The following is a 118,427-nucleotide window of genomic DNA, read 5'->3' as shown; positions in this document are numbered from 1 at the left end:
CTGACTTTTCAGCAGTGACACAAAACCCAACATTTCCTTTATTTCTATAGTGAATTTAATTGGGAAAATGGTTCATAATAGGATATGTTATAGGAACATGTTAATTAGTTTTGATCACCTATTCCTATGTATTTCTTTTGAGTCGATTCTCTAGGCTATTTCCTCTGAAGCCGTTTTAGAGGGTATGTGTGCTCACTGTTGCATCTGAGTTACAGATCCTCAGCTGAGGATGAAGGTAAATCTGACTACTGGCTCGTATGGCAGCACTATGAAAACCTTGTGGCCCACTCAGTGGATCAGACATCATTACCTCTATGCCTTTTTTAACTTAACACTTTCCCATTATAGAACAGAGGACAAGATGGAGCAATCCTTTGTATGTAAACACTGTTTAAAACTGGGATGAGTTTATTTAACTGCTTTAATTTTTAAATATTCTCAGGCTTTAAAAATAACAATATCCGTGTTACACCTGAAGAGGGCAGTGTTGTACATAGTCTAACAAAAAAAACTTGTGATACTTGTGAAAGAGACGAATTTGAGTGATGATGCCATAGGAAGACTGAAATGCCCCTGGATAAGTAAAATGGGTGAAGACATCAGTGTGTAATCACATGTGTAAACAACAACGTCCGCCCCTGTGGGATCAATCCTCTGGAACGACTATAGAGCTTCATGAGATCCGCTGGAACAATGACACGATCGCTTCTCTACACGTCGCACTGAGCAGCGGAGGAATCCTTTGTGACTGCTCCGGGTGGCGGGATAAACTCAAAGGAGCGGATGTTGCGTGGTAACCTTTCCCGCGTTTTCTTATCGTGCGTTTGGGTTCGTTCGTTTCTGGTGCGTCACGTGATCTCACCCAACACACACACACTGAGTACTGTTTATGTTCACAGAGATCCGCGTTGACCAAACGTGAGGCTGTAATCTGGTTATTTATCGACACTTTCTGCAGCGCTATCATTTTTAAAATAAAGGATAAACATCATCAAAACTCAGTGGAGACGTTCATATTCTCGTTAGTGGGAGTTCTGGTCGTTGAGTGAGTCTAACAGCTGCGACCCCGCCCGCGCACTGCCGTGTTACAAATCGAGCGCACACACAGGAAGTCAGCAGCGGGGTTTTGTTGTAGTGTTGCTACGGAATTCGTGCGGGGGGCTTTAAACTTAGTAAACATCCTCTCCGCTCCTCCACAGAAGCGGCTTCACTTTTAAAACGTCCACTGTTAGCTCGTTGCTAAGCTAACACCGAGATGCCACCCAAGAAGCGAGGCTCCGGGACCCCGCAGAGCAAAGGGCTGAAGCCCGGGGCTGAGAGTGTCTCCCCGGGCAAGAAGGACAGTCCGGAGTTATCTGTTAAAAAGTAAGACCCGTGTTCCGGTGCTGCTGTCTCTCGTCTCAGCAGCGACTTGTCCAGCTGCTCTGATCTGTTTACACGCTGTAGCCGCCATGTGAAGCTCACGTTATCTTAACTGGTGTTTGACTTTAGCCGGCTCTGATCGTGAGGCTGTTTAGCTAGCTGCTGCTGCTTCACACTAAGCTAGGCCTGTGTGTTAACATAATATCGCTTGGTTTATTTCAGTCACACACCGGCGTCCACGTGTTACAGGTAGTTGTCATTGGTTGTGACACTGTTATTACACTGTTATAACACATAAACACACCACAGTTATCAGACACGCAGGGAGGTAAACAGTCAGTGAGGCGGTAGTTGTGTTTCTGTTCTCCATAGTGGTTATTGATGCTCGTCTCCCTCCTCCAGACACAGAGACAAGGATGCAGAGTTTGTGACCCTGTGCAAGAGCCTGCACGTCACAGACGTGGTGTGTGACAGAGCCTGGACCCTGTGTAAAACTGTGCAAGAGTCCATGGAGGAAGTCACTGTAAGTGTTTGCATATGTACACAAACTGACAGTAGACTTGTTGTGATCTTGTCGTGTTAGTCAAGCAAAGGAAAGGTCATTGGTGGAAACTGTATTAGTGTGTTTGAAAGCTGTTTTGTAAGAATCGAAGATTCAAATACTGCCTGTTTTAAATATGTGCAAAGAACATGTACAAATATAAACAAATAAGAAACCCTTTACTAAAGTTCTAAGTTCTTCACTAAAATTTGAGTAAACAAAAACCAAGGTAATAAAGGTTCATAAGTATGATGAATAATACATTGCACAATGTATATAAGTGGTTTGTTATTGCACAGTGTTTAAAGGTGACATGATTAAATGATTAAATGAATACTGCCCAGATAGCAAGAAAACATGCAAGTTCTTTTTAGAGACGGCTGACTTTCATTATTTTAGTTTATTGTTTATTTATTTGCTTGTTTATTTGCCAGGGACAAGGAAGAGAAAGATTGTAACAGGTTGCAAGAACTCAACGCACATTTATTGCATTTTTGTAGCCAAAGATAATTTGCAGTCCTTGTCTTTTGGCTTTTTCTAATCTCAAAATATGTTGTAACTCAGCATAAGCACCAAACTTCCTATTTGTCAGCATCAGCCATTCTTTACAGAAAGCAATATCCAATTTGCCTTAAAAGGGAAAGGATGTTATAATCTGTGTTGTCCTCTTGTGATTTTTGTAGCATGTCGTCTGTCATTGAGAACCGTATCAGAAATGGCCTCACATGGATATACTTACTGATCCTTTATGGCATTAGAGAAGTAGATGAAACAGCATCTCAAATCAATATTGTCTTTGTTCATTGTATTTCAGGACAGTCAGAAAAGGCTGTGGGGTGCTTGTCTGTTTGTGACTGTGACAGACATGGATGCCTCCTGTTTCACCCTAACTCAGGTTCTGAAAGCAGTTTGTCAGAAGTAAGTACTCGTCGGGTGTTGTTAGCAAAACTCTCTAGCATGCAAAGTGCGATATCTCTGATTTGAATACACATTTGGTACAAAAATAATATACAGGATGTCTGGGCTGAGCACTGAGGGGGTATTGCAAAGTTTCTCAATCTTCTTTTAGACATGCACTGAACTCTGGACATTTCCCTGAAAATGTCGGGATGGGATGTGTGTGAGAATGCAATTTGCTTGTCAGTTGCTCTGGACATTTTCCTGAACTTTTCCTGCCAGCCCACTAGTAACATGTTTAGATTAAGGGCATATGAGAATACAGTTGGAAAATGTCAAGCAAGTGACCATGTTGATTAGGTTTCTGACACACGACACTGGAAAAACTAAAATAATAAACATATTTCAGGATTAAAAAGAAATGATATAACTGCGGTCGATGTCAACAAAGATTGAAAGCCATTCGAGGGCTTTTACTGATAAGGGCCGACGCAGATTTTGATTTGCAAACACACAAATGTATGATTTCTGCATTGGAATTAATATGTCATCTTTACTTTTGTAGTGTGAAAGAGTTCATGGATCTCGTAAGGAAGTTGGATGTGAACTTGGATACGATTACCACCAAGGTGAATTCAGCAATGACACGGCTGGAGAAGAAGTATGACATGACTCTGGCTCTTTACCAGAGGTTTGAGAAGTGAGTGAACACGTTCCACTGCTTCATTGCTATAGAACTGTTTGTGGGGAAATTGAACATTTGAACTTAACATAATATCTTTGTTTCAGGACTTGCAAGAAGATCTTCACTTTGGTTTCTGATGGCACGTAAGTTTGACACTGACTCAAATTGAATGCATTAGACACACTGCTTTTTGAGTATTTTACATTCTCGTGTTTGATAATTGCATGCAACGCTAGTGAGAGGTTAATGGTTCAGTGTCTTATTTTCAAGGGAGAGGGAGACCATGCGGAACTGCTGGACAATGTTTCTCTTGGCCAAAGGTAGGTTAAGCTTTTAACACGATACCAAGAACGAAAAGAAGAAATATCAAGCTGTAAACACACTTGATGGAATAGATTTCATGTTGCTCCATCTTCTTCTTTTCATCCTTCCTTCCCCCTTAGTGCTCAGCTGTAATGCTCAAATGTATTGGAAAGTTTTCCACCCCATTGTTACAGCGCTGTCATCTTTAGTGTGCAGCAGTATTGTCGTGACGGTGCATCTAGAGTGTAACATCTGTGCTGTCTGCAGGAAGGGTCTTACAGATGGAGGATGACCTGGTCATATCATTCCAGCTGCTGCTCTGTATGCTGGAGTTATTCATCAAGCGCTGCCCTTCAGACCTTCTGCAGCCTATTTATAGTAAGATTAAGTCTCATTCACTTTACTATCTGGTTTCTTTAATACACTTTAAAAGTGTCAAAAGTGTAGGTGGAAGAATTTCCTTGAAGAATAATGAAAAGACATTTTTGAGTCATGATGTAGATAGGTCTCCACATTGACTGTACAGTGTTTCCCCTAGGTTTTAACAGAAATTGCAACTTCAGGTATTCTGTTTCATGAAAAGATTGGTTGTTTATGGCGAGCATAGATGTACTAATGTTTTACATGTTTTTCTCTCAGAATCAGCCATCAGTAAAGTCCAGAGCCCCCCAACACGAACATCTCGTCGTAACCAGAGCAAAGTCAAGTCCCGACCTCCTGAGCCAGAGATGGATGTGCAGCTTCTCGAAACCTTGTGCAAGGAGAATGAATGCAATGCAGAGGAGGTCTGAACACTTATACTTACACTTGTATACACTTTTATTTACAAATTTCTACCTCCTCCTGTGTGGTTTTCTTTGCCTTATGTGTCCTCTATACGATTGTATTTGCAGGTGAAGAATGTTTACCAGACCAGTTTCGCGGCTTTCCTGGAGTCACTGGTTTTCAGATTTCCAGATTTTCCTCAGGTAAACGGTGTGATTGTGACAACACCGGCTCTACTGTTTGATTTCCCTTTGCTCACTCTGCACATACTGTTTCCATTAGCTATCTCTTCCTGCTTGTGGTTGCTGCTGTTTGACACTTGAGTGTCTGACAGCTGTTGGTGGTTGTCTTTGCTGCTCTCACATGTTTGATTTCACATACATGGTGTCAGGAAAATGTGTACTCAAGCAGGGGACCCTATGTAGTGGGTCAGGGTTATATATCGACAGTTATGACAACAAGATACACAGGATGTTACTGTTTGCAGACAGTGACAATCTCCTCCGAAGGACACTGGACATATTTATTTTACTGTTCCATTACCCCAGTAACGGACAGGTGGTGCACATCATTTACACAAGTGTCTTATATGAATAATGTGCAAATTTGCACCTAATTTTATCTTATCCATGACGGGCCTGGGTAACTGGAAATAAAACGTGAAGACTGTGATTTTGGTCCAGATGTTTTATTATACTTGGTCTTTTTTCCTAAACTAGTTGCAGACAATCTGAATCTTTACCTTATTTTAGAGTTGTTTATGTTTTTTAAATCTTTATTTTATTCTGAACCCTTTTTGATTTGGTTCCTGGGTAAATGTATTATTAAATGGACAAAACTCAACCTGGTGAGCACAAGTGAGACACAGGGATGCTATTTATCTTTTGTGTTGGAAGCCATTTACCTGCACGTAACCTCAACCTTTTATTTTCACCCCAGGTGCATGACCTCGATCAGCAATATGAAGAACACTACCTCAAGACTAGAGACATCGATGGACGGCTGTTTTTTGATAGAGACGAGACTGTACTTGTGCCTAAAGTTGAAGTGTAATTTTATTTTCTTCTCTATTCAATGTTTTGATATTGGTCAGTTCATATGATTTAGAGTAAAGTGCTTAATTATCTGCTCCTGATGCTTCCAGGTCAGAGGTGGAGATGACGCCAAAGAAGAACCTGGCAGATGAAGACGCTGTACTCATTCCTCCACAGACGCCAATCAGGTGAGTGGTTAGTCGTAGCTCACCAGTTCTTTTCTGTTAGTTATTTTTAATGTGGGGGAGAAGGACTGAAGCTGTGCTTGCATCACATAATTTATACTGTTGGAAAAACTGTTTGTGTGGGAAAATCTAGTGATATCTAGAATTTTCAACACTGACAAGATCTCCAATCAAAAAACTACTGACATGTAAGCAAACGTACATGCAACACCACTGGGTGCTACAGTAAATGAATAAATCAAATCCAATATTAAAACAAACGATCAAATTTAGCCAGTCTTATATGGACTAATACACTTTTTCTGAAATCTGGTTTCACTTGGTATCAAACCAAAACCACCTTCCTAAGTGAGCACCAGGTTTAACTGCATTGGAAAGATGTGTGAGAATTCAATAATATTTCAATATATATATGTAGAAGGTAATGGCCTTAACCAGCATTTTAATAATAATTTGGTTGGCAAATATTAGGTTATAACTCAATATATTTTGAAGATGTAAAAAGCAAAGTTTATTTTTATTTAATGTGTATATAAGTCAACAAATAAGAAACCAAACATTGCAGCTGGCTCTGTGATTGGTTGTACTGTAAAAATGTGTAGTTTATTGAGTTTGTCCTTAAACAATGTCTGATTTTTGTTTTGTCTCATCAGAGCTGCCATGACCTCCATTCAACAGTTGAGGAGTGATCTCTTCTCTACTGGGGACCAGCCATCTACTAACCTGTATTCATATTTCAATGTGGGTCCCTGCAAGTGCTTCCCCTAAATAAAATGGACCTTGAAGCTGCATTTCGCCACCTCAATTTGACATATTTCCTGTTTTCTTCTTACCTGTTGTCAGAATTGCACTGTGGACCCGACACAGGACGTGCTGAAGCGTTTGAAGACCCTCGATCAGGAGTTTAGCCGGAGTTTTGGTCAGGCAGTTGGCCCGCGCTGTATCGTACTTGGAAAGCAGGTATGAACTTAACACTGAACTAGAACATGAACAACAATGGCCACATGTGCTGAAGGGATTAAATTGTTCAACTTGCAATGCTCTTTTGTCTTTTCAGCGATTTATCCTCGGAGTACAACTGTATTATAGAGTCATGGAGGCAATGTTGAAATCGGTACAGTGACTTTTTTGACTTATCTTTCAACCATTTCATTCAGTATTGTTTATTGTTAAAGTATTTATTTGGAGGCTCAAGAGAACTCAAATTTAGCATTTCTCAGAACACGATTTATGTATCTATTGAGTATTGAAGATATTATCAACTCCGTAACATTTTCCAATATGTTCTTTCACTGTTCATGCCCTCGTAACTTCTGTTTAAACAGTAATATAGTTGAGAGAAAATGGCCTCTGTCAACAGGAAGCAACTGAAAGGAAGTGTAGACTTTATAGCAGAAGTTCGCCCACTTATGTACTCAACATATGACAGTGTCATATCTGTTTTTCTTTTTACGATACTTTTATTTTCTCTCTGTAGGAAGAGAAGCGACTGTCTGTGCAAAATTTCAGGTATGTATTACAAACAAATTGTTTTATTCAAAAGATAATTATTATTCAACTTTTATTGAAGCCTTTTGTTGTTTGATGTGTGGTCGAGCAATGAGCAGATTCCTATGATTTCCATTCCAGTAAACTCCTCAATGACTCCACATTCCACACATCACTTTTGGCATGTGCTCTGGAGGTGGTCATGGCAGCATATGGAGGTGTGTCCCATTAAATTGCTTTCATAAAAAAATAAATAGATCCTTGTGTAGTGTCTTACATTGATGAATGATCACATCAATGTTTAAATGTCTTGTAGATTTGCGACGAGTCAAATTTACGTTGTTTGCTCCTTATGCTCAGAGAGCGGTTTTAAGGCTGGAGGATACAACCATGGCGGTGGTGACTCAGCTGGGACAGATGTTTGTTTCCCCTGGATCCTGGATGTGTTCAACCTCGCCGCCTTCGACTTCTACAAAGTCATTGAGAGTTTCATCAAGGCCTACCCCACACTGAGCAAAGAAATTGTCAAACATCTGGAGACTTGCGAGAACCTCATCATGGAGAGGATCGCATGGAGGACGGTCAGTTTCATCACTTCATCACACATACATACATACATACTTGTATTGGTAAGATCTCCTTATAACACACATACAGATACACATACTTTATATGGCATTTATTGGCCCATGAAAAAACATTTAACATATAAACCATTACATAATGTTGTACCAACAGAGATTGAGGCAGATTCCACATGAAAAGTCTCATTGTATATCACTTTCTCACAAACACATTAAAGTTGCACTAACAGAATATACAGAGCAAAATGACTCTAACCACAGCCAACAATACGTTTTAGTATGGCACTGAACCCGACCCTCTGGAACCTGCTCCAGAGACACAACACACTGCAGTGAACCAAAGTGAAAACACACAAAACTTGTTGAATCTATTGCAATTCATGTGAAATGCTGATTACCTATTTTATGGGGTGATCTACTACAAAGTATTGCACACAGTATGGGGAACTGAATACTCTACGTGAATAGATGAAGTACTGGTAGCTTGTATAAATAATTTCAACAAGACAGCCCTAGTGCTTTTTTGTGACGATTGTGTCGTTTTCAGTGCTTATATGAAACGATCGGTGTCACCGACTGCCACTGCCTCCACTACCAGATGCCTCCCTGTGCGCCAGGCTGCTGGAGAAGTAGTAGATGAGTGGGTTGAGGCAGCAGTTGGCGCTGGCTAGTGACAGCATCACAGGGTGCACAGCCTTGGTCACTTTGGCCAGGCCACAATGGGACAGCAGCCCCAAATGAGTGAGTGTGTATCCCAGCAGGTTGATGTGATAGGGGAGGAAGCACAACAGAAAGATGGCCAGCACCCAGTAAATGATTGTGAGAGTGTGCTTGCGGCTGTAGTGCTGACTACGGGAGCGGTGTCTTGACTGGCTCAGCACGCTCAGCACTTTGCAGTAACTGTAGAGAAGCAGCATAGTAGGAAACAGAAATAAGCCCAGCACTGTGCAGAGGACCGCCAGTATGATGGTGCGGTGGCGCTGGGAGGTCGGGTCCAGCAGACAGGGCTGGTGTTGGTGAGCTGCTGCAGATCGCAGGAGAGACAGACCCACACTCAGCCCCAGCACCAGGCACCAGACCCCCCCACTTACCAGCTGTGCAACACGCAGCCGGCGGACTGTTGATGCAAAAGGGTGCACCACAGCAAAGTAACGGTCCACGGCAATGCACACCAGGAAGAAGATGCCCCCATAGAGGCTGATGTATTTGAGGGTGAAAGTTAGGTGGCAGAATGCTACCCCGGGAGTCCAGCTGGACAGCTCTCTCGTGATGGAGGACGATGCTTGAGCCTTCTGGTGATAGTGGTAGATTCTCAGAGGAAGGGAGAAGACAAAAAACAAGTCGGCAGCTGACAGGCTGACCATGTAGATGGCTGTGCTGTTGACGGTGAAGGGTGATAGACACAGTCTGCGCAGAGCCAGGCTGTTGGTGGCCAACCCCAGCACAAAGATGACACTGTAGGACACTTGGTAGAAAGTAAAGCGGTAGCTGGTGTCCATGGTGCAGTTAGACAATAGTGAGAACGACGTGACTGGAGCCTCACTCATATTCCACCACTCCATGTCCTTAAATGATTTTCTGCCCCAGAACCTACAATCCATGTGTCGCTCTCATATCTGAAGTAAACATAAAATCAAGTTAGGAGCATGTTCAGTAGCATCTGCTGGATCAGTAAAAGCTTAATAAACTCAAAATGTCTCCCGTTTTATGGGATGTACATTCACAGAGGGGAATGCCCCCCTACAGCGGACGCAGCTGAATTAATGTTTGATGTGTAGGAGGAAGGTTGGAACGAATTCTGTCAATAAAGTTTTAATTGCTTCGTCCTGCTCCCATAAAACAAGCAAACATTGGGTTTCATTTCATGCAGAGAGTGGAAAAAATGTCATACTGCTCTGCACTAATTATACTTCATGAAACATTTAATGAGGTTTCCCAGTCGAGAAATTACAACACTGTTCAAATTAAAACGGTACCGCTGACTTGTTGAACAATGTTTTCAGTATTTTCTTAATACTAGTTTTATCCTGATTCTGTATTTTTATGTTGTATTTAAGAAATACAATTGTGAAATATATAAAAACAAATATATACCAATTAATGAATTATCTCTTATCATTTTCGTTTAGCTTTCAAATAGAATCTTAATGCACATTTTTTTATTCTCCATAACATTATTTAATGTCCAGATCATATTAAATCACTGATCCTTTAAAAGCAAAATATATACAAAATTGAGTTACTTTACTTACTTTGGCAGTCTGATAACTGAATAGTTATACTGTAGCTGTTATCATCCTCACTCTCTGAAAAGTAACTTTTAAAGTCTGCTCGATATCTTTTTTTGGAAAAAATTTAATAATTAAATCATGTTTTAAAATAAAGAAGTGAGAAAGTGCCACTTACAATTAATATAAACATCCTCATTAATTTGCACATGCTTATTTAATTAGTCAAAGTATTATTTTTTTTAATATAAATTGTCATATCTTCATCCATTATATACTGAATATGTTGAGAAGAACTTAATTACTCACCAGTATAAGGATCGCATTGGTACAGTGACCGTATTATGTTAGGTTTCCTGTTAGCTGGTGTTCTGCAGCAGGATAACTAGATAGGATGCTGCAACTGGACAAATATCACTGACTGGAAAAGACACTCGCACCCTCTCTCCCTTTCCCTCCAACTATCGCCCACTCTCTCTCCCCACACACATGCACACATGTGCACATGCACACACAGTTTGTTGAATTTTTAGCTGACTTAGTGAAATTATTAAGCAAGCTTTAAAAGCTTGAAACACTTGTTAAGATGTTCAGATTGGACAGAGTAGAACTAGTTTTCTTACTAAACCAAATTTTGTGAACAGTCTTAAAATTACACACATACAGTTTCATTACATTCATGTTTATGGGCACTAGTTGATCATTAACTTTATTGGTCAGATGTTGGACTAAGTAATGAATCGCTGAAAGAAGCAGTGTGGCAACCACTCTGTGATGCCATATATGTCATAAATGAATTAGTCTTTGCACCTATAGTCCAAGTCAGATTGTTATGTACGCTTTACATTAAGACAACCAGACTTCACCATTTCAATTTAGCTGTAATTAAACCAGTGTTGAGCTACCAAGTCTCTGATTGAATTCTTTTAATTAGGAAAATATTAGTTACTGTGGCACAAATTATGAAATAGACATACACAACTTTACACACCACGTTACACAAATCTGAAAGAGATACAAATATAGATGACTGAAAGACACAATATTTCTTGATTGCGAAATAACTGGTAAAATTTATTATCCTGTTCTGTAAAAAAAAATGAATACAGCTTCACACTGTGTTTATCAACGAAGATTATAATTGAGAATACATTGTTCTTACTGTTCAATAAACCCTTTATACAAATAATATCATTAATCACAATCAGATTCATTTTTTTATCTCGTACAAATATTTGTTCAGGGTGGAGAAGTCCATTTGCATTCTAAAGTTAAGTGCATTTTACACAAAGTGTAGTAGTGTAAGTAGTCCGAACATGTCAAAGTAAGACTTAAAGGGATAGTTCACCCAAAAATGAAAATTCACTCATTATGTACTCGCCACTATGGTGATGCGACAAAACACTTTAGGAGTTTTATAGGGTAGAGAAGAAAACATAAAATGCCTCTATACTGCTCCTCTGAACTATCCCTTTTAAAGAAATTGCTAAATCCTTTATTTATCTCAATGATGTTCTGCACTAGTCACCAGTTCTGACTCACGATTGCGTCCACTACCTCTGTACTGTTTTCTGGAAACGTTCTTCTCTTTCGGGAGGCATGTTGTCGCTCGTCTGCTTCGGTTTCTCAATCTTTCTCACTCTTGCGTAGTGATGATGAGACTCCCCGAGTCAGCGCAGACCCTCAGGGCAACACACCAGGAATGCAGTAGTGCTGAGTCTTGCAGCGCACAACTTTTACAAGAAGAAACAGGCTGCATGCAAGCCACACCATATACCAAGCCACCGCTCCGCATATTCCACAGAGAGCTGTGATTTCACGATTAGTTTGTGTTGCTTATTCTAAATCAGTTTTTATCCTTCCCACATCCTCCACAGAAAAGCCCAGTTATCCAGATAAGGCTGCGTTAGTGCAGCGTTGCCTTTCAATCATTGACCACACCTGTAATCTGTCTATTTAATCTATTGAGTCATTGTGCAGTCATGGAAAAGACAGTTTGTGTTGCTGTGCTGATCGTACCTGTATGACTAATTGATCCATATAAGTGATAAATTAGTAGCACCCAACTGAAAGGCATACACACAACTGAAACCATTCTAATGTCAGACATTTCTGAAGTAGTCAATTTAAAACTCCAAAAACTTAAATTAATAACTGTTTATTTTCTTTCAGTATAATGGATACATGCTGCGATTTAAAGTGCTCAAAAGCCTTTTCTTAGGCCACAAATGCTTACAATTTCCACAGCACAGTTCATATAAAAAGTTATACTGGTTCAGCATTGCTTAAAACATTTAAAAAAAAATTAAATCTGCTCTAAGAATTTACATAACAAGTACAATGTCTTTTGTGCAAAAGCACCATGCACATTCTTCATCCAACTTGTTTTCTCACAAATGCATTGTGAATTGTGAAAGTACCAAACTGTATTTATGCTGCAAGACACTCCGATGTCTGACTTGTCTCAGTGTCTGAGTCCCAGTCAAAACTCTCCTTGGCCTCCAGTGACTCCTTAGAAACAGTGGTCTGTGCTGTTATGGTCTTTAAGGCCACACTGTTTCCACTCTGCTTTGAGGTTCACCCGAATTAATAATCCTGTCACATTATTGACTTTTCATTAGACTGTTGACTCACTGATAGACATTTTTGACCTGAGACTCCTCAGTGTCAGGGTTTTTGGTGATGAGATTGGGCTGCTTTGTGAGCTGTCCCCCTGCAGTCTCTCGAATAGCCGAGCCCCATTGTGCCACACTGTGGACTTGCGTTTGATGGAGCTCTGAATGGTCTCAGAAGTGAAGTAGTAAATGACTGGGTCAAAGCAGCAGTTGGTCACTGCTATGCACAGAGCTATAGGGTTGATAACTCTGACCACATATTCTGCATAGCACCCCTTCAGGACATTGGAGCGAACCAGAGCGTAGAAGATGAGATTGACATTGTAAGGGATGAAGCAGAGGCAGAAGAAGAACAGATGCACAAGGATCATCCTCAGGATTTTTGTTTTGTTGAGGCTCCCCCCACGGCTAATGGCTTGCGGTTTACTTAGTGTCCGCAGCACCATGACCGAGCAGAACACATTGAGCATCAAGGGGATGAAGAAGCCCACAGTCTCAATGAACACCACCACCTTCGACAGCTCACTCTTCCACTGGTCTTTGGAGTAGTTTTCAAAGCAGAAGTTTGAGGATGAGTTGAGATTTGCTTCCGAAGAGGTTTCCAAAAGAAACCCTGTGGGTATACTCCCCGAAAGAATCATCACCCACACCAAACAGCAGGCCAGTTTGGCATTCCTCTTAGTGCGGATAGCCTGTGACCGGAATGGGTGCACAATGGCCAGGAAGCGGTCAACACTGATGCAGGTGAGGAAGAGGATGCTGCCATACATGTTGGTGTAAAATAGGGACACCGAGATCTTGCAGATTACACTTCCAAACAACCACTCGCGTCTAATGAAGTAAACGATCCGAAAAGGCAAGGTGAGAACAAAGAGAGAGTCTGAAACCACAAGGTTTATCATGTATGTCGTGGTCTCGTTCCGCAGCTTCAATGTCCAGCCAAAAATATATACAGCCACCATGTTGAGAGAAAGTCCAATTACAAAAACCAGGCTGAAAACCGAGCTGTACAGAGGGTACTTAAAGCCATCGCTCTTGCTGCAGCTCGTGCTATTATGCATCTTTAACTGGTGAGTCTGAAACGTCTGCAGAGTGAAGACCTCCTCCTCAGCCTTGTCCCGGAGTGTCCAAAAAAATTTAAGTTTAACTTGTTAATCCAACTGTGTGCAACAAGCAGCAAAAACTGTTTTTATGTTAGGAAATGCCGAGAAGAAAAGCAGACAGCAACTCCTCAAAATACCTGCGATCGTATATCCAAAGTTCAGAACTTGATTTTTTTCTTCTGTGACAGCTGTCCACGTCTAATATTCCTCATTTAAGTCGAGTTTTTCAGTTGTCGTCCACGTTCAGAATGTTGATCCTTTTCGTAGAGAAGTTTCATGTGTCTTTTCAACTCTGCGAACAGTTGAGTGGATCTCCCTCTCTCTCGTTCTTCTGTCTGTTCCGGCAGCAGCCCTCTTTGTGGGGAGGGGCATGGTGATTGTTACCCTGCTCCTGTCGGACTGTAAATCTGAAACCTCAGAGCAGGCTGCAAGTGAAAGGCTCAAACTCACTGGTCTGTTGCAACACAGAGGGAGGAGACTCCACTGGGAGCAAAGTCCTCCCATTGCTGCTTTGTTCCTGCATTTACCTGAAATTTGAATAAGGAGACTATTCAGAAATGTATGTTGCGCCCCATATTCACTATCCCTGTGTTCAACTATGAACTTAAATCATGGGTTTTTCTTCTTGACTGCTTAGATCATCCTGTTTTATGACTGAAGTTGTTTGTGGTGGTTTCATTTAGAATTTTAAAACAAATATCCAGCTAAATCTAGATACTTTAAATTTAACACAAGTTTACAGTAAACACATGTCATTGAATGCTGTGGATTCAGATCAATGGGAAGTGTACTCCTTGTTTGTTATGGGTGAGTTGCGTAAGCAGGGTGTGGCAGCTGTGATATGAAGAATGTTCTAAGAGCAGGTTTGTACCTGTCCTCAGTGGGTTAAATGCTGAGTAGTAGCTACACCCACTTCCCTGTATGATCTCATTTCTGATTTCTCTCTCTGTGATATATGATCAGATAGGAAATCTTATCAACATAAAATGTGAAACCGGTGTATTATCAGTCCATTTGTATCTTTCAGCATTTTTTTAATTTAAATTCTTTGTCAGATTAACATCCCTGATTCTCGTTTGTCCTGTCGTTTCCAATTGTCAGTTAGACTGCAAGAATTAGGGGATTGATATCCATACAATTGACACATTTTTGGGCAAATTTAATGCAAAAATGCCAAACTCACTTACTTCAGCTCTTCTAATGTGGGGATTTGCTGCTGGTCTCTGTTTTGCATCATAGTAAATTGGAGAGATTGGGGCGTTGGAGGGTTGGTGGGACAAAACCAGACTTTAAAGATGTTATGATGGGCATATACAATGTACAATGTGATTAAGAATAGCTTAAATATTAATTTAATTATAAATTAACCAAGACATTTTAATAGATTTTTCATATATATGCAAGGTTCTGATGTGTTAATTGGCTGCTCAAGTGTAGATGAAAGTGTCACTTCTATCAGTTAAAGTTTATTTTCAACTTTCCCCCATGTCAGCTATCAGTAGGTTTTGTTTCTTTGCTCCAAGGTTTACACCTTACATTGTCCAGTAAACAGTATATGTGTTTCTATTGACGTGTAGTTAAATGTAATCATCATGTTTGTGTGTCTACAGGGCTCCCCACTATTTGAGCTGCTGAAACAGGAACATGACAGCGGAGCGGCCGAGCAGGTGGAGACCCCAGCCAGTTTCAACCAACCACTGCAGCACAATCACACCGCGGCTGACCTGTGAGTCATTTACCCAACAATCTGTTTTTCAGCTGCTGATATGCAACAACTAAGAAAGCTTCTTCGACCTAAACCCATTTTGGCTGTTGTGAAACTACTGGTAGTCGTAAATACAACAGCTTGTCGCTTTGAGTCATATAGACATCATAAAAAAAGGTTCCATGACCTTTATTCACAACAAGCCCAATGTCTTCTACATTCTCAAACCCCTCGTGTTTCACATTTACTTTTACTACTTTACAATAATATTGGTTTTACTGGCTTTTCTCACAGATATCTGTCCCCCGTGCGTCCGGGCCATCGTGTCTTGCCTCCTGAGTCTCCAGGCACAGTCAACTCTCAGGCTTCCTCTCACACTCCAACCCAGCCGCCTGCTCAGATTCCACGACACCCCAAGTCCAACTCTCTCAGCCTCTTCTATAAAAAATGTAAGATATCGTTCAACTTCTTACCTTCTTCTTTTTGATCAGTGCAGATTCTTTTTGGCTGAGATCTGCAATGTTTCCTTAAACCTTCGTTATCTCAAGATATTGTTTGGATAAATTCTGTATCATAAAGATGTGCAGACAATAACATTCTAGACCAGGAGTGGGAATTTTACCATCAACAGCCATTTCAATTTTATAATGTCCTTTTAAGGGCCATATCTTATTATGGAATTTGTGTACATCAACATAAAACCCCCTCTAATGCGATGGCTGTTCCTGCATCGAGGTGTCTGATGTCAGATGTAGTTGTATCAACATCTGCATGTACTCACTACCTGACTGTCAATTCAAATTAATTCAGTACGATTCAAAAACTTTTTGACAATAGTTATTGTCACGTAACGTAGAACTGAACATATATGTATGATTGCAGGTATGTATAATTTCCTCTCATTAACTAAATAAAAGTAGGGCTGCATTTCAAAATAAGAGAAGATATTAAATGTGGAAATTGTGCAAGTTCAAATAAAGGGCTTATCTTCAGAAAAATTAAAATAAAGGGAGCAAAAGCTATAATTTCAATTTTTCTGTTCCACATCTTCTCAACCAATTTTACAGATAATAAATCTCAACACATCTCAACAATTGAACAGTTTTAGAATCACTTTCTTCCCCTCTTATATCCCACTTCCCCACTTTTTTCGCCTGTTTCTCGCCCTTTCTCCGTGTCCCTCCTGTTTCTCGCCCTTTCTCCATCTCACACCTGTTTCTCCATTTTCTCTGTCTCACTCCTTTGTTTCTCGCCCTTTCTCCGTCTCACTCCTTTGTTTCTAGCCCTTTCTCCATCTCACTCCTGTTTCTCCACTTTCTCCGTCTCACTCCTGTTTCTCCACTTTCTCCGTTTCACTCCTTTGTTTCTCGCCCTTTCTCCGTCTCACTCCTGTTTCTCCACTTTCTCCGTCTCACTCCTTTGTTTCTCGCCCTTTCTCCGTCTCTCTCCTGTGAGTGTCCAGTGTCAGTAGCACCTTGTAGCATATATTTTATATTTTCATCACAGTGACGACACTCCTCCTTTACTTCAACAAAAAAAGTCTGTCCACCTCTCTTGGAAAGTGCAGCATTCCACATCTACTTTTCTTGTCAGTCACTGTGATGCCTGTCAGCGATCACAGCTACAAATGCTCTTCATTCACCCTGACTGTGACCTGACAGTCAGACAGCTAGAAGCGAACTCCACTTCGGACATGTTTGTCTACAATTTTGTTATTTGCTTCACCAAACCATGAGAGTTTTACAGTGTTTTGTGGAGGGTGGCTGTTTCCCACCTGTGGTGTCAACACTGTCAGCCCCAATTCACAGATCCGGCATGAAAAACATAATATGAAGGTATCCACTGCACTTCAGTGATGATTTAAAAAAATATATAGAATAGTGACATGACTTATTATTCCATTTTATATGTATTTGTATTTGAAGGTATTACATAATGATACAAATGTTTGTGGTATTGATATTTTCCAGTGCAGTAATCCTCCAGGTTCTCTCCTCTCTGCAGTGTACCGTCTTGCCTACACGAGGCTTAAGATACTCTGCTCCTACCTGCTCTCCTCCCACCCTGAGCTGGAGCCCATCATGTGGACACTTTTCCAGCACACGCTTCAGCACGAGTACGAGCTGATGAGAGACCGTCACCTCGACCAGGTAGCCTGACGAGCCTGCTGCTCTCAATTCTATGTCGTTAATTTCTCCTGCTCGTTCTCTCTGTCTCTTGCTCTCTTGTATTCTCAGTTTTTGTTTCTTCTCAAACTGCTCCGTGTTGTTCCTACAGTTGATGATGTCAGCCATGTATGCCATATGTAAAGTGAAGAGTGTGGATCTGCGCTTCAAGACCATTGTCACGGCTTACAAGAACTTGCCCAACACCAACCAGGAGGTGACTTAACCTTTCAATAATCACTGTTTTTGTTCTCATACCTCATGTTGAATAATAATATAAAATACTTTGTTTTGCCTGTTGCTCCGTGTTGCAGACCTTTAAGCACGTGTTGATCACCGAGGGCCACTATGACTCCATCATAATCTTCTACAATCAAGTGTTCATGCAGAGGTTGAAAACCAACATCCTACAGTATGCGTCCACCAGGGTGAGACACCTTCCCCATCAGGAGCTACAGTTGAATCTCACCACATGTACAAATCGGATGCAGAGACTGTATAAATCTAAGATACCCTCTCATTGTGTCTGTTTTTATTTTTTCTAGCCGCCTACCCTCTCTCCAATCCCACAAATACCACGCAGTCCCTACAAAATCCTGAATTCCCCTCTGCGTGTGCCTGGCAGCAACAACGTGTACATCTCCCCTCTGAAGAACCCACGCAATTCCCCGAGTATCATGACCCCTCGCTCCAGGTCAGCTCTTCACTTTCACAGCAGTTTGACAATTGTCCAGAGGCTTGATCCTTTAAATAGATTTTTAAAAATAACCCTTGAATTTACCCCCTTTTTTTTCACCTTTACAGAATGCTGGTATCGATCGGCGAATCTTTTGGGGTACGTCACCCTTTTGTTTGCTCTTTCACATGTTAAAGAAATATGTCTGATTTTTTCCTCTCTGACTCTGCTGCTTATGTTTTTCTTTGTTCTTCTGCAGCTGTCCAGTCGGTTCCAGAAGATCAACCAGATGGTCAACAGCAGCGATCGCTCCTTTAAGAGGACTCTGGATCTCGGCTCGGCTCCCAAGCCTCTGAAGAGGCTACGGTTCGATGTCGACGGACAAGATGAAGCTGACGGCAGGTTGGTCACAGATGGTGTTTCCATTGCCAATGTAACACTGGCAACCTGATTTATTTACCTCACCTCAAAGTGGCTCAACACATGAACATGGTATTTATTACAACAAGCAATGAGTATGGGAAACAGCTTCAGTTTCAGTCCAACTGAAAATAGATCACATTGATACTATAGAAACTAAATTCATATTATTCCAGTTTATTTAAACAGGTTTAGTAAACAACTAAAATGGATGAATGGAGCTGACTTCATTTATTTCAATTTTACAGCAAATCTGGTGGAGATTCTACACTGATACAGAAGCTTGCAGAGATGAGTAAGTAAAAACTACTGTTTTCTCAACAAAATTAAATTAGTGGATGTATGTTCTTCTGTTTATGATTTTCTTATTTTTTTCTTTATTTAGGCTCCGCTCGAAGTCGTATGCAGGAGCAGAAGCTGAAGGAGGACGCAGAAGCAAGGAAGGAGTAACTCTACAACCTACTGAACTGACCTGCTGTTTGTCGAAGCGTTAAGACGACACTTTGTTTACACACAAAGTGAAACATTCGTTTCTCTGTACATTTAGCAATGTATTTTAGTTTTAGTATTTAACTTTGTGTTTGAGGAGTTACATGTGAATATAGAGTCGTTCTCCTCTCGCTCGCTTGTTGAAGCTTCCACTGAGTGTTTTTACTAAATCGATGCATTTCCAATGAATTGGATTTGTTTGAGATTAAGTGTGTTTGGTTTTAAAATTGATATGCATTTTTAGATGTCATAAGAAATCGCTGTATTCGCAGTGACATGCTCTAACTCATGTTGGCTTTTTCCTACCACCAATTAGACTTTTGAGATTCATTTAAAATGTTAGTATTTCAATAGTTTTATTCACGATGCAACATTTCAGGTGTTTGAAGGATCATGATCACTCTTCTCAAAAAGGACTAAAATTCCGCCCCAGAGGAAAATCACTACATCTTTAAATGCACAAGTTATACTTTTTATGTGATTTTTCTTTTATTGAAAATATGACATTTTTTATTTGTGACATAAAGTGATCTTTTCAAATATCACTTTGAAAATCATACATTGTTTGCACTCAACCAAAATTCATTATTTTGCTGTATATTAGTTTCAATGGTTGCATGTCAGGTTTCTCTTTTGTGTTGCATATAGTTTAATAGATTTTACTTTAATTATTGGTAGAGAAATTACACAATACATCAAAGGAAAAAAAACTGCTTATAAGGTCAAGCTAAAGGATTTTTTAAATGTTTGAAATCACATAAGTTGGTTCATTTAAATGTTTGGAAATTAATCGAAGGGTTCTGGAAAAGGGAAAAAGTACAGTGATCTATTCACACCACATCTTTCATATAAATGAGGACTCTGTGATTAAATAGGACTAAACCACCAGAGATTTTGTAAAGTAAATGTGTTTATATTGTACTTTATTGAAGTAGTACTTTTACATAAATATTTGCAAAAAAAGTGTTTGTTTTTCTTCTTCTTTGCAAAGAGACATTTAAACTCAACAATTGCTATGACTCTAATTTTGATATCGTGAAGACAATAAGCAGAGACATTTACCATGTAACAAAAGGAAGACACATTTAGTAGTTATCTGTTTTTTGTCATTTCTCTCATCACACTGACAGTATTGTTGTATTGTGTTATCTGTCAAAGTGTTTTATGTTCCTCCCAGGTTCTCACAAAGGACACATTTAGAGTTTTGTTTTAAATCCCTGGTTTTGTGTATGCATTTGAGCCGGTGACAGCCAGTGGCTAAAGACATAATGTTTGATTTTGTACGTCCGTTCATCCCAATCTCAAGAATGCCTTGAGGGAATTTCCTCAAATTTGTTACAAATATTCACTTGGACTCAAAAATGAACTGATTCGATTTTGGTTGTCAAAGATCACAGTGATCTCACAAGGCAAATTTTTCCACATTTTTCAGTAGTTTTTTTACCTCCTGAGCCAGCCAACATCCAACAGTCTGATTTTAAAGTCTGAAGTTGTCCTTTCCTTCCCTCTGCTGTGCAACATTATACTCACACGAAGCAGCTTGGTTAAACATTACTGCTTTGTAAGATGACCTGGGATTCTAGAAAAAAAATGATTATCTGCTGTTTTTAAAGAAAATATATTATCCATCCTTTACATACAACATCAAGTGTCTGGTGAATGCAGGTAATCATTTATCTATCCATCTTCCCATCTCTCTACATATAATATAATATATAATGCATGCAGTGCAGTTATACATTCCAGCTGAAATGACATATGACTCTACTCTGATGCAGAGCCACAGATATCTGAAAAACTTCCCAAAAGCATAGACATAAATCAGAGTTAGATGAAGAGATTGAAAAGTTGAAAGGAAGATGAAAGAACAAGACCAAAATAAATAACGTCTAATTTTAACAAGTGGACAGAATGGACCACAAAGGGAACTACAAGAAAAGAGAGGAGGTGAATATAATCAGTAAATCTTTTGCTTGCAGCGCCTTGTTTTTCCCACTGCTGAGAAGCCCTTCCAGCTCCTCTGGGGGAATGGGATGACAGCTGCTGCCTGTTCAGTAACAGCTATCTTAATTCTACCGTGGCACTGTTTCCAATGGGGAGACCAGAGTTAATTCCTGTTGGAAGGCGGTAACAGTAAGGTTTGGGCCCGGCCAAGCGTGAAACACTTTGAATTTTAATTGGCTTTGCCCCATAGGGGACTGAAGTGTGTTATTGAGTTTGTTGGTGCTGGTTTCAAGCAGTCAGCTGGTTGCACATGATCGCAGGACACTTCAGCGCTCAGTCCTCTGATTGGAGCTGCTTGTGAGATCGATACCCAAATCTCTCACCTTCATCTTTGAAGCTTAAAATATATATATCGGTATATATACTGTACATATTTTTTTATGTCTCCAGAGAATGTGATAGTTTTTTCACTGTAGGATCACAGCTTCAAAGTTGTGTTGTTTTGTCTTCAGGGATGGAAAACCTCACGGTAAGTAGAGTTTTATTCTCACATGGTTCTTTGAATTTGTCATTCAACAGATTGAAGTAAGAGGAGGATTAAAAAGACGCCAAATCTAGACATACTGTGCTTCCAGTCTAATGTTTACAGCTTTATTTTTATCAGTCAGAACTCTAATAATAGAATAATATAAAATCTATGCTCTATCAATAAGTCGTGTTTTCCTTGATGTCTTAAAATGTCCCCAGTCAAGAAAATGTTAAATATGTGTTAATTATATTTTTATTGAGACTTAGTTTTGCTTTAAAAAAATCAAATTGTGAGCTGCCCCTTTTCCCGGTTTTCTTTCATCCTATAAATATGAATGAATGCATTTCCACTGCTGCTGCTGACTGACCTGTTCCGTCTCTCAGCCAGAGCAATGGCGCGAGATTATGAACAAGAAGTTGCAGTTCCCCCCGGAGCTCATCGGGGCCATTCAGGAGGGGAAAATCGAGCTGCTGTGTGGACTGCTGAAGACCGGCGACGGCATCGTCCGCCAGCTGGAGGAGTCCGAGGATCGCCAGTGGAGAGAGGCCCTCAACCTGTCCATCCGCCTGGGCAATGAGGCCGCCATGGTCACCCTCCTGCAAGGGGTCAAGTTCGACTTCCGTCAGATTCACGAGGCTCTGCTGGTCGCCGTGGACACCAACCAGCCCAGAGTGGTGAAGCGTCTGCTGGACCGGCTAGACCAAGAGAAAGGCAACAAGATGGACGTGCACTCCTTCTCTCAGGCCATCTTTGACCACTCCATTGACAACTCCCAGTTTGCCCCCGGTGTGACCCCTCTGACCTTAGCCTGCCAGAAAGACCTGTATGACATAGTGACCATGCTCACCCTAAAAGGCCACATCATCCCCTGGCCACACAAGATCTCCTGCGCCTGTCTGGAGTGTCGTAACGGCCGTCAGTACGACCTGCTGAAGTTCTCCTTGTCTCGCATCAACACCTACCGTGGAATCGCCAGCCGAGCCTTCCTGTCCGTCACCTCCGACGACGCCATGCTCAGCGCCTTCAGTCTCAGCAGAGAGCTCCGCAAGCTCTCGCAGAAAGAGCCCGAGTTCAAGGTGCGGCTACGTTCTTCGATATCCCAGCTTTATGTTCGACTCATGTTTGTTGTTGCTTGACCTTGGCTGTGGTGCCTCTCTCCTGCAGCCTCAGTACCTGGGCCTGGAGCAGCTCTGTCAGGATTTTGCGGTTGAGTTACTGGGCATGTGTCGCAACCAGAGCGAGGTGACCACGATCCTCAACAGCTGCGGAGACGAGAGCCAGGATGCCTTGGATCAGCAGGCCTTCGAGGAGGGGATACCCAACCTCTCGCGACTGCGGCTCGCTGTGAACTACAACCAGAAGGAGGTATGAACAAACTGAAACCAGTTTTAAAAAAGGCGTGTAGCGATCCGTAACATCTCTCTCCCTCTCTGTTTTCCTGCAGTTTGTGGCGCACCCAATATGTCAGCAGGTGCTCTCATCGATCTGGTGTGGGAACCTGGAAGGATGGAGAGGCAGCAGGACCGCCTGGAAGCTGTTTGTCTCTGTGGGGATCTTTCTCACCATGCCGTTACTCTGCCTTGTCTACTGGGTCGCACCAAAGTCAAAGGTCACAGGGCGCAGAAATCTCCAAACATAGATGATTCTGATTAAAACACGGAAACAGGCAGCTGACAATGGCTATTGTGTTTTCACCAGGTAGGAAAGGTCCTGAGGGTTCCTGTGATCAAGTTCCTCCTCCACTCGGCCTCATATCTGTGGTTTCTCTTAACATTACTCGGAGAATCGATAACAATGGAGTTGTATCGAGACAAATTTGCCTCCAGGCAGCAGAACATCCTGCACAGCTCCTTCCACATGGTGTGGGTGGTTGGTACGTGCACTCTCTCTGTGTTTACTCGATTCCGTGATGGCACTGATGGAAAGGTTTTAAATCATTCTGTGCCGTCACATGCAGGATTCTTCTGGTACGAGTGTAAGGAAGTGTGGATCGAGGGGCTGAGGTGCTACTTCCTGGATTGGTGGAACTGCTTGGACATGATGGTGCTCAGCATGTACCTGGCGTCCTTCGCTTTACGGGTGCTCATCATGTTCAAAGGTTACCTCGTCTGCCAAGAACACAGCGGCACAGACGACTGTGTTTATTTCACCCAGACTGGTGAGAACATCATGTCACGCATTGTGTCCAAATTGAGTGTTGGTAGGTCTTTTTTAAGTTTAAGGCTCAACCGGTCTTTTGTGAAACTGTCCCTCAGTGCGTGAGGACTGGCGCCAGGAGGACCCCCAGCTGATTGCGGAGGTGCTGTTTGCAGTCACCAGCATGTTGAGCTTCACACGGCTGGCGTACATCCTGCCGGCCCACGAGTCTCTGGGAACTCTACAGATCTCCATCGGAAAGATGATTGACGACATGATGAGGTCCAAGCCTTTTTCATTCAGCCTCCTGCATTATACACAACTGCATGTATGTGATCTGTGCCCGGAAGGGAGGTCGGAGCACATGTCAGAGCCAGTGAGGATATATATTATTTTTCTTCCATAGATTCATGTTCATACTGATGATCATTGGAACAGCCTTCCTCTGTGGCATTAACAACGTGTATGTTCCATATGTCATCTCTCCACATCTTGGCAGGTAAGAATCTGCTGATTAAGCAGCTCTATGTGGCAAATTGTGATTTTTTGAATATGGGCTATACAAATAAGATGTTATTGATTGAGCGGTTCATTGAAATATTATCTGAGCCCATACATACAATAATGAGCCCACATAGGACAGCTGAATAAGCATTTATTCATGAGCTGTTTGATTTTCCACCATTTAGATGAGAAAAATGCTTTCTTCCAGTCAGTGTGGGGTAGTCAGAAAACCAGCGGAGACATATTTAATTGATTATTTTCACAATGTTTTTATATAATATGCTTTATGTAAAGAGATATCTGCTGATTTGTCATTACCCTATCAGTCCCACAAATGCCGCATGGGTCAGGCTGTATTTCATGCAATTTATCTATCAAAACACAAATTGAAAATGTAATAATACATATTTAGGATGGATGTTTTATTCATATATTTCTATTTTGACTAATTATATATATTTGTTTAGACTTCTAAAGTCTAAAGACTGCTCTTTTTTGGCATCTTAGTGAGAATAGAGAGATACAGAAGTCATGTCTGACAGTTTGTGTGTGGTTCACTATGCTCCACTCCCCTAATCGGGTTGAATAAAGGTATAAATCCAGATTTACCACTCATCATGAAAACCTTCTCCACGGCAGGTTTAATGAGACGTTCCACTTCTTATTCTGGACCATGTTCGGTGTGGCCAACCAGGACTACGTGGACATGCCACAGTTTATGTTGGCAGAGTTTGTCGGGAGGATTCTCTACGGCATCTTCACGCTCGTCATCGTCATCGTCCTGCTCAACATGCTCATTGCTATGATCACCAACACCTTTCAGAAAATTGAGGTGAAGAAATGTTTTTTTTTACATCACATCTGCAAAAAGAAGAAAGCAGAGCCTCCTCTGATGATCTCTAACATCTCGTCATTTTTAATCTCAGGATGATGCAGATGTGGAGTGGAAGTTTGCCCGGTCAAAGCTGTACCTCAGTTACTTCAGAGAGGGCCTCACCATGCCGGTGCCCTTCAACATCATCCCCTCACCCAAAGCTGTCTTCTACATCTTGAGGTGCGCCCTAAAACCTCAGAAAATCTGCAAGAACAGATCCCTCTTTTGGAGTTTTTTCATTCACTCAGTTTAAATTCTCTTCCAGGGCTATCTTCAGGAGAATCTGCTGCTGCTGCAACTGTAATTCTGTGCAAGAATATCCCCCTTTAACCACCATGGTGAGTGTGTCCGATGTAGTAGGAGAAATATTTCAAGCTACAAAATACTTCTGCAATTATACGTTGGGCTGATGTGTGTGATTATTAACATGGATTCTGTTTCATCCAATAAGTCCAATGACAAGGAATCTGAGGAAGCCAAGTTACCGTACCGGCAGCAGGTGATCAGGGCTCTGGTGCAGCGCTACATCGAGTCGGCTCGCAGAGAGTTCGAGGAGACCAAGAGGAAAGGTTAGTCTGGCTGAACATTTAGTCATGAAATCAAAAGTCCTGTAAGCTCACACAGCAAGTTTACTTCCTTACGCCTCCCCTTCTCTCATCTCTTTAAATGATATGAATGCGTTCGTTTTAGTATTCCCTGTCAGGAAGTCAGTGTCATTTAGAGAAATATGGATTTTAAGTTATTTTCTCATTTTATGTGTTACAGATTTTTTGTATTCAATATTTAACACCCTGGTGCTCCTTTGTAAACCATGTTGTTGTTGTTTTTATACGCAGCTTGACAGACAGTCAATCAATGGTTTTGATGGAAGAAGATAACTGCTTTTATTGTCAATTTTTTTAAATTCAAACAATAAGTTAGACATGATGAAGTTATGAGTAGATTGTCCCTCAGTAGAGCTGATGTCACTGTCCACTCATTGGATTTGCACCAAATTACACACACAAATATCAGTCCCCAAAATCAAAATTTTGAAAACCACCAAATCTGGCAAAATTCAAGAAATTTAAACAGAATTCCTGGTTCTTCCTTGTTTTATATTGCATCCTTTTATCAAGTTTTAAGGTAATATGTCCAGCATTATCTTGCTTAGAAACAAACAAACAAACCAAGGAATAAAAAGATGAAAACATAACCTCCTCTGTAAATGTTTTGATGCTGTGTTGTGATTGTGGTGTGTCTCCTCTCGCCTCAGACATCGGTAATCGCATCACTGAGCTGAGCAAAGCGATCGGCAGGATGCACGGCGACATTAAGGTGATCCAGCAGCTGGTGGCGGAGGACGAACACTCTGCAAGTGATACAGTGACCACGAAGGAGGGCTCCTCCATACTGGGGAAATACATCCATGGTGCCAGGAACAATTTCAGAGGTTTTAACAGCATACAAGAGTACAAAAACACGTCACCTAATATGACAGTGCACCAGGAAGAGGAAGAAGTGGATCAAGGCAAAGTTGACTCAGACACAAAACAGGAAACAGACATGCAGCAGAGTCAGGTGGGAAGTTGTGGCGCGGAGGGATCGAGGCAGTTGACCGACTGTGACGTGGTGAAGATGGAGGAAGGCAGAGTTAAAGTAGAGTCAGGAGATGAGAGGCAAACTGAGAAAAAAGAGCAGTTGGAAGCAGAAAAAGATGAAAACTCTGACATTAAAGTGAAAAGGGAGGGGGCAGCAGGGCCCAGCTGCAATAATCTTGAAGGGAAGGTGAAAGGTGAGGCCACACAGGATGAGGTGGAGAAAATAAGGGAAGGAGAGAGACTCAGAGAGGCCACCGCCGGACAAGCTGAGAGCCTCCAAGACAGCAATGAGAAGACAGACATCAAAAAATGTGTTAACGAGATGAAAGACATAGTGCTGCAAGAAAAAAAAGCAGAGGTGAGATGGGGGAAGGGCAGGAAGTTCGAGCACAATGTAGCAGAGAAGTCTGGCGTCAGGGAGGGCAACGACAAACCCGGCGCCAAGAAAACCATTCCCTCGCCAACAGGCAGCAGCAGCTCCCAGGACACGGGCTTTGGTTCCCAGGAAGGGGAGGGATCCATCGTTGGGACGCTAGTGACACCGTAACCTTAGTGACATCACAGTTAAAAATCATGCTGACTTCTTTGGTGTTGGGCCTTTTGGTTACCTTATCCAATATTTGGGGAAGTTTGTGCTCCGGTGGCACAAATAAATGTTGACTACAGGGAGATATGTCACTTCAACTTCAACAGCTCTTTCATCTCAGCTCTCATAGTGACCGGCCTAAAGGTGGCGATTCTATTTCTACATTTTCTAACAGCTACAGACCAAATATTTCTAAAGCACCTCAACCCCTCTGATTTAGACTGGATTAGATTCGTCAAAATTCCCCCTTGAACTCTTATGATCCTCGAAAAGGTTTCCAGAAAACTAAGTATCTGCAGATGAATTGTCTCTTTTATTTTATAATCTAATCTGTACATTTGTCATCTTGTGTGACTATAGTCGAGTAAAACTCTGTAGTATTCTGGTTATTTCTATAATGATACTGACACAGAAAACCCCTCAGAAGAACAGAAATGTTTTTCTTACGTTTTAAAAGTAAATTTTTTTTCTTCTTATCGAAATATGACAAATTCAGGCATTCAGATTTAGTCACAATTGTGGCAATGTGCTCGTCTCTTATGATTACATATAAGAAAGATGATTTTGTAGCCAGTCCTCTTTAAATTACCAATGGTTTTTTAAAAGTCAGCTAACACCGTAAGTTCAGCAGCCTGAAGAGATTAGTTCATAGCAGATGCACTATTTCACCTCCACAAACATGAGTGTTTAGTAAAGTTGGGTTTCGGTGCCTTATGACTGGGAAAAACATTTCAAGCAGCAACCAACTGTAATTTTTTTTTTAATGAGTTTAATTGTCAGATCCGTGCGTCATGTATCGTAGTTGCACTGCTCAGTTACACTGGGCCTCTCTCCTTCTCACTGCCACACCTTCACTGTTAAATAGCAAAGATTCTGTGTCCGTCTCTAGGGTTCGTTTGATGTGACGTTCAGATATTGCACGAAAATAGACTTTTGTTCCATTCAGGTTTGTCAGAAGTGTCTTTGTAAAACAAATAAAAACTGTAAAGTAGTCTCTGTGTCTCACTGACTCCGTTTGTGGGAGAATGTGACGTCTGTGATGACCGAGGTTATGAATCAATGTTGCCTCTGTGTATCAACACCTGCTGCTACAGTGTGACAGTGCAGGTCTCAGCTTGTTTCACACTCACACACTCCACACACACACACACACACACACACACACACACACACACACACAAAAGTGTCCCATGAGGCTGCAGGCCTGAACACACACCAGTTCATTAATTAATGGCCTGCAGCCTCTCGTGCCCCTGGGTCTCACACTGTATCCAGACTCTTCCAGTGGAAAAAACATTGTGGCTCTCTGCAGCATTGCACGACTGATGTCATCACCATTTCCACCTTCTTTTGGGATCTGTGGGCCTGTTTCTTCCTCTACCAACTTAATGGAGTTGAAACACACTCCAACGTAAGCCATCGACTACATTGTGTTCATATTGTAGTGGCATGTTGTATCACACTCACCATCCTGTTACAGCAGCTGTTGGAACGTCCCTGGAGAAAGACTCTTTCCTCTCTCTCATTTCCCAGTAAAAGAAATACAGATCAGCATGTTTACTACTTACCCAGCCTTAGTTAGCAAATGATCTATGTAGCTTTTTAAACAATAGTTCTTGGTTTAATAAATGTAAGTCTATACATGCTTATTATGCATGTATACATTATGTATATATACATTCAGGATAAGTGGTATAGATGATAGATGGATGTATAAATACTTGGATTGTGACAGATAACTCATATTTTGGACAATGTAATAATGAAACTTAGATTAACATCATTGTATGACAAAATTTATTTTTCCAAACACCTAAAATACACACCACCAAGCAGTTCATTAATGTGACCCACTTATTAAAAAACGATATAAAAAACAAGAGTTACAAGTTCATCACTTCACTGCACCCTGTTGATTCTGTACATACAACATTCGCCTTATTATGAAAAACCAACACGCATTAAATAAAGACTGTAAAGATGTTTGATGAGAAGACAGTGGCATGTGTTAAACACTTGTTGTAATGGCATCATATACAAATACAAAAATAAAAAAATTTATTTAAATGTGAGCTTCAAGAGGGAGTGGGCCTGGATGATTGAGGCCTTCCCTCAGGAGCCGCACATCAGACAATCATCTCTGTTTGCTAAGGAACACACCATAGCAGCGATGTTGCGCTCCTTGTCCTCCGCCTCCCCCTCCGCTGATTGAGCCGCCTTTAATTTCTCCTTGTTCAGGGTGAACTGAATGGGGTTGGCAGCGGGCTTCGTCCGCAGGTAATACATGCCGGTTTTCAGGCCCTGCAGAGACAAGAATATAAGGTTAAAGATGATGTTTCTTGGCCGTGTGACGCAGCATCCGTCCAGCCTGCATTCCCTCAGGGCTGACTTACCAACTTCCAACCGTAAAAGTGCATGCTGGTCAGTTTGCCATAGTTTGGTTCAGCGATGTGGATGTTAAGCGACTGGCTCTGGTCGATGTAGGCACCGCGGTCTGCTGCCATCTTGAGGATGGTTTTTTGGGAGACTTCCCATACTGTTTTATAGAGCTGCTTCAGATCATCAGGGATCTCTTGAATTTCCTGGGACAAGTCAGACACGAAATAACTTGATTATGCTTGAAACATAACAACATGTATAAGAGTGATGGAAATAATCGAATCAGATAAGATTGTATTACCTGGATGGAGCCGTTCTGAGCAATCAGCTGGTTCTTCATCTCATCACTCCACAGACCTTTTTCTGTGAGGTCCTTCAGCAGGTGAGGATTCACAATCTATAGGAGACGCAGAAATGACACTCAGCAACTCCTCCCTCTATGACACAGGACTTTAGAGGCTGAAAGCAGCAGATGGATTCAGTGCTGACCTGAAACTCTCCAGAGAGCACCCTGCGGGTGTAGATGTTGCTGGTGTACGGCTCAATGGACTCATTGTTGCCTAGGATCTGGGCAGTGGAAGCTGTGGGCATGGGGGCCAAGAGCAGACTGTTCCTTACGCCGTGTCTGGGGGGGGGGCGCGCGCAAATCAGGGATGAGCTATGATTTCAACATACAGCAGATATGACATTAGAAACATCAGGAACAATAAGGACAGCCAGGAAGACCTACTTCGCAATTTTCTCCTTTAATGCCTTCCAGTCCAATAAATCTGTTGGGACTTTATCCCACATGTCGTACTGAAGAATCTAGAAAACAAGAAAACAAGAAACCAAAACAATCAATTACAACCTGAGCCAAACAACTAAGCTGTACCCCATGCTGGATTTAAGAAATTGTGAAAGCTACTCACTCCTTTACTGACAGGAGAGCCGGCGTAGGTTTCATAAGCGCCAAACTCCTCTGCGAGCTCACAGCTGGCTTCCAGGGCTGCGTAGTAGATGGTCTCGAAGATCTGAATGTTGAGTAGCTGGGCCTCCGGGCTTTCAAACGGATAACGCATAAGGATGAAGGCATCAGCCAGACCCTGCACACCGATTCCAATCGGCCTGTGACGCCTGTTGGATCTTTCAGCCTGTAAAGCAGGACAGAGGGGCCGTTGTTCAGCACACGACTCGGCTGCAGGGTCGATCAAGATGCAACACGAGACAAGGAAGCTTACCTCCGGCACTGGGTAGTAGTTGATCTCAATAATCTTGTTCAGGTTTTTAACAATGACTTTGGTGACGGAAGCAAGCCTTTTAAAGTCAAAGGTTTTCTCTGGCGTGACGAACATGTTGAGTGCAATGGAAGCCAGGTTACACACGGCAACCTGAAGAAAGAAAAAAAACGATTTTTAAAGGGAAACTGACAAAATAATGTTGCTACACAAAATAGGTTTACAGAAGAAAGCAAGCTGAATCTATTGGTACTAGAGCTGGACTGATATATCTGTTGACCAATAAAACCATATGGACACGTTAGCCAATAGTTCAAGTGACACAAAAGTAAAACATGAGGAAGAAGCTTCAACAATGGCGGAACTTTTTGGAGAGACTTAGCGAGTTGGTAAGAAACAGGCATCTCTTCCTTAAGAGGTCCATTATGACGACATCCTCCATATTTGTTGTTGTCTCAGTTAACTCTTCACACTGCGCTGCCCTCTAGTGGAGGCTCTGTTTAACAACCATGCTCATGTAAAAGACTCGTAGAAGCATGTGAGCAGTGCTGCTTACATAGTTTTTCTCGTAGAAAAAGGCAATATAAATTACACTATAAATAAATATATGCAATGGCGAATATATCAGTATCATAAATATATAATATATTGACATTTACCCCCCCAAAATCCATATCGGCACCAATATGATATCTCCGTTCCCTCACCTCATCTTTGCTGGTGTACTCCACTATCTCTGTGCACAGGTTGCTGGATTTGATGGTTCCCAGATTCTGCTGGTTGCTCTTCCCGTTGCAGGCGTCCTTGTAGAGCATGTACGGCGTGCCCGTTTCTGTCTGTGACTCGATGATGGCGTGCCACAGCTGCTGAGCCTTCACCACACGATTAGCCCTGCCCTCCTTCTCGTATCTGAGGATGATCATGAGACACGTTAATGCTGAGAAATGGGTGGTTTCGTTGAGAACAAGGTTTGGTGGTGCTAATGTGACCTTGTGTACAGCTCCTCGAACTTCTCTCCCCAGCACTCCTCCAACCCTGGACAGTCACTGGGGCACATCAGAGACCAGTCCTACAAGAATATCAGCAGACTGATAAGACTTAGGAGCCTTAGTGGATGTAGGATCTGAGTTAGGGTGGGAAATGCTTCCAGTATTCACCTGATTGCTCTCCACTCGTTTCATGAAGAGGTCTGGGATCCAAAGGGCAAAAAACAGGTCTCTGGCCCTCTGCTCCTCTTTACCTGTGTTCTTCTTCAACTCTAAGAACTCAAACACGTCCGAATGCCACGGCTCCAGGTACACGGCGAAGGCCCCGGGTCTCTGAACGGGCGAACACAGAGAGTCAGGTGATTTAAAAAATGGTTCGGTTCCAGCCTGTGGCTCTTTGCATCATGTCCTCCCCCACTCTACCTCTGCCCCCCCCCCACCACAGCTTGCTCTCCTCCCTATCAAAAATGAAAGGCCATAAAAGCCCCGAAAATGTATTTATACTTAAAATATACTCGTACTCTCTCGCGTAACAATGTAGACAACAGTTGTGTGTATTGTTTATCTCTGTTCTTACCTTGTTGCCACCCTGGTCGACATAACGTGCCGTGTTGTTGTACACTCGAAGCATGGGAACCAGCCCGTTGGAGTTGCCATTTGTCTGAAATACACACACCAGTTTAAGTCATATATAACTTTACAAAGTGTACATCATGTACATGTAAGCTCCTCTATTACTACAATCTTTAGTAATGTCTATTTTTCTCACCCCAGCAATGTAGCTGCCTGTTGCTCGGATACAGCTGATGGCCAATCCAATGCCACCAGCTGATTTGGAGATGAGGGCGCACTGCCTCAGGGTGTCGTAAATACCATCGATGCTGTCGTCCTTCATGGATAGCAGGAAACAACTGCAAAAAAGGAAGTATTTGTAACAAAAATCAAGTTTCAGACATTTTGGTGAAATCTGTTCAGTGCAACATTTCTTTATTTACCTGGACATTTGTGGTCTGTTGGTGCCGGCATTGAACAGTGTAGGTGAGGCGTGGGTGAACCACTTTTCCGACAGCAAGTTGTACGTCTCAATGGCTGCATCGATGTCTCTTTTGTGAATCCCGACGGCCACTCTCATCAGCATGTGCTGGGGTCTCTCAGCAACTGCAGGGACAGAACTTGATTAGCGATCAAACACACAATGATAAAAAAAAATCTAAACAACAAAAGATACACTTCTGAAGAAGTTGTAGCAAGAAATAAAAATAGACTCTCACCTTTGCCATTGATCTTCAACAAATACGACCTCTCAAGAGTCTATTAGAGCAAAAGGAAAAGTAAGAATTACACTTCAAATTCATCTGAGTTAGATGTTTAATGTAGGTCTAATGACAATTTATAATTACCTTAAATCCAAAGAAATTGTAAGAGAAGTCTCTGTCGAAAATGATGGCTGAGTTGAGGCACTGCAAAGGAAAGGGGACATTATGTTAATAAATACGAAACTTTATTACAGAACAAAATATATCGTCCAAGGTGACGTACATTCTTGTTGTCAAGCACAATGTCGAGCGTCTCCTTGGAGATCATGGGAGAATGAAGTCTATTTAATGGGTTGACATAGTTGTACAGGTCTTCCATCACATCTGCAAAAGAGAAAAAGGAACGAAAGGGTATAGAACTTTAATAATTTCATCGCTTTCATAGTGAACAATGAATCACACATTTTATAAAAATTAAAAAAAATGTAAAAACATTTTGAAGAGAAGATTAAAATGAATGCAAACACTATGGATACAATGCATAAAATAACATGGCCTCTTATTTATTTTTGAATGCAATACTAATTACACAAATCACACAGTTTGTCATCGGGCAGTACCTCTGTTGATGCTTATAACACTTTTACTCACCACTGAACACTTTCTTGGTCTCCTTGTGCAGGTTTGACACAGCTATTCGTGCGGCCAGGATTGCGTAGTCAGGGTGGTTGGTGGTGAGGGTGGCAGCGGTCTCTGCTGCCAGGGTGTCCAGCTCCACGGTGGTGACTCTGTTATAAAGACCCTGGATCACCTTCATGGTAATCTGGGTCTGCAGGAGCAGAGACAAAGGGTTTCCACATGAACATTTCATTTTTGTTCTATTACCTTTTGTATTCTCTAGTCTACCCCATCTTAACTATCTGCTGAGTGGGATAAATAAAGGTTTATCTGATCTAAATCTCTGAAACTGATGTTTCCTTTAAAGTGGATGTAGTTGCACTGAAGTGTTTGGAACTTACAGGGTCCACAAAGTCCGAGTTGAGTCCATAGCAAAGCTTCTGAATACGAGAGGTGATTTTATCAAAGGTGACTTCCTCCTCACGACCATCTGAAACACAAGCAACATGGTCCTCTTATGAGCTCCTTTAGTGAAGCCTGGTGAATACTGATGGTTATGATGGCAGCTGCTAACCACACGAACACCTGTCTAACCAGTTATTATGGCAGCAAAAGCCGCAGCTGCTTCGCGGCATAACAAAACATATCTATACCTCCTGACGACAACCCTCCTGTTACACATCACTTATGGAAAAGTTCACTGTGATATAATTGCACAGGAAAGAATATAAGTTAAAATCTCTGCTGTACTGCAGCTATTAATACATTTTAAAAAAAGTGTGTACAACACTGAGCGGTATTTAAAATGGAGATAAAACAAGCTGCACATCTGCCATCTGAGAAAAGCCCAATCAGTATGTGTCCTATGATAAGCCCCGGTTCTTTGTTTGTCTCATCGTACACGCAGCGAGCCAAGAAACAACAAAAACACACATTTCAACATGAGTGACACTGGAGCTGAAGTCCACATACAGTCTTATATTTCTTTGCATTGTTAGCTTTTATCAGAGCTTAGATGCATTTGAATTTTTCTGCACATCTTCCCCATCCTACTAACGCATTATCTTACACTATTTTATAAAAAATGAGCGACTGTACCTCGTTTAATGACGTGCATGACGGCGGCCGAGCGGAGTCCGGTCCCACGGCGGCTGCAGGGGTTTCTCTCTGGAAACAGATGAAAGGAGCTGATTTACAGCGGGTTAGGAACCGTCAGAACAATCGAGTAATACAGTTGAATCTCGAACTGACGGCGCGAACAAGCCCCCCGACCAGTTACACTGCTTTGTGTCAGCGGCTCAGCCAATCAGAGGAGAGCCCTGCAGACCTCTGAGCCAATCACGACCCATCGCTCGGGACATTTACAACATCCGGTCTCTTTTTCCGCTCCAAACCAGGCGGGATGTCATCAAACAAGAGCTCCAGTTGTCAAATGTAATTATTGTGTTTCATTTCCGCAAAAAGGACTGAGTCTCTTACACTGTGTGTGTTTCAGTTTATAAGTGACATCCACTTGTGTTATTGTCATCACAAAGCAAGCTTCATAAATCAATGAAATACACAAAACGTTTAATATAAATATCTGTGGATGTTAAAGTAATATAATGGGGCTGGAAATCGTCACAAATAATCAGTTTCAGTGGCACTTCAGAAAGATAAAGCATTCGAGAATTCGAGAAAAGTAAATAAAAAATGGTAAAGTTTTTAATTTGAATGAAATCAAATCTGTACATTTCTGGATATTTCAAAGTACTGTAAAAAAAATCATTGCTCAATAAGTTCATAGAGAGACTGATATGCCTGTGTTCAGGACCTCTCTGACTACTTACATAATGAATATTATACATATTTACTGTAAAGATTTAGAGATTTTTCAAAGTAAAGTCCAACATTTTCAATGTGGAATAGAACATTTCAGGATACTTCAAAGTACTGTAAAAACACTTTGCTCAATAAGTTCATAGAGAGACTGATATGCCTGTGTTCAGGACCTCTCTGTCTACCTACATACTGAATATCAAACATCTTTACTGTTTAGATTAAGAGGTTTATATTTGAAGTGCTTAGTGTTTAGTACATAATCCAACTAGTATTGAAAGAAATGCTGGAGATAACCCTGCAGCTGGGCCATATAGCGGACACACAGCGCATGTTAACAACAGAGTACCGACAGACAGCTGATCTGCGGCACAACCGCAGTCAGTGCTTTTATAGTACTTTGAAATATCCAGAAATGAACTGATTTGATTGTACACATGTTGGACTTTACTTTAAAAATCTCCAAATCTATACAGTACATATGTTTAATATTCAGTATGTAGCTAGTCAGAGAGGTATTGAACACAGTCATATGCTATTCATAAAAATGACACAGGTAAGACGATATATTCTTCTTGTGGATTTAAATCAAAGAATTATTTTTCAAGCATGCATTTTGTATAGGCTCCATGTCAACAGTTTATTTTGAAAACCGGACGTATGCCCACATGTGTTCTTCCCATAGAATGTATGGTGCTTTGAGTACTCCGTTGCCATCCCCTTTCTGGGCGGTTTGGATGAGTTTACCATAAGTGTCAGTATATGAGTGCAGTAGAATTTCTGTTTCGGCTGATTTGACCACAGAGATGCGAGTGTCGGCTGCAGGGGCGGCTCCTGGTACGTGCGACATAGGCGGTTGCCTAGGGTGAAAAATGCCGAGAGGGCGGCACAAGAGACTGAATTATCATGACGTGACACCAGCAATGTAAAACAATATATTAACGTCACACCATCATCCTCTAACCCCGGGACGCACCGGAGGTAGAAGCACCGCGAAAAGCGGTCCGCCTCATTTCCTCGCCCATGTTCTGTGTCCTTATCCTGTCCTTATCCTTCTAGACCTCTCTGCTGCATTTGACACAGTGAACCACCAGATCCTGATCTCATCCCTTCAGGACCTGGGTATCTCAGGCTCTGCTCTCTCCCTGCTCTCTTCCTACCTCAATAAACGCACTTATCGGGTAACTTGGAGAGGATCTGTTTCTGAACCTTGTCCTCTCACTACTGGGGTCCCTCAAGGTTCTGTCCTGGGTCCTCTCCTCTTTTCTTTGTACACCAACACTCTCGGCTCTGTCATTCACTCACATGGCTTTTCCTACCATAGCTATGCTGATGACACCCAACTAATCCTCTCTTTTCCCCGATCAGAAACACAGGTAGCAGCACGAATCTCTGCCTGTCTGACTGACATCTCTCAGTGGATGACCGCTCACCACCTGAAGATTAACCTTGACAAGACTGAACTACTTTTCCTTCCAGGGACAAACTCTCCCACCCACGACCTAACTATTAACTTTGACAACTCCGTGCTAACTCCCACTCAGACTGCTAGGAACCTGGGTGTGACACTTGACAGCCAACTCTCCCTTTCTGCCAACATTACTGCAACAACGCGGTCCTGTAGAGTCATGCTTTACAACATCCGGAGAATACGCCCCCTTCTCACTCAGAAGGCGGTGCAGGTTCTGGTCCAGGCCCTGGTCATCTCACGCCTCGACTACTGTAACTCCCTCCTGGCAGGTCTACCTGCTACTGCCATCCGACCTCTGCAGCTCATCCAGAAAGCAGCAGCTCGGCTGATTTTTAACCAACCTAAATTCACTCGCACTACTCCGCTCCTCCGCTCCCTATGCTGGCTACCAGTGGCTGCCCGCATCCGGTTCAAAACACTAGTGCTCGCATACCATGCTGTAAACAGATCAGGTCCAGTTTACATCCAGGACATGGTCAAACATTACACACCAGCACGTTCACTCCGCTCTGCTTCAGCTAAACGGCTCGTTGCTCCTTCACTGCGAGCTAAACACTCATCAAAATCACGACTGTTTGCTGTCCTAGCTCCTAAATGGTGGAATGAGCTCCCAATTGACATCTGAAAGTTTACACATCTTCCGCCGAAAACTTAAAACACACCTCTTCCGACTGTACCTTGAATAAAAAAAATAAATAAAAAAACTAACCACTTTTTGAAACTAACACTTTGGTAGCACTAAAATGGCACTTACTTATAGCACTTTGTAGTTTTGCTTTATTTCGAAGAAATTGTACTGTCTTGATTCTTGTTGTTCTTGGTTTGTACCCTCTGGGTTGAATGCACTTATTGTAAGTCGCTTTGGATAAAAGCGTCAGCTAAATGAAATGTAATGTAATGTAATGTTCGCACCGGCAGTAGCCTGACGTTGTCATACTCATGATTCTAGTCTAGAATATGAGTCTGAGACCGTTCCATTTGGTTGTGATTATGGGGCGTGTTTCAACCGAACCAGGAAAAAAAATGCCTCTTTGCTCAATTTGATAGACCGACAACCAATCAGAGCAATGTAGTATGTGACGTATGTTGAGCAACACATCGGGGCCAGCTGATAAATTAAACTTTTTCCGAATCCCGTTGGAAGGACGGCAAAAACATCTTTTTGATCTACAAATGCCTTGATCGCGTTTCTCTGTTCCTCTTTCAAAATGAATGCGCTGTCGATGTCTTCTAAAACAGACTCAGTGGCAGCATCTACACATCTCAGCTCTCCAGCGGCAGGCATGTTTGTTGAAAACAAAGTCAACCCAAGCGCTCTTCGATGACGTAGTTGATTATGTAACTGCTGATCACATATCTATGGTTGATCATCTGTCCGTCATCGTTTAAAGCCCGCCCTGACAATGTGATTGGTCCGAACAGCTTCTGTTCGGAGCATAATTTAGTACACAATTCAGAGAGAACAATATAGAGGTAAGAATCACCCCGTTTGTGGACATCATTAATGTAAATTTTTGTCGACATGACATGATATGCTATCAGTACAGCTGATTTCAGACTCTTTATATTTTTAACCCTAACCCTGGCTTGACCACAGTACAACATCCTGTGTTTCAATAACATACACAGTGGTTTTGAAACCGTCCTCTCGTCCTCCTTGGTCACATTCAGAACCAGCCCACTTCACAATTCTGTTATTTTATTGACCACATCTACCATTGCTTTTAATTCGTGACTTCTGCTTGTGTATTTTCACACTGCTGTATTGTTATTTTTAGTAAAAGATCTGATTACTTCTTCCATCAGTGTCATTCAGCATGTCCCTACGTTGCATCCTCACGATCACGTCACATATAATCCATCAATCTCTGTTGTAATTGTCAAAACAGAAAACTGTCCTGGGAAAATCAATAGACTCCTACTCGTAAACAAAAGGCGTCACATATCCTTTGATTAACTCGCTCTGTCACCGGCTCAATGTTTGACCTACAGTAACCCCGAGCTTTATTTTGAAAGGGGAGGGAAGCCAGCCAAACAGGACCGGTTTCATGCTAACGCTAATGGCCCCAGAAGGGTGAAGCAGCACTCCGACGATGGCTGGGGTGTTTGAGGTGGAGGTTGATGGTGTGGAGCACGACCACGGACTGGGACACCACGATGAACCGCACCAGGTGAGAGAGGGACGGGAAACACCGACGTGTGACGGCGGACAAAACACGCCGGGGTTTGGTTCCGTGATGTTGCTGCTAGCCGCTAACACGGAACTCTGGTGCTAGCTGCTACACACGGGTTTAGCATAGCGTCAGCAGCTAGCCTCCGCTGCACAGCCATCTGTCACCGAGCAGGGGCATGGTCCACAGGTAACCACACGGTGCTCTGAACATTACTGGGTGGGTTTGGTTCAGCACAAAGAGCCGTGCTTGCCAAAGCAGAAGGGAGATGTCATTTAGCATCGCCAAACTAGCGAACTGGCTAACCTTTCAGTCATGTTTTTATCTGGTTCAAGTAGCTAACATAGGAACGTTAAAGATAAAATGATAATTTGTTTAGTCAACTCAAACCTCGTTCTCACGGCCATGTTCTTAAATGTCCCTTTGAATAATGATGATGTGGCCCATCGGGTCAAAGGTCATCTATGGGCTTCTCTGTGCTAAGGGCTTTATTGTTTGCCAGTGTCAAGCCAGGGGAGGTACCCTAACCACTTCCTGTAGGATTTCAAGCTTGAGGTCAAACTAACATGTAAATGTTGAAGTGATGTTAGAGCAGGTGTTCAGAAAGTGCAAGAAAAACTAGTGACCAATCAAATCAAATATACTTTATTGTCCCCATGGGGAAATCTTTCTTGAGAGAACTGGATCCTGTTAGCTCATAAGCATGAAGTGCAGTCGGTACATATACTGTAGATGGCTGTCATCACAGTGACTTGATTGAAATACACTTTGGATCCTTGTGTTTGGTCCAGTGACGATCTCTGTTGGACCTTGTGCGCTCTGATAACCTGTTTCTCTCCTGTGTCATGATGTAAACTCTTAAAATGTACTGATCTGATGACTGAGACTGATTCAAGTTTGGGGAGACTTTGTTATTCACACATTTAACATACTCTTAACAATTTATTTTTTTTATGTGGCATCAATGAAACTAAAATATTTGTCAGTGTGAACATCAGGAAGTGTGATTTTAGCAACAACCCAAAAACATGGTAGCGAACCCACAAACATTTCCATTTCCGGCACAACCAAATCTAAATGGGTTGAGGCAGATTGAACTTCAGCTGCTGTTTAATTGGTATGCAATGTAAGTTCTGGGGGTTTGAAGCCAACTGTGTGAGAGGTAATGCTCAGCGGCCTCAATCAACTGTGACCGTCTTGTCTCCCATTGTAATTATTTCCTTACTGCAAATCATCAAGGAATCTTGCTTAGAAGTTGAACTAGTTTGTCTGTGATCAAAATAGATTCATACAATGTACTCTGCTAGTGCACATTACAGTAGTATTAAAGATAAGAGTCATTATTTTGTCCCTTTCTGTCTTTAGATCGACGTGTCCAAGCTCTCACCAGAAGAAAAGTGGAGGTAAGTGTCTCTATTACACATTTTATGGATTTAATTTAGTAACATTCTCTTGTCTTTTCATGCTAAATATATTTTTTAATCACTTTCTACACTAGGTTTTGGTAAAATAACTTTACATTCCATTTGAAGGTTTTTGGATTGGGTTGAAAGAATTTTTTGTACTGACACATTACTTAACCACACAGTTTTAGAAAGAAGGCTATAGTTACAAAGCTCTGCCCAGAGCAACTGCTCATCACCCACATGACACTTTTTCAAACAGTTCTCAGTCATTGCCATCGGGAGTCACCAGTGTATAAAGAAGTCTAATGCAGTTTTTCAGACACGCCTGTCCTGCAATGTTATGAATCATCAAATGGTGTGACACGTTATGCACGTTCTTCCTCTTTTTCTTCTTCCACAGGGTGGAGCATGCAAGAATGCACGCCAAACACAAAGGCCATGAGGCCATGCACGCAGAGATGGTGCTCATCCTCATCGTCACCCTGGTCGTCGCCCAGTTAGTCCTCGTGCAGTGGAAACAGAGACATACAAAGTCATACAATGTAAGAAACAAAAGTCACACAATCAAAATGATTTAAGTTGTGATAGCAAAGTTTTGAATTGCCCTCATGTGAAGACACATACTCCAAAGACATTTTCTGTTTTGGCTACAGACACAGTGTAGGTGTCAGTGGGTTTGTGCTTGTTTACGATCAAGGAAGGGATAGAAGAACCTGTACTGACAGCGTTGTCTCTCAAACGTCTGCATTGGCTCTCTTAGATGCATGATTCACGACTCTACTTTATATATTTTCTCAGTTAAAGACAAATATTGTATCTTCACTCTTACCCCATTCTCTCCATATACGAAATGCTGTCAGTAGTGTCTGTTTTGATGTTGAAATGATGTGTCATAATGCAATCGTCTCTATCTCTAGTGAACACACACATTCTAATCTGTATGCTCTGCTGTCTTGTAGCTAGTGACTCTGTTCCAGATGTGGGTAGTTCCTCTCTACTTTACTACCAAACTCCACTGGTGGAGGTTCCTGACCACGTGGTTTATCTTCTCTGTCGTCACAGCCTACATCTCCTTCCGTGCCACTCGCAAGCCACTGTCCTGCACCACACCGAGGTAAAACTCTATCTAAGGGATGTGCCTTTCCATATATGGAAAGGCATTGAACTGCTGATGACCTTTTATGGCATGATATGACAAATGTCCTTCTCTGCCTTTTGTAGGTTGGTGTATAAGTGGTTCCTCCTCCTCTACAAAGTCAGCTATGGTACAGGAATAGTTGGTTACAGTGTCATCATGTTTACACTTTTTGGTATCAACCTAATATTCAGGTATGTATTGTAAGGTCCACAGAATGTCTTTGCTGATGAATGAACTTTTTAACCTTTTCTGTCCTTTCCGATAATACAACTACATAATTGTTCAAATAAATGAGGGGACATTACCTCTTAAAACTCTCTAAATAAACTCTATGTTGCTCTTTGGAGGAGTAGCCATCTTTTCAAACTTAAAACTTATTTTCCATTTCAATATCTGACTCCTACAACAGTCATCATTTATCTGAATATCCAACTGAGAGGCGTCTTGCTCTTTTCCTTTATTTTCCGCCTGGAAGTACATCTGTTTTTGGTTGCTTACTTTCTGATTAATGCACTGAAGCAACACCCAACATTAAACTTCTTCACAAAATCCTTCATCTAACAGGGTTCTAGAATTTCCCCGACTTTAGCAGAAAGACACGGCAAACAATACTCTTGTTGTGCCTGTTTCATGACCCCAGGTGTATGTATTTAGACGTAAGCTCTTGTCACATGACGCGCACAGTCAACATCATTTCATAAGTTTTTAAGTAGTACAGTGTCGCTTTCGGATATTATCATTCTCAATGTATGAATACCTAAATAGTTATGACAACAACTTCTATTTAGACAAGGAAAGGACAACTGTCTCTTGTGTTTGTTTCTAATGACAGTTGGTCGTTCAAAACAAGATATTTAAAGATGTTGCCTGGAGCTTAGTAAATGTAATGGACGGCATTATCATAAGTCAAGTCGTTCTTTTTATTTCAGAACAATCAAATAGAAAAAAGACAAAAGACTGAAAGGGGAACAGGGGTTGCTAGGGGCAACACAACAGTACAGTTCAAGTTTATCACTTAAACAGAGAGTGAGTTACATCTCATTGAGTATTTAGTCCATATATTCCAGTATTTTTATATTGGTCAAGTCTTGAGGACAAGGTCAGTTTTTTACTTATGATAAACTTCAGTAGACGATTGAGATGTAGTTGTCCTTTGATGGCAGCTGTGCATGTTTTTTCTGACTAGTTTCAAACGATATAAATGGAAAAGGATATTCTTGTACAGCTCACTTGATTTGGATACTTTGAAATAGAGGCTTGGGCTATCTTTGTTATTTTTTTGGTTTACTTGATTTTTAGCTTTTAATATGTTTCTGACTCTTATTTTAACATGCTCTACACACCAAGTCTAAAACATAATGACATGAACAGATGTTGACATTGAACCCTGCTGCAGGAGGATCAGTAAGAGCCATTATTTACACACCATGCTTTCACTCTCCAGGATAAAGCCAGAGGATGCCATGGACTTTGGTGTTTCTTTACTATTCTACGGTCTGTACTACGGCGTCCTGGGGAGGGACTTTGCGGAAATGTGTGCAGACTTCATGGCCTCAACCGTCGGGGTAAGTGGGCAGATTGAAGACACTGCATGTTTTTGTGCCCTGTTGTTAAAATATCATACTCACTGTTGTCGCATTCCCTCTTTTCTGTTCTTCTTAAGTATTACAGCGCATCCGGCATGCCAACCAAACACCTCTCTGACAATATCTGTGCCGTGTGCGGTCAGGCAATCCTCGTAGACGTCAGCGAGGAAGGGATTATTGAGAACACATACAGATTATCCTGCAACCATGTGTATCCTTCCTACCAGTTATTGACATATTCTTATGCCAATACTGCTTTACTATGTGTATCTATTTGCATTAATTGTAGAAGAAGTTGGGGCACAATATGGAGAATTTGATTTCTAAAGGAGGTATATTAATGGAATTCTCAGTACAGCAGTAAAGGGGAACTGACAGTTAACTTGACCTTTATTCCAGGATGTTGATGTTACGATGCACTTACATTACTTCCCCCACTATTTTTCTATTGCTGCTCACAAGCTGTAAATAGCATGCAACCTTATCAAATGTCACAGTGTGGGTGTTTTTTACACCTGTATTCCTTTATTTATATGCAAGTCATAGTGAGGAGGGTCTCCCTTTGTTCTCAAATAGTCTAAGTTCCTTGTGAGATGGATTGGATGACAGGATGTTGGAAGTCCGTTTGCAGAAACTTGCACATTATGTATATTGAGAAATTTCTAATCTTAATTTTTCTTAATCCTTATGTGTACTGATCTTTTTTATTCTAGTTTTTGATTTAATCTGTAATTTGTTGTGTTTGTTGTTCTATTATAGTAACACATTCATTTTGTAATTTGGGATCCGTAGAGTGCCATCAAAGGACATTCGGTGTAGTTGATGGAAATGGAATCAGAAAATCTATTTATCTTTCAATCCATTATTGATTCAACAAGTTGTTGCATAATTTAGTTTAATTTCTTAATTCTGGGCCTGTGTATTGGTTTGAACTGTGACTACTGATAATTCTTTATCAAGCCTTAACTCCACATCCAGGTTCCATGAGTTCTGCATAAGAGGATGGTGTATCGTCGGAAAGAAGCAGATGTGCCCTTACTGCAAGGAGAAGGTGGATCTGAAGAGGATGTTCAGTAACCCGTATCCTTTTTATTGTTGGATTCTCACATTATAGATTTACCCTTTTCACTGGACATCTCAATAATCTGTTTATGCATTGTCAGAGATCATATTTATAAATATACACACTGTTCCTGCAGTATGGAGTGTAGGAAAACACACTTGAGGACAAACATGCAGGAAGTATTTTCGAATATATAAAACTTGATGGGTAATTTCCAGCCACATATATCAAATCAATATCCAGGAAACAGTTATGCCAAGTAACAGGAAGTTTATCTTGTACAGAAGTTTATACAATAACATTCAGGTGATTTTTTGTTTTTCAGGCAGCTTAATTGCTGACTGTAAGGAACTAGAGATGAGGCATTTTAAAGGTTGCGTACAAAGTTCCTGTTCCTTTTTGTGGTTCAGAATTTACTCTTCAGGCAGCACTGACAACTGCAACTCCATACACTAAATAATGCTTTCATATAAACTAAACATGAACAATTACCTCTTGCTGTTGAAAGCGGAGTTTTTCCTTAACCCATGTTTTAGGTGGGAGAGGCCACACGTCATGTATGGACAACTTTTGGACTGGCTTCGGTACCTGGTGGCCTGGCAGCCTGTTATTATTGGATTTGTGCAAGGTATCAACTACATCCTGGGTCTGGAGTGACCTGCGACTGGCAGTAAAGGACATACACGCTACACATAGAAGATGTGCACTGGCTCGAAAAGACTGTGGGCCTAACATTGAACTAAAAATACCAATAAAAAGTGTCAATACTTTTTTTGTATGTATTTATAGGCACATTGTCTGCATTTTACAGATTATTTGAATTTTATTAGCAATTTGAAATTTGATGTCTGTGTCAGTCTCCCAAGATTTGCTTTACACCAGCATTACACCTTAATAATTGGTTTGTGCATCTTACAGTCTAGTAGAATGTTTTTTTTCTAAATCATTAGAGAGGTTCTCATTTCAATAATCTATGTCTTAAGTGTGCGTGTTGATAGTTGAAGGATCATGCTGGTGTTTTTCTTCCTCATGTTGATAACATGAGAAATAAATACTGTACGGAAATAGTTTAAAGTCATTGCTCCCTTTGCCTCGTCAGTACACACAGACTTCCTCTTCAGCTGCGTCATTTGTGGTTAAAGGTAATCGCTGATATAAAGCTGTTTGACCTGGACTGATTCCATACTTTGACCTGAAGTGCAACTGTGGATAGTTTCCTAAGCATTTACAGTAATAGACCTTGTGACCGAAAGTCTCGTCGTGAGGATAAAGTGTGAATCATAAATAACCAGGAATGACAGGAATTCAAAATGTCCTGATTGTCTTCATGGACACACATTAATGACACAACTGTCTTTGATTTGACTCTTTGTTTCATTCATGTTTAAGGACAATTTTTAATACAATTTAAGCATCGGTTCACTTGCATTACAAAAATATATTAGAAATGTACAAAATAGTCATTACTTAGCTGTCTGTATCAATTCCTGCTGATAGTTCTAATTCATGTAACTATCAGCTGTGTTCTGTGGATTAAGTTTCAGGTAAGACGTATTTCTTTTACAATTATTGAAAATCGTATTTATTATGTTGGTATTAATAAGTACACTTAATCTACCTCCATTATTTTGAGTTTTGCAGCAGAAAGTTCAGCTGGATAAAAGCCTAAATCTATCTACATTGGTAGCTACTGTGAGACGTGAGAAGCTATCTTTCTGTAATTTGGGTAAGTTAAGGCATTTCTAAAATTAGCACAAACCAAAGCTACGATACCAGCTAGTTACTGAGCTGAAACCATTAATTGTTCAAACAACGTCTGTCGAGGATGAGGAGGAAACATTTCCTGGAATGATCCTTTAACTCAGTGACTGCTGATGGTGCCAGTCTTTTTTTAAATGTGATCTGATTGATTCGAGGTTTCAGAGGGAGTTTGTACAACACGGCCAACCTGAACATATTGTTCTATTGTTCATGTTTTGATCAAGATCGTTTAATAAATGTCAAATGATTGAGATATGTGTGTATTTTTTATCTGGACATCATTTAGGTTTGTGTTTCAACCATTTTAAACCCAACTACTTCTCTCCTGCAGCCTATTTGAAGTCTTGTGACTGAGAACCATGATTTAGTCAGATTACTTGATTTCTGGAACCTTGAAATGTGTCATTATCCCTCCGGGAAAAACACTGGGAACCCTGAGGAAATCCCCATACACTGATAGTACGTAATTTTTTCTGAGTGGGCGGTGAGGAAGTTAAATATATCGGTGTGTATATATAGAGTAACTCTTAACAGCAGTGCAGAGCGAACACCTCTCACTGGAGTGATCACTATGAAGCTGCCCTCTGTTGTAAAAGGTAATATTTAATTACACCAACCCTTTCGTTTTCTATCGTTATGGCGACAGACTGTTAATGTCTTGTCTCCCTGCTGCAGCCTTGGCATCTCTGTGTATGCTGCTTGCAGATGGATTATCAGGTACAGTTTGTTTTATGGGTGACATAGTTGTATATTTTATATTTCAGTTTTTTGCTAACATGAATTTGTTCTTCAGTGTCTGCGGATGGATCTCCACGCATCATTGGGGAAGATCGAGTCCATATCAAAGCTCATCCAGGTAAATTGCCAACTGCTATCAAGTGTTGATTATATTTAAACTTTTCATGCTACGTAGTTGAGGATTAGTTTAATATCAGGGTTTCTGTACATATATTTTTAATTTAACAAGGTTAAGGTGTTGTTGAGGTTCAAATCTCTCTTAGAAGAGAGACCTAGCCAATAGGACCGGAAAACATGGTTACAATAAAAAACAATACAAAGATCCAGCTATCATATAACAGTTCATTGTGTCATTTACTAAATACACAATCCACCAAACAGAATTTCAGAGATTTTTAAAAACTTTAAAGTATATTTTCCACAGTGGCAGTAAGAGCTATTTTTCTCAATTATAAATGGACTTAAATTCCCCCATAGTAACCAGCTCTGACAATTTCAGATCGTTCTGTACATTATTCCAGGAAGAGGGGGCAGCATTTTGTATTTATTGCCAAATTCTGATGTATCTGGAGACCAACAGTTCTAAAACATTACTTAGCATAGGCCATGCTTTTATTTTGGCTTGTACACATATATGTACTGAAACTGTTTGGGTGTGTTCTGCCTCACAGGTGAGCCACTGATTCTTCACTGTGATGCAGTTACAAATAGTAAAGATGGAGTGACGCTCATCTACTGGCTCATCAATGGCTCTTTTCCTGAGGATATACCCAGCAGTGACAGAATAGTAGAATCAGAACAGTGAGTACTATGACTTTTATATCTACACTTAAATGGAAATTAGCATATCACATTGTGGCCATTTAAGTAGAATAATCCACAAAGATGTTGTTGAATATCAAGCTGCAGTGGATCCTTGCTTCAAAGAAAGCAGTGTACACAGTGATTTGGGTAAGAATCCTGCAGAGAGAGCTGTAGTGACTGATTGTGTGTTTTTAGATCACCGTTGGAGGACGGTACAATCCTCCAGAGGAGATTGCTGTTGAAGAACGTCACACCAGAGGACTTCAAATCCAGCTTCACCTGCATGGTGACGAGCGCTGTTGGAATGGCCCAGAAGCAAATAAAGCTCAGAAAAATAAGAAATAAAGGAAAGGAAAGGAAAGAACACTGAATGTTAGTAACACCAATGGGTTTCTATTCATTTATATATTAACAGTGAATCAACTTAATCTGTGAATTTTATATTAGCTGTTACACTGTTTGGTGAGAGCCAATACAGACCAAACAGCAATTGAAGTATATTAGTACCCTTTCTATTTTACAGAGCATTTTATTGTGGAACTGAATGTACCTTTGATACGGTTGAAGTAAAGCAGGGCTATCATCTATCTGCAGAATATAGAGAGAATATTGTTACACTGTGATTTGCTATGGTTCTGTATCATTCCTGTGTGCTGGCATAAAGATTTTTTTATGTGTAAACCATTGAAGCATTTTCTGTCATTTCACTCGCAAACTAAAGTGTTTAGTGCTGATTGAACCCTAAGGTTGTTTTCCTATATATTTATGAATTTAGCACCATTTATTTCAAACAGACAACTTGTGTCTGTCTGAATGGTTGTGTCACTCTCTCTACCCCACTGTTAGTCTCATGTGCAAGTAGACTGAACACTGTGGTAGTGATGTGAGCTTCAGGGTTTAGAGTGAAGGGTGTTTTAGTTGTGTAAAGTACGCAATGACAGAACTGCAGCTCTTCAACGTGTCGACTGCAGTAACTAATCAGCAGATTCAGTTTTCACACATTCGCCACACAGCTAGGAGTTATAATAATCATGATACTTTATATGACCTTATTAGTGCAGTAATTTAAAAACCTGCTTGTAAATTAGATGCCAACCATGAACAGTCTCTATTGAATGATCCTGGTATAAATACATAAGGTTATATCTGTGAGGTTTCTGCAGAGCTGTAAACCTCAGTACAGATGTTACTAGGTTGGAGTAAATGAAGTTGGAACACTATAAATGAAATATGCCATGTCCCCCCCCCCCCAAAAAAAATTGACAAATTTAGATTAAAAGTGATATAAAGTAAAACAGTCTGGTAGTTATTAATGATATATATATTAAAAACTTAACAAAAGTGAATCTCCTTAAGTCACACCTTCAGTGAATCCATTCTTTATTATTACACATTAAATAACATCCCCATTCCCTTTAAAGATTGCAATGTAACTGTGGAACTTAAAGCAGCACAAAGTTGTTGTCAAAAAACTTTTTTATATCATTTTGATGGCACACAAACATATAACATGGAGAATTGCATCTCTGTGATCGCCACAGGGCTCCTGCAACGCCCGCAACTACACATAGTTACTCTGGTGTGATTTGTTCCAGAGTAAGTCATGGTCAATGTGTTAGTGTGCTGCACACAGCTCTACCATGAAACAACAAAGAAAAACACAAAGTTAAAGACCTTTATGTTGTTTAAATGACAAAATGTATTATCATGATGAATATAGTCTTTACACAACATTCATGCAGGGTATGCTTCTCCGCTCATATGCTTTCCATCTCTTGTTAAGATTCATCTCAGATGTCCCAACAAATAAAACTATGCACTTGTCTTCAATCCTGTGACATTGCTCAACTCTGTCAGTCGACATGGTTCTGAAGTTGCTGGTTCCTTTTCCCTCAGCTTGTAAACAAATGCATGTGTCCATGCAAAGGCTTGAACGACTACTTGTATATACGACACTGATAAAAACGTGAATTACGCCTCCGTCTTGAGTTAACCTGATTATAACAATGTGGCTGCTTTTAGAGTCTTTAATGTTTCTAAACTCCATTAGTGCAAATGTTGGTTGAAGACAACCATTTTTCTTTATCAGGAGGGTTGAGTAAGGTGGGAAATATTTTCTCTACTTCCTCTGATGCTAACATACACCCAGCTCCTCCAAGCAGTGCTGCAAATTGTCATTTCTGCCAGGATACTTATTTTCTCTGATCCTCTTCCTGATGAGGGTGGCAGCCTCTTCAATCACTGTTGGCCACTTTACAGAGGACGTGCAGAGCGGCTGGAGGAGCTCCAGGTTGGGCTTGCGCTCCATCCCTATCAGGAAACGTAGGAAAATGTCCAGTTTGCCGTCCTCACTGTGCATGCTTCTGTCCACAGCGCTCTTGTACAGCTCCATGCCTTTATGTCCCTTGAACATCTTGAGCTTGCCTCTCAGTTGCTGCTCCAAAACATTCTTCCCCTGGTTTCTAAAGGAGAGAAACACATACAGGGCGGCCAGGTACTCCTGCACGGTGGGGTGGATAAAGCTCAGGACAATCTCCTGAAACAAGACGTGTGGCTTTGTGATATATTGTGTGCACAGGCCACTGTTAATCACCGCCTCCCTGTCGTTGATTCCAGTGTGTTTCCAGTTGGGCCTGGTGATTTTGAACTGGCCTCCTTCCAACATGTTGAAGGCCAACTCTCCCAGTTTCATAAGGAAGTCTCTCTCTTCCTCCAGGCTCAAATCTGGAGCTCTCAATATACGATGCTGGCGTGTGAGCACTAGCACTAGCTTTGTGTACAGGTAGGTGATACTCCTGGGCAGCTCTGCCCCTGGCCCCTGTTCTCTAAAAATGCGATACCCCTCATCAGCAACCAGTGAGCAGAACAAGGGCAGGTGGCACATGATGCGGAGGGTTCTGAAAGACTCGATATATGCAATAACTTTGTCTGCTTGACCTGGGTCCTTAAATCTCCTCCTAAAGAACTCCTCCCTTTCGAGGTCACAGAATCCACGCACTTCGATCTCATCATAGTGCGTGTCCCAGGGGATGCAGGGCTTTACCTGCGGCCGAGAAGTGACCAGGAAGAGGCCGCGGTAGAGCAGCCTCCCTCTGAGGAGGTTGACCACAATGACGTTCAGGGTGGTGGGCTCTGTGTGGTCGCTGAGAAGCATAGTGTTTTCAAAGTCAAGCGTCCCATTGTACTCGTCAAGCCCGTCAAAGACAAACATTATTTTGCAGTCCTCGCATCTATAGTCCTCATCTCTCAGTTTTTTAGATTCTGGGTAGAGTTTTTGTATTATTTCCAAAAAGGAGGCTGTGGAATCCTCAAACTGTTTGAGTTCCCTGAACGGCAGAGGAAACAAAAAAGACACGTGTTGGTGGGAACGCCCTTCAATCCAATCCAGGACTAACCTTCTGACCGCCATTGACTTCCCCGACCCTGCCACTCCAGTCATCAACAGTAACTTTGTGTTGGAGTACTCCGGCCTTTCAGAGTTGAAAATATCCTTTGTGGAAAGACGCTGCTTTTCATTCCGGTTGCTGTCCAGTTTTTCTATGGTCATGACCTCATGATCAATATTTGGGCCGTTATCGCATGTTGAGGTTATGTAGAGGTCAGTGAAGATGTCGTCAAATGGCCTCTTCTCTTCCTGCACGGCCATATCTTCACATACTTCACCATACTTCTTCTTCAGATTCGCACATAAGTCGTGACGTACTTCATCTGAAAAAAGGTAAATGTGTGTTATATTAAGATTTAATTAACAGTATTTAGCCATGAAGACATTAGAGGAGTGAACTTACGTCTGAGACACAAAGTCTCGAGACAATCAACCATCTTTTTTTCCCCCATCTCCCCGAGAACGATTTTGGTGATCTGCAAAGACCCGTCCAGCCCGTAACACTCCAGCAGCCGGTCCACAAGGTTCAGTATGTCCATGTCCTGGGGAGGAGTGTTGAACGTCTGCGGGTAATGCTTCCACAGCATCATCTTGAAAGTCTTGAAAGCTCCCGACGACAACTTCCTAAGGCTATCAAAGATGGCCTGATTCCAAAAGAAAGATGAAATTCAGCGTTGTTGTTGTAAATTGAAAGTTGTTTGGTATGCAATCTATTACAAACAATAGGTGAAGATAGACTGACCTTCAAGGTGAAGGCCACCGTCAGAGAAGGGTGGCTGCTCTCACTCTGGGATTGGAGGAACTCAGGTGTGACAAAAGGTCCTGATACCATATCATCAATGCTTTTGGATCTGGAGTGGAGAGATTTAAACATGTTTTTAGTGTCAGGCAACAAATGTAGTGTAATCACACACACGCACAGACGTTTAAGTGTCTTGCCATATTTCTTACTTGAGGTTTATCTTTTCACAATCGTCACTGTCGAAGGAGTAGGAGCTGGAGAACGAATCTGATCTTTCCAGCTGGATCCTAAAATCAGACAGACAAGGGGGCTTGTGTTAGAATTAAAAGATGTCACTACATCTTCCATGGATACAATATAAGCTACAGTATATTGTTAGGCACAGCTGCTTAATGTGATGAATGTATGGACTGATTACTTTGTCCTGTTTGTACCTTGTGGAAGATCCATCTCCATCACCCATTTCTATTGAGCCTTCCTCAGATGCCAGTGATGTATAGCTCAGAACTGGAGATCGGGCCCGGGCCACATGATGCCTGTAAAAACAGAAGGAGGGCAATTGTTTAATTGCTTGATCGCCTAATAACAAAAAGTGTGCAAGACACACATAAGACATACTGAATCATCACAGAGACAAGTTGTTATTTTCCTATTTCTTCTTCATTACCTGTGGCTGGTATCCATTGGACTTGTTGTCCATTCTCCGAGGTCCAGAGACGGTCTTCTCTCAGGGATGTAGTAGAGATCGTCGTCTTCATTTGACACAATCTGTTGTCCTCTAACAGACACTGGATCCCCGACGGAAGAGCTTTCTGACCCCATGGCCATCGCAACCGGTTCAGCGTCCTCCATTACGTCACTGAGCAGGTCAGCCAAAGGCTAACATGACGAGCATGTGAGCGGTGATCACTTCTTGTTTTCCAGGGACAGTCTCTGGACTGTAACCTGTCTGTATGTGAAGAGGAGTAAACATGGAGGAAACATCAGTATATCAGTCCTCAAATTATATATCGGGACACATTCAGGATTCAGTGTATTGAGTCTGTTAATGCAATACCTAGTCAAAAAGTTCATGTCCATTTACTTTAAACATGAAAATGGCTAACATAGCTCACATTCTGTATGTGAGCTATGATTGCTCAGTTTGAATGTACAAAAACAAAAACAGACTCACAATCCTTTGATTGCAAACAAAGTGCGATCACATACTTGTTGCAAGCTATAAGGATTATTTAATCAGCTGAACATTAAACATTACAACATTCCCTTAATGATTGTTGTTTCAGTTTCTGTAGGTGCATGGAGTATTTCACGGTATTCCGTTCTCTCGAACTTCCAACTGAGTGGAATAACAAGAGTTTAGTGTCTCACACTTTATGGTTGATTAAGAACAGAAAGATTAACTAATGCTCTGTAACTTTTTGCTTTTTACAGAGTTACAGTAAAGTTTTATGGATGTTAAACATGTTCTTCACATATTGAGAAAGAGGGACAGTAAACCTTATGTCGTACTGTTTGTCTTCTCCTGTACAATAGTCAACCTTTGACCCCTTGTATTAAATGTGACTCCCTTTTGAAACCGGTGTAATAACCTTAGTCATAGGCCTCATATAAACAGGTAATATTCCTCCCAGATTACACAGTGAACCTGCAGGTGTATTCACCCGATGTAAGGAGACATGTGTGCAGCCTGCCCGCCATTATCTCATGTAATAAACTACATGTCACAGACTGAAGGGGTGTAACTGACGGACACGATCTTATCTGACTTTTGACATTTTCCTTATTTGAACTTTAACCTTCCGCCTTGACGTCTGAGACCGAACACTGTCAGCGGCCATAGATGTAAATGACACGTATCAGCATGTTATTATTACTTGTAATTAAATAGAGTAGAAACCGACTGACCTTAAATGTAATGTTTCTGGTTGTTGTTCTTCTTCTGCTTCTTCTTCTACTTCTTCTTCCTGTACTTCTTCTTCGGCTTCTTCTTGTAATAAAACATAAAACAGGTTACGCCCCCTAGTGGTTCAGAAAATGAATAACATGCACTCAAACATGAGAGCTCCTCAAGGGGCCCCCCTCCTCTGGAGGAGCTCTAATGTCAGGTGGAATAGATACTCTTTATTTTATATAAAACAATGTTTTATTGTATTATTTTTATAATATGTATCTTTTACATAGATGAAACTTTAAGTACCACACAGCAACCTGTGCTCCATGGCAAGCAGTTTCGTAGGCTGCAAAAATCTAAATCATTATCAAAAGTAAAAGTACTTGCACAGAAAAGATCCTCTTCTAATGTAATATTATTGTGTTAAGTACATTATGCATTACTTCGTTATATCTGCTGCCTTAACATGGAGGCCAAACAAGGCCAAATGTTTTGATAAATAAAATGAATGTTGAAATGTAGAAATAAATAAATGTAGAAATACAGAAGAAACTTTTATTTATTTATTTATCTATACTTATACTTGTCCATCATGTACAGAATTTAAAAGAAGTGTTGGAATAATTCTCGGTAGTTGTATCAATAACTTAGAGTCCCATTTCATGAGCTATAGTATAGTCTGCGAATGATAATAGCTGAATGTGTTAGTAAACATTATTTTGACAAATATAGAGGAGAAGCACAGTAGCTAATGATTCTTTTCATTACAAAAGTGTATTTTGCTGGAGGTTATTATGACAGTAAATAAATATTCAATTTATGTAATTTTACCATTAATAAGGACTCACTATCATTAGAACAGTTATTTCCTTAATATTTACAAAATAAATGAATTATTGATTCCCTTAGCAAGAGAAATATATCCACCTTCATATTGTGGCGCTGCAGTCAGACGAGATTTATGTCAAATGTAACTCCGACTACTGTGAGTGTTTGTGTGCAGGGCCAGAGCAGCACTGCAATATCCTTCTACTGCAAAATATGAATTATACCAGTCTAAAAAAAAAGTCTACAGCTGCTATAAGAGCAGAGCATTTGCTTGTGTATCATAATTGTATCTACTCCATTTCTAAGAGAGAACATATTATCCAGCTTCACATTGTATGACTCAGTATTTATTCATGATTATTGATTATCCTGATGTCAGAACGAACACTGTTGAGCTTTCTGCTGCATTGTTTATAGGCAACACTTCTCACCGGTGAAATCCTGGTTGTCATGCTCTTTAGTCACTCTGGAGGTATTATGATTTCAGTGTAGCTTATTGACTTGATATGAGCTGAATAAACCACAGCTTTTGTCTTCTTGAATAATTGTTAAGTTATTCTAGTGAAAGAATGTATGATTTGTTGGAAGTCAATAATATTTAACTATTGATCTATATGATTTGACATCCAGTTTACTGGCAGGTATGTCATAAGTGATCAGGCAGCTGATGTTTACATCATGAAACTGTACCAGAATCAGCAGAATCCTCGTCTCTTTGGCGGCCGAGACACCAACGAGTTTCCACCACACTGCGCTTTGTGTGATGGAGGCTGAGCAGTGACAAAGGCGGCAGCAGGAAACAGTGGTAGTATGAGGGGTGATTAGTGCCCATGGAATTGGAAGGGAGGCAGTGCACAAGGGATGAAGCATTTATTCATTGTGTATGTTGTTGTCAGGAGGAAAACTGTTGTTTACATTAACTCATCTTTAATGCTACCCCTTGTGCATTTCGAAAGTTGAACTTGTGCAACTGTTTGTGCCTTTAAAATATACCAAAAGCAACTGCATAGATCTTGGGCCCTCTCCATGGCTGCAGTGCTTCCATCTTGCTTCACCCATGGCATCAATAGGGTGGACATTTTGGGATGCATCATGTCTTCATGTCATTGTATTTATTACTTGAAAGGATTTACTTTCTTAAACTTCAGCCTTTGTCTGAATCAATTGTTTTAGCTCCTGGCTTTTTAAGCCCAGTTTGCTCTGATCGGTCAGCTGGTCAACTTTGTTGTGATTGGTCATGTCAACAATTGGTCATAACCTTCTACTTCATCGAGCCTGCACTGTTATGCAGAGTGTTGTCATACGCTAAGGAGGTTATGTTTTGACCCCTGTCTGTTTGTTTGTTGGCAAGATAACGCAGAAATTGCTGGATGGTTTACAACAGAACTTGGGGTAAGGATGTGGTATGAGTCACAAAGGTGCCTATAAAATGTTGGCATGGATCCCGCAAAGTTGTGTCTACTTTCAACATTGAAGCATAAGGATTTTTTTGGGAAAATTTCCCCCCAATTTCTCAGTAAATTTTAAATCACACTTGTGTAGGGGACCAATATTTATTAGTTCCCGTCTACTTCAACTGGCTTTTCTCTTTCATTCACCACGTCCTGTCACCAATATCCGGTGTAACCCCTCCTCAGATTACACCCACCAGCCTTGTGGCACTAATCGCGCCTCATACAGACACACACACTTCGCATGCTGAGGACTATGACTCCATGTCTATGAGTGTGTGTTTGCGCGCCTGTTTGCGTGTGTGTGTGTGTGTGTGTGTTGGTGTGTGTGTGTGTGTGTGTGTGTGTGTGTGTGTGTTTGTGTGTGTGAGGGAGGGAGGATGCTCAGAGCGCAGCCAGCCTCTCCAGACAGCAGGATGACCGTCAGCCTGTGCGCTGCTCTCCTCCTCTCCCCTGGATGGTACAGGGACGTGTTTTGGAAGGGGGCTCGGGCAGCAGCGACCCACCAGCAGCATCACTTCCTCTGAGCCTGACGTGAATGACAAGTGCAGGAGGTCTCTGTGAGCAAAGCGAGTGCACAGGAATGTGCACGAGTCCGCTGGGCTGCGCTCCGGCTCCTTAAAGCGACATTTGATTTCGGACCTGATGGACCTACCCCCGTTTTGTTTGTAAACACCCGACCTCAGCTGAGCAGAATCCATGTGTTGAATTTTTTCCTTTTTTTTGATTTTCTGAGATCGGACGAGTGGGGGTGTGCAGGGATTGTTTGGGTGTGTTCTTCTTTCTTTTGTCACGCCAAACTTCTACCCATGGCTCTGGTGATGGAGCCTGTGAGCAAGTGGAGCTCCAGTCAAGTGGTGGACTGGATGAAAGGTAGGGCTTTGACTCACGACGCTGGCCGAACAGAAATAACAACCCATCAGCAGACCCGCTGCTTTGCACTGAGGCCAGTCTGCTGTTGCCTGCGCTGCGAGATGCCCCGGGTAGAACAAAACACCTGCTGAGCCTCGGGGTGTTTTGCCTCCCGGAGCCTTTTAATTACAACCTTAAATCGTTCGATCGATCTGTTTTGCCGCGCACTCACAACGTGGAGACGACTTGTCCTCACACACACACACACACACACAGCTCAGCCTGACGCACTCAAATGGCACAAAACGCCCCAAAAGACCCTCTATTGTCCTGCGGTGGTGGTTATTGTTCACGCAGGAGGCTGACAAACACAGAGGAGGGATCCAGCCCCCAAATGATCAACCACCCCCTCTCTCTGGATGTGAGCTCAGGGTCTTTATGTGCATGGATAACATCATTTCGATCCATTGCTTCATATGGTACAGCCATCTGTGCAAAATATGTGGATCCACAGATGCCCCAAGTCCTTAAGAAGTCACAGCTGACTTGGAATAGCGTCATGCAGGCCTAAGACTAGATTAGACAGTTTGAAAAGCTCCCAATTCTGTACTGGAATATAATGCGAGGCCCATAAGTCTTTTAAGAGTACATTTGCAACATTTGAATGAGAACACCTCCTTAATGTTTGGGAAACATGCAGCAGAATAAAGAGGTTGAAAGACACATGCACATTTCAGTTTTATAAAAACAGACTTTTAAGGCCAGTTGCTGTTGAGGTCTGGGCATTCAGCGGGATATTTATTGGATTTATAGATATTAATGTGCAGCTGTTAAAATTAATGACTCATAAAAGTTCCTCAGAGCAACGTCTGCATCATCACTGCAAACACGAATCACAGTGGACCACACCAACCTGTCTGGATACTTTCAGGGCACATATTACTCATTAGCTGCTTTTTGTCTGTTTGCATTAAAAAAAAAAATCATCATGGCACGTGATTCAATGTTGAACTCAGTAGAAGGGGCCGTGTGTGTGTGTGTGTGTGTTTGACTGGGAGCAATGTAAGTGTTTCAGCAGCGTGTTGTGTTGTTTTGCTGAGCCATGTGCTCACGTGTCAGGCCACAGCCCTTCGGAGATGCTCCAGATAAGATGTACACATGTATACAGTAATCTTTACTGCCTCCCCCCCCCCACACACACACACCCACACTTACACACACACACACACACACACACACACACACACACACATTCATAATTCTAAGCCCGAAGGCCTTTTTCTGCTGGATCAGACATATTATGATTGCCAGGATCAGACCTCTTTCAGCAGGAGTTGTGTTTTACAAGCTGTACTTGAATGTGATGCGGCCTTTTTAAGCACTGTGTTTTTGCATTTGGACACACTGGGAGGACGGGGGATGATTTGGAGAAAGGCAAAGACAGAATGACCACAGCAGTTCAAGTGAGATGTGGAGAAGATGGGTGCATAAGCTTATAGCACTTGTGAGAAATGCAGGGAGCAAGGAGCGGAGATGAGATGTGAGCGAGGGCTCTTCAGTGTCCCACATCTGACAAGTGGAGCAGAGACAATTCCTGTGCCCTGAGCCCAGTAATGGTAATTTAAAGTGAGGGACAGAGTGGCACTGCGAGACACAGAGAGCGAGAGAGAGAGAGAGAGAGAGAGAGAGAGAGAGAGAGAGAGAAGGAATGGGGGTGGTGATGGTGGCTGGGTGGAGGGGGTGTCTCCCATCCTTTCTCGCCTCATGAGAGCTCCTAAGGAACGGCAGCATTTTGCCCAAAGCATTCACGGTTCCCACTATTAGTATACCGCTTGGTGATGTCACTGGAGGCCAAATAGGGGCCTCTGTGACCTTCCCACAATCATGTTGTGCGCCCCCCCCCCCCTTGTGTGTGTGTGTGTGTGTGTTTGAATAAGCTCCATTCCCAGCTGTGACAAAGCCGCCTTTAAGAAAAGATTCTGGTCTCAAAAAAAACACAAAGGAATTCCTGCTTTGACTGAAGATGTGTTCTTGACAAGTGCACAGTGGCCGTGCAAACACATATTACTCATGCTGTCACTATTGTAATGCAGGCTTAGTGTAATAGCTCAATTCTTTATGACGGTGTGCATTAGTATAATTCATGTGTTGTGAGCTCTATCAGTTTCATCTTTGTGCTCTCGCTCCTTGTCTAACTCCCACCCACCCTCACCCACACACACACACACACACACACACAGACACACGCACACAAACAGACAGTGATCAATGACATTATAACAATGCTAACAGCCATAACATCTCTCTTACTTCACATTACCAGCGGATTATCTCGAATGCAGATCGGGACGTGTCAGGGCTGCGCTTTTAATTTCCATCTCCAGCGTGCTGGATAATCTGAATGAAATGGACAGCAAAACTGATGTAGTGGAGATTGCTCAGTGCAATCAACAAAGTATTCTCCATCTGGAAAGGCTTTACATGGCACCACTCTCTTTTTTAAAAGAGCAGAGTCATGTAACAAGATATCGAGGATCAGTTCAAGCCCACCGAACTCTGTGAACAGCATTCATTTGAGACTTTGAATTATAGCTGTAACCTTAATTTGTACAGCGCCTGTCAATGTAGTGAAACATGATCCTCTACAGTGACATTTAGAAATGTAAAATCCTGTGTGACTTAATGAAATCAGCAGACAGCTAAGCGGGCGAGATGTCTCATGCTGCCACACAGCCACTTTTTGGAACGCGTCCTGTCCTCTCTTCACTTATTTCTTTATTCTGTCCCGTGGTCGGGGAGAATCCCTGCCAAAGCTCTGCTTCATGGTTCCTATGGCAACAGGGGGTATACTTTCATTGATGTAATGAGTCTCAATTAACTTGGTAAAGAGGCTGATTAGTTAAGCCTTTAAATTTTATGCAAAGCCATGAAACTCCCTATGTTTTCCCCTCTAACATTTAGCTGCCAGCTCAACCCGATGTGAATGCTTGATCAGGTTTAGGCACAGCCCCGTGTCACATGTACATGATTGGTCCGCAGCGATGAAAAGACGAGATGAGCATGGAGTTGTGTGTGTGTGTGTGTCCCTCTCTTACTGAGAAAATAGAAACAGACCGAGTGTATAGAAAATACTCCTGACAAAGGCTACTCTCTGTCTCCACTGCTAAGGGGAGGGCCAGTTAGCATGCCGAGCACTCTCTAGTGACATTCACCTATGACATACACAAAAATGAGCGATTGTTTTTGCAACTAATTTGTGTGTTTTCTTGATTTGAAAGTGGATAAAACTGTAAAAACTATAACAGTCAAGAAACCCCGATGCAGAAACATCAGTTATCAAATCGAAATGTGTTTACAGAGGAAAAATCTAAATGTCGGGTCTATTTGTAACTTCATCCAATGTCCTTGGTTTCAACGTAATTCTACATGATCAGGGCAGATGCAATGTAATTATGTCGGAGAGAAGTTCCTTTAAACGAAAGTCTCTCACGGCCGTTGTCGAGGATTTGAGTGTGTGATGCTATTCTTCTCCAAGAGTTCCCGATTGAATGATGACCAGCTGTATTTACTGTACCAACACTTGCAATAACAATTTTCAGTTAAAATAGAACTCAGGAGAGTTCATTCCTCTTTCTCCTTGATTCAATTAAGACTCAAACGGTTGATATCTATTTCATAAATGTGCCTGATTCTGATCAAAGTCCATGAATTACAAAGATACAAAGTTGAATGGGTTATTTCGTGGCCCATGTCCTGTCCTTCCAAGTTTCATTCAGATCCGTTCAGTTTTGCGTAATGCTCACAAAGAAAATAACCAACCGACAAATGGACAGAGGTTAAAACACAACCTCCTAGACGAAAGTAATGCAAACACTTTATTTATTTTTTTAAACAAAAAGCCTCGTTGCAGACAGGAGATGCAGAATCAGTCTGTGTCCTGTAGTCGGCTGGACTTCATCAACTGATTTACCGAAAGACTTCACTTCTGCTTCAAAAGTGAAAGATGCAAAACAAGCTGAGCACTGACACACTCCTCCTACACGGTTGAAAACATTTTCTAGTTTAAGGCTGAATATTTTCTATTGGCTCTGTTGATGTAGAGGAAAAGTGCAGATTCCTTGTCCAATATGGACACATTCACACACACACACACACACACACAAAAGAGGCATGCCGTGTTGACACTTCACAGTTACAGCACCGTTTCTGGCATTGAAGGCGATATGCAGCCCAGTTAGAGCATGTCATTCAAATAAAGTCCTGAAATCACCAGCCAGCAGACTTATCATCTTGTTGCCTTGTACTCAAAGTATTTTTCCTGTCATTCCGTGTGGATCTCTCAGGCCTGGACGACTGCCTGCAGCAGTACATCAAGACCTTTGAGAAGGAGAAAGTAGGAGGGGACCAGCTGCTGCGAATCACCCACCAGGAGCTGGAGGATCTGGGGGTGTCCCGGATCGGCCACCAGGAGCTCGTACTGGAAGCTGTGGACTTGCTCTGTGCGCTGGTGAGTCCCCTGCTGTGGCACCACTGCTTTCTACTGTCACTTCAGAGAGTGTCGCTCCAGCGCTGTCAAATAATGTTTCTGTGGCACATTTGTCGCCTCCCCAGCTCATCGAGTAAAAGTATCGGGATCAAGCTACAAAATAACGTTGTTTCTTTAGTCCTGTTAGTGTCATCATTTGGATATTTAAGCCCAAAGTTTTCACCCGCAAAGTCATTGCTTAATCAAAATAGATATAACATTCTTACAAGTATCACTAAGAGCTTACGAATTCACAACAGAGGGGAAATTGCATTAGGCCTCAATGTTTAAACATTGCAGCAAATCTAGCAGAGTTTATAATCTGGCCAAAATATCCTCCACAGGCAAATCTTGCAGCTGTCATTAGCACTGACATGGATTACAGCCTCCTCTCCAACTCATTTCTGCTCTTCATCCTAGAAACACAAGTTTAGTGTGTGTGTCGGCACGACAGCCCGCTGTCCTGCTGATTACACTGAAGTGCAGCCGAAAGAGTTGGAGAATAATATTAAAGCTGTAAACACTTTCTTCATGTGCCTCTGAAGTGACCCCTGTGACCTCTGTGACCTCTGTGATCCAGGTCACGACAGAGAAAACAGCGGCCCATAAACGTCTTGGTCATGAGAGTTTCTTCCTCCGCCGTGGAACCTAGTACTTCTTACGTCTGTGTTTATCTTTGCATGTTTTTCCCAAATCCGACATTTTAAAATGCATAAACTCAGAAAATCTGAATCAGAAAATGTTCACTGAGACCTGAAAACATGTACAAGAATCTGTACAGGATCTGTGTTTGTGTGTAATCAGATTTGCAAACATGTAAAAAATCTGTAAACCTATAATGAGATTTGTACGTGTGTAGACAAATCTGTAAATGCGTCCATAGATCTGTAAATTTGTCGATAAATATTTAAATGTTTACTCAGATATTAATGGCTGAGAAGTGTTTTGCTCCAAGAGATAGAAATACAGAGAAATCATCAGTTTCACCTCAGATAGACACCCAGGATTTGGCCATATCCGCAATGTTTTGTTTACTGTGAGCTTTTTTGTTGTAAAAGAAAATGTTACTTATCCATGTGATGTTCAAAGAGCCTGTCTCATTGATAATTCTGCAGGTTTGTTGAGGCAAATTCAATTAAATTCAATCTAAATGTCTTTTTTTAAGAAAAGTGAGTCGTTTTGCTCGCTATACATCAGCTCAGGATAATAACAGGAGACAAAAAAAACCTTCACAGAGTTAAGGAGCAGAAGAAGAACAAAGAGAAGCAGCACATCCTCATATTTCAGAAGCTAAAATAGGTGATATTTGGAAAATATATAATACATACATTTTTTTAACAATTATTCAACCTGTCATCTACTTATTCATTCCCGTTGTAGCAGGTACTGTCCTTTTGATATAGTAGGGGTATAATTTATCTTAATTGAGTATTTATGTCCCTGTAAATGTAAACGTACAAAGATTTTTCTAGTACATTAACTATATCGTTTGAACGTTTCATTTCTTCAGATGCTTTATTTTCCTTCCTCTCCAGACCCTGTTTTTATTTGTACTCACAAAGGACAACACAGAGCATGAAATACCAATTTGCTGCTTTAATACAAAAGTCTCCAGTGTTTTCAAAGGCGTGACGCACTGAGCTGAATTCTTAGACTGAGGGAATATAAAAGCTGAGGAAAGATGAAGGGAGAAGGAGAAGTAGGAAGGAAGGTAAGCGGGTGGAAAAGCGATGAAGATGGGTGTTTGTTCGCCTAAGAGAGACATAGAGAGACTGGATGGAGATTTAGCGGGCCGAGGTCACAGATGCAATCTGAATCTAAAGTCCTCTCATCCTGCATCGCCGCACGGGGGGGCCCTGCTTCAGCCCCAAAGCTCCTTATGTAACTGGGATTTAGTTTAAAGTCTCTCAGGCCCTGCTGTATTAAATATGATTAGTGGCCCTCCTGCCGCGCTCTCTCCTCCCAAGAAACCCTGACGCCCACAGGCCTGCACGTGCAGTTTGCCGTACAGGGTAAAGAGTGTTCCACGATTCCTAGACATGCAAAGTGACAGCTGGAGGAGAGCCGGGGCTAAGTGGATGGGCTGCTGGTCTTATTTCCTCACATGTTCATCATATCAGCGGCATCTGTGTCACTGGACAAGGTGGGCTGCTCTGCCTGTGGTCTTTGTACTCCACAGAGCAGAGTCACCACAAACAAACAGAGTGAACTGACCTGTCCTCTCTCCTGCAGAATTATGGCCTGGAGACTGAGAATCTGAAGACACTCTCTCATAAGCTGAATGCATCTGCCAAGAACCTGCAGAACTTCATCACAGGCAGGCGACGCAGCGGCCACTACGATGGCCGAGCCACCCACAAGCTTCCCAATGACTTCCTTACCTCCGTGGTGGACCTGATCGCTGCGGCCAAAAGCCTTCTGGCGTGGCTGGACAGGTGAGATTTGCAAAAAGGTGCACATCTGTAACACATGTAAACATCTTAAAAGGCACTGAAAACACATAGAAATACACACACTGATACATTCATGCACAAAGTTTTCCCTTTAGGTTTTGTAGTTTACAGCGGCATTGCTGGTTTTTGCACCTTGTATGTTGAATATTTGATCCTTAGGCATGATTTAAGCCCTACAGTTTATCTTAAATGCTTACTTTTAAGTAATTGTCGCTGGCTTCAACTTGATATGAGGAACCTTTTGAATTTTATATTTGCTTTACATATTATGTCGTTTGGAAAAAAACACTGCTTGCTGTCGTGTAGAAGATTAAATGAAGAAAAACTTGCCTCAAAAAAGGCAAAGAAATATTGTTTATGTGGCTTTATGTGTTGGTTCTTGGAGCGTTTTGTTGAAACTTCAATTCTTATCAAAAACAGACTGGTTCTGTTTTTTTTATTGTTATGTCCATGACCAATCAGCTGACAAGAAAAGATGAGTAAGGGCCTTATATAAGTAGTATTTTGACAGGATGGCCAAAAAGGCACAGAGCAAGTCTATTAATATGTTGCTTTATCCCTTTGCTTCTCTGTGGGATCGGGCCTGTGTGTGTTTTCATCTGTCTGTGTGTGTGTGTTTGATGATTTTTAAAGTTCAAAGCAGACAACATTCAACAGAATAACTGAAAAGTTGCAGCCATATTCTGGAGCACCCATTCTGAGTCAAATACAACACAAATACAGAACACATTTATCCTCTATTTTAATTTGAAAATGCACGATTGATGACCAGTGTCAATATTATGCGGTTGGAATTATTTTGTGTATTAGTCTCCACATGTGGTCTTCAGTGGAAGCTATTGTTGGCTTTTCTCATATATAATGAGTTTATTTGGTTTCATCTAATTTATTAATCCCTGAATCTTGTATTAGATTCTAAAATCTTAGGGTACTCATGCACACAACTCTGTTTGGAAATAATCCCACAGATTGAACAGTGATTTAGTCTCAAAGGAAGAATGATCTAATGGTTCATTCCAGGTGCTCCTTCTTTTTCAGATCTCCGTTCGCTGCCGTGGCGGATTACTCCCTGACCAGGAACAATGTGATCCAGCTGTGTCTGGAGCTCACCACAATTGTACAACAGGTAAATAAATTGTATGATAGAAAATACATTATAATCTGTCCAAACTCTGTAAAAAAAAAGTTTAATCCTAAAACAACAGCGAGATCCAAATACCTCCACCGGAAATAGAAACCTTTTTCCCTGCATGAGAATATTATGGTGATCCCATAATGCATTATACATTGCCTCTGCTATTAAACACACTTATGCACAAGTACAACTATGATATATTCAATAGTATCAAACATTTCTGTACATGATACAAAATTTTGCACACTTTGCATTTAATATAAAAATACATATTCAAACACTAGTAAAGAGTTCAAACAACAGAACATATATAAAGGGAAATTCTGCAATCCATTTAAACAGTGAAAATGTAATTTACAATATGCATTATGTATACAACTCCTTCAGGTCGGCTGATCCCTGATAAGAGACGGAATGAACGTCATTATCTGTGTGCATACATTTTTATATAATTATAACATTATAACTATACATGTATTTTCAGGACTTATCCATAAAAAAAGTTTTAGCTTGGTCTTTATAAGTTTATTAGGAGTTAAGTGAAAGGTTCAGGTGGGAAAAATTCAAAAGTGGGCGTGAAAGAGGCAGAAAAGGAACGAGTTGAAGGGAGAGAGAGGATGACAGGCACTGAGGAAGAAATAGAGAGAAAGAGACATGCCTCCGCATTGGTGATTCATTTGTTTTGTGTTTGTGCGTGCCTGTGTGGGAGTGTTGGGGGTTATAGGTGCCAAGCAGCTCGTTTTTCCTTTTTTTGTTGTTTTTGCTTATATCCACCTACAGCAGAAATGCCAATAATAACTCCATTTTGACACATTCTCCTGTGGTAACAGTGCTCTGTGCTCGTTCCACAGGACTGCTCTGTGTACGAAACAGAAAACAAAATCCTGCATGTGGTGAGTTGCCAACGCTATTCTGCCCTATCTTATAAAGTGGACTTTATAATGCTCCCATTTCAATCTTGTAATCTTCCCTAATGTGTCGTCCCCAGTGTAAAACTCTGTCTGAAGTGTGCGACCACATTATCTCTCTGTCCTCGGATCCCATGGTGTCCCAGGCTGCACATCTGGAGGTGGTGCAGCTACCCAACATAAAATCCACTGAAGGACTGGTAAGACTCTGCCTAAGTGAGACTGGGAGAACCACACTCATCTTCTGGGAGTTTCTTGTCTCAGTGTGTCCTGAGAGGAAGCTCTGTGTGTTTATGTGGTCTTACTAAAGCAGTTATTTGGAGTAAATGATTCATCTAAACCCACAAAATATTTTCAGAAAAAATGTGCTTCAATGGCTGAAGATCCCTCCCTTAAGAGGATTTCAGTTACAGAGAAAATTATCAATGTCAGATATACAATATATCATAAAATACAGGCTGATTGATTACATAGTAATTTCAATGAATAATTAAACAACAACAAATGGGCATTGAGTAGGAAGCAGTCGGATATAACTAGAAAAATTTAGTAATTGTATTGGATGTATAGGGATAAGTGAAGAAGCTATGATATAATAGTTATTGAGTAAAATACATCTTCAGCCATAGTTTTACTGCACAGCCTACCTTATGTTGGACTTAATGTTATAAATAACCATAGTCTAACTCACTGGATGCCGATTGTGGGTTTAAACCATAGACTATATAAAGAGGTTTAAACCTGCCATTGGTCTTGTGCCTCGTGCAACATTCAGCTCCCCTTCCGCTTCGGGTCTCTTAGTATTTTTTAAATCTCCTTCACTATGGGAAACAACAACAAGCTCAGAGAGAACAACCCAAAGGCAGAAAATAGTAGAGTATAGATTTCACTTCTTTTTATTAAATTGTGCAATCACAAAGTCAACTAATTTAATTGATAATTGATAATTTTCCACCTAAATAAATACAACAGCCAAAGTATTGTCTTTAAAGTTCACTGTGTTCTGTTTCACTGAAATATTTTATAATTTTAGTTTCCATAGATCAAATTAAGAGATAAATACCACAACATCTTTTGCAAATGTCATCTTATGACCCAAATTTAACAATGTAGATAATAAAATTATATCAATAATCAAGACAGATGTATGGAGTTGACCATCCAATCATGTTGAGTTGCTGCTAAACAAAAAAAACTGTTGGTGATTGAAGCTTTGAATTTCTCAACGGTGTCACACTGCCCCGACTGCACATCCCTTATTGTAAACACAATAATATATAAGGTGGTTCTAGCACATGGGCTTTCAGTTAACTTTTCACTATTTTTTGTTTAATGAACTTAGAATGTTAAATTGTTTCGAGGTCTGATTAAATGAACACAGGAAAAGAACAAAAGTATTTATAAGGTCGGATGATGGTGAAACCTGCTAATTACAGAAATCTCAGCAGAATGAGTCTTGACAGCTTATTGACTTGTGTTTGATTTAAACTTGGCTTGTGCAAATTACCCCGCGGCGCGTGTCTCACTCAGTGCACAGATAGATGACACTCACTTCTGATTTGTTAAAAACTTTTAGAAATCTTACATTTTGTTAAACCCTATCTTCTTTGATTCAAACGGCAAAGCCACTTTTAGTTTTACTCAAAGGGTCAAGTCAGTTGACCTAAATTACAAAAAACAAACAAATGTGCTCATCAGCCTCCAGTGGTTTCACAGCATGCAGATGGTTTTGGATGGTCCTTTTGTTTTAATTCACAGATAAAAAAATGCAATAATAATAATGATAATAATAATCAATTTACAACTAAGTATTATTTTAACCTCATTTGTGTAACACCTTTCAAAACAGCCGTGACAAAGTGCTTTACAAAAACTACAAATAAATACAGGGAATATAAACCATCAAACACAACAAAAATAATATAATAAATGTACGACAATAGCATTTAAAATGAAATAATACAAAATCTAGAGTCAAAAAAAACAAATAAAATAATACAACATCACTTTAAAACAATTGCAAAACAAAGCGATAAAAGAAACAGACAAAGATACATGTCCCTATTGCTTGGGTTAATCTCAATACCTTGCTGTTAACTGTTTTCCACAGTATCTAGTATGTTGTGTCTGGAAGTGGCTTTTACAATTTTTTATATTGGCACTTTAAACATCAGTTGTGGTTTCTTTTCACATTCCAAAAAAGTAAAAGTATTGAGATAAACCCTAAACACTGTGGCTGCTGTCTGGTATCGTATGAAGGTCAAAAGTAGCTGTTCCAAAACTGGGTTGGAGAGCGTGAGTCAGCTGCTGCAAGGCAACATGACATGAGCATGTTGTGCATGTTAAAATATGAACAGCTAAAATGTGCAAATCAACAACCGGCTGTGTGTGCACTTCCTTTTTCGGAGCAACTGAAGATAGTAGATACCGTGTTAGGTAGAAAAGAGGACACTCGTTCCCTCTGCCACCAACTGTCCATCAGCACTGACCTACACTCACACACAAGCTCCCTGCTTGGGGCCACGGTACGCCCCCCCCCACCTCCCCCACCTCCCCCCACTAATGCTAGCAGGGGGCATGGAAGTTCTCTCATCCGTTCAGTGAAACCTGAACACAACAGTGGGTCAAGTGGCCTAAAAATAAACCTCTTACATTCATCTTGAAGACTGGCACGCTGCTTCAGTGTATCTGTGCCAGTATGTGTGTGTACTCATGCACATCTGTTTGAGAACATGTGTCTGGGTGTGCGTGTGTCCTGCACTTTAGACCCCTTTTAGTGGAAGCTTTGAGTTTTGGCTCCTTTTTTTTCCAACAAACAAACAGCATTTGCAGATAAATAATCCACCACGTTTGATTCCATCTGCATTTGATTGGATACTCACTTATTGATGTAAATTCAGATTGTGCTGGGTCTGTGTGTGATATTTAAGGACCCTCCTATATTTATTCAAACATATTTTATATGCGAAATCTAAAAGTAATAGAACACACTAATATCTTTAACTGCTACTAAATATATTTGAGATCTAACTAGATTTAAACTCCAGGCACAGAAAGCTGATTAAAACTAATACTAAGATTCGCAAATACGCCATGACCGTGGTGTGACCTGCACATGGCTGTGTTTCTGCCTCGGGATGCACTGCATTAAACGAACCATGTGTCTGAGTTATGTAAATGTGAATCAGATTCCTTCTCTCTTCTTCACACAGGGCATGTACATCAAATCAACATACGACGGTTTGCACGTCATCACCGGGACGACAGAAGGAGTAAGTACAAGCCTCTTTGTGTTCACCTGTGTAGATCTTCGCCCCGGTGCAACACGCAGACTGACATGTGTCACTTGCTGTTGTCATCTCAGTCATGACAGTGAAACGAAGCAGAAGTTAATGACTCTGCCTCTCTGTGTCTCCATCAGTCCCTGGCTGACCGCTGTAAGAAAATCCATGCTGGAGATGAAGTCATTCAGGTTAATCATCAGACAGTGGTAAGACCATGTTCTTTGCTCGCTGGCTTTTGTTTGGATTTGCCTCATGCTTATGGTGTGCATGTGTATCCTGTTCCCTTATAACCATTGTGCTGCAGAACATCCACACTGTTCCACTGCAGCTCCACTGGACCTGTGCTGTAAAGTGAAAGAGCTGCAGTGTAGTTATCAATTGTTGATGTGGACATTTTCTCTAGATGAAAATGTTTGCTTATAGGATCAGTCTTTTATATGTCATGCACACAAGAGTGCTAGGGTTAGGGTTATGTCCAATACCTTATTACACCAAAAATTGTGTATACACTGGGTTTTAAACGTTGATAAATCCGAAAGAAAGATGATTTACTCCATTACCATTGCCAGTAGAGGAGTTTTTTTCTGTTTCATATCCCCCGGTGAGTCACGATTGACTTCACAAACGTGGCTGTTGCAGAGTCGTTTGACCTGGGAGTGAGTACCAAGTGAATCCATTTCCCTTTGCAGACAAAGGCCAGATGTTAGCGGGTCTTTTGAAGAAGATAGCCAAGAAAGACTCCAACAACTTTTTTTTCACTTTTTTAACATTGGGAGGACTGATGTGTGATGTAGTGTGCGAAGGGAAGTATCTCTGTGCATAGTGAATACCTGCCCAGCATAGAGTCCGTTCTCTGGGTCAGGAAAGGTCTCGTCTTGGACGGAGGTTTGTTGGATGGGCACCTGTCCACTGCAATTGTCCTCTGCGAGTGGAGTGTCGTCAGTCTTTCCCTATAACCTCGCTCTACAGCTAACACTTCACCTAAACCCCCTAAAAAAATAAATGAATAAACTTCCTTATGTTTTTTAACGGTTGTTGGAGACACTTTATGCCTTTAGTGGAGATACACAGTAAGAAAAAGCAGTACCAAGTGAACCAAAGATGGGGAAAGGGCTTGAACTAGTGCCTTTGCCATTTATGGTTGCTGACTTAAGCTTATTAGACACAAGGACGCCCCATGTTAGTGTAAGAGGTATAGCATAGCAAATTCAACTCAAACAACTCCAGCTGAGCCATAATTGTTTGAAATATTTTTGAAACTGCTTTTTGCTGAAGTACACAGAGCATCGTGTGTAAATGCAATGCAGATGAAAAACAAAAACTTCCCGTGTTGCACAATTTAAATATAGCACCCTTTGTTTGAAATAATGACTGCTTGTGTATGGACCAGCCAGACGTATGATAATTACACAGCTCAAGTCAGGTTCATTTCAGTCTCTCAGCTCCCCCACTGAATGCAGCCATTTTTAAAGAGACGTCTTCCTCTCACTGTCACTGCATGTTGTTTTTACTGTCCAACATTTTGTTAACAGCAGACATTTTGAAGTGTCATAGAAAGATAAAATAATGATGGCTCAGTGAATTCATTATCCTGCCCTGACTTTTCGTCATGCTCGTTGGTTAGTTTACATGGTATTACACAATACAGGTCACTAACAAGTAGGCCCTAAAAGCAATCGTCCAATGTCTGACACTAATGGTCAAACTATGGCCAGTGCCCAGTGGCAGTTGCCATAGCAACCAAGGTTGAAGCACAGACCTTATGCTTGCGAAAGATGTGATAAACCAAGTCTCTGGCTGAGAAGATAAATCTTCACACTCGAGACATGTAATTTGAGTTTTTTCCACTGTTTTAAATATGCACTGCAAAGATGAACCATCGGAATCATGTGTCATTAAACAGTGTTAAGTTGCGCTGCTCAGCTTTATTATCCACGGACAAGTTTTCAGCTCACTGATCTCCATCACATAGACCATGACTGCACATTACCAGCATCCTGGAAAGAGCCAAAATGAAACCGAGCCATCATTTACGTTTATTAAACATTCAGCTCTCAGTTACAGTTTGACTGACAGCAGCTTTTCAAAGTGGTAGCATGATTGACATCTGTCAGAGCCTACCAAGTATCATCTAATGTCAGTACAAAACAGTAGAATACACAATTTATAGTAGCTAGAAAAAAACTGTGTAGAGTGAATATTTCTGTATTGTGTTTACTGCAATGTTTCAGTATGTGGAATGGGAGTGAACCATACATTATGTGTTCCCTTGTGGATGCTGGAGGGGTTGTGCGTGACAGAGTGATGCACGGTCCTGTCTTATGTTGCTGAAATGAGCAGCAGATGAGTGAATTTGACATCTTAAGTATATGTGATGTCAAACTGTAAACTCAGACATGTCTGCTCAACCGAAACTGCAATCTCACTCATAATGGCTGCCATAAGCAGCTTTACTGCTGTTAATACATTTAATTCAATTGTTTAATTTAAGATCAGGTGATCCCAACACATTAAGGTTGTGCATCAGCCAAGAAGAAACGTTTGGACAAACAAGGTGATGACTGCATTGAACACTACACGTGTCTGTGGCGGCCCAGGATTCCTCACAGCATCTTTTCTCACAACAAAATTAAAAAATAGAAGAGAAGCACTTAAAAGAAAAGCAAGGACAGAAATAGTTTTTTAAAAGATGCCACCAAGGAAAGAAAAAGCTATTTTAAAGCTGTGTTCTTTTCTTCTTTTTCTTTTAAAGATATCATAACAAATTGCAGTATTTACATTTTTGCTGTTTTATTCTTAGGTTAAGATCAGTGTTTGTTTTTTCTCTGTTTTTTGGGAGGACTCTTCATTACCAACGCAAAGGGATGTTTACATTAGATATCAGTGTTTCTCTAATTGAGACGCTGAGAGAGCGGCTGTTTGTTCAGCTTGTTTTTCTAATAATTTAAGATCCATCCTTCGTCTGCTTAAAGTTGGAGGACAATAAAAAAAGGGGCAGGGACATGACTTGGGACATAACTGTCAGAAAGTAGTCGTCTGCAAATGCTGTCATTTTGTGTGACAGCCGGTGCTTATGGGAAACTTTGATTTGAGCATCATTTTCCACAGATCGAAGAAAATGAATGAAGGAAAAGTCCTGTGAGGCAAAAGCTTTGGAAATTGTATAACATGCATATAAATGGCAAATTATTCCTGTAAAAGATTTTTAGACTGAATTTCAGAAATAAATATAACCAGGTAACAATAGGTTTCTGGAGCAGGATTGGTCAATAAAGGGGGAAGGCTTCAATGCTCCAGACGTTAACCGTTTAACACTGGAGATTGTCACCAGATTGAAAGGCAAATATAATGAAACGTCAAAAAACAGTGAAACAATGTTTTATAAGAACACCTAAAAGGGTCAGTGTGAAGAATTTAGTGGCATCTAGTGGTAAAGTTGCATGTTGCAGCTGCATGCCCTCACCTCACCCTTCCCTTCAAAACATGAAAGAGAACCTGTGGAAACCTTCAGTTCTCCTAAAAACTCAAAGGGTGTTTAGTCTAGAACATGGTAAAATGACATAGCAGCCTCCGTAGAGAGGACCCGCTCCAGATGTAAATATAAAGTGTTTAAATATAAAGGGATCATTCTATGGTAAAAAAACCCCCACAATTCTTACAATGTAGAGGAAACACTCTAATGAAAACCATCACTAGGATTATTTTATATTTAATTTCTGCCAATACATCCCTTTCACCAAAATCTTACACAGGACCTTAAAGCAGAAACTTTAAGGTGGCAGAGCCGTAGATGGTTGTCTCAAGCTGTTTCAGTCGTCCTGTCTCTTTAATGCCCTCTCTGTGTAGTGCCTGTCACAGTGAAAAATGATTGGAAAGGAACAAAGTGATTGGGAGGTCATTGCCTGTAAAATGCCCAGACTCCGACTGCATGGAAAAACACAAGACGTAGTGAAACTCAGTGAAGCCAGCCAAGCAAGACAGGATATTTCCTCCCCAAACTGGACCTGGCATATTTGGTTCAGCAGCAGACAGTGTTCCTCTGGGCACGATGTTTTTTGTGCCAAATATCATCTAAACTGGGTTAAAGACTATTTACAAGGCACGCAGCTGTTAACAACACACAACACTCTGCGCTTTCCACATCATGACAGCGCCCGCAGATTGTCGTCCCAGGAGCTGTACAAGATGCCCTTTGGCTCCTAGCTTTGCATGAAACATCCTCATTACCGTGAGGCCTCGGGACTGTGCCTCAGGTCCCAACCATCAGGACTCACATGTAGTGTATCATTACAACGACCACAGCAGCACCTGGAATATGATGGTTGAATAAGACCGGAGTTGTCCTCTTCATGTAAGAGAGGACGACAGATGTTCAATCTGCTCTATCTAGAGGAGCAGATATAGCATTTTTATGAACTGGATACATGTTGAATCTACAGATCCGTCCAAGTGGTGTTGAGCAATGGTTCCAAGGTCCCGCCAATACACATGCTTGACCATTTACAAGTCAGTCTTTACTGTCAATCATGACATTTCAGCCTATTTTTTATAGCCTCAAATAAATAAACTACCAGAAAAATGTAAAATTTACCGAACTTCCGTGTGATAAGAACTAACTCAGTGACAAAAACCATCATTGACAAACATAAATTTGACCTGATGTTTGGTCCATCCAGGAACATGTAGGAGGCAGGGGTTATGACCTTTACTGCAGCCAGCGATATGCTTTGGCTTCATTATTGTGGAGATGTCGTCCATCTTTTTACACGGTTTACGATACCAAATGGAAGATAATTGCAAAACATCAGCTTCTTATTTCTGTCGTCTGCGTTTGTGTGTGGAGGAAACTCACTGCATGTTGTCGTTTGTCAGGTGGGATGGCAGCTGAAGAACCTAGTGAACTCGTTGCGCGGGGACCCTGCAGGTGTGACCCTGACGCTGAAGAAACGGCCACAGAGCACGCTCACCTCCACCCCTGCTCTGCTCAAAAACATGAGATGGAAACCGCTGGCTCTGCAGGTACATCTGCTTTCCTGCTCCACACACACACACACACACACACACACACACACACACACACACACACACACACACACACACACACACACACACACACACACACACACACACACACACACACACACACACACACACACACACACACACACACACACACACACACACATTTAAATAGTTTATTTGAATCCACCAATCATATTCGTACAAAAAGGATTCAAACATTTCTCAGGGGTTGAATACAGCTTAGTGACTCATGGGTACAAGAAACATCTCCTACGCCAAACAGCAAGACTACCTATAACAGCTGATACAGAGCAGAACTTTGCTAGTTGTTTAGATCGTCTCTAACTAAGTCCTGCCAGTCGTAGCCCACTGACCGAAAGTTTATGGACATGCCCCAGACTTCCAAATATCAATACTACCAGTTTACATGTATAGCCTAGGTCTCTCATTTTAGCAACAATGGGCTGGTATTTGGTCAGCTTGTCAAGGAAGGCTAAGTCTATATAGAGATCATAGATACACACACACACACACACACACAAACACACACACGTCAGTCCATCTCGTTTTCTGTGTTAGTGTGATCTCCGTTTTTTTGAGTGGACAGTGTGTCTTTGTTCCTCTGTCGCTGTTCATGTTAAAAATACTCCGGACTCCACAGACTTCTGAAGTTAGACACAAAATCCTCCGTGATTCCATAAATAGAGTACAAAGTGAAAATGGGCTTTACCAACAGCATGCAATCCAAAACAATTTAGTATTACAAAACTCGCAGCGTTCAAATTTCCTAAAGATAGTTTTGCACTATGAGCTGTTTTGGGAGTTTCACTGCATTGCACTGGTATTGCGTTCACCTATTTTTTTGGGACCAAAACTTGTGACTAATTGGTTGAAGGTTCCAGCATCCTTCCCTCACAAGTTAACATTTCAGCTCTAAGTGGCATCTGCTGTCCTACTTTGGCCAAAGCAATTACATTATTAGGATTGTGCGCCTGAGCCAGAATGGGTGGAAATGAGAGGGAATGCGTAAAAGTAGTCCAGCCTTTCTTTTGAGTCCCAGGCCAGAGAAAACGTCCCCCCGAGGCCTTGAGGCGTAGTCGTCCAGCTCAGCCTCCTTCTCCCCCCCCTTCCACATTCTCACATCCCACTTCTCCACCTAAATCGAATTCACTCTCCTGCCGGCATTTTCAAGGACAAAAAGTGGAAAGACGAACATGGAGAATGGAACATTTTCTGTTCTGAAGCCTTGTAGAAACTCTGACATGCTTAATGGTTTTACGGGGGAGTGTATCTCCTGATGGTACATCACTGATATTAGTCAGTGGCAATATATTAGCATAGTTTGAGCAGTGATAAATGAGTATTCTCAATTTCAGCTTCATTTAAAGTCCATGTTTTATCACTGAATCTTGTGATTGGTCGACATCACTCTGACTATTCAAGTGACTTTGCTGATTTGGCATCCTGCTACTTTGATTTAAAAAAAATTGACAAGGGAGTGATTAGAAAGATATTACATTCATATATTGCTACAAAGGTATTACAGATAAATCGGTGTCCATGGGCTGTATTTAACAGACTATGTAGGTTATGACCAGATTTACCTTGACCTGAATTAGAGGGACAACTCAGCCGCACTGCAACCTGTCCTCTTGTGTGCACCAGTTAGAACTGGAGCATCTGAAACATACAGTTCACGGATTTCACGGATGAGATGCACTGAACTGAAGGAACAGCCCCAGACTGACTGACTGAACTGCTGAACTCCAAATTTTCTATGTGTCAATCCCTGTAACTGTTCCTCTCCTTCTTCTCTCTCTGTCTGCCTGTCTCGCTCTCTCTCCCCTTTCTTTACCACACGCAAACATACATACATACACACACACACACACACACACACACACACACACACACACACACACACACACACACACACACACACACACACACACATGATCACGCTCACACAGCCAATCTTCCCCCAGAGTCCCAGCAGCAGCGTCGCCACGCCCACCAGCACTTTAAGCACGCCATCCAGGAGGAGTAGCTGTGCCCTGCAGGAGCTCTTCATACCCCCGCCTCCTGCCGAGCCGTACACCCCTAGGTGAACTCGCACACTTTCTTCCCTCTTAGTTGGTATGATGCTCTAGCACAAGGACACGCATGCATGTGTGCCAACAAATGGGTCATTTGATATACAAACAAGTTTCATGTTTTCCAACAATCAAAAGGTGGTGGTGCTTACACAGCAAAATCGGGAGTGTTAATTCAACTCACAGAGTGTTCAATTTAACACTTTTTCTGAGTCTATATAATCCTCACAGATTCTGAGTTAAAATTACACTTTGAAAAGTGTTAATATTTTAACTCTTTAACAGTGATAAATATTTGACACCCTTGGTGTTATTTTATGACACCACATAAGTGCACCTTTAACTCTAAATTGTGTTATTCCCTTTCACTGTCATCATCATTAAAGTGTATTTTTAACACTAAAATGAGACTGAGGGTCAGTCTCACACCTGTATTGAAAAAGAGAGCCGAGGGATTTTGTTATGGTTCATTGGGTGCAGAGATTTGTGGTGAAGCTCCTCCCATATTTTATGATCAACTCCACCTGAAGTGAATCTAACTCAGTCACCGGTGTTAACATTTAACTCGCTTGATTGACAACGCTCGCAGAGCTTTTTTAACGCTAGTGGTGTTAAAACAACTCCAAAATCAACACCCACCAACTCAAAAATATTAACACTGACAAAACAACACTACAGATTTTGCTGCGTACTTTCAAAAAAGTTGCATTAAATGGAGCGGCGCCTGCGAGCAAGTTCAGGGAAGCCCAATCATGTGACATACATCATGTGACATACCTCACTCTCCACAACCATCTATAATACACATCCAACTTATCAGGTGGTCTATTTAAGGAGAGAGAGATTTCCCATTGCTCCCTTTGCTCGCACTGCGGCTGTGGTACTGCTGCCAGCTGCTTCAGCCCCTCCACCACCCCAGCATCCACCTGTAGGCTCCAACTGGGGGGAGGTTATAAGTATTTGCTCATCACTCCCATCATCCCTGTGTAATCATATGGGGGAGTGATTCAAAATAAAATAAGAACCAATTAAGTATTAGTCCCTTGGGAGTGCTCTGTTTTCTAGTGTTGGAGTAATGTTTGTTAAAAAATGTTTGTTAAAAGACAATGACGATATATATGCATGGTGTCTTTTAAATGTTTACATCTTCACTAAGAACAAATGGGGAATTAGGGCTGAGGGCCACAGACTCTCTCGAATAATTAAGAGATGTTTGTTTTGGTGTTTTCATGGGATTTGTTTACCATAGCAGATACTGCCACTATCCTTTAAAGTAACTGTTTGCATCCTACAGTATTTTCTGAAATCGCCATTGCTCATTTTCTCTCACTCATTAGTACAGGTCTTCAGCGACATTCAAATGACACTCCCACTTCCCGTTATGGCAGAGACGACAAGGGAGATCTGGCAGGAGACGATCCTCAATCGGACGACCACGTCGCAGAAGGATCTGATTCACCAAACTCCTACCTGGACCAGGAGTGTCGCCGACGGTTTCCTCTGGTGGAGGAGGATGCTATACTGTACTGTTATGAGTATGACCAGAACCCAGAGGTGTCATCAGTCCGCAGGGGGAGCACTCCCACCTATGGTAAGACCTCATCTTGGCCTCCTTCATCCGAGGACTCAGTCGTGAGAGGCAAGAGCTCAAAGCCCTGTACATTTGTCGTCTGCATGTTCTTGAGATGTATTTAAGATGTCTGCAGCTGTTTGACGATGTTTGTGCGTGTGTGTGTGTGTGGGGGGGCAGCTTTGTGATATTGACGTTCCCTGTGCTCCAGGCAGGCTCAGGCCCATCTCAATGCCAGTGGAATACAACTGGGTGGGAGACAGCGAAGACCCGGCCAAGCTGAAGAGAGAGAGCCGGAGAGGTGAGTGGGAGGCCGTGGGAGAGAGCGAAAAAAAGAAAAGAAAGGGAGGCAGAGAAAGAAGGAGGACAGAGAGGGACAGAGCTAGCTGAGGTGAGGGGGCGGATATCTCATAATATCCTCACCCTCTCAGATCCGTGAGCCAAAATGTAGAAGGATGAGCATGGCCTGTCAAAGCCGATAACATGCTGGAGATCTGCTCCTGCCTCCATCTCCTCCGTACCTTAGTAATCTATCACTGCTCCTTTACTCCCTCCATCTCTCTCTTCCCCCGGTTCTCTCCTTCTCGCTCTTGCTATTTTGGATATAAAAAGTGCACTGTTGCTTTGGCAACGGCAGGAGTGTAGTTTTCCCTGAGATGTTCGCGTTTTGTTGTACAAGGTGGCAAATGGAGTGGGAGGAGACTGAATTTGCTTTATTTCAGTCTCAAAGATGGGCCTGAGTGATGTGTCTGTTTCCTCTGGGGATGCTGCTGTTATGTTGCTCCTTTGCATTTCAATAAAGTGACGGAGCTATATTTATCTACTGAGACAGTATTCAGAACTTTTGAGGCCCTTCTGCCTGACAACAGCTTACCTCTGTAGATTTTTAACACCTTTTAATGTTGTGAAGGAAATCTTTTTGAAATGTTCACATTATCTGATCACAGGCAGACGGGACTAACATGGACTCATCAGTTCATTTGTGTGCAGCAGAACTGTACAAAACATCTGATATTGATTTCAAAGTGTAATTGATATTTTATAAAGTTTGCGCAGAACTGAGCGATTGCTTTTGTTGTGTCCCGGCAGAAAACTCCTTGCTGCGTTTCGCGAGCGAAGATAAAACGCAGGCCGAGGACTTCCTGCTGGGACACAGCCTGAGTCAGAACAGGAGGAAGACGGAGCGGCGAGCGAGCCCAACCCATTACACGCTCATCCCCGCCCTCCAGATGGAAGTGTCCCTGTCCACGTCCAGCTCGGACTCTGCGTCCCTCTACCATGTCAGTCCCTCGGTGAAAAGTCGAATATTTTGTTGGGAGCTGAAACACAGAAGCACGAGCTGAGCACAGAATCCGTCTGCATGTCATCATTCTGTTTTGTTTTTACGTTGCAGGTGTTCGAGCGATCCTCGCTGCTGTCTAGGTCAAAGAAGAAGAGTAAAGGTAGGAGCGTTTCTTTCAAGGTGTTTGACATGAATCCGAACGTGAGCAGGGGCTTCACGAGGCGTGTTTTCCATGTTTAACATTTTTTTATTGGTTTTCTTTGGGTACAATTATACAATTATAAACACAAATCTGATGGATATACCCCTACCCACAATACTACCCACCCACCCCAGGCCAGCCTACCCCATGCAGCAGAAGTACATAGAATGTATATATATATGTATATAGGCATATTAAATTATTACAATATAATACAATACAATTGCATACATCACTGCTGCAAGACAAAGCAGAGAAAATAAAGAAAGAGGGAAATTAAATTAAAGAAAAAATAAATAAATAAAAAATAAATAAATAAAATAAGTCAGTAAATAGGTAAATAAAATTTTAAAAGAAAATAAAAAATAAAAGGAGGGGAGGGGGGGGGGTTGCCATCTAATCTTCCTCTTGTAGTGGGCTTTGTATGCTCTCATAGTACGACAAGAAGGGGGTCCAGGTTCTCTCAAAGCTCTGTATGGAACCTTTCAGAGTATATCTGATTTTCTCCAGTTTCAAGAAATACATGATGTCTCTAATCCATCTACTGAATGTGGGAGGTGTTTGCTCCTTCCATAAGAGTAGTATCAGACGTCTGGCAAGCAGAGAGGTGAAAGCTATGACAATATGGGCCCTGCCTTTAAGACGACGAGTTTCGTCAGTGAAACCAAAAATGCCACATAATGGGTTTGGAGGGATGACCGCACCAAACATTTTAGAATAAGCATTGAGGCATGTTTTCTGACCCCCCCCCCCCCCCCCTCGTCTGTTCTGTCCCCCTGCAGTTGAAAGCCCCATGTCTTCAATCAGCAAGCGACGGATTTCCTGCAGGGACTTGGGTCAGGGCGACTGCGAGGGCTGGCTGTGGAAAAAGAAGGATGCTAAAACATATTTTTCACAGAAGTGGAAGAAGTACTGGTTCATCCTGAAAGACACATGCCTGTACTGGTACATGAATGAGGAGGTGAATATATTCTTTAAATTATTTTCTTTTAAAGAACAAATCAGAGAATCGTTTTGGTTTTCATTATTTGGCGATTTGATTTCACTTTGCTTTTGCTTGTCACAGGATGAGAAGGCCGAAGGCTTCGTCAGCCTCTCAGAGTTTAACATCGACCGGGCCACTGAGTGCAGGAGGAAGTTGTGAGTATTTTTGTTCATCTGGAAAACAAACATCAAACCTACAATTGATGTTTTCCATTTAGCCTCAAATTTAGACAGAGCTAGATGCAAAAGTCATGTAATGATTCACAAAGGCAAAGGCAGAGACTTTATGAAGATACATAAAGATACAAGAAGAACCAGATGTTTGTTAGTTAGCAAGATAACACAAAAACTGGACTGATTACCACAAAACCTGGTGGAAGGATGTGGAATGAGTCAGGGATGAACACATACAATGTTGGTGTGGCAGGTCCAGGAATCCATTATTTTTAACTTTTCTCTCTTTCCATGAGTTTTCTTTTTCTTTTTACATTTTCCTGATTTCCCCTGAAGTATTTGTGGCTCTTGATAATAAAATCAGAGATGTGTAAGGGCACTGATATTCATGATAACGAGTGTTTAGTAACACAGGGAAAACGGTACATAACCACCTACAGTTTTTAAGGAATAATTTGTAATTATTAAATCAATTTTATAAAGTTAAAGTGTCATCCCAAAGAGAGTTCTTAAAAATCCTAGCTAGTTCAGTATATTGTCAACCGCATATCTGTTGAAAAAACAGCTGTTAACCATTTTTGGGGGGCAGGCGGTAAAGCGGAGGGTCGGCGGTTCGATCCCCGGCCCCTCCAGTCTGCATTCAGAAAGTGTTCTTAGGCAAGATACTGAACCCCAAATGGCCCCTGACGGCTGACAGTGTATGAATGGTGTGTGATACAAAAGCACTGGGTGCAGAAGTGCATGAATGCGTGTGTGCGTTGTATAAAAACATCCCATTTATCATGTATATGCTTTAGTTCACTATTAGGTGGAATGCCAAGTAATTCAGGGGTTTCTGAAAATCATGTGTTTCATAATAATGTTTGTTTACTTGTCTTAAACACGCCAAAAATAAACAGGAGCTGCTTATGCAATGATGCAAAGTCTTGCTGTTTTGCGTCAGTCTGAATGGCAGTTTGTGTAATCATGTGCCAGTTTGTCTTGGCAGTCGTGTCTATTCATATGTTAATGAACGCTATATGTCTCTGTATCTGTTCTTACACTTGCTCAAATATACCCTCGGTTCCCTTTCAGCGCTTTCAAGGCTTGCCATCCGAAGATAAAAACCTTCTACTTCGCGGCGGAAAATGTAGACGACATGTCCCGGTGAGTTAATGAGGCTGTGATAGTCATGCTCTATAAACTCCCACAATCTCACATCTGCAACCACATTTAACTGGACTGCCCACTCTCCTTAACACCAGGCAGTTCTGTGAGGTGATTGATCAACACACACTCACACACACACACACACACAAAAGCACACGCACAAGACGTTTCATTGCATGTCCAGCTTCCGTGCGTCATGCCCGTTCTTCTCCCACACAGGTGGCTGAGCCGTCTCAGTATGGCGGTGGCAGGCTACTGCGAGCAGGAGAAAATTCACCAGGACCAAGGTGAGATTAGTCACAGACGCTGTTTCCCAGTGTTGCAAAAGAAGAGGAAAAAAAACACTCTTCATCTGTTACAGGTCGCTGGTTTACACTTATTTAAAGCTGCGACAAGCCACGGTTAAAAAAAAATCACGTCCAAATAAGTCACGACGAATGCATGGATGTTTATTTTGCCTCGTCCCTCACTTGGTGCGTTCGCTGTCACAACGTATCTGCTCCTTCGGCTCCATGCTGCAAACAAGCAGCTCGGGGCTACAGGCTTCATGTGTTTGAAATAAATCTCACAATATGTGCATTTCACTGCTTATAATGTCTCGAGAAAACATGACTCCCTATGTAATCATTTCTGCAGGATTATAAAAACGTATACATGAGCATATTACTGTGGATGTTTAATATCATGTGAGGTCTGGATGTCTTTAGCTGCATTTGTTGCACATGTAGCTTTGCACACTTTGCACTTGAAGAGCTACTTATTCCACTTCAGCTTAAGTGAACATTGTCTCCTCTTTATTCCGTCTTAACAAAGTTAGAGGCGTCATGTAAAAACCAGGCTTTAAACCTGGTTTTACTTCTTTCTTTTTTACGATTCTTGTGTTACACGTGTTGTAAAGATAGGTGTTCGTATCTCCGAATCAGATTTTTATGCTTGGTTTCATATGTTTATTTATGATATACCAGAAGGCGTCCTTGGGTTTCTAGAAATGTGCCGTTTCTAGATCCGCAGAAGGAGGGTTCAACTCCTCTCTCCTGTTTCCCTTTCCCTTCACATCTGATTCAAGCCCTTCTGCTATGTGCTGTACAAATGCTAATTTTAGTGCTAAAAGGCGTTTTTTGAACCTGTCTATATAGTCATGTTCTTTCGCTTATTACAAACGGACAGGAAATGATACCCCCTCATACCCTATAAAGTTATTTAAAAGCAGCCTATATAGGAACCCAGCAAAGGTGGGCGTGTGTGAGAGCAGGTTTGTCATTGAAGCTTCCTCCTGCACAAGCAAGTTGTTAAATTAGATCCTTAACACCTCTAGATGTCTTAGCCGGAAGTTCTCACATCTTAGATTCATCCTCACCTTCCTGATCACACCTACATCACACCAACGCTGCAGCTACCCTTTTCAGAACAGTCATCCAAGGGCGCAGGCAGATGATTATTCTGACACATCACAGCAGTTTGATTTTTGTACTAACTATAATCATCTGAATGGTCTCATAGTCCTTCGTATTGCATGTAATAAGCTTGGTTTTGAATGTTTGTTACGGAAATATGACAGGATCTGTTTGTGTATGACAGATTACTGGAGTGAGAGTGATCACGAGGACATGGAAATGCCCTCGATGCCTAAACAGGACAGTCCGCCACCACCTTATGACACCTTTCCCAGAGCATCCTCAGTGAGTCTGTCAGCCTGCAGTTGAATACACCCACCGGACATCGCCCTGTGTGGCAGACATCGCTTTCTCTTACTAACAATCTGTCTGCACACAGGTGAGTCCGTACCTGGAACCGAAACGAGGCCATCTCTCCTCCTCTGACACGTTCCATTCCCGCTCTTCTCATGAAGAGTTCCACTCGGAGCCTCACGAAGGCAGCATCAGCAACAACAGCGTCTCCTCCGGGCAGAAGACGAGCGGCCATCGCAACTCGTGGCATGACCAGATGGAGAGCAGCACCAGGATGCACTACCTCCAGACGTTCCCCGTGGAGGAGTCCCTGCTGTCTGATGACAGGGAACACCTGGCGGTCGAGTACCGCAGGCAGTCCACCCTGCCGGCCCCACGCAGCCTGCTGCAGGAACAATACAGAGCCCTGCCTCTGCCCCTCAGGTCCAGCATCGATTCGGAGGTGGGTGGAAAACCTCGAAGTTTCACGCTACCGAGGGACAGCGGGCTCCACGCCATCCTGGCCGCCACTGCAGCTGCGTCGGATCCCAGAGAGTCCCAGCACTACCAGCGGGACCGGGTCAGGGACACAGGTCAGCATCACATGTACCGCAAGCATAGACCATTAAAATGTAATCGTACTAGATGTTTCTGACTAACTCGTTTGTCTCTGTATGTGAGCCCTCTGATTGGCTGGCGACCTGTCCAGGGTGAACTCTGCCTCTGGCCCAATGTCCGCTGGGGTTGGCTCCAGTGAATTATACAATCAAAGAAATGCGCTCACTTTGAGACTGTAACTGGTATTTATAGTTTCAACTCTACAGTTCATCAACACACAATAATGGAGCTTTTTTCTTTTAAAGGTTCAGAACTTTGACAGATTTATCATTTGTTCATATTTCTCAGAGGTGCTGCTGCAGTTCTTTGTTGGTTTATTTGTTAGCAGACTAAGGCTAAAACTACTCAGTGAATTTCAACCAAGCCTGGGCCAGGGCAGAAACCATTAAATCTAGGTACAGATGCAAATTAAGTTGGATTATTTTTTCTGAGTGTGTACAATTTAATGTGGATGAATTATTTCATATTTCTTAAAATTATTCATTTTTTTATTTGTATCTACAGCCTTTCTAGCTGACATACACATTGTTGCTGTATAATTTTCTGTTCAATTATTTTTTCTATAGCTAGGACTAAAATATACCTAACAAGAGCAGAGAAATCCAAATACTCAAGAAGTAATGAGTTGTTACAATCACAGGATCACTGGGTCTTGTATGAGAAAGTTATCTAACAGTATACACCTATATAAAAGCACCAGTGTTAAATGAAATCCAGTATAAAGCCGTTAAAATGGGCTTGTCTGAAACAGCTATAAGGGGACACTTACCTCATCTGTCAGAGTTCGGAGGCTCTGCCACTAGAGGAAACCCGAGGTGTCACTGGGTTCATCCTTTCCTGCAAATTGTTATTAGTTAAGTATCGGATCAGTCTTCCCATCTGCATGGTTTTGAGCAAGGAAACTTATTTATCGTCACTTTGTCAGTAATTCGATTAAAGCCGCTAACAGGAGAGTCAGAGCCGGCAAATGTCAGAGGTTGAATACTGGCTGTCGTTGCGTTATTGTAATTGGATTTGCAGCCAGCCCATTTGCTCCAGGGCACTTGTCTACGTGAGATGAAATTTAGTGTCTTATTTTATACTGATTTATCTTGGCAGTTCTCTCTCTCTCTCTCCCTCTCTCTCTCTCTCTCTCTCTCTCTCTCTCTCTCTCTCTCTCTCTCTCACACACACACACACACTCTCTGTCTTTCTCTCTCCTTTCTCCTCTCTTGCCCGATCGAGATGTCATTGTGCCTCTTGGCACGGTTTGGATGGTGAAGCGAGGAGGAATCCTTTCAGCCAGTGTTAATGTTGGATTCTGAACAGGATAAAGAAGCACGCCCTAGGCCCCTCTCTTCTTGTCCTCATTTATCTTACACTTCGCTCTCTCCACCGTTGCCTGCGAAGAAGGGAGGCAAACACAAAACAAGCAAATACAGCATGATACATTTCAAGGCACAGCCAGGACGTGTCAGAGCACTTCAGAACCTGCAACCCTCTTTCTAAAACACAAAATAGAGTGACAACCGATTCAGCTCTAGTGTAGTGTGAGTATCAACCCAACAGAGGGCAGTGTATCCCAACAGGAGACATGAGGGCGCTGGTAGGATAATGGCTCCCGTGTTATGGAAAATTACATTTGACAGAATTAATGATGCATTTAAAAATTGAAAGGTCCTTAAAGTCTATGATGACCTTCTGTATATGTAACAAGAGAGGAGTCATATCAGTGCATATCAACATACAATTTAGTATATATTGGAAATAAAGTAATAGTTAGTTCATCCAAATTATAAAAACTGATTTTCATTGTAAGATCGTTTTAGTTTTATTTGCAGCTGGGTACTGTATTAGGCATCATTAAGGATTATGTAGATTTTTAAATTTTAAATTTATAATTTTAAGTCAATCAACAGAATTGTATTTAATAACAATTATTCCAATTAAGAAAACATGAAAAACAACACATCTTTAATAATATGTGTACCTGCTTTTAATAAATACAATTTTAATAAAGTAAATATGTTTATATTTGACTAAAAACACTATTTTTTAAGATTCACAATCCAACAGAAAATTATTAGTTCAGGAAATAATTACAGAAAAAGACTGATCTGGAATAATAATAACTAAATAATACAAAATTGTAAAATTAAAATGCTGAACACATTTTAGTTTGGCTTTTATATGCATATACTACACTTGTTTCTTGTGATAGTACAGTGCCCTTGATGGTGATGTGTGTGTGATGTATAAATATGTGCAATATTTATTAATAAGTCCCTTCAACAGCCCCTTATTAGTTTCAGCTCTCTGCCATTTCCTGGCAAGCAGGTGGGCAGCCTGTGGGCAGGGAGACGCTGCTTGCACTTTCATATGATGGAGTCTTAAGAGATCCACTGCTACAAATATTTTGTGGATATTTCTAGTGTTTTTATTTGATTTAAAGTCGAAGAACTCTTGGTGTGTTGATACTTTTTTGTAAAAAAAGAATAGGTACGAAAACTCATCCCTCACTTCAGTTAATTGAGAAATCCTTGTTGTTAATCATTGCTCTGCTTTCGCGACAGGCCGTGGACGGGACTGCAGGATGCAGGCAGACTCTCTGGGGGACTTGTATCGGGCTCTGGAGCAGACAAGTCTGTCCACCTCGGCTGATCACAGATCAGCCAGCCGCCTGGAGTACAAGCGCTCATTTGTCCGCCGAGTTAATGACCCCCTGCTAAATGACAAGCTTCATCGCCTCCGCATCCTCAACAGCTCACTGAAGGTATAACAACATGTTAAGAGCGTTTATATTTTTTTATAAATACATAAGTGTTGTATTTGCCTAAACAGTACCTCCATTTTTTTTCCAGAATATCCCTCTTCAAGACACAAACCGGTCCTTGGGTTTTTTAGGGTAACCTGTCAGGATCATTATGTTGATAAAACCTTGACCGTATCGCCTCTGCCTGTGCCTCCACAGCCAGCATTCCTTCGCTGGAGATAAAAAGGCGCCAAAAATCGTTTTCCCTGCTTGACCTGTCCATCTGTTCTCCTTGTACTGCTCCCTGAACCCCACTTACTGCGCAGGAGCTCCGCCTGACCTCGCCGTTTTGAAGATGAGGGCTGTCACAGAAAGGCAAAAAGAGATGTCTCAACAGAATGAACTTGTGGATTCAGGGTTTCTGACTGGCATTTATGCACTTTGTGTCCTCGTCAAAGATTTGCCGGAGAGCTTTGTAAATCAGCGCTCATATGCATGGCCACCTCCAGTCACTACAACAACATGCAGGGAAGTCGTGTACAGCTGCTCTGAAAGGCTTTGACGATAACAGGATTTGGTAACAAGCTATTTTGGATGTACACAAAATTTTGTTATGCATGTGTGTATGAATATTGGGTATGTTTGTTCCATGGGTGTACAGGGTGTTAAACATATATATATATAACTATATATATATATATATATATATATATATATATATATATATATATATATATAACTATATATATATATATATATATATATATATATATATATATATTTAATATTACATTACTACAGCAACAGTGACTTGGGGTACTTACAGTATACAAATAGTAAAACAAGTTCTGTGCCTCAGTGATTGTGAATGTACATTGTACTTCTCCATGAAAGACAAGGGATGACGTAGAAAGGAAGCTCTTCCTCCAAACAAGGGCACAAAATAAAACAATAGGCAATAATGAAGTAATCTTGTAAATTACAAAGGAATGATGAGAATAGTCGTCTATTTTTGTATGCATGCCGTCAACCTGATTGTTTGTAAAACGGTTTTGTATTTCTCAGTGAGTCCACCCCTCTACCGCATTGTGTATTGAGACTTATTTTCCAATTTGACCCCAGAGAGGTTCTTTTTTTGAAAGAGGAAAAACTGTATTTATTGAGTGTTTAATGTACAAGCATGCTTTGCATAACTAAAACACATTACCATGCCATTTGAAATTGACTGACATTTCTCAAGTGTGCCACATTGTAGCTACGTTTCTCTTTTTTTTTATTAAATAAAGTATGACACAAGCACACATAAGACACACTGTTACACGTTCATTTTTACATTCTCCTCCCTCCAGGCAGCAGAGGTATACTGCCCTCAGAGGATGATAATAATATGCCAACATCAAACACCCATTCCTGGTTTGTACAAAGCCTCGGGCCTTCTTATAGGATATGGTAAGTCTAATAATTAACATAATTACACAGAGGGGGGGTCAACACTGAAAACTAGAGGAAACACACTACGATGTGTAAAAGTGAATCTCAAAAACACATAATAATCTTGGAAAGGTGATGTAGGAATAATTATTTCCAATGCTGTTATTTTTTAAATGTGAAATGGGTGGTGTGGTTCTGAAACCACGAGGAACTTGCTGCAGTCCTCCAGCATACGTTTCACTCCAGAAAGGCCAAGTACAAGGACTCCTGCACTGAGTCAGGCCCAAAATAATGATCAACACATAGAGATGCACGTTAGTCACCTAATCTAGTCATACATCAATGCATAACAGACTTTAAGACTAAAACAACAAATCCGGCAGGTGACATCTTGCTATTTTTTTATTTTTCTATTTTAACAAAGGCTTAGTATAGTTCAGTTACTTCCTGATTGACAGAAGGGGATTGTGGTTACAGAGAATATTTTGACTTCAGGGGCTTATTAAAGATAGAGAGATGGATAAATGGATAGATAAATGGATAGATAGATTGATAGAAAGGTAGATTGATAGATACTTTACTGATCCCAAAGGGAATTTTGGATTTAGATTTGTTTCATTCACAAGAAAAAATAGTTGTATACAAGTATTCTTTTCATCCTTATTTTGTCAGTTTCCCATGTCTTTATTTTTCCTCAGTTTATTACTTTAGCTTGGTTCTTTATCTCAGTGCACAATCTCAAATAGACAAAGACCAACATAGTACAAAACTCATTGGGCCCATTTGATATATTTTCACCACAAGAGGGCTCTAAAGCCTCTTTACAGGCCTCTGCATCAAGCAGCATAAGCACAGCCATGATACACTACAGACACACATAATGATAATGTGCTGCTTCAAAGTCATCTACTGTCGAATTCCTTGATTATAAAACACATTCACTGTTTTAATGTAGTGACATTAGAGAACAGAACTATAGCATTAAAGATAATAGCAAGTGTGCTAAAGGTTTAAATACCTTAAGCACACTTATTCTCATGCCGTTAGTCTAAGTATCTGCACACACTCTAGTGCTGATGGCAAGTAAGACCCAGTGTATTTAAGTGTGTGCATACACCATACAGTCTCCCATAATATATGCAGACTATATCTTTAAGACTTTTTAGTTTAATGTTCCTGTTCTCTCAGAGTTTTCTCATGAACGTATAGTTTCTCAGTGCCGTAGGGAGAACATGAATTTGAAAGCAGTATCAACTTGTTCACTGGCTCTAAAGTACCAGAATATCCGCTCCACACTAAACTGTCATATAATGTATAAAACAATACTCGACCTTCATCCTTGATGGACGTGTTGAAACGTTAAATCGTTAATCTAACTGAACTAAAAAAGTGGCCTGAGATTTGTCTTAGCAGCGAAACAAAAGCTTACTTGTATGCATCATTAATCGGAGAATGATTTGTGCCACATGAGTTGGTCAGATACTCAGCCATAGGCGGTAGACTTATAAGAATTTGTTCAACAGTTTCAGTGATCTGATTCCCTCCTGGCAGGTCTGCCTGCTTGTGCCATCCGACCTCTGCAGCTCATCCAGAATGCAGCAGCTCGACTGGTCTTTAACCTCTATGTCTTTAACCTACCTAAATTCACTCACACTCTGCTCCCTTCACTGGTTACCAGTGGCTGACCGCATCCGTTTCAAAACATTAGTACTTGCATACCGTGGTGCGAACGGATTGGGTCCAGTCTAGAGCCAGGGCATGGTCAAACGTTGCACCCCAGTCCGTTCACTCCGCTCTGCTTCCGCAATCGGCATGTTGCCCCCTAACTGCAAGCTAACCACTCAACAAAATCACGACTGTTAGCTGTCCTGGCTCCTAAATGGTTGAATGAGCTTCCCAATGACATCAGGACGGCAGAAGGTCTACACCTCTTCCGACTATACCTTGAATAAAAGTTTAAACTAACAATTTAGTAGCACATAAATGGAACTTACTTATAGCACTTTGTAGTTTGGCTTTCTTGTAAACATTGTACTTTCTTGATTCTTTTTATTATTATAAAACCCCCATTAGAGGGTTGCAAGACCATTTGGTATCCAAATTAAATACAAACTTATAGTCTTACACAGCAGTAATGGTATACATTTGTCTTTAATTAATCATGGAGGCTATTATGACTTTATCCAGAGCTGTATCCACAGGAGGTCCAGTCTCTGGGTCTCACCTACAGCTATGGTCCCTCTTACTCCTGCTGTGTGCGCTCTGTGGTGAAACAGGAGACTCAGGGCATGCGCTATGTCTTCCTGCTGGGTCTCCATCTGCTGTTGAGGTGGTTAGGGCTCGAGATTGATGGTAAAACATTGCATTTATGACATGTGTCGTCAACTCAAGTGATGGCCGCTGATCTCACATTTGTACTCGGCTCTATGCCAATGCTAATGGGAGGAGTGATCCTCCTGCTGTGGAATGGGGATGGGTAATTCAGGGTTCCTGTCTTGAGGCTCTTTGGTGCAATGGTAGCACCAATTCACATCTGCAAGCTTCAAGGTGTGAGTCTAAATCTGAAAGAAAGTTTATGGTAAGAACATGTGCAAGTATGCAAAGAAACTTCAATGCGATCCATGGATCTTCTGACAGACTTTATCAGGCCAATTATCTCTTGTGTATTCATGTATAGATGAGAAAATGTGTATGTGTGTGAGGATGTTAGGACTTTATTCCCATTTCCATTAACAACGCAGGCAGGTAAAAAAAGCTTTTTTCATGATGACAGAACATATAGTTCTGATGCTGCATTTGTCGTTTAAATTCAATTTCACAAACATGTCAAGTTATTCAGATATGTCACCCTCAGGTCAACATCCTCTTATATTGTTTGTTTAGTGGGACAACATTCCTGCTCTGTCCCTTCATAGCTGGAGCAAGGATTTAATGTGGTTTAACTGGTTGACTTCTGGGGACTTAATGCTATCTTAGTGCTAGCTATACATCTGACATTAGCGCAGTATTGAAGTATTAAGAATTATAACATTAACGTACACACAAGCCTTAGTGTTTGACGATGTAGCCTTAATAATTGATATACATTTGTGTCAGTGTCTGGTGTTATACAAAGGAAGGGTGTTGTCAGGTTGATAAAGAAGTTAAAAAAGCGACAAATTGTTAAAATATATTTCAGTCACACAACTCACATTGACAAATGTTTATTGCAACAGTAAAACATGTTAGTTTTTGACATCTAGGCTCCGACTTAGTCACTCCGCAGATCCGATTACATAGATATGATGGGAGTGATGAGCAAATACTTATAACCCCCCCTTAGAGGCTACAGGTGCATGCTGGGGTGGTGGAGGGGCTGAAGCAAAGTGCAGCAATACTGAGGCAGCAGCGGGGTAAGCAAAGAGAGTGATGGGACATTTTCTCTGCTTAAATAGGCCGCCTAATAGGGTGGGTGGTTATTATAGATGATTGTGGAGAGTGAGGTGTGTCACATGATGTGAGTCACATGATTGGAGCAGCACAGCCTGAGTTGGCTGCCTGAACTAGCTTGCAAGCATCGCTCCATTTAATTCAGTAAACATTTACTGTAATTTAGGTTTATAAAAAAATTGCCATTACCATTTACCTTTAATTTGACAGTGAATACTTTGGATGAACATCTCTAAATATTTTAAAGCACCTGTGTTGCTTGAATATTTTACTGCAGTCTCAGATTTTCAGAGACTCGCTATGAACCTTGGTCTTTTGTAAAGCTGTACCATTCATTTGTATTTGGCAGTTGCAACCAAGATTCTCTAACACATTATTGTCACTAACTTGAATGTCCTTTCTGCCATACCCTTTATTCCAAAACTACCAGAGGTTTCTACATGTGGAGAAGCCAACTATCAGACAGGAGACTGCAGCTGTGGTAGGGGAGTGCACAAAAGAGGAGTCTGAGTGTCCATTATGCAAGAAATGTGCCTGCTCAGAGAAACAGACATTAGGTTTCATGAGGTTTGCCATGTGAGTGCCTGTCAAACACTGGCAGCACAAATATTTAAGGTACAACACGCACACATGGGCAAATCATTTATGTCTGTACTTTAATTTGTTTCCTCTAGTCAATGTTGTAGTTACTGTTATGATGTTGATGTTCTAAGTTACACGTGGCATCTTTTGCACTTCTGTCCGTCTGGGGAGAGGGATCCCTCACATGTAGCTCTCTCTGAGATTTCTACATTCTTTCCCCTGTGAATACTTTTTGTTTGTCTTGTCGAGGTTTAGGGGAAAAGGATGTTGCACCTTGTTAAAGCCCTATGAGACAAATTTTTATTTGTGAATATGAATTTGTCAATACAACATTGTTTTGAATGATTTATTGAATTTATTAATTATAATATTTAATCATTTACATACACAGAAAATACAGAAAATCCCAAATAATGTTGTCGGTTGATCTGTGAGACTGGAAATAATAGTGTTGTACTTAAACTCTTTATTTGAATGAGTGAAGTGGTGTTTCATGCTCTAACAACCCTGTTCCTCACTCTCTCTCTTTTACAGCTGACATTTCTATTTGAGCAATAATCACTGAGGAGCAAAGATGACATTTATCAACTGGAAGAACTTCATTATTTATCACCGCACATTGTTAGTTTTTGTTCGGCCTGCATTGCACGAAAAAAAAGAAAACTCAACATAATTTCAATTATTTCACAACCTTTTTCTCCCTCCATCCCTCTTTCATCTTCATGATCCCAACTCTAAAAAAGCAAGACACTTTAGATTTCCATCGCAGCTCTTATTCATAACTGAAACACTGCATCAACCAAGACAAGTAAACAAACAGTGCTATTTTACAGTTTGAAGTGCAGACAGGACAATGACAGACAAAGATGTGTTTTAACATTTACATCAAAACAGGTGAGACAGTATGTGTTTATAGCTCTCCTGCTTTATAACCCATGGTTCCTGGAAGATAAGACATTCTGACAGAAACTCAGAACATTACTGTCCATCGCACAAAGTCTGAGCTGCAGCCTGCTGATGCTTCAGTAATTCCACGAGGCATGACATGCATTAAGAACAGGCCACATGTTTTTCTGTGCATCGGCAGATCTGCTCCTCAAATGAGATTAAACAGCAGGAGATTACACATGCCATGTTTGTTCACCAGAGGCCCCAGTCTTACTGGCCCCGAGCAGGACACTCTTTCACCGCACAATAACAACAGCCCTCTTGGCTTTACATCATTCGCACTTGCTTACTTTTTCTGCTGAAAAGCTTAAACAGTTGCACTCTTATGCTTCGGATACCCAAACCATAGATCGCTGGATTAAGGATGGGTGGGAATATCAAAAAGTACAAAGATAAAAACAACTTTACTCCGTAAGGCATGTTCCTAATGTTGAATCGACTTTGTGCTATTTCAAAAAAACACCCGATGGAGAAGTTAGTGATTGCTAGTAGGTGCGGTGTGCAAGTCTTTAAGGCTTTGAACCCGGATTTGCCGAATGACAGCGCACATATCCTTAGGATGTGCGCATATGAATAAAAGATCATGATAAGCTGTGGTAATGTATAGACACCTACAGATAAGAGGCCAATTATGTTAACAACAGTAGTATCCGTGCAAGCAAGTTTCACCAGAAGGAAGTTAGCACAGTACACCTTCTCGATGGATCTATTACAAAACCTCAGCTGAAGAGTGAAAATGAAAACAATTAAAAACACCAGCAAGGGGAACAGCCACATGAAAATTATGAGTTTCACAAGTTTCTGTGACATGATTGCATGATATGGCAAAGGGTGACAAATGGCTACGTATCTGTCGTAACTCATCACAGCGAGAATTGTGAATTCAATGGCGGCAAACGTGTGAATGGCGTAGATCTGTGTCTGACACAGCGACAGAGATATCTCATAGGTGTGGGAGAGCAGGACGCTCAGCAGCGTCGGCAGCAGAGCGCTGCCTCCATACAAACCATTCACAGCCAAGTTACACAGCAGCAAATACATCGGCTCATGCAGGTGCTTCTCACGATAGACAACCCAAATCAATGCAACATTTTCAACAATAATAGTTATGTATAAAATCAGGAACATGCAGAAGTACAGCGGCTTCAGGTCCTTCATGCCGTAGTAATCAGACAGAAGGAAAGACGTCACTTCAGAGAAATTGCTCATTCTTACCAACTCAGAATACAGAATATGCTGCACGGGGCTGCACTTTGTACACTGAGCCCCCACCCACCTGTGTTTAACTGTTGCATGCAGCCTTTATTCCTGTACTTTTCTTCCCCCATGGAATTAAGTCAGGTGATCATACGTCAAATCATTGCTATTCACTATTGTAATTAGTGAGGGTGTTGCATGCATGAATCTTTTTCTTCACTGCCAAGCAAATAACTGAAACTTAATTTAAGATAAAAGTAATATATTTGAAAAGATAATTAGTATGTTAAAGTTAGTTCCAACTCTGGCCCTCCACTGCATTATAGAATAGAATATATAGAATAAATATAAAATATTCTCAAGCCTCAGTGTTTGACCTAAGTTGTAAAATGGCCGCAGTTCTGTTTATCTGATCAACGCTGAAGTCATAATGGTCCAGTAAGCTGCCTGAAGGTGTTACGTTTTATTGATATCAATATTGCTAATAAAATAAAAGGACACACAATTTATTTTTACTATTTACTTAGGGCATGTCAAGTCAAGTTTACAGTTGATCAAAGTGCAGTACAATGACAGGAAATACAAAGTGAAATGCAACAAAGGGTAAAATATAACAACACAACCAGTGCCCCGTGTGGGTGGATATGGAACTTGCATCTTCCAAGCTCTCTCTTCATTCCCTGGTTTGCTCCCAGCTCCCTCTAACTGCCCCCAACTTTACCTCCAATCCAGTGGTAACTAACTCTGTTAGAATCTGGATTCAAATGAGGAAGAACCTAGGCCTTCATAGGGGCTCAGACCTCTCTCCAATTACTAACAATCACCTATTTCCGCCTTCTTGCACTGACTTGACCTTTCGGACGTGGTTCAACAAAGGGATAACAAAATTTAAGGACCTTTACAACCAAGGGACTTTTATGTCGTTTTTAGAGCTCTCAAGAAAATTTGACCTGCCTAATTCCCATCTATTTCGTTTTTTTCAGACAAGGCATTTTGTTCAGAATCAGAACCCCAAATTCCCCAGTCGTCCCCCAGAAACATTGATTGATTCAATACTGGCTCTTGATCCCGGACAAAAGCAGCTAATTTCTAGCATTTACAGCCTTATCAACTCTTCTCTCGATAGCCCAGCATCAGGCCCCAAGTATTCTTGGGAGCAAGAGCTTGGAGTCACACTACCTGATGATTATTGGGAACAAGTACTACGGTTGGTTCATTCCTCTTCAATCTGTGCGAGGCATGGCCTCCTACAATGTAAAGTAGTGCACAAAGTTCACTACACTAACTTGAGGCTATCTCGAATTTATCCCAATGTAACTGACTCCTGTAACAGGTGCAAACAATCCCCAGCAGATCATTCTCATATGTTCTGGTCCTGTCCCGGGCTTGCCACATTCTGGTCTGAAATCTTTAAAACTCTTAGCACAGCATATAACACTACCATCTCTCCTCAACCTCTCTTGGCTTTGTTTGGGGCCCCCCTACAGCCTTTTGCCTCTAGAGTTATACAGAATGTCCTTGCCTTTACCACCGTGTTGGCCAGACGCCTTATACTCTTTAAATGGAAACACCCTCAACCCCCATCTCACAGTAGGTGGGTTGAAGAAGTTTTACTGTTCATGAGTCTTGAAAAGCTTAGATTTTCCCTGAATGGTTCCTTAAATTCATTTGAAAAGACTTGGAGACCTCTCTTAAGTCATATTGAGTCTTTGACATCTCTGCGTTATGGTGATGACTGAGCCTCCCCCTCCCCCCCATTTATTTTATTTTTAATAACAATTCACCCTTCCCCTTTAATTATTTATTTTATTTTATTTATTTATTTTTATATTTGGTTGTTTTTTCGTGTTTATAGGTTTGTTATGGGTGCTGGGGATGGGAATGTGGGAGGGATAAAAAGATGGGAAAAAATGTAAGATGGAAGTATTCCCTGTTATATTGTTGTATCTCGTGAAACTACTTCCAATAAACAAAAATATTTAAAAAAATATAACAACACAATAAAAAAAAATATATAGAAAATTCGATTCAAATTGTATGATGTGAATACAAACAACAAAAATGCTTGTGCCAAAATTAGGCTCTTAAGTTTTAAGCCAACATAACGTTCCTATTCTTATTACTGTCAGACATTGTCTTCTGTATAAATACATTGATACACCTATATTTACGTAGAATTTCTCTTGAATGTTGTAAATATAGTTTTTTTAATTAATGTGCTCTGTTGCACGCATATGTGGAGGAGAAGGATCCTTAAAGGCAGAGGATGTCTCACCTTGTTAAGCCATATGAGGCAAATTGGGATATGAGACATGACAGGGATGACTGGTTCTGTTTTTCCGAACCATACACGGCTGAGCCGCTACGAAAAGATTCATACATGAAATCATGTTTAGTGTGTGTCTTTAAACTGGAGGGTTATCCCTCTCATGTTATCTCTGAAACTGGCATATCACATAACTCCTGTTTAAGTATAAGATCGATTCTATTTTATTGACCCCGTTCTTTTTTAGGGCCCGAGCACTGACATGCGAGGACCCAATTGGAATTGCTTCACTTATTTTTGTAATCAATCTTATTTGCAAACAATATTCATGTTACCCATATATGTATGTTAACACAAGTGTATATGTATATACACATGTTTACATGGTCATTTATTCTCCAGGTATTGTGCCCAGGTCAACTCTGGTCTCACTGTCATTATGAACACATCTTAATTGCTTCCAATGGGATGTAAGACACTGACCGCTAATGAGCATATTTTTCCGTTTAGCTGTCTCCTGGTCTCCCTCGCTAAATGAACACACATCGGAAGACGTTGCGACAGTACTGAACAAAGCTTTAAACTATGTAGTCATCTTAACAGAACGCAATTGATGTGTGGAGTTCACTTTAGATTATGTACTTCACATAACAAAACCAAATTAACTTATTGACATCCGTCATGTGCAATTTCTATGACAAATGAGCAATAACCGGAAAACACTTGTCACTTTGGCTTTTCCACTTGCATCCTCAAACTACCTTTATTTGTGCCATTTGTGATTTGTTGTTGTGTTTTGATTTGTCATGGCCATGGTAATGTAAGCTTTGTCACAATGTAAAGATCTACACATATTTGCACACAGGGGCTTAGGTTTACTATTTTTAGTGATATTAGCAAAGTTACTACTGGTTGTATTCATCTTAGGGTTGTATGATAACCATTACACCAGTTATTTGCTGTAATTTTCTGCTTTTCATAAATGCCTGCATACGCTTTTGTTCATGTGAAAGATTATGAACTATTAATAACTAATTATGAGTTGCTAATTAACTAGCCAAACTCCCACCCCAAAATACAAAATTGCAAATAAACCAAAAACTGTAATACAAATGGCCAGATCAATTTAAAAAGCAGACATTGGTGCTCTCTCAAACCATATCCTCTAGAGCAGGGGTGTCCAAACTACGGCCCGCGGGCCAACTGCGGCCCGCCACCCATTTTTAATTGGCCCGCATCAATGTCTAAAAATATAATGTATTAAAAAAATTTTTTTTTTTTTTTTTTTTGAAACTCAAAATTTAGTAGCGCTCAAATGGCACTCACTTAAAGCACTTTGTTTTGCTTTATGGGGCCAGGCTTCGTCGACAGGGGAGAGGCCGCTGCATGCTTCTGCGTTTTCAGAGACATGCAAGAAGGGGCACGCAAGGGGCTCTTGCGTGCTTGCGTGCCCCTTCTTTCCTGCTTGCGTGCGTTCACCAATCTTTGTAACTATACGACAAAGCTACGCAAGTCTCACGCAGCCCGCAAGGCTGTGATTGGTAAATGGATTTGTATTTATATAGCGCTTTTCTAGTCTGATGATGACCACTCAAAGCGCTTTACAGTACAGTTACACATTCATCCATTCACACATACATTCATACAGTGCATCTACTTGCAGCACTTTGTTATTCTATGGGGGGCTATTGAGGGTTCAGCATCTTGCCCAAGGACACTTCGGCATGCAGATGGTTCAGACTGGGGATCGAACCGCCGACCTTCAGGTTGGAGGACAACCACTCTACCCCTCACCCACAGTTCGCTAACTACATCCTTTCTAGAGTCATATTTCCGGTTTCATGCCCCATAATACCGGCAGAAACCAAGGAATATTTAGAAGAACGGATATGCACCAAATAGAAGAGCACTTGGCAGAAGAGATCTGAAAGTATGACCACTTGTATAACCCATCACTGACCAAATACAAGGACACACAGATGACCTGCAATTCCTGGAAGGAGATCTCGGTTGACGTCAGTTTGCAGGTCGACGAGTGTACGAAGCTGTATAGAAAGATCAGGGACAAATTTGTCCTTCAGAAAAAGTAATAAACAGTCGACAAAGACTGCCACACACAAAGAAGGTGTCTCTCAGGTTGTCTTCGACAAAAAACGTTACTCCACCTAGTGGTCTGGCGGTGAATTGCTTTGCTGACTTGCTAGCTGTCCCTCAGAACGACACCACGCCACGCCGCCACGCCCCCCCACCCTGAGCGACGCGACTGTCAACAGTCCACTCCAGGGCAGGGGGGCGTGGTGGCGTGAGTGGCCCAGTCCTTGGTATTTTTTTCTGTATGTGGCCCTCCGGACAAAAAGTTTGGACACCCCTGCTCTAGAGAATACTGTATACTATACAGTCTGTGATTTAAAAAAAAAATCCATTTTAGACCTATGCAGACGTCTGGTGACAGGTAATCTAGAACAAGGTATTAACTTAATTGTTTCAGCATCACCTAAATTACTTGCAGTGAGTTCTTTGTTCAAAGTTTAATTGTGTCACCTCAACTCTTGGCCCTGGCATGATCCTGTGCTGCAGGAGACACTGGTCAACACCGTTCCTTTTAAATCAGGGAGATGACATCCACTTCACTCTCTGTGTAATGACCCCTCCATTTTTATTTCATCAGTCAAGCTTAATATTCAAATTAATCTCATTATCCTTCATCTTTTTGTTTTCTTTACTTTAACTTACTCTACATTTCCGGGTCCAACTTTAAATTAAGAGGGAATATCTTTTTGATTCCATTCCAATCGAATTGTTACTTCAAGTACTTTGATTGTAGTCATTCATCAGCTACTCAGTTGTTAAGATAAATATTCGCATCCCTTTTGAATCCCAACCAATGCTGCAGGTGTTTCTTATTTTCAGTGCACATGTCCTATGTGACTTCATTGTTGCTTCTTTCATTATTTGATAAAGTGATTAACATCAGATGCTTGTCAGGAATTGTGCACAAGCTTTCCCTTCAGCTGCAGCTGCTGCAGATGTTACCGCAGATGTTTCATTATAACAAACTAAGATATACGTGGTACCAACAGTGAGACACTCTGTTTTTAACTTCATGCACTACACTACAGAGTTTGATAGAGGGTGTTTCCATGCTTTGTAATTCAAAGCATGGAAACACCCCGAGAGCTCGGCCCTGAGAGCTCAACGCACTGGAACTTAAGAAAACACATGCAAGTGGACGCGCTGCAATTACAGAAAACGACAACGGAAGTGTTTCTAGGGGACACCTAAAAGTGATGGACACTGTCAAATTCGGTTCCACAATATAGAAAATACATTGCCTGGAGAAAAGTAAGAATGTGAATGCTAAGTGCTGTAAATTACTCACAAACAGGGGCTTGCTTGTTTACGCTTTTTATTCAGTTTAACAGGAAAAAACGACACGTCTCTATCGCTCAAACCATAGAGGAGTCATGACGCTCTAAAGACAACATGATATTTGAGATGGTATACAGCCCATTGGGTCTCAGAGGGTTAACAGTAGACATCTGCAGTAATACAGTTTATTATTTATTAAAATACACCAAAAACGTTTACTGTTTAGCTTATTTTTCAATATCACTGACGGACACCGCCCTAACAATTCCAAACTGTGGCAGCAACATCACTTTAATGAGTCCTCTGGAAACATTTCTGTTTTCCTGTAATTGCAGCGCGTTTCTGTAATGTGTTGTGTTGTGCGTAATGTGTTGTGTTGACAAATTGATGAAAATGTTTTCTTACCTTGCCTGTGTTTTGTCCGCTTGCATGTGTTTTTTTAAGTTGCAGTGCGTTGAGCTCTCAGGGCAACCGTAAAAATGAATTGATATGATTCAACTGTAGTCGTGTTTGATTTATAAAGACATATATAAATGTGTTTTGAAGGATTGACAGTTTTTTGGTAGACCAAGAGGTAATTTCACTGGGAAGTGACAGGTGATCTTATAGGTTAAACATTTATCAGATGTGAATTGAAAAACTGGCTGTTCAAACAATTTTTTCTATTTAAATGAATGGGATGGTTTGGATGCTAATGAAACAAAGTCACAAATTAGAATAGTCACATTGTCATTTATTTCACGTACATAGGACAAATACATTTGCTTCCCACAAGTTTTATTGTTGATATAAAATTTGATTGCACAATATTAAACTTGATAAAAGTGAAAAGTGCAGGGAGGTTAAACCGGGATCTAAAAGAAGGTGGAGAAAAAAGTCAGGAGCGTTTGTGATCACTTGTTACAGCTGTCACATTTTGACAAAGTACCTTTTATCAGTTACATTTTGATCATCCTGAAAACATTTCTTTTGCCACCGTGCGTTCATAATACCCGGTAACTGTTTTAATTTAAATCCAAGCAGTATTTAACTTGCAAACAACATATACATAACCAAAACAAGTCTTCATACAGTGACTGATGATTAAAATGCACAATCATCAACAGTGAATTTGATATTTTATGCCTTTATATTAATTTACTGATACATCCGAGTTAACATCAAGTAAATTAGTATCATCAACTTTAGCAATACCATAATTTTCTTATATGAAATATGCATTTTTGTTTTCCACTTTCACATTGAAACCATAGCTTTAAATGACAATATAGAACATATTACAGAAGTTATTATCTTTACATATAAATGCTCACTGAGCATTTCTATTGAAACTATTCATATTTATTACAGATTAGATTCAAACCTAAATTATCAAAGAAAGAAAGAGGAGGATAATCTATACTGAAGCTACAGCCACTGCCTTTGCTAACAGTGTCGGCAGCATCTTATATCTAACAAACAGTTTCAGTAGATTAACTCTGACCATTTGAGTACCGAGCCCATACAGCACGGGGTTGGTAATGGGCGGAAGGATGATAAAGTACAAAGACAGGAAGATGCGTGCCTCAATAGCTATATGAGTCATGTTAAATCTGCTTTGGATAATTTCAAATAAGGAAGCGATGGTGAAGTTTGTCAATGACAGTAAATGTGGGACGCAGGTTTTGAGAGCGTTGCGTTGAGATTCTCTCGGCAACTTCCGACACACTCTTGAAATTTGTGCATAGGAGAAAAGTATCAACAGGATCTGAGGCAGAACCAGTAATAGAATAAGTACAAGTCCCACAATGCTTATGTACGGTGCAGGTGAACAGGAGTTTTTGACCAGTTCCATGTTCACACAGTACATTTTTGGCAGCACTTTCCCACAGAATCTCAGCCGGATGGTCATTGAGTAGAAACCTCCGAACACAATAGCTGGGTACATGGCTGCTAGTAAAGCAAGCTTGCCTGTCTTTGAATTAGATATGATGCTGTGGTATTGCAGTGGGTTACAGATGGCAACATACCTGTCGTATCCCATAGCTGCTAAAATGCAAAACTCAGCACTTGCATATGTGTGCAGGAAATAGATTTGAGCAATGCACCACTTTACGGTTATTTCATGTCTCTCAGATAAGAGCACAGCCATTATTGTGGGTAACAATGCAGTACTGCCGTATATTTCATTGATGGATAATACACACGAGAACACATTCATAGGCTGATGCAACTTTTTGTTTTGGTGTACGACAGTAATGAGCAGTACGTTCAAAAAGATAATAGTCAGATAAAGCAGGAGGAATAGAATAAACAACCAATACTTATAGTTCTCCATGACAGCGTATACACTCATTGTGATTGTTAGTATCGTTTCGTTGTCCATCTTTCAGTTGATTTCTCTGGAAAGAAAATATTGCAAGGAAGAGTTTTACGAGTTATGGGTTAATTCATTGCTAAAATATATCATTAGTGAGTGACCAAGAACTTATGCCAAAGGTTATGGGTATATAAAACATTTGTGTTGCAGGAAAATATTACCCAGCGTCAAATCAAATTCAATACAGAGATATCTGTCAAAGCTACTGACACAGACAACAGACACTCACACTCAGGAACTATGGTGGAGGCTTCAGTGGCCTGTGCGATTTTCTTCCTCTCCATGCAGCTGAAGTCTGTCGCTCCGGGGTGGGCGGCCTTTTAACATTGCTGCTGCGCTGATGTCACCGGCCAAAGTGTGTTTTTCATGAATCTGTTTATTATTACTATGGATACCAAAGTTAACTCCCCTTAACTCCTTCACAATGACAATCATTAGTGTTTGGTGAGGAAAAGACAACACCATTTACTGATATGGATTCAAACACCTGCTTTGTGAAGAGCACATTTTAGACATTAATGATGAACATACAATATGTAACATTTTTACCACTAAATAAGCATTTCATATAATGACTTTACAGTTCTCATTCTAACTTAGAAATCCATTTCCTGCTTCCCATGCATTGCAAACTAAATGCATGACTAAAGCATCACCTCCATTCTGACATATGAGACGAATTGTGATTTGTGAATATGGGCTGTACAAATAAAATTGGATTGATTGAAATAGACCAGAATTTCTGAACTTCTGGATTTTACTTTTTAAATTCCAGTATAGATATTGTTGTAACCGAGACTCAAATCAGTTTAGGAACACAAGCTATTTTGACTTGTGGTATCATCAGAAAATTGTCCTGTAAACAGTGATCCAACCAGCCTTGTGCGTGTGCGTGTGTGTGTGTGTGTGTGTGTGCCATCACTTGACCATCACAAGCCATCACATTGGGCCTATAACACCCAAGTAAGGCCATATGAACTGAGCGTTTGTGTGTGTGTGTGTGTTTGACCAAAAAAGACCTGGAGAAAGAAAGTGGGCACAGCAGTGAGATTGTTCAAGGAACAAAAACAGTTTATTTCAAGGGGAGAATTGATCAACCTGGGATTGTCCATTGATGCCATGCAGGATTCAGATCAGCTGGACCTTTACAAAAAAGTAGTCCAGCCTTTGCAGCTAAGATAAGGCCTCCCCAAAGCTAGAGGCCTTGACCAACGAGGTTGTGTGCATTGTTGCATATCATGCAAAATCCAATCCAAAAATAGTTCAATCAAGGGCAACTGGACTTAATTATACTTGAAGTCAAGAAATCTGCCTCAATGGTCATTTGTCATTTTTAGTCTGACATGTTCTTAACATTACAATTTCTCTTGAACCTTATCGCAAGACCTCTACTACTAAAAGAAATTTGTAATTAATGTGTTGTGGATTTAAATGATACTTCCTGTATTTACTTTAAAAGTTTGTGGTTACAAGTAATATCTACCACTGTTCAGGTGTTGGAACATTTTCAGCGCTAATGACCAAAACCATAAATGGATAAACACACTCATTAGAGGCCATTGATCCTCATTATGTTTCAATTCCTCCAGAAAGCAATTAGGCACCACTGTTCTGTCCAGCACCTGGAGAATACAGGTATATGAAAACAGCAATGACCTCCCTTTAGAGAATGCTAATGTGACTATGATGAAACTGTGTCCGACTTCGAAGCAATAATGAGGTCAGATGTTTATTTCTGTGTAAGTGTGTCCAACTTATGTCCACCCACCAACCAACCATAGTTACAGTAGAACTTTGTTCAATTCATCAAGACAGCCATGTTTTTCAAACTGTTTTATTTGTTTTCACATCCAAGGTTTGTACCAATTCAGGGGCTGCAACCTTCAGAGGCGGCGTTCGAAGACTGATTGTAAATAGACAGTTTGAAGGCTCCTTCAATTGCCGCCTACAAATACGATGATAAATTATGATGATCAGTCAGTGTGTAAAGCTGGTCTCGGTCTTCTCATCTGCAATACATCCCCCTCTACTTCGGCAGGTCTTGAAGTTGGCATGCTGACGTAGCTCTGGCTGTCTGTTGTAGGTTTGGACATTATAATTCCTACTCTAATCACTGGCCAAAGTCCTCAAGTTAGCAGATTAGTTTATACACTCAATAAGTAAGTGTTAACAATGAGGCTGAGACATTTGTTCAGTGGTGAAGGAAAAAACTTAACTTATGTAAACTGCCACTGTTTAAATATCTGCGGACACATTTGAAAGAATTAGGTCGAGTTGTTCCTGAGATATTACATTAACAAGGCAACACAAGTGAATTGTGTCACATGCAATGAAATTTCCTTCCTGTAGGCCTGATATATCGTATTTACAGGAACATTAGTTCACTGTGACTTTGATCTTTGACCTCCAGGTATCAGTTCATCTATGAGTTCAAATTTGGAGACATTCTTACATGCTGATCTTCGGGTATCACTTTCAAGAAAAACATTAACGTACTTTATGAGGCCATTGTGACCTTGACTTTTGATCTTTAGCTAACTGAGGCATACAACCGCAGTGCGGTAATTAGGGCCCGAGCACAGACATCAAAGGTGTCTGGTGAGACCCTATTGAAATTGTAAGGATTATTATTATTATTATTATTCAGGCAAATGAATTGGCTTTTTGAGGGCTTTAACATGCTCAACTTCTTACCAAAATTTGCAGAAAGTTAGAAAGTGGTGAAAATTTACGTATTCTGGAGGAATTTTCATTCTAGTTGGACTGGTCAAAAGAATCAAACTGGCAGTGCTGCTCTTACAAGCCTCTCTTTCTCTCTCTAGCCAGAGAGATAGAAAATAAAATGTATGTAGTGAATTAAATATATTTGTCTTCGAAGAAGGAGTGCCAGTGACTCGGTTAGTCTAATGCAATTGTCAGGACTGTCAACTGAGAATAATTTTTCTTGGATGTCCCTGCCGGGTGCCCAGATGAAGACTGAGGAAACGGCTTCCTGCTTTTCACTAATGACACCACCACAAGACAAGGAATTGACAGAAATCACAAATCAATCACACATCCCAAGAAGCAGTAATTCGATGAACTATTGAGTAGGCGAGTGTTGCTGAGATCCGATAGAGAACACGCAGTTTAATGTATAAAACGCTGCCCTTTGTGCTCATGGCCTCAGTCTCAGGGAGAAGTTAGCCTTAAGGATGTGCATGTGTTTTAAATCAGCCGCAGAGAGCATGTTCTCCTCATGACAACACTCACAACACAAGCTGGGCTCAGTGACGCTGTTTTCTTAAATGTGATTAAGAAAAGCATGTTCTCTCACGGACGATAATAACTCTGTAATACAGAACCTAGTGACCAGTGTGATGTTTCCTATTATGGTCACTCCTCCCCTTTTGACCAAAATACAAAAAAGTCCGGGGCCAAAGCTTCATTTCGGAGCAACACTATCAGACGCAAGGATGTCTTGCTATCGCGTGGTGGTTTTTGTGCTTCTTGTTGTCTTACTGCTGAATGGTAAGTCTTCATGTATTGATGCACAGTTATTTTTCTAATGTTAACCTTTAATCAAATCTCACCATGTGAGACCTCTGAGATCACTTGGGGGGTGGTCTGCTAGTGGTACCCAGGGAAAATCTAAATCTCAAGGCCCCATCCATTCTAGTTTTTAAAAACCAGATCGAATGTCTTTATTCACACTCGCCTTCAACTAAACTGTTGTACAAGGTCTTACCATTATTGTATTTGATTATATTTCTATTTTATTGTTTTACACAGTTCTATCCATTTTATTTGTATTATTTTACTCCTTTAACTAATTTTTAAACATTTATTCTTCTCTTTGTAATCTCTTTTATTCAGCTTGAAATGTGTTATAAACTGTGCTTTTCTCCTCTAAAATGTATCTGTTTTTCTTTTTAATATCCCTGTATAGCACCTTGAACCTACCTCTGTGTATGACATGTCCGTTCTAAATGAAACTGCCTAAACATGGCTGATGTTTCCCATATGTGGTTACAGTTGCAGAGAATGAGGCTGCATCCTTTCCATTTTCTTGCCCCAGTCTAAGTGGAGTATGTAAGAAGGTTTGCCTCCCAACAGAAATGTTCTTTGGACCCCTGGGCTGTGGGAAAGGCTTCTTGTAAGTTCAGATACCCAGATGGAGCATATGAATACATTCTGTGTATGTGTTTGCGAGTGAAATTGATTCATACATTGTTTTTATATTTATTTTCTTTCCAGGTGTTGCGTGTCTCATTTTCTATGACACCTGAATGACATGAGAAGAGAAGTCTGATCCGTCACTGCAGTCATGCAGAATATCATTGGGCCACTGCATCACAGAAGATTAGACAGACAGAAGATATTGTTATGGAGGATAACATTTGGCTTTTAACCCTGTGGATGTTAGGATGTAGAATTAACCACTTTGTTGTTAATCTTAACGCATATAAAATGGCTGAGATGGAATAAAACGTTACAAACATATTTGCAAGATTTTTTTCACGTAACTTTGATTTGTATCCAAATCTATAGATCTGACGCTACTTGGGTGATATCTCATAGCCTTTCATCAAGTTCACTGACTGATTTTACATAGGTTTCTTTGATTTTGAGTTGATTCACACCCAAAATTCAATCATTTGATAATTTGCTTGCATTGTATTTAGATCATGGTTATTATGGGAGCTTTGATTATGCTTCTTTGTATCTTCAAATTGTGACCTTATAGTATTTTAGCCAAGCTAGAACCAGCTCATTTTCCTCTTGACATGCTATATTTATTCAACGAGGCCACCCTCCTAACAAAACTTACACACATACCACCCCAATAAACATAGGCTAGTAAATTTCTTTAGAAACAATCCCACGCACCATAAGGGTCATTTTGAAAAGGTTAAAACAATATACTGAAATGTAAGAATTACTGTCTATCTGTAGGTCCCTTCATACAACTGCTCATCCACTTCAAACCTAAGGCCTCAATGTATTGCTGAGAACCCTTGGAAGTGTAGTCGAGTGCTTCTGGAAACCCCAACCTTAACCCTAAATCTACATTTATATAATAATACTTCTCAGTCAACAATATCCTTCCCGAGATCATCAGCAACACACCCATCAAATTTAAAGTCGGTAGAATCGGCGGGTGTTGAGAAAGTATAAGGACAGACTGACTGAAGGAGACAATTTGTATGTTTTACCCTGTACCCATGGTAAATATTCAATACGCTGTTATCGTATTAATAAAGAGATTAAAATGTTCCATTGATAGCATAAAACCAACTGTCAGTTGGATTCCGTGTATGAGATCAGTACATGGGAAGGGAAAAGAGCAGGGGAGTGGCTCTTTGAAAGGTAAACAGACAGTTATAATTTATCCAACGTGTATATTCTTATATTCTCGGGCCAGGTTCACACCATCCCCTGTGACAAAGTTTCATCTCTGTTGAATGAGTGAACTCTTGGATAAGTGATAAAATGTCTTAGGGTCCTTGTGTCTCTTGAAAGGCACTATATAGATTGAAGCTATTATTATTTTAAGCATCTACACTGCTGGTCATGAAAACCAGATTTCTGTTGGGCCTTGTAGATCTATACTTTATGCCACCGGGAAACAAAATGCTTCTGGCCCGGCATCTGCCAGTGACTGGAGGCATTATGTTTTCGGGTGGTCCGTCCGTCTATCCCGTTCCTGCGAACGCGATATCTCGAGAATGCCTTGAGGGAATGTCAAATGTTTACTTGAACTCAGAGATTAACTTACTGTTTTTGGTGCCTGAAGATCAAAGTCAAGTTCACAGTGACCTCATGCTCCTGTGAACGAGATCTATCTCAGGATTGCCTGAATGGAATTTAATTTAATCTGGTAAAATTCGCATTGACTCCTCGATGACTTGATTAGAGTTTGGTGGTCAAAGGTCACTCTGACCTCTCAAACTTTGTAAATGTATCCCAGGAATTTCTCAAGGAAATTATTTGGAATTTGGCACAAATGTTCATTTGGACTCACTGATAAACTGATAAGATGTTGGTGGTAAACGGTCAAAGGTCATGGTGACTTTTAAATATCAATCTTTTGGCCTGTTGAATTTGATATCTGAAGTCGCTTGAGGGAATTGCTTCAGCTTTTGATCAATTGTCACTAGGGGTGTATGGGGCTTTCAGTTCGTTATGCACGAGTGCAGGGAGTCGAAGTGAGTAACATATTTTTATGTGTACGGATCTCAAATTCCAAAGGGACAACTTTAGCGAAAGGCCGGGTGTGCTGTAGGCTCGTAAAAAATGACTGTGATTACAGCTAGACTGATTGATTAACAATATGTCTTCTTAGTAACTAGACCATTACTGACAATGATTCCTCAATTCATTTTCCTTCCATTATGCTACAAACTGTTTATTCTAATCAATTTTGTTAATACTCTTATCTTTCCAAAAGTTCTCAGTTACATGGGGCATCTCTTGCACTTCTGTCCGTCCTGGGAGAAAGATCCCTCACAGGTGGCTCTCTCTGAGGTTTCTACGTTCTTTTCCCCCTGTTAATAGGGATTTATTAAATAGTTTTCCTACTCTTGTCGAGGGTTGAGGACAGATGATGTTGCACCTTGTTAAAGCCCTATGAGACCAATTGTGATTTGTGAATATGGGATATACAAATATAAGTTGCTTGACTGATTAATTGACTTGGTAAATTTGTCAAAGAGGGGAGAGTGTGTTTTCTGTTTCTTCTTTATTCGATATCGAAAACAAACCAAACTGTGACCTCACAACCGAGGTACGTACCGAACGGGGATTTCCGTTACCAACCTGGTTGTCCCTTAGACTTAAAGTGATTACATGTCAGTGGTCAAAGATATACAACGGCAGTGCGATAATTCTAGTTTTGGTTCGAAGTTAAGTCCAGTCTTAGTATATTATTTTCGCTTTTCATCCAATACCATGTTTCTACAACACTGAGAGACAATAGTAAAGTGAAGAAATTGTCCTTGAATGTAAAGTTTGACTGAACGAAATGTTTTCTAACATCTCTGGAGGTTTTCTCAAGGAACAAGTTGTTAGGCTGAAACATCAACTTGTGTATTGACCAAAATTAGCTGAAGAATGGAAATATGTAAAATTTTTTACTTAAATAGGAAAAGACCCAAGTTGATAAATGTTCTCCTTTATCTGGTTTGACTATGATCCTTGTGCAATTAGTTCGGACGAGGATAAAGGAGACAAGTTGTGAGTTACACCCAGTTCTCATGGTAATTATTCATTATCTAGTTATCATATTATTCAAGGTTAAACAACGTTCCAATGCTATGACAGATTTCCTTCAGTGTAGATGTGAAGGAGAAAAAAAGTGAGGGGCATTTTATTAACTAAAAGACATACATTTTTTCATATCAATCAATATAATATTATATAAATAAATAATTAATAGAATAATGGTAAAAGATAAAGTATTTTATATCTTCAACATAGAGACTATCAATACCACTTGCTTGAGCTGATGACAGCAGCAATAGAACCCTCTGGTGGTGGTTTGTCTTGAGATGTGAGAACAATCTACTACTCGTTTTCAAAATGCATGTGCTCAGGCCCGCCCAGTGCTGCTTTGCAGTCCAAGAAATTTTAGAAATTGTATTTTATAGTTGGTGTTTTTTCTGGTTAATTATGTTTTGGATTAAATAATGTTTTAAATTGCGTTTTGGATGAACTACAATCAACAACTAGACAACAAGTAGAAATAACAGGGTTTGAGTCTTATTTTGCCACATTTGAGGTGTCGAATGCTTAACTGATTGTGTTGCCATATAAATGATATGAAGGCAAATATGGAGGAAGACCATGTCATAACAGAGAGCAAGTCCTGTCCAAACAAATGTAAAAAATAAGATGTGGTAGACAACACCAATATACTTTGAGAAAGAAAGAAAATGTAACAATATTTCAACACAAACATTTTATATGAAATACAAAATCTCTACATAGATTAGAAAATGAAGAGGCAGGTTTTGACAGGCAACCCTTACATTTTCCATCAACATGTTGCTGACTTACAAAGCTCCAGTTGAACCAGTCTGAAATATGCATTATACTAACGACTGGAATTAAATTAGAGACCAACCCATTTCCTCCTATTTCACTCCTCCCCTCCTCACAGGTGAGCAGATATATAAGACAAACTGTCCTGTGTCTAAACATCATTTTGGACACAGTTTCAGAAGAAAGAATGTCTCGTTATCGTGTTGCTGTGTTGGCGGTCGTCGTTCTCATGCTGCTTTGTGGTGAGTCTTGATACAAATCTGCATGTTTTTGCAGCTCATATCTGCACATTTTTACAGTTATTTTATCAAATTCCCATATAAAGGATTTGAATGAAAATATACTAATGTTTATCTGTGTTTTTAGTTGCAGAGAATGAGGCAGGCTCTCCAAAGATTACGTGCGCCACGGCTAAGGGAGTCTGTAGAGTCAATTGCCGCTCAGCAGAAATCTTTGTTGGAAAGGCTCCCTGTGAGGGAAATGCTTTGTAAGTTCAGATGCTCATAAGCCGCAAATTAATAAATATTGTATATAAGTTTAATTATTGAATTCATTTATGTACTGTTTCTTTTTTAGGCCCAAATGTTGCTTAACCAAACCAACCAAACCATAATCCAGCCAAGCTTCAAGACTTGCCGAGTATCACAGATGATGGGACAGACAGAAGACATCGTTGTGGAGGACTTGCTTCGACTGACTTGTTGCTGATTTAAATGCAGCTGCAATGGCTGAATAAATATTACATTGAACATCTACATCTCATCATCTTTCATTCATTTTGATGTGAAAACATCTACATATCTGTCTCGTCTCAACGTTCATACTTTATTTTCACTGGTGTTTGCTTCTTAACGTGATTTGTGGATCATATGAAACATGGAGATAAAAAATAATTCACAACATAATACTAGCTTGATATGTCACCTAAAAAGTGTTAATTTTGCCAAATAGATATAATTTCTATCAACCAATGGAGACAAGAGGTTAAAGTAGGAATCTCAGTTATCTGAAAAAAAAATAGTCCCTTGACAGTCAATTTTGGTCTTCTAAGGATCCTCAGAAAAACAAAAAAACAAAAAAGTGATATTCAATGAAGCTCATAAGAGAACTGAAGTTTTTAAAGGGATAGTTCACTGAAAAATGAAATCCACTCATTATCTACTCACCAGGATGCAGAAGGAGTGGTGGGGGAAGTATTGGAGTTCACAAAACACTTGTGGAGTCTCAGGGGTAAACAGTGTTGCAGCCAAACTGATCTTTATGTCTTGGTCTGCAGAGCCTATGTGATCCTCAAGCAAAATCTTTCTTTTCCTCTCATGAACCCTTTGTACCTTATTCCCTAACTGAAGAAGTTGGTATATGATCATTCTTCCATTATGTAAATGTGGTTGATGCGGTGTCTCCTGGACTTTTTTTAAAGGGCAATAGTTAAGTCACTTGTTTGCATTGTATTTGGATCATGGGTGTGAGAGGGGAGCTCTGAGTTTTGTATCAGAGAATTGTGACATAACAGAGTTTCAGCCAAGCTGGAACCATCAATTTATCCATAACAAGAATACCATTCTGCTTAATAAACTCAGATAACTGATAATCCCACGCTCATACATTTTGTTTAAAGTAATTCCACACACCAACAGTCACATTTTGAATAGACTAAGACAACAATCGCTGACATGGCGGAATCACCACGTGTCTGTCATTTAATTTTCTTCACAACTACTCAACCAAATTTACTTTTAACGTGGTGCGTTGAAATTGAGCTGAGGGCCCTTGGAGGTTCAGTGCCGACTTTGAAGAGTTTTTTAAAGTACGATCCCTGAAACACCAACCTTAACCCTAAACCCCTGTTACGCCCCCGGTGGCTCGTAGCAGGATATAACATAAATGCAGCAGGTTTGAAGAAGTGAGGGTGCAATCACACAGAAGACAAGACCAGATATAAGACAAAGACAGTATTTATTTAAACAAAGCAACACAGGGATAAACAAGGACTATCAGTGGCACCAAAGAAAAAGAACACAAAGAAATCCCCCCCCCCCCCCCCGCTTAGCACCCAAAAGTACAGCGGGTGGTGCTCACTCTAACCTGGGGTATTATCACGCAGTAAACCTACGTGTGTGTGATATGTAGACCCCGGAGTATCTTACCTGTCCTTGTAGTCCCTGTGCGCACAACAAACAAAGTTAACAAAGACAAAACAAAAGTAGGCTGCTACAACTTAAATACTACTCCTAAAACTAGTGATGGCGAGATGAAGCTTCATGAAGCATTGAAGCTTTCCATCCAATAGGTTCGCTCATGGGCCGAGGCTTCATGGTGCTTCATTTGCTCTACTGCGTCATCAAGTGGACATTAAATGTCAATGTCAATGTAATTATAATGACACCATGGCTCTGGTGTCTGAAGCTTTGAATTGTATAAATGACTGAATGATGTTTGTGATGCCAATAAATACATTATGAAAGTATAAATATGGTGTCTGTCTTTATGAAACAATGGCAGGGTCAAAAGGGAAATAGGAAAGAAATTGGTGAGAGGGTTGTGATGTGAATGTACCTTGTTAAGGCTAAAGAATCCTATCTTTTTAAATCTAGGATCAAGCAAGGTGGCCAGTGACATAATGCTCATTGATTGTAGATTCTGGAGCTTGTCCTTTAACTGTTTCCTCAAACTCTGCCATTTCTGTGCTATCTGGAGTCTGGGCAATTTCCATTTCCTCCTCCTCAAGTGAGTGGTGTAGCATTGATAGAAGTGGTATGACCTTTGACCCAGACACTCTTCTCCTCTGACAGCTCCACTGTGGCAGCATAAAATGGGGCCAGCACTTTCAGACATGCTGCAATAATAGTGTACTGTTCCGATGACAGTGGCGCTAGATCAGTGCGTAGGCCGGCCAAAGCTGCTCCCACAGGTTCCCTGAGATCATAAACACGCTGGAGCATATGATATGTGCTGTTCCAGCGTGTATCCACCTCTTGAATGAGCTTCAGTAGTGGCCGGCCCATTTGCTCCTGCACCTGTGTCAGCTTCTCCTATAAAATTTGCCAACAAACAGTGAGTCATTCAAGTGTCACTGAAGCAGCAACTTACACAAAACAGTGTCATTTAGAATATTGCAATTATATGATGGAATTCACCTTTGCTGTGGTGCTGCTCTTGAAGTAGCCGACTATCCGTCTAGCGTTAGCCCGGATGTCAGACAGCACCGTGATTTGATGAAGAGCCTTTTTAATGAGTAAATTTAATGTATGCTCCACACAAATTGTGTGACGCAAACGAAGGTCTCTGGCGCAAGCACCCATATTTGCTGCGCCATCAGTTACAAGACAAGTAATTTTGCTTGTTAAACCCCACTGTGTTATCAGTGCTGATTTCACTGTGGCCAAATTTGCAGCAGTATGGGCGTCAGGGAAATGCAGCACCCCTAAAACAACACAATGCAATGAGCTGCTCTCATCTATGAAATGGCAGGTCACAGCTAAGTATGCATCTGTGTTGATAGAGGTCCACATGTCGGAAGTCAATGCAACTGCCGAAGCCTTCAACACGATGGCTTTGGCTTTCTCAATTGACTCCTTGTATTGTTCTTCCACCATGGCTTTCAAAGCCTAACGAAAAGAAGAGAAGACTTTAGGAATGGCAAATATGAGGAAATGGGGAAACATGTTTCATGTGCTCACATACACACCTGCCTAGTGGGGAGAACATACGTAGGGTTGAAAGCTTGGACAAGCTTTCTTTACCCTTTATCCTCCACAATACTGAAGGGCTGGGAATCCTCAATGATCATATTGACCAATGCCTCATCCACATCCTTCTTCAGACCTGATGACAACAAAAATGCTATATTCATTTACTCATTCATTAATCACATGTCGAATATTTATTAATGCTGTGTAATACAAACGTACCATGCCATTTTATGTTTGTATGCTGTCTTATATGATTGCATTCTGAAATGGCTTACCTGAGCTTGGTCCACCTCGGTTGGTCTCCATGTGCTCATGCAGGGCTCGATAATGCCTCAGCATAGATGAGGTGTTATTGTTGTATCCAAGTTCTTTTGAACACAACAGACACTTCACCTTTGAAAATACCAGCAATTACAAGAAATACATTAGAACAAGCGATACGTGTGTCATATCTTTTTACAATATATTACACCAATTGTTATTACCATGGTCATACCTTATTAGGAGAGATCAGTTCAAAGTGTTCCCAGACAGGGGAAAATCTTCTCTTTCTCGCAGGCTCCATAGCAAAAAATAGAAGGTAGATATTGGCAAATGCACAATAAAGTCCCAACACACGTACATGCGAAGGGGAATCCATTGCGTTTCGCGAGCCCTTTTATTTTGAATTGCACACCAACCCCGCGAACGCGCGAACCACTTCCTGAAGCAGTCACGTGGTTCGGCCCGGCTCGCGAGACTTCGAACGTCATCACATACGTCATCAACACAAGCCTCGATACGCGCTTCACAAAAATCAACCCGGACTACTCGACACACGCTTCGAAGCCTCGACACGGGAGGACCCATCACTACCTAAAACTAACTCAACACACCAGCAAACACCAAAGCCAAAACCAAACCAAACCAAACAATTAGAGCTCTGCCATAGCTCACCACAAAAGCCTCCTCTCGCCAACAAAACAAACACAGGACTATTTAAAGGGGAAGGGTTGATGAGAGATCTGTTACAGGTGGGGTGATTTGAAGATTGGATGCAGGTGAGATGAGCGGCCATGATGCTTCTTCTTTGGCCACTTTACTGGCGCGTCCTGCCCGAGAGCTCCCCCTTCCAGTCCCTGGAGGCATCACCAGTCAACTAGGATGTGGAGATAAAACAACACCACAAGACAGAGCACAATACATGTATACATACAGGACTACTGACCAACAATATTTACACGCAAGACAGAGCGTCTGCAAACACATTTTCAGTGCCTTTTTTGTGGTGGATCACCAGGTTGTAATTCTCGATAAACAAAGACCAACGCATTAATCGTTGGTTGTGGTTGTGCATGCGATGCAGAAACACCAGCGGATTGTGGTCTGTGTAAATCACCACAGGCTCCGCACTAGACCCAACATACACCTCAAAAAATTGAAGCGCAAGCAGCAAAGCCAACGTCTCCTGCTCTATGGTAGAGTAGTGCATTTGGCTACTATTAAACTTCTTCGAAAAGAATCCTACAGGGTGGACCAAACCCTCAGAATCCATCTGAGTTAGAACTGCACCTGCACCAATACCGCGCATCGACTTCCATGGAAAAAGGTTTACTAAAATCAGGAGCACTGAGTACTGGTGCATTACACAAGAGTGAACTCAAAGGCAGTTTGACACCTATCTTACCAGACAAACTTTACCAATGGACTGATCAAGTCAGTCATTGGGGCTGCAACAGAAGAGAAGTTCCTACAGAACCCTCGGTAGTAACCAGTCATTCTGAGGAATCGGCGTAACTCCCGCCGAGTGGTGGGCACTGGGAAAGACGTGATTGCTGCGATTTTGGCCTCCAAGGGACGCACTTGGCCTCCGCCCACCTGCTTACCCAAGTAGGTCACAGTTGCCTTCACAAACTCACACTTTGCCAGGTTCAGTGTCAGGGATGCATCAGCCAGTCGCTGAAACACAGATCTTAGCGAGTCCACATGAGCAGTCCACTCTGATGAGTGTACTACCACATCATCCAAATATTCAGTACAGTTAGGTACACCACTAAACACAATATTGACCAACCTTTGGAAAGTGGCCGGAGCGTTTCTCATTCCAAAAGCCATCACAGAATACTGTAAAAAATTGTCAGGAGTCACAAAAGCACTGATAGCAGAAGCACATGGTGAAAGGGGAACTTGCCAATAACCTTTCAATAGATCTAACTTTGTGACATATCGAGCTGACCCTATGGTATCCACGCATCATCTACTCGGGGCATAGGAAACGAGTCAGGCACAGTAACATGGTTTACCTTTCGATAATCTGTACAGAATCTGACAGTAGCGTCAGGCTTTGGAAATAAGCACGGAGAACTCCATGGACTGGAACTGGGCTGAGCTAAATTATGTTCAAGTAAATAATCAACCTCTTTTCTCATCAAAGATCTCTTATGTGCATTTACCCTAGGGATGAGCAAGTACAGCATTATCTGTATCTGTATCTGTTAACCATATGAATTATCCGTATCCGTACTCGGAGTGGGCGGAGCCTAACCCGGAAGTGGGTGTGATTTAACCCAGAAGTGGGCTGGTTCACCATAACTTTCTTTTTTAACTTTGAAATTTTTTTATGATTTTTTTTAAATGTATTTCCACACAAGGTGTGTGTGTGTGTGTGTGAGTGAGATGCGAGGGACGTTCACTGTCTCCCGGAGAAACGAACACTCTGTGTCCCCAGCACAGAAAGACGCGATCCACATTCGTTCACAAGTCACACAGACTGGCCTTGCTATTTTCACCTTACATTAACACTTAAATTTTAGTGCAGTGTAATTGTTTGCCGTGATAATTAAATGCCAGTGTGATAATAAATGACAATTTCAAACCATACAAACTGTCATGTTGTACTGTATTTAATAGAGGTTTACTTTACTGTAAAGTAAGTGTAAATGTAAAGTGAAAACAACAAAACCAGTCACCATGACCCGTGAACAAATACAATTCACGTCTTTCCATACTAAAAACACAGAGCGTTCACTTCTCCGGGAGACAGTGAACGTCCCTCGCATCTGCAGCGCTCCTCTACTGAGCCAATGCAGGTCTCGTGAAAAATTTTCCAAAGACTCGTACCCGAAGACCCAGTTGGGAAATGAACATTCATTTCTGCTTCCTTGACTGAGCCTATGGAACAGTCCCGATGCGCAGTGAACCTGAGTGACTGAGAGACAGAGAGCTGTTCTGTGAGTGAGTGAGCAGAGCCGTGTGTGACGGGAGGAGCGCTGTGACGCTGTGTGAGGATTTTCATTCAGTCCGAGCACAGATAATGACTCCGATTACTCGTATAATAATCGTACTCGGCAAAAGTGCTTTATCCGTACCGGATACTCGTTTCAGCCGAGTATCCGGCTCATCTCTAATATACCCTGTATGGGTGCTGTTTAATAGGCCTGCACTCACCCACCTCTATGTCGTGCTCTAACACCGTAGTGCGGGTAGGCACATCTCCAAACAGACAGGGGAACTCTGAGATAAGGCAGAGAAGGTCAGCTTCCTGCTCACTGCTTAAATGATGCATCAAGGATGGAAGTTTCACCAACATCTCTGAATTGGACAACGGAGGGGTCTGTTGCTGGGCATTGCGTAAACTCAGGCCATCCTCATCACTCACCGCATTAGGGCTCACTGCTACTGACAGCGCAGCCGCAACAGTGGCTACAAGAGGCGCACTGCGTGTCTCCGGCTGGACCTCGTCTCTGTTGTAATAATTTTTCAACATATTTATATGACACTCTGGTTTTCCGTCTTCTATCAGGGGTCCTGACCACATAGTCAGTGGCACTCAACCTCCTGTCAATAGTATAAGGTCCTGAAAACCGAGCACTCATTGAATTACTTAGAATGGGCAGTAACACTAAAACCAAGTCACCTGGCTGTAGAGAACGTGGAAGTGCTTTTTTATCAAACTGCCGCTTCATACCCTGTTGTGCAACAGACAGACTCTCCCTTGCGATGCTACAAGCCTCGTGCAGTCGTTCTCGGAAGCGACTCACGTAGGTCAGCACGTTTCGCTGGGTGGACGAACTCTCGTCTGTTAGCTGATCCTTTAACACCCTTAAAGGGCCTCACGGTGTGACCAAATACCAGCTCTGCTGGACTAAAACCTACTGACTCTTGCACTATTTCCCTAACGGCAAATAGAGCCAAAGGGACGCCTTCATCCCATTCCCTACCGTTCTCCATGATATATTTGCGCAACACTGACTTAAACGTCTGATGCCATCTTTCGAGTGCCCCCTGCGACTCAGGGTGATAAGCACTCGAGATCCGGTGTGATATCGTGAGGGATGTTAACACCTGTTCAAAAATACCCGAAAGGAAGTTGGTACATTGATCGGTTTACACGA

General features: G+C 41.1%; 11 protein-coding genes across 11 annotated transcripts; 5 read left to right on the top strand and 6 right to left on the bottom strand.

Moving 5' to 3' along the window:
• Window positions 1-1,134: 1,134 nt before the first annotated feature.
• On the top strand, window positions 1,135-20,149 carry rb1 (retinoblastoma 1). The gene is made up of 27 exons (XM_061085804.1): window positions 1,135-1,365; window positions 1,765-1,885; window positions 2,718-2,821; window positions 3,366-3,500; window positions 3,590-3,628; window positions 3,756-3,805; window positions 4,056-4,166; window positions 4,428-4,573; window positions 4,682-4,756; window positions 5,493-5,602; window positions 5,698-5,775; window positions 6,426-6,513; window positions 6,616-6,732; window positions 6,830-6,886; window positions 7,250-7,281; window positions 7,402-7,478; window positions 7,621-7,841; window positions 15,401-15,516; window positions 15,790-15,944; window positions 17,500-17,645; window positions 17,773-17,877; window positions 17,975-18,088; window positions 18,206-18,354; window positions 18,465-18,495; window positions 18,596-18,738; window positions 19,005-19,051; window positions 19,142-20,149. Exons 1-27 carry the CDS (start codon window positions 1,256-1,258, stop codon window positions 19,204-19,206), a joined length of 2,742 nt encoding a protein of 913 aa, XP_060941787.1. The 5' UTR covers window positions 1,135-1,255; the 3' UTR covers window positions 19,207-20,149.
• Window positions 8,414-9,406, bottom strand: LOC133019039 (lysophosphatidic acid receptor 6-like). The gene has a single exon (XM_061085373.1). The coding sequence runs from the start codon at window positions 9,404-9,406 to the stop codon at window positions 8,414-8,416; it is 993 nt and encodes a 330-aa protein (XP_060941356.1).
• LOC133019499 (lysophosphatidic acid receptor 6-like) lies at window positions 12,215-14,176 on the bottom strand. Its single transcript, XM_061086009.1, has one exon. The coding sequence runs from the start codon at window positions 13,746-13,748 to the stop codon at window positions 12,690-12,692; it is 1,059 nt and encodes a 352-aa protein (XP_060941992.1). The 5' UTR covers window positions 13,749-14,176; the 3' UTR covers window positions 12,215-12,689.
• A 1,548-nt stretch (window positions 20,150-21,697) lies between the features above and the next one.
• On the top strand, window positions 21,698-27,359 carry LOC133019971 (short transient receptor potential channel 2-like). The gene is made up of 13 exons (XM_061086570.1): window positions 21,698-21,718; window positions 22,102-22,794; window positions 22,883-23,083; window positions 23,163-23,327; window positions 23,417-23,591; window positions 23,676-23,876; window positions 23,974-24,136; window positions 24,261-24,353; window positions 24,998-25,190; window positions 25,285-25,412; window positions 25,498-25,570; window positions 25,684-25,801; window positions 26,488-27,359. The coding sequence occupies exons 1-13, from the start codon at window positions 21,704-21,706 to the stop codon at window positions 27,357-27,359; spliced, it is 3,090 nt and encodes a 1,029-aa protein (XP_060942553.1). The 5' UTR covers window positions 21,698-21,703.
• Window positions 27,360-29,253: 1,894 nt separating this feature from the next.
• On the bottom strand, window positions 29,254-34,971 carry LOC133019526 (ribonucleoside-diphosphate reductase large subunit-like). Its single transcript, XM_061086042.1, has 19 exons — window positions 34,953-34,971; window positions 34,256-34,344; window positions 33,888-34,065; window positions 33,520-33,620; window positions 33,381-33,440; window positions 33,252-33,291; window positions 32,976-33,138; window positions 32,750-32,891; window positions 32,558-32,641; window positions 32,152-32,313; window positions 31,984-32,063; window positions 31,702-31,903; window positions 30,998-31,147; window positions 30,689-30,910; window positions 30,508-30,584; window positions 30,267-30,402; window positions 30,079-30,174; window positions 29,792-29,980; window positions 29,254-29,699 (listed from the first exon to the last, which is right to left on the bottom strand). Exons 1-19 carry the CDS (start codon window positions 34,969-34,971, stop codon window positions 29,511-29,513), a joined length of 2,379 nt encoding a protein of 792 aa, XP_060942025.1. The 3' UTR covers window positions 29,254-29,510.
• A 4,203-nt stretch (window positions 34,972-39,174) lies between these two features.
• Window positions 39,175-46,521, top strand: rnf121 (ring finger protein 121). Its single transcript, XM_061085932.1, has 9 exons — window positions 39,175-39,314; window positions 40,680-40,717; window positions 41,121-41,262; window positions 41,680-41,834; window positions 41,942-42,049; window positions 43,303-43,423; window positions 43,522-43,655; window positions 44,423-44,524; window positions 45,044-46,521. Exons 1-9 carry the CDS (start codon window positions 39,237-39,239, stop codon window positions 45,162-45,164), a joined length of 999 nt encoding a protein of 332 aa, XP_060941915.1. The 5' UTR covers window positions 39,175-39,236; the 3' UTR covers window positions 45,165-46,521.
• A 318-nt stretch (window positions 46,522-46,839) lies between these two features.
• On the top strand, window positions 46,840-48,461 carry LOC133019444 (interleukin-1 receptor accessory protein-like). The gene is made up of 5 exons (XM_061085931.1): window positions 46,840-46,864; window positions 46,944-46,985; window positions 47,062-47,124; window positions 47,678-47,807; window positions 48,006-48,461. Exons 1-5 carry the CDS (start codon window positions 46,840-46,842, stop codon window positions 48,178-48,180), a joined length of 435 nt encoding a protein of 144 aa, XP_060941914.1. The 3' UTR covers window positions 48,181-48,461.
• Window positions 48,462-49,173: 712 nt separating this feature from the next.
• On the bottom strand, window positions 49,174-53,905 carry nlrc3l1 (NLR family, CARD domain containing 3-like 1). Its single transcript, XM_061085839.1, has 7 exons — window positions 53,846-53,905; window positions 52,605-52,886; window positions 52,372-52,473; window positions 52,147-52,224; window positions 51,938-52,046; window positions 51,599-51,839; window positions 49,174-51,518 (listed from the first exon to the last, which is right to left on the bottom strand). The coding sequence occupies exons 2-7, from the start codon at window positions 52,787-52,789 to the stop codon at window positions 49,945-49,947; spliced, it is 2,289 nt and encodes a 762-aa protein (XP_060941822.1). The 5' UTR covers window positions 52,790-52,886; window positions 53,846-53,905; the 3' UTR covers window positions 49,174-49,944.
• Window positions 53,906-56,919: 3,014 nt separating this feature from the next.
• Window positions 56,920-86,916, top strand: LOC133019583 (connector enhancer of kinase suppressor of ras 2-like). Its single transcript, XM_061086114.1, has 22 exons — window positions 56,920-56,983; window positions 61,306-61,469; window positions 63,720-63,922; window positions 64,961-65,066; window positions 65,927-65,968; window positions 66,064-66,183; window positions 69,196-69,255; window positions 69,405-69,473; window positions 74,140-74,286; window positions 76,260-76,393; window positions 77,720-77,973; window positions 78,164-78,253; window positions 79,042-79,232; window positions 79,346-79,394; window positions 80,219-80,397; window positions 80,503-80,576; window positions 81,669-81,740; window positions 81,963-82,030; window positions 83,322-83,422; window positions 83,517-84,003; window positions 86,581-86,780; window positions 86,869-86,916. Exons 1-22 carry the CDS (start codon window positions 56,920-56,922, stop codon window positions 86,914-86,916), a joined length of 2,922 nt encoding a protein of 973 aa, XP_060942097.1.
• Window positions 86,917-93,416: 6,500 nt separating this feature from the next.
• Window positions 93,417-94,358, bottom strand: LOC133018985 (olfactory receptor 52D1-like). Its single transcript, XM_061085326.1, has one exon. The coding sequence runs from the start codon at window positions 94,356-94,358 to the stop codon at window positions 93,417-93,419; it is 942 nt and encodes a 313-aa protein (XP_060941309.1).
• Window positions 94,359-101,377: 7,019 nt separating this feature from the next.
• Window positions 101,378-102,346, bottom strand: LOC133018894 (olfactory receptor 52D1-like). Its single transcript, XM_061085216.1, has one exon. The coding sequence runs from the start codon at window positions 102,344-102,346 to the stop codon at window positions 101,378-101,380; it is 969 nt and encodes a 322-aa protein (XP_060941199.1).
• Window positions 102,347-118,427: the final 16,081 nt, after the last annotated feature.

The sequence above is a fragment of the Limanda limanda genome, chromosome 14 (genome assembly GCF_963576545.1).
Source record: "Limanda limanda chromosome 14, fLimLim1.1, whole genome shotgun sequence".
Classification (NCBI taxonomy): Eukaryota; Metazoa; Chordata; class Actinopteri; order Pleuronectiformes; family Pleuronectidae; genus Limanda; species Limanda limanda.
Note: the sequence above shows the minus strand (reverse complement) of the source record. Positions and strands in the feature narration are given on the sequence as shown.

Bases quoted from the DNA above. Each gene is read 5' to 3' on its own strand.
- rb1 (XM_061085804.1), top strand. From the start codon at position 1,256: ATGCCACCCAAGAAGCGAGGCTCCGGGACCCCGCAGAGCAAAGGGCTG. The intron at 1,886-2,717 runs GTAAGTGTTTGC...ATTGTATTTCAG, and splicing joins AGTCCATGGAGGAAGTCACT to GACAGTCAGAAAAGGCTGTG. The intron at 6,733-6,829 runs GTATGAACTTAA...TTGTCTTTTCAG, and splicing joins GTATCGTACTTGGAAAGCAG to CGATTTATCCTCGGAGTACA.
- LOC133019039 (XM_061085373.1), bottom strand. From the start codon at position 9,406: ATGGAGTGGTGGAATATGAGTGAGGCTCCAGTCACGTCGTTCTCACTA.
- LOC133019499 (XM_061086009.1), bottom strand. From the start codon at position 13,748: ATGCATAATAGCACGAGCTGCAGCAAGAGCGATGGCTTTAAGTACCCT.
- LOC133019971 (XM_061086570.1), top strand. The intron at 23,084-23,162 runs GTATGAACAAAC...GTTTTCCTGCAG, and splicing joins TGAACTACAACCAGAAGGAG to TTTGTGGCGCACCCAATATG. The intron at 23,877-23,973 runs GTGAGAACATCA...ACTGTCCCTCAG, and splicing joins TGTTTATTTCACCCAGACTG to TGCGTGAGGACTGGCGCCAG.
- LOC133019526 (XM_061086042.1), bottom strand. The intron at 33,139-33,251 runs GTGAGAGTCTAT...CTGTCCCTGCAG, and splicing joins GTTGAAGATCAATGGCAAAG to TTGCTGAGAGACCCCAGCAC. The intron at 31,148-31,701 runs GTGAGGGAACGG...TTCTTTCTTCAG, and splicing joins AGTACACCAGCAAAGATGAG to GTTGCCGTGTGTAACCTGGC.
- rnf121 (XM_061085932.1), top strand. From the start codon at position 39,237: ATGGCTGGGGTGTTTGAGGTGGAGGTTGATGGTGTGGAGCACGACCAC. The intron at 39,315-40,679 runs GTGAGAGAGGGA...TTCTGTCTTTAG, and splicing joins ACCACGATGAACCGCACCAG to ATCGACGTGTCCAAGCTCTC. The intron at 42,050-43,302 runs GTATGTATTGTA...TTCACTCTCCAG, and splicing joins GGTATCAACCTAATATTCAG to GATAAAGCCAGAGGATGCCA.
- LOC133019444 (XM_061085931.1), top strand. From the start codon at position 46,840: ATGAAGCTGCCCTCTGTTGTAAAAG. The intron at 46,865-46,943 runs GTAATATTTAAT...TCCCTGCTGCAG, and splicing joins GCTGCCCTCTGTTGTAAAAG to CCTTGGCATCTCTGTGTATG. The intron at 47,125-47,677 runs GTAAATTGCCAA...TCTGCCTCACAG, and splicing joins CCATATCAAAGCTCATCCAG to GTGAGCCACTGATTCTTCAC.
- nlrc3l1 (XM_061085839.1), bottom strand. From the start codon at position 52,789: ATGGAGGACGCTGAACCGGTTGCGATGGCCATGGGGTCAGAAAGCTCT. The intron at 52,047-52,146 runs GTAAGAAATATG...TCTCCACTCCAG, and splicing joins TGTGAAAAGATAAACCTCAA to ATCCAAAAGCATTGATGATA. The intron at 51,519-51,598 runs GTAAGTTCACTC...ACCTTTTTTCAG, and splicing joins CGAGACTTTGTGTCTCAGAC to ATGAAGTACGTCACGACTTA.
- LOC133019583 (XM_061086114.1), top strand. From the start codon at position 56,920: ATGGCTCTGGTGATGGAGCCTGTGAGCAAGTGGAGCTCCAGTCAAGTG. The intron at 69,256-69,404 runs GTAAGTACAAGC...TGTCTCCATCAG, and splicing joins TCACCGGGACGACAGAAGGA to TCCCTGGCTGACCGCTGTAA. The intron at 74,287-76,259 runs GTACATCTGCTT...ACGCTCACACAG, and splicing joins GGAAACCGCTGGCTCTGCAG to CCAATCTTCCCCCAGAGTCC.
- LOC133018985 (XM_061085326.1), bottom strand. From the start codon at position 94,358: ATGAGCAATTTCTCTGAAGTGACGTCTTTCCTTCTGTCTGATTACTAC.
- LOC133018894 (XM_061085216.1), bottom strand. From the start codon at position 102,346: ATGGACAACGAAACGATACTAACAATCACAATGAGTGTATACGCTGTC.